Source organism: Dendropsophus ebraccatus, chromosome 15 (assembly GCF_027789765.1).
Source record: "Dendropsophus ebraccatus isolate aDenEbr1 chromosome 15, aDenEbr1.pat, whole genome shotgun sequence".
Lineage (NCBI taxonomy): Eukaryota > Metazoa > Chordata > Amphibia > Anura > Hylidae > Dendropsophus > Dendropsophus ebraccatus.
The window spans coordinates 46,165,321-46,309,499 of record NC_091468.1 but is presented as its reverse complement, the minus strand read 5'-3'; the positions used below and the strand labels follow the sequence as shown (position 1 = coordinate 46,309,499).

Genomic DNA, 144,179 nt, shown 5'->3' with positions numbered 1-144,179 from the left:
GGCAGTGCTCCTGACGGTGCTCCGGAGCGGAGTTTACCCCAACTAACAGAACAGGACTGGCACCAAGGAGGAAGGTAACACACATATCTTCCTCCTCAGCGTCCCCAGCGCTATAGGGGGCTATTAGCAGGTTAGATTTGTCTAACCTGCTGATAGATTCCTATTAAAGGGGAACTATCAGTAGGTAAGGGTCTATTTACACAGAAAGATTATCTGCCAAAGATTTGAAGCCAAAGCCAGGAACAGACTATAAACAGAGAACAGGTCATAAAGGAAAGACTGAGATTTTTCCTCTTTTCGAATCCATTCCTGGCTTTGGCTTCAAATCTTTGGCAGATAATCTTTCTGTGTAAATGGACCCTTAGGGGGAGATTAATCAAACATGGTGTAAAGTGAAACTTGCTCAGTTGCCCATAGCAACCAATCAGATTCCACCTTTCATTCCTCACAGACTCTTTGGAAAATAAAAAGGTGGAATCTGATTGGTTGCTAGGGGCAACTGAGCCAGTTTCACTTTACACTGTATTTGATAAATCTCCCCCTTAGGGTATACAAGGTGTATACACAGGTGTATATAATTTTGCCCCCATCAATGCAGTCTGCCTTTACAAACATTTTTTATAGAATGGGTCGTTCTAAAGAGTTTAGTGAATTAGGCTATGTTCACAAAGCGTCCTAAGGCTATGTTCCCACTGCGTATATGTCCGGCCGTAGTTCGTACGCGGCCGGACATGTGCGGCTGAAACTACGGCCGTGGGAATAATAGACATGCAGCCGGATTGCGAACCGCGAACATACGCCCGTAGTACAGTTATGCTTCCCTAGCTTGTTTCGAAGCGATCTGAAACAGGTCATTTACTTGGAAATCTTCGCCCAGCCAAATAACCCACACAGAGCATTTTTAATCTAAAAATCAAGTTCAATTTGGCTGAAATAAGTACTCTGTACGGGACCGCATTGAAATCCACAGCCGTGAGTTGGAACATTTCTGGCCGCAAACAATGGTCTTGTTCATTTTTCACGGCGCCGTATACGATCCTGCTGTAGGCTCAAACGTAGTGTGCATTGTGCGGCCGGAAATTGTATACTTCCAAGCGTACGCATCAACCTCAAAACTACGGGGGTATATTTGCGGTTCGCACCGGAAATATACATAGTGTGAACATAGCCTAAAAAGGAAAAAGGTGTCCTCTTTTTGCGTTTAAAAAGACGTCCGTTATTGCATCATTATAATATGCTTGATTAAAATGCATTGACTTCTGTGGAATAACATACGTTGTTTTCACACATTGTATTGAATGCGTCAACCGCAAAAGACGTCCATTATTCAATACAATGTGTGAAAAAGACATCCGTTATTCCATAGACTTCAATGCATTTTAGTTGAGCGTATTAAAATGATGCAATAACGGACGTCTTTTTAAACACAAAAAGCGGACGCCTTTTTCCTTTTTAGGACGTTGTGTGAACATAGCCTTACAGTGCAGTACTGAAATAGGATACCGCCACTGGATACCAATTCAGATAGTGACATTAACTCCCTCCTAGATATTAGGCCATCAACAGTGAGTGATATTAATGGAAAGTGGAAGAGTTGCAAGTCAGCCAATAAGTGGAGACCACTTGAGGTGTACTGTGCATAGAAGACACCAAAGCAATTCTGACTTAAAGGGGTACAGCGGTGAAAAAAATGAGGTTTCAACTGATTCCAGAAAGTTATACAGATTTGTAAATGACTATTTTACCAGTGCTTATCAGCTGCTGAATGTCCTGCAGGAAGTATTTCTTTTCTTTCCAGTCTGACACAGTGCTCTCTGCTGCCAACTCTATCCAGCAGGATGGCAATTTGGCAATTTGCTACTGCTCTAAACAGTTCCTGTCATGGACAGAGGTGGCAGCAGGGAGCACTGTATTGGACTGGAAAGAATACACCACGTCCTACAGAACATACAGCAAATGATAAGTACAGAAAGACTTAGAAGTAATTTAAAAATCTGTATAACTTTCTGACACCAGTGATTTGAAAAAATGTTTTATTCCTCCAGAGTACCTCTTTAAAGGGGTAGTGCGGCGGTAAAGAGTAATTCACAGACTAAAACACATTACAAAGTTATACAATCTTGTAATGTATGTTATGTCTGTGAATGGCCCCCTTCCCGTGTCCCACCACCACCACTCGTGTACCCGGAAGTGTGGTTCGCTATACTCACCTGTCACGTGCCGACACCAGTCTCCGATCTTCAGCGAGTGACGTCTTCTTAGGCCGTGCGGCGAACAGCTCCGACTGTCCCGAATGCCGGCCGCCCTCTGCAGCGTCATCCGATGCTCAGCCGCGATTGGCTGAGCATAACTGTGCTCAGCCAATTGCGGCTAAGCACAATTGTGACGCGGTGGAGGGGGGACGGGCGGCAGCGACTCGGCCGTCCATCCGAAGATGACGTTTGGCACGAGATGGCGGACGGCCCTCGACACGGATCAGGTAATGTATAATGCACCAACACTTCCGGGTACACGGGTGGGGGTGGTGGGACACGGGGAAGGGGGCCATTCACAGACATAACATACATTACAAAGTTGTATAACTTTGTAATGTGTGTTATTCTGTGAATAATTTCTGAGCGCTGAACTACCCCTTTAAGTATTTGAGAACTTCAAACCTCATCTGGCATTAAAGTCAGCACATGCCAAGAGCTTCATGTCATAGGCTTACATGGACAAGCAGCTGCACACAAGCCTTATAGCCTTGACTGTTTCCATTCAAAATGGGTAGAACTGTTATTGCAGCTGTTTGCTGCTAAATCACAAAAAAATTATATTAGAGTAGCATAGATTTGTATGATACGTAAACAGTAAAACACAAATGAATGGTCAAAAAAGCTTGATGTTCAGGAAAATATCTACTATATCATGGAGTGATATAGTAGTGATGTATCTGACAGAACTTGCAATCATCTGCATCCTATGGGGCAGAGGTAGGGAACCTAGGCTCTCCATTTGTTGCAAAACTACAACTCCCATCATGCCTGGACAGCAAAAGTAATCCTAGTAATATTTTTCCCCCGGTAAGTGAAGAATACATACATGTCATCTATAAGATGAAGAAGAAAACATAATTCATCAAACCAAGGCAGCCTTCTTCCCTTGCTTCATGGTCCAGTTCTAATGCTCCAGTCCTCATTGTGGACAGTGGTCAGAATACATAGCCTGTGGCCACAGAGTTCCAAATACATCAAGTTATGATGCCCCGTATGAAACCTCCCTATCACAGCCAGCACTAGCTTTATGAACAAACTATGGTATGACAGCACTTGTATGGGATTGGACCAGGCCAGCCTTTGCTCCCTATGAGCATCACAAAGCCTGGTGTTGTCCTTGGTTGGACCACTTTTGGTAGATACTAACAAGTTCTGTCATTTCGGAGACCCAGTCACCTAGCCACGATATAATAGTCCTTGTCAAAGTTGCTTAGATCCATAAGCTTGAACATTTTTGTTGTCTTCCATTGACTGTTCACATGATGCTTAAAAGGAATCTGTCAGCACTCGGACCCGACCCGAGTCGCTGACAGTGTTATATAGGTTACAGCCTCCTGTTTAACATGGTACCTGTAGCTTATCCGTTCATGTAGCAGAAAATGTGTAATGTCAAAGAGGAGTTGCAGCTCTCCAGCCCTGCCGCCCTCTGTCTTGCCTCCTCCTTGGCTCCTCTTCTCTCCTCCTTTGGAATAATAATTTCATATCGGCTTCCAGTTCCTGCACCGCTAATGATACACAGCGTCCTGCGTTCTAAACTTATTCAAGCGCCATATCCAGGAAGACCGTTGCATGCGCGCTGAACAGTGAAGCTTACTTCCTGGCTGGGCAGCATGCACCTTTCTTCCTGGCTACAGGCCTGGGCCTACAGAAACGATCAGCTGATGATCGTTTCATTGGTTCATTGGTTGTCTCTATTATGGTGCGTTTACACAAAACGATAATTGGGCCGATCGTACGATTAACAATGTCGGAGTAACGATTTATTTTTCATAGCGATCAGCGTTTAGACGGTACGATATATCGTACGGAAAAATCGTTTTGCAATCGTTTTGCTCAGCGCGGCCCTCCGCTCGCAACCTGGCCCGCTCGCAGCCCGGCCCCCCGCTCGCAGCCCGGCCACGATCGTCACCCCCGCCGCCGCTCTGATCACCCCCCCCGCCGCCGCTCCGATCGCCGCCCCCCCCCCCCCCCCCCCCCCGCTGCCCTAAGGACCCTAATAGGGCCCTAAGATTACACATTTTCTGCTACATGGATGGATAAGCTACAGGTACCATGTTGAATTGGGTGCTGTGACCTATATAACACTGTCAGCAACTTGAGTGCTGACAGATTCCCTCCAAAAGATCCCATTCTGGGACAGCAGATATTGTAATGAGATTATGTTATTCACATTACCTGTCAGTGGTTTTAATGTTATGGCTATTAGTGAACATAATGCCAATGCTTAGTTGTATAGCATTTTAAGCTGCTTAAGTTTTATTAAGGCTCCTTGAAGAGTTGCAATATGACTTAACAACCTGTAGACCACGAGGGGTTGTGCACCTCTGCCATACAGAGAGCAGGTGGCATGTATTCCCAGTAATCTCTCAGCTTTGTCATATTCACAGCGCCTGCTATTGATAAATAGATAATTGACTTTTTAAGGTGCAGATGAAGCATAATAGGCCTTTTGCTCATTTTTCATGTCAATTCACAGAAATATAAAGCAAGCGTCAACCACACGGTTCTCCTGCTGTGAGGACAAGTCCATGTCTATAAGCCCTTCTGTCTTGGGATAGGGATGATTTAGTTCTTCCTCTTATGAAGCATGATGTTTGCATTATGTTATGTATTCCCTAATCCCCTAACAGATATTAACCTAATGGCACTGAGATTATGGATGCAAATGACTGAATACAAACAATAGTGATTTATTATCATAGGACAGTGTTCAGCGTCCCAACCTGCATGTCACCAGCTGTTGCCAAACTACAACTGTCAGCAAGCCTGGAGTGCTGTCAGCATGCCTGGAGTTGTAGAGTGCAACAGCCGGAGAGCAGCAGGTTGGAGACATCTTTGTGCAGGTTAAAACCAGTTTTGTGCAATGAAAGTGAAAGGTCTAGTTGGTTCTGTCTTCTGTAAAAACCCCATCCAGGTTGTAAGGGACACCGATGTCTCATGGCTGTTACTGCATGGTAGTCTCAAGGCTCTACTACTTAGTCCCTCATTTACATGGAGTGGTGGTCAGGCATGCATCCTGCTGCATTCAACTCTTTGGCCACGTTCACACTGCTGCGGAGTTCTCCACCACAGAATCCAGCCATGCTCAGTGTCCTGCTTTGCGTGAAGGAGAGGGGGTGCGCGCGTGTCCGCTGCCGCAACTCTCCGCTCGAAGAAGTGTCACCTTTTTGAGCGGAGAGCGGCAGCAGCGGAGGAGTGCGTGCCCTCTCCTTTACTCAAAGCAGGACACTGAGCACAGCGGGATTCCACCGCGCAATTCCGCCATTCTTAGTGTGAATGAGGCCTTTGGGTGTAATGGCATGGGGGTGTGTCCATTGCCCCCTACCTGCTCTGGGTCGCACTGTGCTGTGATCATCGCCCTTTATTTCAGCCTGCTTGTCCTCTGGCAGTCCTACTGCCTCCAGTGAATATCGTCCCCTACTCCTACTGCCCCCCCCCCCCTCAATGAATATCAGCAGAGCTGGGGCAGATTGGTGCACTGAGGGTGGAAGTCTTGCCTCCAGAAACGACTTTTTAACATGAGGATTAAACTCCTTATATCATGGAAATGGTGTCCACAATGAAGTTAAGAAACTTACCTTCATCCTCAGCGCCCCATGCGCTATAGGGACATATCAGCAGGTTAGATAGCTTCCCTTTAAAGAATATGATTTTACAAGAAGAATATCATCTATGCAAGAGATATGTCTACAAGAATGGTAGATAAAGAAGAAATAAATATAAAGAAGCCGCAAACTCTCCCAATACATTTCCATTCTTAAGGCTTCTTCATATCTACAGCCTGGCAATCTGAATATAATAGTGCTGCTATTATCATGTACAATGCTAAAAGTTTACATAGCTTTCATTTCACTACATTCTCTATTAATATAAAGGCAATTCTATAATGACGAAAAGTCAAAGTCATATGGGAGCCGTGCTTGTGACTTGATCAGCCAATGACTCTCAGCTATTATGGGTCATTTGATGTATGATTTCGGTATTCATTTCAATCCATAGAATCCAATGGACTAAGGCGGTGTAGGATCAATACTGAATGCAGTGGATAATAATAGTAAATGAGTATAGTTAGAGAGGAATTACAGTAGCAGCTGTTATTCAGAGCTCAATGATGGGCCGTAGCGTAGCATTTCGCTGTAATCACTGATGTTATACTTGGCCGTTTTATTGTCTATTCCTATTTCTCTGTGTATGAAACAAGTAATCTTCTCTCCTGGGCCTTTGGTTGATAGCTAAGATGATTATTCTCTACAACCATATATATAGCCCATAATTATCCATTCTCAATTCAACAAAGAAGCACACAATAGATAAAAGAACAAATGTAAAAAAAAATTATGAAACATTGTTTAGGAAAAAGCTATAACGATTCTAACTAATTTCGGGGTATTCTAGTGGATGACATTTACTACCAATACACTGGCTGAGCAATACATGTTTTAAGAATAGGTTTTGAACAATTCGCTAGAATAAGGGCCTTTTCCACTAATCCCCCACCCACAGACCTCACCTTTACATTTATTGAGGCACATTTATCAACGCTGCGCCCCCTGGGGTGAGCAACGGGAAAAGTGCAGATTTTTAGATTTTCCATTGCGTACACCAAGCGTAAGCCCTGTTCGGCTGATGGGTGCGGCAAGGTGGGGAGGAGGTGTGGCCTCCTCCCGCACCTAATTTATCATGGTTTAAGCCTGGAAACAGGTGTAAACTATGGAAGAAAATCAGGTGTAGATTTCTGTGCAAGCCCTGTAACAGGTGCAGATCCTGCCAGATTTACTAAAAAGCATGCACGTGTTAACTAGGGGCAGGGCTTTATTTTTAAGAGTATCTAACCTGCTGATAGATCTCTATAGGACACAGAGTGCTGAGGATGAAGGTAAGTTTCTTGCCAGTTTCAGCGCAGTTTCTGCAATTAGTTTAATCCATGTTCAAATATGTCATCTTGGGGCCCCCCTGGGGTGGGACTACCACCCCCAGTGCACCAATCCACAGTGGTCTTGGCCTTGTCTTAAATTTTTTATGCAGAATATGATGATGTTTTCCTCCCAGCTATGTAGCCTGAAGGAAGCAGGAAAACTCAAATGACTGGCATCCCATTCCTCCACCTGTCTACTGTATTCGCTGTGCTAGATTATGTGAACATCTAATAATAGGTCCCAACTTAGAGCCCTATTACAGGAGGTGATTATTAGCCAAACAGGCCAATATTGCCCTGTGTAATAGGGCCAGCGTTCAGTGGACATTGCGTAAAAACACTGATCTATTGACAGATTTTGTTGGTTTTTGACCAGTCAAAATCTGATTGTCTGTCAGATAAAGAAAATGCATAGCTTCCAGCCATCATATGTAAAGGCCCTATTCCATAGAACGATTATCGGCCGATAATTGTCCTGTGGAATAGATGGACATGTCGGCTGATCGTTGCATCATTTGTCTTTCAAATATGTTGAAAGACAAACAACAAACGGCTCATACAGCAACGATCTGCTGCCGTCGCTCCGCGGAACAGGAGCGTCAGCAGCAGATCGCTGCTGTTTGCTCTGGGATGCCTGGACGATCTAGCGATCACCTGGGCAGACCCTCCCCCCCCCCCCGCACCTCCCCGAAGCTGCCCCCGCTCAAGGCTGCCGCGTGGAATAGCGGCGTCAGCGAGCGGGGAATGAGGAGCAAACGAGCGCTAATAGCGCTTGTTTGCTCCTCTCAGTCGGCCCTTGGAATAGGGTCTTAAACCTTTGCATCTTACTGAGAAAACTCCACCTTGGAATATTTTTTTTTTTTCAAAGGCTCTGGCTTTTTGCATTTCCTATTGATTGACTATAGAAGAGTATGCCCAAAGCACATAAATGGATACATAACAGGATCCATGAATAATAGGCTCTTGCTCAGTTCACCCGTCTGAATACACTTTAAACTGCAAATAATTAACTTTTTTTTTTACTTTTTACATTCTCTCTAAATCAAGGATTTATGATACTGAACAGTATAATTGTGGCTTTTATGACTGCAGTCACTGTGTACTCCTCACTTTGTGTTACATAGAAGGTTATAGCGAATGAAGGTCACTTCCTTAACGCATCTTGTGGGCAGTAAATTGTTCTGCTCGGTTGAACAATAAATGGATCCTATCTATGTAGGTTTTCTTTTTATTGTCAAAAAAGAAAAACATTTTAGGGCCCGGCTCTACACAAGGACGATGCCGCTGACAACGAAAGTATATGACCTACTGTACACTTCACCGTTATGTATGGTCCGTCTAAAATGAGTTCATATGAGTGGAGGCTGCTCTTCATTATTAGTCCTTTCTTTCTGCTATGGCTTGAGAGATGACATTATATGAACTCTGACATCTGTTGCTCTCTCTATTTGTCATATACGACATCTCTGGTTTCCTGATGTTTTCATTAACTTTCCAAAAATGTTTTCAAGATAATGAAAAATGAAAGTTCTTTCTTTTTTTCTGACTTTTAGAAGCAATTTTGCAGCAAAATAAACTTTTTTCTTCATTGTTGGAAGCTAGTAACAGTTGTTTATTTTCTGTAAAGTAGCCCAGACAATTCTAGAAACATATAAATGTGGAGATTGGTGTGGTCATCCAAGGTCTCGTGTTATGTAAAGCAAAATGATTAGAGATGAGTGAACTTTGAGCATGTTCAGGTTCTTCCAAACCCAAACTCTCAGTATTTCATTACTGGTGGCTGAAGAAATTGGATGCAGCCCTAGGGAGTCCTGAAAAACATGGATACAGAATATGGCTATGTTCCCACACAGTATTTTTGCTTGGTATTTTGGTCAATATTTTTCAACCAAAACCAGGAGTGCATTGAAAACACAGAAAGGCTATGTTAACACACTGTCGATTCAGTGAAAAGAGAAACAGGGAAAGAAGAACCATCGTCAGAAAAGCATCCCTTGAAAAGTAGAGCAGCATATACAGAGAAAGGGCAAGGTACTATTTGATCTGGCTAAAGTGACCAGAGGTCAATTCAGCTAATTAGCGAGGTGTGGCCCACTTCTATAGGTCACCCAAGCCATCCAGAGTTTCTCAACCTTGCTTCCCCAGTCATGTTCCTCTGCTGTCAAAGTTGGCCGTCCAATTTCAACAGCATGTGAACATAGCCTTATTGGGGTTTTTCAATCCCCTCCTGGTTTTGATTGCAAAATACTGAGCAAAAATACTTTGTGTGAACATAGCCTATCGCTGTATCCATGTATCCAGGGAGCCTTAGGGCTGCATTCAACTTCTTCAGCCACTGGCAATAAAATGCTGAGAGTTCATGGTCGAGCGAACCTGACCTTGCTCGAAGTTCACTCATCCCATTTCATACAGTAGTAGCTCTGGGATGCTTTAACCTATCCAAGCGTTTCAGACATTTTCTTTTTTGTGACACATTGTACTTTAGACATATGGTAAGTTTTGGCCAATATCCTCATGGTTGTCATGTGAAAAATTCCCACTTTTCATGCTAGCATAGCGGATAAGACTTTGCATTAAGGTGGTGCCAGATCAACTTCCATAGCCAGGTCATTGGAGGCCTTAGTGAGGCCTCTGGTTGCCATGGCTACCATTGGGATATTGTGCAATATATGATTTATTTTTAAATGTTTTTAATCTATAGCCTGTTTTTCTTAATAAAGCCATCTTAAATTGAGGTGTGCTACATAGGGGTGCTTTGCTAATTCTTCTTACCATCAGGATTCTGTGATCGCTTTGCAGCGACCCAATGGTGAACAGAGGGAGATTTCGCACTGACCACAGCATCTATAGGGCTACCTGTCAGGATTGGAGTGTGGCTCCTGTCCTGACAGTTGCAGCAAGTGCCAAGCTATCATTGACAGCCGGGACCTGCCACGGATGCCCCACCACTGCTTCTGTGCCATCCTGTGCACATTATATAACATTGATGAAGCATAAGGCATAGGCTGCAGCAACTTTAATTATAGCAGCAGAAGGAGGTTAATGAACAATAAGGATTCATTAAAATGCAGTAGACACTGTGCTTCTCATTCTTATTTCCAAATATTTCTTAGTCATTCATCATGGCTGTATAATCTTTACATGTATTTGTCATCATTACCCACAGGAGCGACTATAGGGGTGCAGAGAGTGCAGTTGCATATGAACTTAGGAGCCTGAGGGGGGCCATAAAATCTCTCCCCATATGAGGAGGCAGGTACTATAAATCAAGCATTATAGCTGAGGGGTCCTGTGACAGATTTTGCACTGGGGCCCATCAGCTTCAAGGTACATCTCTGCCATAACCAATTTGCAAACAGTAGATATGATGATGCTCAGATACTTAGCATTCTGACCAGGAACAAACTTGTGGTTTAACTTTTCCCCGAATTGACACAGCTGCGGGGGGGGGGGGGGGGGGGGGCTGAATCTGATCTGAATAATACATGATAGAGGCCTAATGCATATAAAGCAAGCCTAATGGTGTAATCATTATAACTGCCTGTAGGTAATTATCAGAAATCAATTCACGAGAACCACCCTACAGCATAATATAAACTTTCCAAGCATACAAATATCTAGTTATTTTATGAAAATGAACAAACCCTAAAGCACTAAGTGTGGTAAGCTGTAACATTAGTAACTACAGACTATATGGACACCACCACTTTAATGTGTACTTCATCTAGGATTTTTCTAGGGTTGCAGCTACAGCTACAGCTGTAATTTATGACAGCATATTATGCTTGAATGTACTGGCCCAAACACAGGTAAAGCATCAGATTTGTTGCAGAAATGTATGCAAATTTATTAATTTCTAGGGGCTGTTAAATTAAGTATTTTTGCATGTGTGGTGTCCCACCACGGGTGTTTCTTGTATGACAACTGTCGCAAAAGCCCTCCACTGAGAGGTCAGGTGGTGATAAAGGTATTTATTAGTTTCACCACCAGATGTCAGTGTTTTGTGTGTAGACTTGTATATGTTGCACAGCTGTAGTGAACACAGGGATACTGCTCCTTCTGTTTTGTTTGATCTTGTGGTCCAATCGTTCTCTCTCTGCACACTTTCTTCTCCACCACTCACAGGGGCTCTTACACACCCTTGTAGGAAGTAGTCACTAGGTGGTATGAAGTGTTGTTTAATTTCCCTCTGATTCTCGTACGAGGAGGACACTAGAGATGAGCGAACTGGGTTCGGGTTCGAGTCGATCCGAACCCCTACGTTCGGTATTTGATTAGCTGGGGCTGCTGAACTTGGATAAAGCTCTAAGGTTGTCTGGAAAACATGGATACAGCCAATGACTATATCCATGATTTCCACATAGCCTTAGGGCTTTATCCAAGTTCAGCAGCCACCGCTAATCAAATGCAGAAAGTTCGGGTTCGGATCAACTCGAGCATGCTCGAGGTTCGCTCATCTCTAGAGGACACATACAGAAGAGGTATCCCTGTTGAAGTTAGCCAGGGCCTGGCTCTGCCAAGACCCCTGTCCGGGACAGTCCAGCTTTGTTAGTGAGTCAAGACACATGGTATGGAGCAACTAGAGACACTCCACTTCACATCTTCAGTATATTTACTCTTATCTATACTATGCAGTTCTAGATCCTATGAGAAGAACAAGTAAGGGATCATCCCAGCACATGCCGAGAACCCCTCTAAACAGTGCAGGGTGGTATCCTAAGCCAGAGGAACTGACCAGGATAGAGCAAAGCAACCGTAACAAAGGTCTACGTACTCTATCTCACATTGCAGATGATACCAGATAATTTCGGACACTTAGCTACACCCAGGAAACTATGACTGGGGCTTGTGTCACCCTGGTAGGATGGGTATCCTGACACTGCAGGGCAGAAGGTGGTCAGACTATAGTCAAAAAAGGGCACAAGTATCTCTCAAGTATTTTTCGAGTCAAGTATTCTCTTTAAAAGTTCTGGCAGAGCACAGTATTACCCTCTCCACTGCTCAGCGCTAAGCTACACCAGTACCGCTACATCTACCTCTATTCTTCATCAGCACTTAAAGTATCTCCCAGCACAGATCTAGTGAAACACCAGTCAGTACCAAAATAAGTTATTCACTGCCAAAGTATTCTGTATTACAAGAGACTTTTTAGTAAAGCCACTATATTTATTTTACCGGGACTCACTTATCATTGCACCTGCACCAGCACCTCTACATATCTGCCATATACCTTGGGTCACTCTCACCTTTCTGTGGGTGGCAGTACCGACAGTCCAGGTGAGTCATCTTTCCACTCCGGACCATCGTGACAGGAGCCCAAGGGACCCATCGCAGCCTGGCAGGTCACCGACCATTGAGGAGAAGTACAGCCAGCCGTAACATAAAAGCAGATATACCACCTCACCTGTGTGCTGGACTAGCACTGGCATCACAACATTCTTATCACTGGCTAAGCTGTATCACTACACCGACCAACCACCACAGAAGTGGCGTCACTAGCAACATCTCAGCAGCGTCACCGGTTCAGTAGTAGTGTACCACACATGTACATTCATTAAGCGAACCTGCCTCCTTCTTCTGATAAGTTGCTCTGCCCCTGCTATTTTTTACTACTGTCAGATAATCACTGAATGAGATGGGACATTGTCACGGCCAGTGATTGGCTGAATGGGCTATCACTGCTGAGACAAGTCCATCTCGGAAGTGACGGAGGTCAGCAAGGGACCCAAAGACACTGCAGGAGGACACCAGGGTAACCTGGTCAGGTAAGAATATTATGGTTATTTTGTTGTAAATAAAGGCAGCATTATATAAAAAGTTTTAAAGTGCCGAAGTACCCCTTTAAAAAAAAAAAAAAGAAAAGATTTCACTAAATTCTTAAACCCTTAACTGTTTTGTTTTGTTTTTTATGTCAAAGGAGGTATGTGAGAATCTTTTTTTTTTAAGTGACCAAAACCAGGAATTCACAGGTCACAGGTTACGTTTACTGCAAAGAAAACGGAATAAGAACAAAACTGTCAAAGACAATTTTAAAATTTCTTAGTAGAATCTATTGTATATAATATATCAGATCAGCTCTGTGCCCCCCACCTTGTTTGCTCCAGCTGGCCATGCCCCTGCTCCATTTTCCTTCAGTTCCAGCCCTAGCTTCTTGGATGGTGTGTCGACTTCTACTTTGATGTAAAGGGACAACATGCATTCTGTACCCTTCCTATCCCAGTTGTGCAGCACCTACAGTACTTAAAAGGGTATTCTCGTCTTTAAAACAGTCTATATTTTATAGATAATACAAAACTAAGCAATTTTGCCCATGCTTTTCACTAGCAAAATTGTTTTCTTTAGCATTTTTGCCCTCTTTCCCTCCTGTAGAGTTAACAGTTCATTCCCTAGGTTCCTGAAAACCGCTCTCCGCTCCGTAAGTGGTGGTCGGGACCTGGTAAGTATATTTTAACTTCTTCTACGTCTCCCTCTGCCACCTTACATATCTCCAGGGCTTGCATTGTCCCTGAAAAGTGTGTTATGTCAGAGGGAGACACAGCAATGAAGGACATTCAGAATAGCACCGCTTTGTCCTATACTCGCCCCCTTTCCCTTCCCACGACCCCCCTCTCCGAATCAGGAAGTGAGAGAAAAGCCAATCTGAAAGGGGGGAGATGAGAATACCACTTTAATCCACTTTCTGCTTAGTGCCTGAGCATTGTAGTGGTTTACATTGTCTATTAGCAAAGCTCTTTGCTTTATCAAACCTTTGCGCCACTTTTAAAAAGTGGATCATAATGGGCATAATTGAATTTGGGCCTCGGGCCCCCCTCGAGCCCTGAGCAATAGGCCAGACTGTTTTCATTATAATCCATCCCTTCCAACAAAAAATACAACAGGTCTCGCAATAAACAAGCCCTCATACAGGTATGCCAGCAGAAAGATTGACTGGCTCATAGAAGGTGATGATAAAAGAATTAATATTGTCTGTGTCTCCTAGCTTTTATTCTACATATCATACTACATGAATACTCAATATTATTCTAGAACCCAATGGACCAGAACATCTGAAAATCCACTGAGAAATCATTACTGCACTGGGTCCTATCATTATTCATTTCCACTCTGTCAGGTTTCTTATTTTCTAACAGATTGTATACAGTATAGTAAAATTCTAGGCAGCAGTGTGTGCTTGGTTCACAATGTTATCATTTCTTGTATTGTGCTGCAGTTTAGTGATATCAGAAGGTCAAAGTTATACAAAAAGGTCCATGTTCATTAATTGTATTTCTTCCATTGCTAAAAAGAATTAGAAAGAATAATATTTTGCACTCTTCTCCAGATCTGGGCCCCACACATTGTCTCTGAGCCTTAAAGGAGGTTTTATCATCCTCATGGCTTGGCTTTGTCTTATGCATTGTCAGTTCTGAGAATATATATATATATAGCCATGAGCAAACCTCGAGCACGTTCGGGTTTGTCCCAAACTCTTTAATTACCGGTGGCATCAATGATAGATGATAGCTAGCTAGATAGATAGATGGATAGATGGATAGATAGGAGATAGATAGATAATAGATAGATAGATAGATAGATAGATAGATAGATAGATAGATAGGAGATAGATAGATAATAGATAGATACAGGGCCGATTCTAGCCATTCTGCCGCCTGAGGCGAAAATTAAAATGGCGCCCCCCCACCCCCAATAATTAGTGATCAACTGCACACATACATAAATATACTAGCAGCAATTATACCACACATATAGGTATATATTAGCTATAAATATACCACACACATAAAAATATACCAGCAGTCACTGTATGACACATAAACATATATGCCGGCAGTGTATGTACTGCATAGTAGGTGCCAGCTGTGCGTATACTGCATGCAAACACATGTACCAGCTGTGTGACCAGTTACCATCATTCCCCCTGTCTCTGTGCCTTAGGCCATGTGCACACCATGTATAACACCGGCCGTTCTGTGTCCCAGCCGGATCACAGAGCGGCTGGTATCACTGAAGATCATCAAGTCACTGCAGTATCGGCTGGATGATGTTCATTCTTTCTGAATTTGGGTGCAGGCCCACCCATGTGCGCCCACATCTGAATTCACCGCTGCACACAATGGAGCGTATGGCCAGAGCCACACACTCCATTGTGTGAACTAACAGGTTCTCTGCGGTCGATATTCAATGAATGAGATGGAGAATTGATGATGAACTATAAAGCATGGGATCCACATAATCGCTGTACCCTCACCATGCTTTATAAGTCACCTCCCTTGATCAAATGCAGTCATCCTCCAGAGTGCCCAGTAGAGGATTACTGCATTTGATCAGGGGAGGTGACCTATAACGCATGGTGCCCCCTGTAATGGTGGACATCACCTAATACCCCCAAACACCATCTTTGTTGGTGATACTGACCTCCTAATAGAAAATACCCATATCCCTCCCTCAGCAAAGACTCACTTTACCAGTCAGTCACCCCTACCACCCCAAACACACAGCACCTAGAAACACTGCATACCCACCCCAACATATATCTACTGTATAATACATACATGCACATTCACACACACACATGTTTACACATGCACACACACACACACACATTTACACACACACACACACACACTTACGCAATTCACACCATACCTTCTGTTTCTGATCTGTCTCCTGGCTACACAGGTCCTGGAAGGCTGTGGAGAGTCAGGACCTCAGAAGACAGAGCTCATGGTGCAGAGGAGGGGGCCCAGCACACACAGAGGAGGGGGGACAGGCAGCACACACAGAGGGGAGGGGGGCACAGGACAGGCAGCACACACAGAGGGGAGGGGGGCACAGGACAGGCAGCACACACAGAGGGGAGAGGGGCACAGGACAGGCAGCACACACAGAGGGGAGGGGGGCACAGGACAGGCAGTACACACAGAGGGGAGGGGGGCACAGGACAGGCAGCACACAGCTCTGCAGGGTCAGTTTCCTGTTCTTCACACTGTGTTGACCTCTGCAGGCTGCCGTGCTGAGTCCCCTCCTCCTCCTGCTTCCAGTCCCGACGCTCAGGCAGCACACAGTGGAGGAAGCACAGGGATCACATGCTCCACTGTTTGCTTTGGAGATAAGGCAGCCGGGACCCAGATAAGGCAGCAGGAGGGGGTCCTGTAACACTGCTGGGCGGCTGTTAAGTCAGAAATGACTTAACTACAATGACAGGGCAGGATTGTGCCGCCCCCCTCAGGGACCTCGGAAGCTGCCGCCTGAGGCAGGATCCTCACTCTGCCTCATGGTAGGAGCGGGCCTGGACAGATAGATAGATAGATAGATAGATAGATAGATAGATAGATAGATAGATAGATAGATAGATAGATGATAGATAGATAGATAGATAGATAGATAGATAGATAGATAGGAGATAGATAGATAGATAGATAGATAGATAGATAGATAGATAGATAGATAGATTATAATTATGTTTAAAGTAAAATGAATGATTGTAAGGAACATATCTTCTCTGGAGGGTTGATAGGAGACTGTTGCAATTAAAAGCACTAGATATACTTTATCTCAGGGGTAGGAAACTTTTGCTCTCCAACTGTTGCAAAACTACAAATCCCATTATGCCTGGACAGTCAAACTTTAGTATGATGGGAGTTGTAGTTTTGCAACAGCTGGAGAGCCAAGGTTCCCCACCCCTGCTTTATATAATATATGTTCACTTTTTCTCAAGAAACATCTGGGCAGATAATCACAAGACGTCTCACTCGGGTGCATGCTCGGTGTGAAATCTTTCTGACGTGATTTAGCAGAACTGAGATGTCAACATTAAAACAATTTCCTGAAACATGTCCCAGCTGGGACTGTGTTTCTATTACGGTCTATATAACGCTGGTGAATCACACAGGTCTACATTCTGCATCATGAAATATGTAATGTATTCCAAGCATAACATCAACATAAACAATGCAAATATGAACTACATTGCACATGGTCATAGCCAAAAGTCCAAAATATAATACCCAGAGAAATCTTTATGTGCCTTCCATAATACCAAAATATCATGGCAGGCCCTAAACGACATAGGACAAAGATATTCTTTTGTTAAAGCATTGATTGTCAGGGTAATAGACCAGTATTAAAGAACTGTAGGGCTATCTGCACTGTGTTGTATAGGTGCTACAGAATAGCTAGGTGCACAAGACTTTGAATACATAAGGAATGATGTACAAACATGGTGTAAAGTGAAACTGGCTCAGTTGCCCCTAGCAACCAATCAGATTCCACTTATTATTTATTCCTCACAGACTCTATGGAAAATGAAAGGTGGAATCTGATTGGTTGCTAGGGGCATCTGAGCCAGTTTCACTTTACACCATGTTTTTACATTATTCCTTATGTATTCAAAGTCTCAGGGCAACACTATGTTTTTGCAATTAGTTTATTTCATCCATGTCTACAAAAAAAACAACAGTGAAATTTTTGTGTACAACGAATGTGAGTTGTTCCTTTTTTTATATAATGGAAGTCAATGGAAAATGGATCAAAATGTGTGCACACAAATGCATCCGTTTTTCCATCTGTTTTATGCAAAAACGGATTGCAAAAACATAATAGTGGGAACCCAGCCTAAGGGCCCGTTCACACTACGGATTCGACATAGAGATTCCACAGGAACCTCCATCTGCGGACTCCACGACAGATCCCTTCTGCTATTTCTTTGAATGGGAGGGCTCACACTCCTTCACTCTCCGCACCTCTCTGCTCAAAGAATTGACATGTCAATTCTTTGAGCAGAGAGCGGAGGCACGCGAGCCCTCCCATTCAAAGACATAGCAGGAGGGATTCGGCATGGAGTCCACAGATGGAGGTTCCCGGCAGAATATCAGCGCAGAATCCATAGTGTGAACGGGCCCTAACACTAATAAAGTTTTGGCTCAGAAGAAAGGGAAGACATATCTGTAGTTACATGGCAGGGTGGTGCTAGTGTTTTCTCTTGTGCACCTGTCAAAAAGCTTTTCTCTCAGGTTAACTGATGGATGAAGTATCAAGTTTCCCCACTAGGTGTCAGTGTTTATTATAATTGTATGTTCTCCTATGCACAGCTGAAGAAAGTTATGGGTTAATGTCTGTTGTACCATGTGTTATGTTTTGACCACTAGGAGGTGCTCTTTCCCTTCTATCCTCTTTTGCCTTTATTCTGCGCACACTCATCCCCACCACTCACAGACAGGCACACAAAGTCCCCTGTAGGAGGAGTTACTGGTGGAGGAAGTACACGTCAGTTCTAGTCTGATTCTCAGAGAGAGGACACCCAAAAAGCTAAGTTACTGCAGAAGCCAGATCAGGGCCTGGCTTACCCAGGAAGTTCATTTAAGTCTAGCCAATGTGAGCAGATGCAGCTTAAGCCAAATGTTTTCTCTACGCAAATTTGCAGTGCTAAAATTAACAAGGGAGAATAGTCACCAAGGAACATCCTGACCCATGCCAGGAACACACCCCAAAAGTAAAGGGCAGTATCCTGAAGTAATAGGAACTTACCTCAGTAGGACAAAGCAACCAGTATATAAAGGTCTACGTATCTTACTGCGCAGTGCAAGTAACTGGGAAGACTCGGACACCTAGCTACACCCAGATAACCACGGCTGGGGCTCGTACTACCCTACTGGGATAGGTTCTATGCTACCAGAGGGCAGATGGCTGTCAGACAGTGTCTAAACGTGAGTACGAGTAACACTTCACAAAGATATCTACCAAGGTTCCGTCAGAGTACAAAGCTTTATTGGGTTGGGGCTCCTCTGGCAAACTCCTCTCCTCTGCTCTCTACTCTTCACTCTACAAGCACCGCTACAACTTCCTAGTCTACTCTTCTCAAGCACCCACCTGAAGCACTAAGTTCAGCGCTAAAGTCTGTGTAAAGATCATTCCCTGTGAAAACGTGTACTGTGAAACTGCAAAACTTCCAGTAAAGTTGTTATATTTTATACTAACACACGGAACTCTGCTCTTCTCTATCTCCACCTGCACCTGTACACACACTACCATACACCTTGGGTTATTTTTTCCCCTTCTGTCGGTGGCGGTACTGACAGTCCAGGTGGGTCAGTTGCCACTCAGGGTTGCCCTGACAAGAGCCCAAGGGACCCACAACAAACCCGGAAGGTTACCGACCATTTGGGAACATACTACCGGCCACATACAAACAGATACCAACATCACACCTGTGTGCTGGACTAGCACTGGCATCACGACAGCTAACATCTCAACTACTAGCTGAGTACCGCAGAAGACCATGTCCACATTTTATTGTTGCCTTTCATTCAGTATGTGCAATAGGAAAGCAATCAGCACTTATGCTAAATGTAGCCATAGGGCCGTATCCTTCTGATTAGTATACATTAGTATACGTTGTAGGAACTGTATAGAAACCCTCAAACAGCTACACTTTTCTGTAGAAATAAATCCTACAAAAATAATACCATGTGGCTAATGTTTAACATGGGAGCCTAGGGTTGACGAATGGCACTGTATGCCTATATAGTCATCTATGAGTCAGATCCTTCCTTTACAGGTATGTGTCAGGAAATTCTCCTGAATGTTTATCTCCTATAGAATATGAGCAGAGCATTAGACAGACATTACAACAGATATTTTTCTATTTTGTCAATTCCTCAAGGTGACTCGTCTTCTGACTTGATTATATGCATTCACAATAACACGGCGAGGAAATATCTGCCAATTACTCCACATTGCTAAAAAGAGGAAACAGACATCATTCTGAGAAGTCCTGATTTATGCAGCTAAAATTAGTCAGCCTCGAAAAAGCCAAGGTTACCAAGTTCCATTCCAAGCCTTTTATGAAATATTGTGTGCGGGCATCATGAAATTGACAAGATATGTCCATGTCATCAGGCACGCACATAACCAAAGCCTTATTCAATAGTTTAATTAAAAAGTATAATACAGAACTAATTTCACAATTCTGCTAAGATGAATCTAATAAGTTTATTAGAGATGCTATTCAAGTAACACGACAAGAAGCTGTCTCATGACATATAAAAAGTCTACAGCTCCCTCAAGTGCAAGACTATGCAAACATGCCGTAGAAATGTGTACAGAGGCTACCTAGCTTACATTTGGGAAAACCATTAGGAATAGCCCTGCCGAACATATAGGTGGACATTGCTATACAGCTGTCTACAAGTGTCATTTATAAAACATCTATTACCTAATTATTATTTTTACTATAACAGGTAAAAAGTCCAGAACCCACAAATATTGGTTGGAATATTCCTTCTTTATTTATTCCATAACAAAGTTAAAGCGAATGTACCATAAGGTACAGTTATTTATATGAATAGACCAGCAGGGATGCCAGTGCCACAGTCCTTTTTTTGAACTACGACGCCAATCTATTCCAGGGCATTAGCCAGGCAAGAAGCACTGGAGGTGGGCCTGCCGCCCTCAGTGTGTCGAAAAACTTCCCCTCTGTGATGGATCAATGGAGCCGCTCACAGAGGGGAGATCATCACACTGGGGGCCAACTGGCCCACCTCCAGTGCTTCATGCCATGCCGGAAATTGGCGGTGGTTTAAAAAAAGGACAGCGTCATCGGCATCCCCGCACTGGTGCCAGTCGATTCATGTAAAAAAAGGTAAAGCCATGTACCTGATGGTACATTTGCTTTAACCCCTTCCTCTCAGTAACATGTATATATATATATATATATATATATATATATATATATATATATATATACGTTCCTCCATACCCCATGCAGTAGGAATGTATATATACGTTCCTGCACTGATGGGGCTTCTGATGTGTGTCCGGGGCCGGAGGTAATGAGAGGTAGCTGCGATCCTGCAGCTGCCTCTCGTTAACCCCTTAAAAGCCGCAATCTATAGTGATCGCAGCGTTTAAGGTACTTAGTGACAGAACAGGCATCTGTCACTGAGTGAACGGGACCCCAGGAGCCATGCTGCGGGGGTCCCAATCGCATGTGCAGACAGGCGGGGGTAAGCTCCTTACCTACGTCCTGTCGGATCCACGATCTATGTGTCGAATCTGCTCTCAGGCAGGCTCTATACATAGATCGCCGATAACACTGATGTATGCTATGCTATGGCATAGCATAGATCAGTACATGCAATCTATTATTGCATGTTTCACACTGATAAAAAGTATAAAATAAAGCGTAATAAAAAAAAGTTTTTAAAAGTATTAAAAAACCCTTATAAACCCCCTCCCAATAAAAGTTTAAAATACCCCCTTGCCCATTTTAAAAAAATATAAAAAAATAAATAAACATATAACATATCGTAGTGTGCAGAATTGTCCGATCTATTAAAATATAAGATTAGAAGGCGGGGAGCAACATTACATTAATCTGACCCGGACTTTTGCGCATCAAAGGGCTCTGTCTTGAATGGGTTAAATGTTCCTGCTGGCATGTCCATGTTAATGCAGGTGAGCAGGTACTCTTAAAGTGGTATTTCAGCCTTGTGTAAAAATAACTATGCTGCTGGGGTAAAGAATATATTATATATATATATATATATATATATATATATATATATATATAAACTTTCCTAGCTTCAGTCCCCTGCTCTTCCCCCACAGACTCCATTCTCCCTTGTTCCATCACCAATCTTCCCTCTTTTTTCTGCTTCCAAGACAAGCACCTGCCAGCTCACCCAACTACTGGCCAAGCTACATATACATAATCACAAGCCTAGGCTAACACCAGTGCACCACTGACGCCAGTGCAAGTACACCCAGCTTTACAGCACATGCTCATGTACAGGAAACACATGGAGGATTTGGAGCCGGCTTGTGTAGGCATATTTAATCAAGTTAGTATATTCAGTGATTTCACCTCCATGATTCCACTTAGGTAAATTATAGTGGTGATCATAACATAACATAATGGGGGGCGTGGCTTGAGCATGGCCGGGTGAAGACGCACCTGACTGCAGCTCCGGGCCCTATACTCTGAATCAGGGATTTTAACCTCCATTATCGCTACACAGTTATGCCCACTGGGGGTAGGAGGACACCCGCTACCCACTCGGCCACCCCACGGACACTCTTGCCACGCTCAACTCGGGTGACACCGAACGCCCCGCGGCTCTCCCCGTCCTCCCCGCAGCAAGCAAAGATGGCCGCCGCACCAGCTACGAGGCGCGCCACACAGAAATCCACCCCAGCGTTCCCGGAGCTGAGCCAGTCCACCAATGGGTGAAAGGCAGTCACCCGCACCCCCCACGGGAACGGACCCCACGTGCGGTCTGACACCGGGGTCAGATGACCTGACCGCGCAGCTGGCACGCATGGATGAAAGACATGCCGGAGACATGGCGGAGCTGAAATCCTCCGTCGCAGCAATCAGCACAACGGTCTCAGGACTGGAGGCACGGCAAGACGCTGCGGATCAGGCCCTTTCCGCCTTGACGCCCCGCCTGGACTCCCACGACATTATACTGCGGGATCTAATCGCCCACGTGGACGACCTCGAGAACCGAGGTCGTCGCAACAATGTCAAGATCAGGGGTCTACCGAAGGACATTGGCCCGGACCGCCTCACCCGAGCTGTCAGGTACATCTTCAACAGGTACCTGGGGGACCCTACTGATACCCACATAGAGCTGGACCGCATGCATAGGGTAGCGGGCCCACGACTGTCGGACCGGAATCGTCCGCGAGACGTGCTCTGCCGGGTCCATTACTACCAGCAGAAGGAAGCGATCCTCCAGCGTGCATGGGAAAAAGGACCCCTGGAATTTGAAGGAGCCGAGATTGTCCTCCTCCCAGACCTGTCCAGGCGCACTCTGGCCATGTGCCGAATGCTTCGCCCTCTCCTGGACGCTATCCGAGAATCAGGGGCCTCCTACAGATGGGGGTATCCCTTCCACCTAATCATCCGACACGCCGGGACGACCTACCTTCTCCGCACTCCGGCGGATCTTCCTGGGGCTCTGTAGCTGCTTGGCCTCACTTCAATGGATCTCCCAGACTGGACGGAGCCGGTGCTTCCACCCCCGCCTGCTGGCCTGGTATCGAATGGGCGCTCCCAAAGACAGGAACAACGCAGATCCCGTTCCCCGCGCCGGGGCAGTCCCCGCTCTCCGCGCCACCGAGATCGCCGCTCTCCGCCCCATCGCTCGACTGAGAACCGTTGAGGGCGGACGGTGCGGCTCCGGAGACCAACTCTTGACGGCGGCAGCGGTATTTCCTCCGCCAACATGTAGTTCCGGTTACCGGGGGTGCGGACATTCTACACTGCACAGGAGGACCGTGCAGCGACCAGTTCAAGTAAGACTGTTCCAGATCGTAGGCCCTGAATCCTCGGCTACACTACGCCTCCCAGCATCCCCTCCGGACATTACCTTCCCCCCAGGATTGGGCCTTACCCCATCCCTGTGCCCTCCCGCGGTGCACTTATGGCCGACCCGCCTCCCGAACCCCTAATTCCCTCCTAACACCGGCCTACTCCACCTAGTGCCCGGGTTTGTGCACTGGACTAACCGTGGCCCATGGTGATGAGGCCAGGGTCATATAGACGCTAAGGCCGGGTCTGGTCGCAATTGTTATGTATGTACAAGGTTCCCTTACTGCCCCTGTTACTCATCTAACGGCACCCCGCCCGGCCTCCCCCGGTTTGCCCCCCCCCCCGTCTCCCCCTCCCCCCCTCCAGTCCCCCTCCCTACCCCCCACCCCTGTTCCCCCCCCTTACCCACCCCTGCCCCCCCCCACACCCTCCCTTCACCCACACCTGCCCCCCCCCGCACCCTCCCCTTCCCCCCTCTTGCCTCCCCCCCAATGCCGTTAAGTGGCTTAGCCGGTACCTGGGAACGTTAGGTTCAGTTTAATCTGGTTCAATGGTTTTCTTGTCAGATGTTTTTTTTTTTTTTTTCCCTCATCACTGTTATTTACTGTTTTCTGCCTAGTTGGGCTGGGGAAAAATGATGCGGGCTTGGATATTGCGTAGTCCGTCTACTGGTGTATCTAAAGGTTCTGACGGGTGGGAGAGCCCAGCCTCCTCTCCCGTGGCTCCCTTTTATCTCCTCTCTACCTGAGTGCTCCAAAGAAGGGGCCTGCAGCCCATAGACTCCCGTCCTAGATTTGGTAGCCCCCACTCTCCCCCCAAAGGTGTCCTCCTTCCTTAACCCCTGTCCACATTACCCTCTCTCAGGTCCTCTCTCTGCCCACAACTTAGAGTCCCCTCTCGGTTCCACAACGGTCCATTGGGCCCGGGCTGGGTCCCCCGGTCCGCTCTTCTACGATTCCCTACCACCCCCTGTACAGGTTCTTGGACGGAGTTCTATTGGACCCGCCCTCCCTAGTGCTCGGGAGGTTGTTGCCTCCCATTTCCCTCTCAGCTTTCTCTTCCCCCCTACTCCTACGCTCTTCATCCTTTTACCTTCTTTTCTCCCTCCTGACCCTCCCTTCCCTCTCTTCGTCCCGCCTCACTACCCCTATAGCCTAGGTCTGCTCCTCACTGAGCCATGTCGACAGTGCTCTGTCTCTCGATCAACGCACAGGGATTAAATATCCCAGAGAAACGCTCCTCACTGATGCGTCTCCAATGGGCAAAACGGGCCTCAGTAGTCCTCATTCAGGAGACTCACTTCCGTAGGGACCAAGTGCAGAGATTAACGGACCACCACTTCCTGGACGCATATCATAGCTGCTCCCCTGACTCCAAAACGAAAGGGGTATCGATACTGGTCGCAGGCTCGACCCCCTGGGAGTTTGTTGACCAGAGGTCGGACTCGGAGGGACGGTTCTTGTTTGTTAAGGGTAAATTGGCGGGGGTTTTATGCACCTTTGGTACGGCGTACTTCCCCAATGTCGGCCAAGTTGCTTTCCTGGAAAGATGCCTCTCGGAAGTGGAGGATTTCATGGGGGGCATGTCTATCTTCGGAGGTGACCTCAACATGGCTCTCGACCCCCTCCTCGACTCGTCTTCTGGCCACTCTTCTCTCTCCTTTTCCTCTCTGCGACGGGCGAAACAACTTCTACATTCCCACCAACTAATGGACGCCTGGCGGTTATCTCACCCTCGGGACAAAGACTACATATTTTTCTCACATCCTCACAATGTGTACTCGCGCATAGACTACATTTTTGTTTCCCATGCCCACTTAGATCGGGTTTCTGCGGCTGTGATCGACCCCATCACTTTCTCGGACCACGCCGCGGTCTCTCTTTCTTTACTTTTCTCTCCCACCCAACCGAGGTCGTGGCACTGGCGTCTGAACGATACCCTGCTAAGGGACCCCGGGGTTCAAGCGGAGGTACGAGCAGATCTGTCCACCTACTTCTCCTTCAACACCTCACCTGACTCCCCTCCGTTGATAGTATGGGAAGCACACAAGTGTTTTATCAGAGGTACCTTCATCAAGTTAGCCTTTCGCCTTAAGAAGGATAGGACAGCCAAAATTAGGTCACTGGTCACACAGATTGCGGATCTCGATAAACAACATAAGAGATCCCTCGCCCTGGACACGGGAGCAGAGCTTGCGATCCTGCGCGGCAAATTGCGAGATCTAACCTTTGCCAACGCCAAGGCTTCCCTGGCGCGATGTCGCCACCATTACTTCGAATTCGGAAATAAACCGGGCAAGACGCTAGCCCGAGCCCTGCGTCAACAAAGGGCACGCTCCTTCATTCCCTCCATCTCCCCCCCTTCTGGCCCGAAACAAACCCTCTCCTCGCAGATAGCGGATTCTTTCCGGGACTATTATGTGTCCCTCTACGGTCTGCCCTCGACTCCAGTGGCCCCTGACTCCCCGCCCTTTCAATCTGTCATATCCTCATACCTAGCTGACTCGGGCCTCCCGGCTCTGTCCGATGGTGACGCGGCGTCCCTCGAAACACCCATCATGGCTGAGGAATGGGATTGGGCGCTCAAGACGTCCCCCTCGGGCAAAGCTCCGGGCCCTGACGGACTTACACTACCCTACTATAAAACCTTCGGCCCCCTACTGCGAGACCACTTCTTATCGGCCTTTAACTCTGTGTCCACCGGCTCGTCCCTTCCCATGGACACCCTCCGCGCTCACATTTCCGTTATTCCTAAGGAAGGTAAAGACCCCTCTCACTGTCAAAACTATCGACCCATATCCCTCCTGAACCTGGACCTTAAATTTTTCTCTAAAATCCTAGCCGCCCGTCTCACGCCTCTATTACAAAATATCATCCACCCCGACCAGGTGGTGTTCATGCCCATGCGGGAAGCCCGCGACAACACCACTAGAGCCATAAACATAATTCACAAGATCCGCTCCACAGGCCACCCTGCCATGCTCCTTTCAACGGACGCAGAGAAGGCCTTTGACAGGGTGGGCTGGCCCTTCCTCTTCGCCACCCTCAGACATATCGGCCTCGGCCCTAATATGTTGGAGTGGATTGGCTCCTTATACTCCCACCCCTCGGCCCAAGTGTCGGTCAATGGCCTTCTTTCCGCCCCATTCCCCATTTCTAACGGAACACGGCAGGGCTGCCCTCTCTCTCCCCTCATCTTTATCCTGACCCTGGAGCCCTTCCTCAGACAAGTGAGACGCAACCCGGCTATAGTTGGGGTCCGAGTGGGGCTGGTGGAACACAGAGTTGCGGCATACGCGGACGATCTTCTTTTTTTCCTCTCTCAACCCTCTATCTCGCTTCCTAACCTTCTGTAGGAACTCTCCCAGTACCAGACACTCTCTAACTATAAAATCAATTTGCAAAAGTCTGAGGCGCTCAATGTCTCTCTTCCAGGAACAGTGGCTTCCTCCTTGGAGGCGTCCTTCCCTTTCCGCTGGTCCCGCACTTCCCTCCAGTACCTCGGGGTTCAGCTCACGCCCGTCGTCCCTAATTTGTATAAAGCGAACTTCCCGCCTATGTTGCAGACGATCGAGAGGGATCTCCTCCGGTGGCATAAGGGCACCTTCTCGTGGTTTGGCCGTTGCGCCATCTTTAAAATGAACGTTCTGCCATGCCTCCTGTACCTCTTCCAGGCCCTACCAATAGCGGTGCCGATGTCCTTTTTCCGGCGCTTGTCGTCCCTTCTCACCAAATTTATCTGGGCACACAAACCGCCCCGACTGGCGAAAGCTGTCCTGTACCGCCCCAAATATAGAGGAGGCCTCGGTCTCCCTAACCTTCATCAGTACTACGTGGCGGCCCACCTGTCCAGAGTTCTGGACTGGCACCGCCACGCCACCACGAAGCTGTGGGTGGGCCTGGAAGAGGCATTGGCATCGGTACCCCTGTTGGCCGCACCCTGGCTACCAGACTCGGCCCGCCATATTAGCTCTCACCCCACCATTGCCCCGACGCTGCGGATCTGTCACAAGCACCTCTCCGCTGGCTTCCTGGCCCCGCATCCCTCTCCTTTGTTCCCGATCCTGGGCAACCCGTCCTTTTCCCCGGGGATGGAGGACCCTGGCTTCCGTGCCTGGTTCCGGGCTGGGCACTTTCGTGCCCGTTCTTTTCTCAGAGACGCGAACTGGCCTGCGCTGTCGGATCTCAACCTGCTGACGGCCCCCAGCCCCTCTGGGGTTCTGGAGATCCCTCCAGCTCCACCACTTCCTCCGCACCCTACCCATGCCATCGTGTTTCGCCCGTTCGCCTACTCAATTCGAATCGCTCTGTTTAGGCTCCGGCCCTTTCCGCCACTCCCTCTCCACAATCTACGCCATGTTGGGCTCCCCTCCGGATCAGCCACCTCCACCTTTTCTGGCAGCTTGGGAAGAAGATCTACATACCTCTTTCTCTGCGGCCCAAACAGACAGAGTGTTCACATGCACACACTCCTCCTTGATCTCCACCCGCATCCAGGAGGCGGGCTATAAGCTTCTCTCTAGATGGTATAGGGTTCCTACCCGTCTTCACCGGATCTTCCCTGAGGTGTCCCCACTGTGCTGGAGGAATTGCGGGGAAGAAGGTTCTCTGCTGCATAAGTTCTGGAGCTGCCCTAAGCTGGTGCCCTTCTGGCGAGAGGTGTGGCGCATCGCTTCCACCTTCACTGACTTTCCGCTCCCCTTCTCTCCTGCTCTCTTCCTCCTGCACGTGTCCGACACCCCTCTCAGAAGCTATCGTTCCTCGGTCCTCCGGCATCTGGTCAACGCGGCCCGGGCTTGTATTCCGGCCCTGTGGCGACAGCCAGACCCCCCAAGCCTTGCTATGTGGAAAGTGGAAGAGATCAAACGAATGGAGGACCTTACTGCCCAGCTCCAGGACCGTAACTCCCGGTTCTACCGGACTTGGTTCTATTGGAACCAATATATTGACTCCCCTGAATATAAGGCTCTGTTGGCTCAGTGAGGAGCTACCGATCCCCCAGTCCTCTCCCGTTTATCCGTCCCCTCTGGCTTGCCCCCGCCCACCCTCCCGCCCTTCCTCTCCCTTCTTCATTTTCCCCCCCATTCTCTCTCTCCCTCCTTTTTCCCTACCTTTCCTCTGTTGGCTTCTGGTACAGCCCTGGCTGAGCGCTGGCCCATCCCCCCTCTCATGATGCATGTGTAGAACCATTCTACTCTGTGGGGGTTGGGGATCACCTGCGCGGGTTTAATGTTTTGTGCGGCTGCAGTTGCAGTCTAGTGTAAGTGTAACGGCCCCAGCGCCCTGCGAGACGCCAAGGACCCTTGCTCACTGGTTTGTTTGTATGTTTGGCTCTGTTTTGTGTTGTCTTGTTATGTCTAAAAATGAGAAAATTTGAATAAAACTTAGAATTTAAAAAAACATAACATAATGATGCAACTAATAACACATATAGGGACATTTTTAGAAAGCTAAAGACCTATAACATAAAGAACTGGTGGCATAATCCTGGCTGCCTGATGGGCTTTGCATTTGCAGAACGCTCCTTGGACAAGGATAATAGTATTTTCTTTCCCCATTTCAGTGTCTTATAGTCATAGATCATGTCAGTCAGAGGCAGCAGCTGGATTCTCTACCAGTGAACAGGAGAATGCAGAAGGTATGAGTTATTACACAAACCATATGTAAGAGTATATATATTGCTTTTACATAAATTACCGAGGCAGCATGCCCAATAGAAAAATAAATAAAATATGTAATTTCCCCTTTAGATATTACATTGTAGCACTTAGCAACCACTGGCTAGATAGCTGTCTTGTTCATGTAAGCTGCTTGCTATAATAACAGTTTCATAGGGCTAATACAATTATAATACATTGTGTACTGATCTTTCTTTAGGTGTCAGCCAAATAAATGTTCTTCATGGCAACATTTTATCATTGCAGCAAGGCCAAGGAAGCAACCAATTTGGAGCATATGAGCTAAAGAACTATTGTTTAGGGGCATGTTCCACGGAGCGATAATCGGCTGAAATGGCCCGATTCAGGCGATTATCTCTCCGTGGAATAGAGACAAAGATCAGCCAATGATCGTGTCATTGGCTGATCGTTTATTTAGGCTCAAACCTAAAATCACCGGGCACCGACTGCTCATCGCTGCGTGGAATAGCGATGCGCGGCGGGTGACTGACGATTTCACAAACACCATACATTACTAAAGCATGTTTCAGGTTTTCTTCCTCTCGGTCCCGCGCGCAGCAGCAGCTTCGGTGCGGCCTGTCTAAGCTGACAGACCGCTCAGCCAATCACTGGCCAGGACAGCCGCGGATAGTGATTAGTTGATCGGTCTGTCAGCTCAGACAGGCCGCACCAAAGCTGCTGCTGTGCGGGGGACAGGGAGGAGGAAGGAGCGCAGGAGAAGACCTGCAACATGCTTAGGTAAAGTATGTTGTTTAAAACAAGGGCTGCAAGGACATCGGTAACAATGTCCCTGCAGCCCTCGCTAAACGATTATCGGGCCGTGATTATAGGCCCAGTAAACGAGCGCCGATCTAGCAGATCGGCACTCGTTTACATTGTTGATCGGGCATCCATCGGCCCGTGGAATAGGACCCCTAGTCCCCCAGTCTTTTCTATCTACCTTCTACTTTCTCTATGGAACCTCTTATTAGGCCCTACATTACTAAAACAATTGCTACAAAGAATGACACCAGCATTTCCTTGGCCCAAACACCATCAAGCTCCATTACAATGTTGGGGACTGTGATTTCACAGTAACTGGAAAGCCATTCGTTGATGATACCTGCTACTAAGTATAGGAGAGTGTCATAAGTTATTGTCATCAGTCACATACAAACACATGACTATAATGGAGCCTGTGATGGAAGGAAGGTCAGCTTTAAACTGCTACCTTTACTTGCCAATAACCGATACTTACCCCTATAGACATACAGATACTCTATACATATAAGTAGACCTCTGATTAGGTTCGGTTCGAGCTGTATAAATCCATATGCAGTTACCTCACCATTAATGTGGCTGCCCCACTCCCAGCTCCAGAGAATGTAATATGTCATACAATCAGACTAGTTTCCTGCATCCACAGTCCATCTGTCCTCTTTTATTTTACTATTTTACCACCACCTCTTCTACATTATTTTCTCTATAGGTCTTTATAACACATTTTTACAGTTCTTTGTGGCGCCGTATGGGATCCCGGCCAGACGGTATACTATGTGTATACGCTCCAGCCAGGATCCCATAGCACTAAAGGTAGTGTTCTACACCGTACAAAGTACGGACGTTGTTGCCGGTGGCAACAATGCCCGTACTTTTACGTAGTGTGAACATAGCCAAATTCTGCATGTGTAATCTTAAAGAGGTACTCCCAAGGGAATTTTGTTTATTTATTTTTTGCTAATACAGTCTAACAAACCCTTGGCAGCGCTAGAATAAAGCAGGGGATCGGGAACTGCAAGGCTTAAAGCCCTGCAGCTCCCAACACAGCTCCCTTACTGTTTTGAAAAAAAAAAAACATACATTTTTTCAAATAAAGTTATATTACAAAATAATATATCTCTGTTAAAGCCATGTATTAACATCCAATGTATTTTTCATTCTTTTTTACTATAATATATTTCAAGAACGATATCCAGGTCCTTCTCCATCCCCAAAGGCTTTTTTAGCACTTTGAAACATCACCAGTTGGAGCATCAAGCTAGACATATTAGGATACTGTTGCAATATACGCACTTTAAATTGCGTGGTGGTATTCTTAACTATATATGCATTTTGGACGTGACAGATTCTGTTTAAGTCACAGAAAGAGAGCTCCCCCCGTATAGATATAAAGTGAAAGACAAAATGTAAAACGTGAAGACAGTGGGGGACATTGATCAGGGCCTTGCGCCAATGTTTAGGTAAATTATTTGATTTTTCCCCCATGTTCGATTTATGAACCAGACAGGCGAATATTTTTTTTAGATGCAACTTTTTTTTTTAATCTGCCTGTTTTGAGTATTCACCCAAAAATTCACATAATCTGGGATTTGCGCCCAATTTATCATTGACAACTTTTTAAAAAGTCGCTCAAAGTGGTCAATGCCTATGTCTGGTCAGTACCAGGTGAATTTGTTTGCCCATTTTTTTTGTGAATATTCTAAGAATATTCTATTGCCAAATATATGACAATTTTGTTAAATTAGTCCTATTTGGCTGGGTAAAAAACAGACCAATACTCTGTAGAAAAATTGCATGTTTTAGACTCAATGGTTAATGTACCCCAGTATGTTGAAGATTAACAATGGGGCTGCGGCTGTGTGTTGCAATGATTTCATTTCAGTTGTCATGCTGGGTTGACAACCTCTGCGTTTTTCTGGAAAGCAAATATTTTGAGTGACAAAGTGGACACCAAAAGTGAGTCAAAAAGGCATATTGTATACAAAGATGATGATAGTAAAAAGTACCGTAAAATTGCCTGTTATCTTGACTCAAAAAGATATTCGTAATAAAAGAATAAAGACTGCTCATCAACTTGTAAAGAAGCCACTTGTTAAATATACAATATGCTATCTGTGTGATTTATTCTTTCCTTTTACACCTCTGTCCTGACACCTTTGTCCTTCTTGTCTACATTTCTTTGCTGATCTTCTAGAGTTTTTCATTTGACCCTTTAACAAAAATATCTGTGGCTGACGCACTGTAGGGAACACCCTGTTAGCTATGTTGTATAATGATAGTGAGTATAAAGATGAAGAGCACAACCTGCTGGTTATTTGTGGTACTACAGTTACTGGTAAAAGGAATAAAATAGAATGTTATATACAAAACAGATTTGGAAATACACAAAGGCATTAAAAGGGTTTTTCCAAAAGTATAATAAATGAAAGTATGTACATGAAAATGGAAAACCTAAAAGGCCTAATATGCAGAGCAATTGTATGTTGAATCAGGCCGATTCGGGCAGATATCAATCTGTGTAATGAAGACAACGATCAGCCGAGGAGCGAGCAATCATTGGCTCATTGGCTGATTGTTGTCTTTCAACAGCGTAGAGAGGTGAGCATAACTGCATCTTTATTATTTTCTATATAATGCAAAGTAAAATCATAGCTGCATAAACAGCGCCATTCTTGTCCTCAGTTTGGGTATGGTATGGCAGATCAGTTCCATTGAGGTTAATAGAGCTAAATTGTAAGACCACACATAACCTGAGATGTTGCGCTGTTTTTGGAAGAAGGCAGCTATTTTTTTCTAATTCTGGATAATATTGTGTTTGATAAGCAACAAACGGCCGTTCAAATACTCACACCCAGACACACGGGCACTGTGTTTGAAGGGACAGTAGTGTTGTGTGAGGGTGCAGTGTAGTGTAGATACTTGACACTTGAAAGAAGATATCCTTGTATTCATGTGTATATATATATATATATATATATATATATATATATATATATATATATATATATAACTTCTCTATATATGACCGCCTTTTGCCTGACCAGCTCGGAGAATGCAAGGTTAGGTAGCACAAGTCCCAGGTCTCTGTGTCTGAGTGTAGCTAACTCCTCAAGATCCCCTAAGGTAGTCAAGTGTAGTCCGTAGGATACTTCGACTCTTAGCAACTTTGTCCTACTGGGGATCAGTCCCTATTTCTATCCTTTAGGGGGTGACTGTCCTGACATTAAGAAGGATCCCAGGCATAGACAAGGGTTTACCCAGATTACAGTTACCCCACTTCTATAGGTCTAGTAGTGCCTACTGATAGTCTCAGTCCCCGTTGGGCCAGCCAGGCCCGTTAGTCACTGCAGCAGGAACTCTTGGCTGTAGTATGTCTCCCATACACCAACTAAAAGACCCAGACCAGGAAACTACCTCAAATGATATAGGGCTATGTCACAGGAAAAGAGTAGAGTAGAGAGTGTAGTGTAGAGTGTCTGCACCTGTCATTGGTCAACACAACAGTTAAAGTGTCACCGTCGTTACAACTTTCAAAACCTAAAAACAGTAAATGTGATATAAAGCAAGTTTGTAATTTACATTAATAATTTTTTTTTAGTTATCATGGAGAACCCCGCACTTCCTGTTTCTGACTCTTTTTTTTTCCAGAAAACAGGAAACAGTTGGAAAACAGGAAGTCTTGTGTATCCCAGGCCATCTGAGCGCTCACAGAGAGAAGACAGTCATGTGATTGATGGACACATTGAGCCGTGACTCTCTGTACTGGCAGGAATTCCTGTGTTTAGTCTGTTTTTTTCAACCAGCACAAGTCAGAAAATCTGCCTTCAGGAGACTGGACCTGGATTTCTGGTAAGTTCAGCTTTGTTTTACAGCATGATAACAACAAAAATAATGAATGTATATTGCAAACTTGCTTTATATCACATCTACTGTTGATTTAGATTTTAAAAGTTAAGCTGTGACCTTTATGCTGCTGCTGTGAACCACCCGTACTGGGCCACTACACAGATAGTACTTTACTATACAATTTATACAACATTCTATAACATTCTGTAATCATTCTCTTGATGGACGTCTATTGCTTCTTTGTTCCTTTTTTCATGCCACCAAAGCTCTCCAAAGAAATTCTCCAAAGCTGTAGGCAAAATACTTTCCATTTTTTCACATAGTTTTAGAAAGATAGAACAAACATCATTCTATTCTCTGTGTCTCCCAAGGGAGCATAACCCTGTCCTTGGCTTTGTGTGGGTCATTACAGATCACAATATGTTCCATAGTGACATGTGACATAACTTATGCAGCAACCCCGCTGAAAAATAAGTAACTCTATACCAGGAGTGGAAGACATATGCTAATACTATGCTGCTTTAATATGTATTGTTATGCAGAGATTAATATAGTCAACATTTCCCCTGCGCGGCAGTGATGCTTAACTGTGCTGCTAGATATATAGGAATCTCAGCAGTCAACAGTCTTAAACCTCCTATAAGTTAGGATTAAAGAAATCTATATTAAAATTGCTTGAAATAGAAGCGTTAACATTTTATCCGCAATGTAGAGGAAAGTCAGAAGAATTTGGCAGAATCAAAAATAGTTTATAAGCTTCTCCCCATCCCATTCCCCCTTGTGGGGAGATTATTTTTGGATTTACAGAAAATTCACACATGGAAACATCTGCTACTTCATAATAATAGTTTATAATTGATCCCGCTAACAAGAATCAAGACTATTTACCTGGAGGGACAGAAGAACAAAATGTATCCTTAATTTTACTTAAAGGGGTAGGCTATATTCACACAATGTCAAAAAAGGAGAAAAGACAGCTGCCTTTTCTATTTAAAAAGTGTCCATAATTGCTGAGACGTAATTGACTTCAATGGAATGCATTGAAGTCAATGGAATGGCGGACATCCAATCCATACAGTGTACAAAATGATGGCTGTTACCTGCACGCACGGCAAAATAATGATCATGTCAATTATTTTCATGCAGCTCTTGCAAACAGGGGACGTTATATTTTAGTTGTTTACACACAAAAAGGGGTCTGTGAAGCCTCAGTTACAAGTCTCAAAAGATAGGAATAGCCAGATATCCCTCCAGGGAAGAAAAACTTGTTACCAAGGGGTGCCTCCCAGTGGGGAGATCACCAAACCACCTTGATACGTAGCCCCTTAAGTTCCACTCAGTTGCAAGTATTGGAACATAAATAGGGGGTTTACCAAAGCCAGGCATCCATTCACAGACAGCTGTTTCAGGGTATTTGCCCCTCGTCAGTGTGGAGCAGGATTCTGGCTAACAGGGGCAATGATGTGGTTCACACACAATTTTTCTTTTTTCACCGTTACTATTAAATTCAATGGCTTTTCAATTAAAAACACACCCAAAGAACATTCAGTCCACCTAAACTAGAATAATGTACCGACAGCCGTTGTTGCACTGATGGGCAGCCAAATCACGAAATAACGGACGTAATTTTTTTCTTTTCAAAAACAGAGAGGAAAAAAAGTTGTGTGAACATAGCCTCAGGTTTTTTTTGTTTGTTTTTTAATCGTTACTTTTGCGTTTTTGTTTTTTTCTCCTCTCTTTCTAAGACCCATAAAACTTTTATTTTTCTACCTACAGGGCCTTGTGAAGCCTTGTTTTTTTTTAGGAACAGTTGTACCTTGTAATAGCGTCTTTCAATCTGCGATAAAATGAATGAAGGAACCCCCCAAAATATCATTTATGGGGTAAATTTGGGTCAAAAAATGTGTTTCCGCAGATTTTGGGGGGCTTTCATGTTTACGTAATCCACTTTACGGTAAAACTGACATTTTTTATTTATTCTATAGGTCGGTCTGAACACAGCGATATGCACGTTTACAAGGTTTTCTAACTTTTTACCATTTTTATTAGCAGTAAAACTTTTTTTTGAAAATAGGTGTATTTAAAATGGCCCTATTGTGACTCTTATAGCGCTTTTATTTTTTCACCTACGGGGTCGTATGGGGCATCATTTTTTGCGCCATGAAGTCTAGTTTTTATTAGATTAGTAACGTGTTTTCTAGATCAGACGTATTGATCGCTTTTTATTAATTTCTTTATACATAAAATGTAATTTAAAAAAAAAAAACTATCTGCATTTTTTTTACTGTTTTTTGTTCACGCCATTCCCCGTGCGGGAACAATATTGTTTTATTTTAATAGATCGGACGATTACGCATGCTACAGTATATTATATGTTAATAAGCTTTATTATTTTTATGTGTTTTATGTATAAAATGGGAAGGGGGTGATTTTAACTTTTATTGGGGGAGGGGCTTTGGGACATTTTTTAAAACTTTGTTGTTTTTTTTTTACACTTTTGTAGTCCCCTTAGGGGACTTTTACATACATACATTGGATTACATACACTGATCACTGCTATGCCATAGCATAGCAGGGATCAGTGTTATCTGCGATCTTCTGATAGAGCCTGCCAGTGGCAGACTCTATCAGAAGATTGAAGACCTGACTGCACAGAGGAAGGTAAGAGACTCCCAGCAGTCAGGCCATGTGATCGGGACCCCCGCACACACGCTGCGGGGGTCCTAATCGGTAAGTGACCGGAGATGCTCCGGTCACTTACACTTAAACGCCGCGATCACAGCGTTTTAGGGGTTAATGGCGGGTGGCCTTGCAATCGTGGCAGCCCACCATTGAGGGAAAGGGCCTGGCTGCAGATAGCAGCCGGTCCTCACCAGCTATGTAGCGAGCTAAGCTCCTGAGCCCGCTCCATAGCCCGGTACCCCGGCGGGGCGTACATTTACGCCTGTTTGCGCCAAGGCCCAGGCTTCGGGGGTGTAAATGTGCGCCCCATGTCGTTAAGGGGTTTAATAACTTTGTATGGCAGGGTTCACACTACATTTTTCCAAAAAAGGAAAGTAAAAACGGTTGCATTTGTGTGGATGCGTTTTGATCAAAATGCAACCTTTTTTAACATATGCAAAAACGTAGTCAGACCAGTTTTCGTGAATGTTAAAAAAATGCATTTTGATCCTTTTTTTAGAATGGAAGTCAATGGAAAAGTGGATCAAAACGGATGCACACAAATGCATAGGTTTTTTGCAAAAAGATGAGAAAAACTATTTGCAAAAATGTAGCCTAATACAACTTCATTATATTAATATTAAGCAGCATATTACACCAAGTGGTGCATATAGTGGTCTGTGGCTATCGTACCAAATCAATGTAGCATATCGTTCACGCCTATATTTAAAGGGGACCAGTATAAAAACCAAATAGTTGCCTCAAAATCGTTAAACGATCAATTGAGCGAATTTCACTACAGCTGTGAAAGCAAGTCTGTGTAATGGACACCTGAATGTATTTAAAGGCAATGAATAAGCCCCAATTTGCAAATGACATGAGCGCTGCTTAAAGGGCTAGTTCACTAAAAAAAGAAAAATCTTTCTAATCAACTGGTGCCAGAAAGTTCCAGAGATTTGTAATTAACATTGATTAAAAAATCTTGCCTTCCAGTACTTATTAGCTGCTGTATGTCCTGCAGGAAGTGGTATTCTTTCCAGTCAAGAGAGCAGGAGATGTTTTCTATGCGGATTTGCTAATGCTCTGGACAGTTCCTGACATGGACAGAGATGGCAGCAGAGAGCACTATGTCAGACTGAAAAGAAAACACCACTTCCTGCAGGACATACAGCAGCTGATAAGTATGGGGAAATTTGAGATTTTTAAATAAAAGTAAATTATCTATATAATCTATGTAACTATCTGAAACCACATATATTCAAGAAAGCATATGGCAGTACCAAACCACTATATATAGTCTAATACTTCTAGGGCCACTGCATGCAAAAACAAGAGAAGACACAAAATAAATTCATTTTATATTATTAAAAGCTTCTCAAAAAGTAAAAAAAAAAGCAACCTGTCAAGCTTCTAGGCAGCTAAAGACGGTAAGTAATATCACAAAAATACAAGAATTATCGACATGAAACACACTTTCAAACAGTTTTTGGCACAAAGTCCTAATTGCTATTTGCATTTCATACACCTGCCTTCATTCTGGTATAGTAAGAGCTGAAATATTAGCATATTGTTTGGGGACATACAGGTGCGTGACTCTCATCTTCCTGAGTCGGCTCATAATTAATTCTTTGTGCTTAGACCGACTTTGGTGACTTTTCTAACCTCAACTGGATGCATAATAACTGATGTAACCAAGTCCTGACACCATGGACTTAATCACATAATAACACAATGTATCTACCTCTGACTTCAGCCGGCTGTTCTCTGTCATCTCCACAGTGCATAGGATTTTAGAGTTATAAACGTAATTATCCCTCCATGGCTGACATTCTGATATCAGATTGACCTTTTGAACATTGATCCTAGAGAGATAATTCAGCTCTGGGCTCTATAAGCGGAGTCTGCCTCTAGCTGAGGACTAGACTCCCGTACAACATTTACCTAAGGGTTTCTTGCTGGGGGTGTACTACATATGAATTACCCCGATTCCCTATGCAGATGACCTAAGGAACATAAATAAACTAGTTTAGGTTCATCTCAGAAGTACTCTATGGCTGGCTTCACACTACGTATATTTCAGTCTAGGGGCTGGCTGGCAGATTCTATCCTGGGGGGCGAGCCCACAGCACTGGCCCTTGACTGGCAGGCTAGCGGCCCATCCTTCAAGGACCACTCTGGCCCTTACCTGGTATTACCCTCCCCAAATAAGTGCGGGAAAGGAATTATAGTATTGTGGCCAGTGTTCTCAGCCACTAAAAAAGCCCTTGAGATATATATCTATTGGATTAAAGGGAACCTAGCTCCAGGTGTACAGCATAGTACCTTAGGATGCCTTTAAACAGAGAGTTTTATCTGACCGATGTTTGAAGCCAAAGCCAGGAACAGACTATAAGCAGAGAACAGGTAATAAAGGAAAAACTGAGATTTCTCCTCTTTTCAGCTCCATTCCTGGCTTTGGCTTCAAAAATCTGTCAGCTAAATCTGTCTGTGTGAATGCACCCTTAAGGTACCATGCTGTGTACCCGGTGACCCTGTTATCAGTGCTGTAATGCCCTTCTGGTTCTCTTATCATGTTACAACCATCAGCCCTGAATCTCTACAGTACCATCTGTTATCAGATGATGTACTACAACTCCCAGCATATCCTGCAAACTGTAAGTAAATGCTGGGAGTTGTAGTGTTTGCAGCTGTTGTACTTGGAGGATTCCTGGTGTATTGTTTACTGGAGGCTTTGTGGGAGATCAGTATACAGAGTTCTGTGGGGGATCAGTGTGTGGATGTGACCCCAGAACAGAACTAATAGGGGATAGAAGAAGTATACCGTTACTGACCAAATCCAATACACCAGTATATAAGAAACATATATTATCACTGTGACCACAACCATTACCACCACACCATAACTGAGATCCAGTATAACAAGACCAATAATACCAGTATAAAAGAAACAAATATCACAACCCCTTCACCACCGCCGCCATTACTAACTAACATCCACTGTAGAAATACCAGGATCATCCACATAGAAGGTTCTCATTATTAAAATGTTTCAGCTGGTTGTGATCTCATGTGTAATCAAAGATACATAATGAACTGCTAGATAGCCATTTCCTACTGGATATCTATCTATCCATTATCTATCTATCTATTAGCTATCTATCTCCTATCTATCTATCTATCTATCTATCTATCTATCTATCTATCTATCTCCTATCTATCTCCTATCTATCTCAGGTATAAGAACACTGACAATAGAACACAGTTGTCAAACTCCGTCCCTCCAGTTGTTACACTACAAATCCCATCATGACTGGACAGATAAACCATGACGGGAATTGTTGTTTTGCAACACCTGGAGGGACGGAGTTTGACACCCCTGATAAGTTATAAGACCTTATAAGTTATTATAGTGCAGTTACATTCAGTGACTCACAGTAGGCGTCTTCTCTGCATGAAGAGACGTCCACTTTTCCTTTTCTTCTTTATCTGGCTCTGGCCATCATGAAGGCTTCTCTGGCCATGACTCCTCTCCACAGGATCTGCCAGACAGACATTTTAGGCTTCTTGCTCCGGCAACATCCTCATCTATACATCCCTCCATATAGAATAGCCCCCCGCTGCACTTCTCTCCATATAGAATAGCCCCCCCCCCTGCTGCACATCTCTCCATATAGAAAAGCCCACCTGTGCATCCCCCATATAGAATAGCCCCCCCCCCCCGTGCATCTCCCCATATAGAATAGCCCCCCTGTGCATCCTCCCATATAGAATAGGCCCCCTGTGCATCCTCCCATATAGAATAGCCCCCATGCACCCCCTTTATAGAATAGCCCCCCCTGTGCATCCCCCAATATAGAATAGCTCGCCTGTGCATCCTCATCCTCATAAAATAGCCCCCCTGTGCATCCCCCCTTATAGAATAGCCCCCCCTGTGCATTATCCCTTATAGAATAGCCCCCTGTGCATCCCCCATATAGAATAGCCCCACTGTGCATTCTCCCTTATAGAATAGCCCCCCTGTGCATTCTCCCTTATAGAATAGCCCCCCCCCCCCCCCCCGTGCATCCCCCCCTTATAGAATAGCCCCCCTGTGCATCCCCCCTCATAGAATAGCCCCCCTGTGCATCGCCCCTCATAGAAGAGCCCCCCCTGGGCATCTCCCCAATATAGAATAGCCCCCCTGTGCATCCCCCCTCATAGAAGAGCCCTCTGTGCATCCCCCCTCATAGAATAGCCCCCACCTGGGCATATCCCCAATATAGAATAGCCCCCCTGTGCATCCCCCCTCATAGAATAGCCCCCATGTGCATACCCCCATATAGAATAGCCCGCCTCGCACCCCCCCCCCCGCCCTTATAGAACAGCCCCCCTGTGCATTCTCCTTTATAGAATAGCCCCCCTGTGCATCCCCCCTCATAGAATAGCCCCCCATGCATCCCCCTCATAGAATAGCCCCCCTTTGCATCCCCCTCATAGAATAGCCCCCCTGTGCATCCCCCCCCCCTCATAGAATAGCCCCCCTGTGCATCCCCCCTCATAGAATAGCCCCCAAGTGTATTCTCCTTTATAGAATACCACCCCCCCCCCCCCTGTGTGGCCACATGTGAAGGGGTTTAAAAAAAAAAAGAAAAACAACTTGACCAGGGTATTGACAAGGCTCTCCATACAAAGACCTTTACTCTAAGAACCCCCACCCCTTCCCTCCCTTACCCCTGGTAACTGCCCGAAGAACCACAGACAACTTCTGGATTTTAATGGCCACAGCAGCCGTTTATTAAAACATCCTCATAATATTAACCAATATATATAACCAATATATATAACAATTCTGTAACAAATAAATGTACATTGCTATTCGACGGGGCGGTCCTCGGAGCCCCAAAACCCCACAGGCGGCTTTTTGCCAAACTTTCCTTCCCCCCCGCACCCAGGATTTGCCTCTGGCCGACGAGCACTTGACCCAGAGACACCAACTAACACCCGGAGTGCAGGGCCACTGTAACTTCCTCTTATGGAGGTCGTATCCCCTTAAGCCATTGGCTAACTATTGCCGCCCTGCCATAACCTTCTCCATAGGCCCAGGGAGTCCGGAACCACTCCACGGTCCCCTCCCATCACACCAAATATTTTTCCACCGACACCAACCCCGAGGACCCCCACCGCCGCGCCCAGCTGCCATGACAAACGGTTACATCTCCCCCATTACCCCCCAGCTGCTGGACCATACTTACCCCGACCAATTCCCAGCTAACCAAGCTTCCGACCCTACTAACAAACCAGGGAGGGTGGGCGGGAGATCTTCACCACTGCTTAACCTAAAATGGCTGCCAACCCCCTGTGGAGCTGACCTATATAACCTGTCCCCCTATGTTACTCCTCCCCCCCCTCTCTCTGCCCAATCACCCCCACTGTTTATACCCCCAGGGACTACCCCCCACCATCACTCCACCCTTCCCCTGCTTGTCCCAGTCGCCTCTACCCTTTCTCTCACCCCTTACTTCCATTCCTGTCAAATCCCTGTCATGAGGGACTCCCCTCAGGCTTTGCCCCCAGTCCGTCCCCACTTGACCAGGGTATTGACAAGGCTCTCCATACAAAGACCTTTACTCTAAGAACCCCCACCCCTTCCCTCCCTTACCCCTGGTAACTGCCCGAAGAACCACAGACAACTTCTGGATTTTAATGGCCACAGCAGCCGTTTATTAAAACATCCTCATAATATTAACCAATATATATAACCAATATATATAACAATTCTGTAACAAATAAATGTACATTGCTATTCGACGGGGCGGTCCTCGGAGCCCCAAAACCCCACAGGCGGCTTTTTGCCAAACTTTCCTTCCCCCCCGCACCCAGGATTTGCCTCTGGCCGACGAGCACTTGACCCAGAGACACCAACTAACACCCGGAGTGCAGGGCCACTGTAACTTCCTCTTATGGAGGTCGTATCCCCTTAAGCCATTGGCTAACTATTGCCGCCCTGCCATAACCTTCTCCATAGGCCCAGGGAGTCCGGAACCACTCCACGGTCCCCTCCCATCACACCAAATATTTTTCCACCGACACCAACCCCGAGGACCCCCACCGCCACAGACGCCAACGCCTGACCTCCTTAGGTGTTGGCGTCCCGCCACACCCGCAATGCCACATCTATACCATCTCTCAGAGACAAGGTCCACATATCCGTTCCAATGGCGTTCAAGTGAACCCCGTCCCTGCGCCAATAGGCACCCTCACCCTTCTCCAAGTCAGTATGCCGAATGGCCACCGCCCCGTTCCTTGCCATGAAGCGCGCCATAGCCCTGTTAACCTTTATGCGCGCCTTGTCAATACTAGCTACTGACCGAGCCCCCTCCCACCGCTTGCGAGGCACAATGTCAGACCATATAGTCACCAGCTTTGGACACATAGACCATAATCTCAACATATCGAACTTCATGTCCGCAACCAACTCACGAATGGGGCGAGACCCCAAATCATTCCCTCCTACATGTAGAAGCAGAATATCAGGCACTCTGTCCAGGCGCACGTACTTATGGAAATCCGGCAGGACCCCTTTCCATCGCATGCCCCCCCGCCCCAGCCACCGAATTACCGCCTCCGCGCGGGGGACCCCCAGCTGTCTGCCATCCGGCCGCACCCCCGCTCGCAGGGCTCCCCAGCGGACATAGGAGTGGCCCATGATCCATATCAAACACGGTGTGGGACCTGAGGAAACAAAAACCAACAACTAAAACACGGAACAACGTAAGCCACTCCCTACCCACTTGTTCCCTACACCCACTCGGGGCGAATGTAGGAACGAAAGCGACGAGATTCCCACCTGCCAATTCTACGCACCACATCCTCACTCAGGCCCCACCGTGCCGCCTCTGTAGCAGCCCCAATCCTAAAAGAATGTCCACTATAATCCCTGGGACTCAAACCCACCGCCCCCAAACCCTTCCGAAACACCGCAACAAATTGAAACCGCGACAAAAAGGATCCATCCCCATGACGCAAAAGCGGCCCAAGAACACCCCTCGCAAGACCATACTCCCTCAAACACACTACCGGACACATCCGAGACCCCGGCACCCCGAACAACACTACTCTCTTACCCCTCCCCAACTGGTCCGTCTTTGACCTCCTAATCCGGAACTCAACCCTGTCGTCATAACAATCCACATCCTCCCAAAATAAACCCCCCGGGACCGAAGTCGACGGACTGACCAACTCCCCAATACGAAGGGCCCCGAAAAAAGCCAGTGAAAAAGCCACTCTAAATAGCCTGGCCTCCTCCTGCGACCTACAAACATCCCCCAAACAATCCCCAACCATCCCTAGCACCTGAAAGGACACCGGGCGCCGACGATCGCACGCCCTGTAACCCTTCCTGAAACCCCTAACCGCCTGTCGAACCAAAAACGACTTGGTAATATCCCGAAGGCCCCGCAGTTTGCACCCAAAAGCCACCCCCGCCAGCAACTTGTTTAACCGAGGTACCGACCAGCCCTCCTCCCGGCAATGCCCCACCAACAACAAAAACCCTATTTCCTCCTCCCCGGCTCCTCCCCAACTCCTCTGCCACTCTGACCATTGCAACCATGCCGCCTCATACCCAACCCAAGTGCCTGGCGTTACCGACTCACTGATCAGCCGTCCAGCCGACCGAAGGGCAGACTCCACAACTCCACTGGAAAAGGATCCCCTTCCTCGTTCGCACCCGGGGCCAGAGCGCGGAAGCGTTCCCACTGTGAACGAGAGAGAGCATCGGCAATTGAGTTACATTCACCCGGAACATGAACAGCCGTCACCCACGCATTCAAAGACAAGCAGCGCAGCACCAGATGCTGCAAAAGCCGCACCACCGGGGGCGATGAGGCTGTCAACCCATTAATTGCCGATACCACACTCATGTTGTCACAGTGGAACCGCACCCTTCTATTCCTGAACCTGTTCCCCCAAATGGAAACCGCTACCACAATGGGGAACAGTTCGAGTAAGGTCAGATTGCGCACATGCCCCGCTTCGACCCACGACTCCGGCCACAATCCCACACACCAACTTCCCTGTAAAAAGGCCCCAAAGCCCCCAACGCCCGCTGCATCCGTAAAAAGTTCGAAATCCGGCGCATCGACTACTGCCTCCATTAGCAGGGACCGCCCATTGTAAGTGCCCAGGAACGAGTCCCACACTCCCAAGTCATCCCGCAGCTCCTGCCGCAACCGCACATAATGATGAGGGGACCTAATGCCCGACGTCGCCTGAGCCAGACGGCGGCAAAAAACCCGCCCCATGGGCATGATCCGACACGCAAAATTCAGCTTGCCGAGCAGGGATTGCAACTCCTTCAGGGTCAGTTTACGCAACCTACGAGCCCTCCTGACCCCCTCCCTCAGGTCCACCAACTTCCCGTCCGGCAAGCTGAATTCCATGCGAACCGTGTCGATCCGAATCCCCAGGAAATTCAACGCAGTAACCGGCCCCTCGGTCTTCTCTGTCGCCAACGGAACCCCAAACGCCACAAAAAGCTTTTCCAACGTGTGCAGCAACACCGAACAACCCCCAGATCCCGCCGGGCCTATGCACAGAAAATCATCCAGATAGTGGATGAGTGACCGGATCCCCGACTCCTCTCGTACCGCCCACTCCAAGAACGTGCTGAACGTCTCAAAGTACGCGCAAGAGAGCGAGCAGCCCATAGGCAAACAACGGTCAACATAAAACCCTCCCTCCCAAAAACAACCCAACAAAGGCATGGATTCCGGATGCACGGGGAGCAGCCGAAAAGCCGCCTCCACGTCCACCTTTGCCAACAGGGCCCCTTGCCCATAAAAACGCACCCACCGCAGCGCCTCATCAAACGACGTATAAACCACCGAGCAAAGCTCAGGATCTATCCCGTCGTTCACAGACGCGCCCCTGGGGTGCGACAGGTGGTGAATCAGCCGAAACTTATTCGGCTCCTTCTTCGGCACCACCCCCAAGGGAGAAACCCGCAGCTGCCCGCACGGAGGGTCCCGGAAAGGCCCTGCCATCCGCCCCAAACCTACTTCCTTACCCAATTTCTCCGTCACCACCTCTGGATGATCAGCCGCCGATCTCAAATTGCGTCCAGCCTTGCCCCCCACACCCCCAACTGACGGAATCCGGAAGCCCTGAGAGAAACCCTCCCTAAGCAGCTGTGCAGCCGCCCTGTCCGGGTATCTACTTAGATAACCCTGCATTGCTGCCAGACGCACCGGCGTCACCCCCTTTTCCAACGGCATCCCTACCGCCCGGCTGCTTGTTTTTCTTGAAACAGCGGGACGCTCCGTGAGACCCCCCACAAAAGGAACATTCGTGCTTGAATTTGCACTTGGCCCCGAATTTACATGCTCCCTCGTTAAAGAGGAAGCACAGCCCCCGCTGCACCGCCGCCGAATGCCCGGGCTGGCTGGAACTTCCGGCGGACCCTGGAAAGGACTGTCCCCCCCCCCCTGCCCTCACTGGCGCCGTAACTCGCAACCAAAGGCCTATGTCCTTATGATCCCAACGAATGTTGGGCCGTAAGGCCTTCCTCTGCCTAAACTGTTCATCATACCGGAGCCACGCCTGGCCCCCGTATACCCTGTAAGCCTCCCCTATCGCATCTAAGTAACAGAACAGCCCACAACAGTTATCCGGCGCTTTCTCCCCCACCACGCTCGCCAGTATGGAAAAAGCTTGCAGCCAATTAGTGAAAGTCCGAGGTATCAACCGATACCTCTTCTTTTCCTCCTTGTCCTTCTTCTCCTCTGAAGGCATAACCTTGTCAAGGTTAAATTTTTCTAATGGCAACAAAGAAAAGATCTCCACATACTCTCCTCTCCATATCTTTTCCCTGACTTCCGGCTTCAAATGCGCCCCCAAAGGCCCTTCAAAGCATACATAGACCTCCCCTTTTGCAGCGTCCCCCAACCGCACAAATTCACCCTCCCCATCCACTGGTCTATCCCCCACCGGAGGGACCTCCGCCCCACCAGACCCGGCCACCGCCGTCCCCCAAGCCCCAGGCTCCCCCGAACCCCGGATGCCCCCAGACATACCTGCCCCAGCTTCCCCCTGCGCTCCCAACCCCCCCGCGGGCAACGGCGCTAGAGAGGACGGCCCAGGTACCCCCCCCTGCGCCCCAGCTGACTGGACCAAGCCCCCCCCATTGCCCGACATACCCCCCCCCAGACCAGGCCTGAACCGGAGACCCGCTCCCCACCCCCCTTGCAGACCACCCCACCAACACATCCCGCAACCCACTCAGCAGACCCGCCAGACCGGCATTCAGTTGACCCTCCGTTCCCGCCCCCATCCCCCCCCCCTAACGGCATCGCAGGCATTATGTTTGTGCTGTACTCACCCTGCTGTCTGGGGCCTGACGTCCCAACAGCGGCCGAACCGGATCCCGGACGCGGACCATCTGCGTCAGTCCCCCCTTCCGGCGACGACTGGTGACGTGCCTCTTCAGGTCGGGCCTGGCGGCCCCGCCCCCTCATCTGCGTCATCGGAGAGCGCCGCTCATCCCTGGCCGAATCATGGCCGCTGGAGGCGGAGCCAGGCGAAGCCTGCTCGTTGTCGTCCCGCCGCCGGGAAGCCACCGACCGTGGCTCCCGCACCCGACCTCTGCTGCCTCGCTCCGCACCGGCCCCACGCCGAGCTGGCCTCCGGACTCCACCACGCCTACCCGGGCCAGCCGCTCCACTCACCGCCGCTCCAACGCCGTCTTCTGACGGAGGGGGGCCGACTGCCCCCCTCGGATGCGAGTCCCGCCTGATGGTGGGATTCCTCCCAGACCCTGCACGCCGGGAGGAAGGAGTCCGACCCGCGGCAGAGCCCGGAGGGTCCCGTGAGGGGCTCCCGATTCGGCGCCGAACTCGAGGGGTCACCTCAGGACTAAGCCTCTCAGGAGGCCGGGACCTCCTAGGGCGCTTTGCGGGGGACGCCACAGGCGGCGCGGCGACCCCGGACCCCAGCAGACCACGAACCTGCGTCTGCAGCCACTCTTGGCCCCGCACCTCAGCCTCTCTCCTCAACTGCTGCAGCATCCCGTCGATGGACTCCATTAGGTAAGCAGGTGCACTACTACCACCAACAGATCTTCACCACTGCTTAACCTAAAATGGCTGCCAACCCCCTGTGGAGCTGACCTATATAACCTGTCCCCCTATGTTACTCCTCCCCCCCCTCTCTCTGCCCAATCACCCCCACTGTTTATACCCCCAGGGACTACCCCCCACCATCACTCCACCCTTCCCCTGCTTGTCCCAGTCGCCTCTACCCTTTCTCTCACCCCTTACTTCCATTCCTGTCAAATCCCTGTTATGAGGGACTCCCCTCAGGCTTTGCCCCCAGTCCGTCCCCACTGACCTCTCCTCGGGCCGGATCTTCAGTCTGCAGCAGCTTCTCCCTGCTGCTGCAGCGCGGCGGCTCCTCTCCTCTCACTTTCCTCTCAGGTCCTCAGCGGCGCGTCAGGGAAGTGACGTCACCGCTGGGGACCTGATGTAGGTTCCTGCGGCTCCTGGGGGGATCAGGCAGCCCGGAAGAGGCTGGCCACGCTATTCTTTCAGTCTCAACTACAGCAGAGGGTCGGCCACGGGTCGCGGTCCACTCATTGGTGGGGAAGACCGGCCCGGGGGGCACATGCCCCCTTGCCCCCTGGCCCAGCCCGCCCCTGTTTCAGTCAGTATTGTGGACCTCATATTGCAACCAAAACCAGGAGTGGATTGAAAACACAGAAAGGCTCTGTTCACACACTGTTGAAATTGAGTGGATGGCCGCCATATAATGGCAAATATTTGCTGTTATTTTAAAACAACGGTAGTTATATTGAAATAATGGCAGTTATTTACTGTTATATGGCGGCCATCCCCTCAGTTTCATCATTGTGTGAACAGAGCCTTTCTGTGTTTTTAATCCACTCCTGGTTTTGGTTGCAATATGAGGACCACAATACTGACTGAAATATACGTAGTGTGAACCCAGCCTATAGAAGTATATGCAAAGTAGCTCTCACACCACCTTGAAATGGTGGCTCTCCGTTCAAGTCAGTGTTTCATTCCAACTAGGAGTCTTAGAACGTGCCTAGGGATATATGCCAAGCCAAAAGGAAAAAATACCCATCTGCAGGCAGCTGTTTATGGGGGTTATTGCCCCTTGTCAGTACAGAGCACAGTGTTGACTGGCTATTAAAAGAACTACTGTTGTGGGACCAATGGGAGACTATTTCTCCTATCCCTTTTGTCCCCAAACAGTAGGGTTCTCAATTGTCAGCAAGCACCCTGCTCTGTACTGACAAGGGGCAATAACCCCCAAAACAGCTGCCGGCAGATGGGTATTTTTTTCTTTTGAAGAGATATTTGGCATGATGTTTAATCATGGTCTATGACAAGTGTTCCTATTAGAGATGAGCGAATACGATTCTTTCGAGTAGGTATTCGATCGAATATTGCGGTATTCGAAAGATTCAAATTCAATTAAGTAGTGAGGTGAATATGCGGGAAACATTCAAAAGCCCTCCCATCACACTTGGAGCTTTTTTTAATCCAATGACCATGCAGGGAGGCGAAAATGGCGTCTACCCTCATTGGATGGCTGAACCACATGACTTCAAATCTTAAATACTTGGCTCCCGCCTCTCGACCGCAGATGAGCTTTCAACCTAGCCAGGGAGAGATCTTGGAGCAGGGAGAGATAGGTTTTAGTAGCGTTTTGGTTAGGCAGGCTTACTACAGAACCCAAAAGTCCTTTTCAGGGCTAATATCCAGCGAAGAAGTCATCTCTGAATCAAAAGCTCTTCTCAGAGCTAAGAAATAGATGATATAACAGCAGCATCAGCATCAGCAGGTGTATTCATTTCAGTACCCTGTGTGTACAAGTGACTTATAGTGTCCCTGTTTGACACCACTAAGGGCACGTTATACATATTGTTCCAGTAGACCACTAAGGGCACCTGATATATACTGTTTCAGTAGCCCAGTAAAAGGCACGTGATACATATTGTTCCAGTAGCCCAGAAAAAGGCACATCATACATACTGTTCCAGTAACGTTCGTACAGCATGACGCGTGATACGCGCGAATAACATGACGCTCTGCGGACGCAAATTGGAATCATGTATGTAACACTACGCAAGAAATACGAACGAAATGTGTGAACATTGCCATAAATGTTCGCAAAGCGTTCGCAAATATTTTTCCTTCGCAACTGCAGAGAGTGGCATTATACTGCGATTTTGGGGTGTTGGGTGCACCCACGCATGCTCCCCCTAATGTCCCAGTGTCATTGCGGAGGTGTTTGCATCGTTTAGGGAGGTTTCATGGGGGACTTGGTGACCTCCAAGTGGTCGAATTTTGATTTCCAAGTGCTGCAAATTTTTTCCCATAGACTATAATGGGATCAAATACTCGTTCGAATAGTCGAATATCGGTGCCTATTCGATTCGAATTCTCGAAAGTCGAATATTTCACTACTCGCTCATCTCTAGTTCCTATGAATGATCATTCAGACGATAATTGGCCTGTGTAAAAGGACGTTTAGGGTACTATTACATGGGCTGACTATGGCCTGATCATTTTAGTAAACGAGTGGCAATCTGCTAGATTGGCGCTTGTTTACTGGACCTATTAGGCGGCCGATAATTGGGCAGTAAGGGCTGCATGGACATCGTTAGCAATGTCCATGCAGCCCTTGCCCAAATACCTTACAGCTTACCTCTCCCTGCTCCTGGTCTCCTCTCCTGTGCTCTGCAGCTTCCCGGTCCCAGCGGCAGCAGCGTCTGAGTAGCCTGTCAGCTGACCTGGAAAGCTGTGGAGCACAGAAGAGAAGACCGGGAGCGGGGAGAGGTGAGGTATCAGGTGTTAGAACAATCGTCAGCCATTGGCTGTGCATCGCTATTACACGTAGCAATGTCAGCGCCTGATGATTTTAGATCCAAACCTAAACCAACAATCAGCAGATGATCAATGTCATCGGCTGATTGTTGTCCCTATCACACGGAAAAATAAATGGCCAGATTCGTCCGAATATTGCTCTGTGTAAAAGGGCCCTTAGACCAGACCAGCGTTTCCCAAGCGGGGCGCCGGGAGAACCCGCCAGGGGTGGGAAATGTGCACTGTCTCTTTAAGCATCCTGAGAAGCTGCGGCCGCGCAGCTTCTCGGGATGCACAGATCGCTTTGATGTTCCATGAGCACAGTGAGCAGGCGGAATATTAAAGTGAGCATAATGTAGATGCAGGACCTGTCAGCGTCCTGCTCCTACATTCACTCCCATAGGCTGCCGGCACTTCATACCTGCAGCCTATGGGACTCCGGGACGTGACCTATCTGGCAGGCGTGATGATGTGACGTCATCACGCCTGCCGGAGGTCCCGTCCCTGCAGCTCGCAAGATGGAGCCAGAAGAGGAGAGCTGCTCCCTGGAGCCACACAGTGTGGATTAGGTAATTAGGATGTTTGGTTTTTTTAGGGGCACCTCTGGGGGCATTATTAGTTCATAAGGGCACCTCTGGGGCATTTATTAGTCCATGGGGGGGGGCACTTCTGGGGGCATTATTAGTTAATGGGGGAACTTCTGGGGGGCACTCTGGGGGCATTATTAGTTCATGGGGGGCACCTCTGGGGGCATTATTAGTTCATGGGGGGCACCTCTGAGGGCATTATTAGTTCATGGGGGCACCTCTGGGGGTATTATTAGTTCATGGGGGCACCTCTGGGGGCATTATTAGTTCATGGGGGCACAGCAGGGGATCCTACATACAGGGGGCATCACACATTCCTACTCACTTTACTGCACATAGAAACATAGAAACATAGAAGATTGTCGGCAGAAAAAGACCACTGGGTCCATCTAGTCCGCCCTTTTAGTATTTTCTTCCTTATTATCTTAGGATAGATATATGTCTATCCCAGGCGTGTTTAAATTCTGTTATTGTAGATTTACCAACCACCTCTGCTGGAAGTTTGTTCCAGGTATCTACCACTCTTTCAGTAAAACAGCTCAGTTACTTTGGGAGCCTACAGGAGGGAGAAAGGAAAGGAAGTTGCTAGAAATGTGTGGAGCCTAAATTGTTTGTCTGGCAGGTTCTGAAGAGATGAAAAGTACCTATCCGGCAGGCGTGATGATGTGACGTCATCACGCCTGCCGGAGGTCCCGTCCCTGCAGCTCGCAAGATGGAGCCAGAAGAGGAGAGCTGCTCCCTGGAGCCACACAGTGTGGATTAGGTAATTAGGATGTTTGGTTTTTTTAGGGGCACCTCTGGGGGCATTATTAGTTCATGGGGGCACCTCTGGGGCATTTATTAGTCCATGGGGGGGCACTTCTGGGGGCATTATTAGTTAATGGGGGAACTTCTGGGGGCATTATTAGTTCATGGGGGTACTTTTGGGGGCATTATTAGTTCATGGGGGGCACCTCTGGGGCATTAGTAGTTCATGGGGGGCACCTCTGGGGGCATTTTTAGTTCATGTGGTCACCTCTGGGCATTATTAGTTCATAGGGGGCACCTCTGGGGGCATTATTAGTTCATGGGGGCACTTCTGGGGGCATTATTAGTTCATGGGGGGCACCTCTGGGGGCATTATTAGTTCATAGGGGAACCTCTGAGGCATTATTAGTTTATGGGGGAACCTCTGGGGGCATTATTAGTTCATGGTGGCACCTCTGGGGGCATTTTCAATTCATGGGGGCACCTCTGGGGGCATTATTAGTTCATAGGGGCACCTCTGGGGGCATTATTAGTTCATAGGGGAACCTCTGGGGGCATTATTAGTTCATAGGGGAACCTCTGGGGGCATTATTAGTTCATGGGGGGCACTCTGGGGGCATTATTAGTTCATGGGGGGCACCTCTGGGGGCATTATTAGTTCATGGGGGGCACTCTGGGGGCATTATTAGTTCATGGGGGGCACCTCTGGGGGCATTATTAGTTCATGGGGGGCACCTCTGAGGGCATTATTAGTTCATGGGGGCACCTCTGGGGGTATTATTAGTTCATGGGGGCACCTCTGGGCACATTATTAGTTCATGGGGGCACCTCTGGGGGCATTATTAGTTCATGGGGGCACCTCTGGGGGCATTATTAGTTCATGGGGGCACCTCTGGGGGCATTATTAGCTCATGGGGGCACAGCAGGGGATCCTACATACAGGGGGCATCACACATTCCTACTCACTTTACTGCACATAACACCAAACAGCTCAGTTACTTTGGGAGCCGACAGGAGGGAGAAAGGAAAGGAAGTTGCTAGAAATGTGTGGAGCCTAAATTGTTTGTCTGGCAGGTTCTGAAGAGATGAAAAGTAGCTGGAAGAAATCATCATGGAGGACTGGACTGGATGGAGAGGAAAAGGGAAAGTGACGCCTCCTGTGACGTCACCTGTGAGTCACTGTATGACAGTTTTCTTATTTTGTAGAACATAATTTAGTAGGGGTGCCCCGAGGTGGAAAAGGTTGGGAAGCACTGGCCTAGACTATTAAACTATAAACCAGATTCTTAAGTAGTGACAAAGGGACCAAGGGTGGAATTTATCACTGGCTTTTGTGTAGGGTTTGATCAATGTCATCGGCTGATTGTTGTCCCTATCACACGGAAAAATAAATGGCCAGATTCGTCCAAATATTGCTCTGTGTAAAAGGGCCCTTAGACTAGACCAGCGTTTCCCAAGAGGGGCGCCGGGAGAACCCGCCAGGGGTGCCGCGGCATCCTGGTGGGAAATGTGCACTGTCTCTTTAAGCATCCTGAGAAGCTGCGGCCGCGCAGCGTCTCGGGATGCACAGATCGCTTTGATGTTCCGTGAGCACAGTGAGCAGGCGGAATATTAAAGTGAGCATAATGTAGATGCAGGACCTGTCAGCGTCCTGCTCCTACATTCACTCCCATAGGCTGCCGGCACTTCATACCTGCAGCCTATGGGACTCCGGGACGTGACCTATCCGGCAGGCGTGATGATGTGACGTCATCACGCCTGCCGGAGGTCCCGTCCGTGCAGCGCGCAAGATGGAGCCAGAAGAGGAGAGCTGCTCCCTGGAGCCACACAGCGTGGATTAGGTAATTAGGATGTTTGGTTTTTTTAGGGGCACCTCTGGGGGCATTATTAGTTCATGGGGGCACCTCTGGGGCATTTATTAGTCCATGGGGGGGCACTTCTGGGGGCATTATTAGTTAATGGGGGAACTTCTGGGGGCATTATTAGTTCATGGGGGCACTTTTGGGGGCATTATTAGTTCATGGGGGGCACCTCTGGGGCATTAGTAGTTCATGGGGGGCACCTCTGGGGGCATTTTTAGTTCATGTGGTCACCTCTGGGGCATTATTAGTTCATGGGGGCACCTCTGGGGGCATTATTAGTTCATGGGGGCACTTCTGGGGGCATTATTAGTTCATGGGGGGCACCTCTGGGGGCATTATTAGTTCATAGGGGAACCTCTGAGGCATTATTAGTTTATGGGGGAACCTCTGGGGGCATTATTAGTTAATGGGGGAACTTCTGGGGGCATTATTAGTTCATGGGGGCACTTTTGAGGGCATTATTAGTTCATGGGGGGCACCTCTGGGGCATTAGTAGTTCATGGGGGGCACCTCTGGGGGCATTTTTAGTTCATGTGGTCACCTCTGGGGCATTATTAGTTCATGGGGGGCACCTCTGGGGGCATTATTAGTTCATGGGGGCACTTCTGGGGGCATTATTAGTTCATGGGGGGCACCTCTGGGGGCATTATTAGTTCATAGGGGAACCTCTGAGGCATTATTAGTTTATGGGGGAACCTCTGGAGGCATTATTAGTTCATGGGGGCACCTCTGGGGGCATTTTCAATTCATGGGGGCACCTCTGGGGGCATTATTAATTCATAGGGGCACCTCTGGGGGCATTATTAGTTCATAGGGGAACCTCTGGGGGCATTATTAGTTCATAGGGGAACCTCTGGGGGCAATATTAGTTCATGGGGGCACTCTGGGGGCATTATTAGTTCATGGAGGGGCACCTCTGGGGGCATTATTAGTTCATGGGGGCACCTCTGGGGTATTATTAGTTCATGGGGGCACAGCAGGGGATCCTACATACAGGGGGCATCACACATTCCTACTCACTTTACTGCACATAACACCAAACAGCTCAGTTACTTTGGGAGCCTACAGGAGGGAGAAAGGAAAGGAAGTTGCTAGAAATGTGTGGAGCCTAAATTGTTTGTCTGGCAGGTTCTGAAGAGATGAAAAGTAGCTGGAAGAAATCATCATGGAGGACTGGACTGGATGGAGAGGAAAAGGGAAAGTGACGCCTCCTGTGAGTCACTGTATGACGGTTTTCTTATTGTGTAGAACATAATTTAGTAGAGGTGCCCCGAGGTGGAAAAGGTTGGGAAGCACTGGCCTAGACTATTAAACTTTAAACCAGATTCTTATGTAGTGACAAAGGGACCAAGGGTGGAATTTATCACTGGCTTTTGTGTAGGGTTTGGGGTTTTTAATGTCCTTGCACTGTGACCATTTCCCTTTGGTGTTACTTTACAATGTTTATTATGTATGTATTGTGACATCACTATGACAATCTTTCTGTTCTGTGACTTCACTCTGGCGATTACTTTCTAGGCTGTATTTATCAGCGGCACAATTTTTTTCTTTGACTCTGCAATCTATGGTTTACCAATATAACTAGTTCATCATTTGGTTATGAACCAGTTTTAAATTAATATAAGAACTTATTTTATAAAAATATTTTCAGCTGATTTATTTCAGGGGGAATCCATTTCAAATTGAGAACAGTCTTTTGGCTATGATTTATGAATCATCAATGAAGTGTACAGTAACTACTGATAATGGACAAAAACTAAATACACATCAACATTTTTACATCTTGCTGCTGACTTTGTGTCAGTTTCAGTCATTTATTGTTTCCAGCACTTTAATGCCTCTTATTCCTCTCATTTTCTCTATTTTCTTTTCTTGTAGCTGTCTTGAGCCTTTCTTTGCTTCTTTTATAAGAGCTTTATGCTTTCAAAATGGTCTCAACAGCCTCTGAGATGCTTTCAGTATCATTATAATCAAAGATCCATCTCAATCATTTTTAAAGGATGCATCGATTGTATGTTGTTAGGGTTTTCGTCGACTTACGGAAACCCCTTGGATAGCTTCCATATGGCCATATGCCATATGACTGAGCGATGATATCTTCATATTTGCAGTGGTTTTTATGGTATCAAGCCCCACGCATGGTCGATTTCTCTTCTCATGATATGTCCAATACAGAAGTAAAAGTTTGGTCATCTGAGACTCCTAGGACATCTTTGATCTTTTCTATCACCGTCAGGTTTGTTCTTTTAGCAGTCCAGTTTTTTGATGCACCATAGTTCAGAAACATCTATTTTTATTCTGTCCTATTTCTCCACTGATCAATTATCACTCCCATATGTGGCCACGGGGAGCAACATGGCCTGAACAATCTCATCTTGATATTAAAGGAGAAGTTCAGCCCAAACTATTTTTTAATATGTTATTACTAATGGAAAGACACATTTCTAATGTACATTAATTATGGGAAATGCACATATAGGGCTATTTCCCTTAATTTAGTAGATCATGGAGACTTCAATTTCTCAGAAGTTCAGTGACGTCACGAATCAGGGTGTAAATACAATGGAGTGTCCAGCAGGGGGCGCACTATATATATGAGTACCATTGACTTCTATATATAGTGCGCCCCTGCTGGACACTCTATTGGAATTACAATGGATGTGTATGTAAATGTAATATACAGTATGTTTTTGATGAATGCATTTATGGAGTACTTTGGGGAGCAAGTGTCCTTGCTCCCCAAAGTATTCCATAAATGTATTCAATCATTACATTTGGAGGGCACCGAGCAGGGAGGGAGAGAGAGAGGTGCCTATGCATCTACCTCCCCCCTCCCTCCATGCTCGGTGCTGCTGCTGCCACATATACACAGTACTACTCCTCCCATACTCAGCTCATAGTATGAGCAGAGGATGGGGGAGTAGTACCTGTGCTATCCCACGCGGTAGCAGCGAGCGGGTGAGTCCGGGGAGGGGGGAGCTGCGGGGGGCTGCCCGGGTGATCGCCCATAGCATACAGCAGCTCTGCTGCCGATGCTCCTATTCCACGGAGCGACGGCAGCAGATCGTTGCTGTATCAGTGGTTTGTTTTTCAACATGTTGAAAAACAAACGACTGCAACGATCAGCCGACATCGTTCATGTCGTTGCCTTCTATTCCACGGGACGATTATCGGCCGTAATGGCCGATATCAGGCGAATACGGACGATAATCGTTCTGTGGAATAGGGCCTTTAAATTTCAGTACATCGAGATTGCACGCAAGGATGATGAGGTGTTCTGGAATGCCGAGACTTCTTAATGTCACAAATTTTTTAATTGCTTATGCAGTCAAAGATTTTGTTGTAGTAGATGAAGCATTTGTTTTGGAATTTCTTTGTATCCTTTTGACCCATGTCAATAGGCCTCTCACTAGCCAGCCAACATCCTGATCTGCACTGAAGAGGGGCAACAACCCTGAAACAACTCTCCATCAGTCTTTCCTTTTGGAGAGATTTTTAGCTTGGCGTATATCCCTAGTCAGTGTTCTAAGACTCCTAAATCAAGTTTGAGTTCCCATATACATGTAGCGCCTGTAATGGTGGTATTATGATGCAAAAAAAGACACCACTCCATTAGTTATATGTGTCCTAATGCAGGGAACAAATTAATGTAAACTTTAGAGACTTGCTAGACCTCTCTTGAAGCCAGACTGATCATTTTGGTAGCCCTAAAGTAGGAACCCCCAAAGACAACAACAAATACAATAAATAAAATTGTAAAAACATTAAAGGGAATCTGTCACTAGATTTATTCCACCTTAAATAAGGGCAGCATAAACTAGTGACAGAAACGCTGAACAAATCAGTGTATTACTTATATAATTCTGTTCAGCTGTTCTCCTGATATGCAGGAGAATAGGATTCTTGCCACACCCCTCCCCCCACCCTCCGGCTGCTGATTGACAGTTGACTTCCTATACACATCATGCCTAGATAACTGCCAATCAGCAGCTGGTGGGCAGAGTTTTCTGCTTCATTTAAATATTGAGGACAACTGGGCTCATGCACATAATGGAGAGGACCATGTTATTCAGAAGGATATTTTCGCATCAGTTGCATAGAACAATGTAAGTGATACATCATTCTGTTTAGCTTCTCTGTCACTACTTTATGCTACCCTGAGATTGGACAGCATAAACCTACTGAGAGAGTCTCTTAAAATACCATCAGCAAAGATCTAAGCACATTGAGAACCCACCTTGAGGAATTTGTTAAATCCTGCTTAAAGGGACAGTGTCGCTTTTTTTTTTCTTTACAAAAAAAATTTAATCACAAAAGATAAGTGGTTTAGTATTTTTTTATTTTTTTTTGGCATGTGTCATCAGTGTTTTAAAACACTGTGATGTTTGCACAGGGGGCTGCCATCTTGGGGAGCATCTGTGTATGACGTCATTTCACGACATCTACACAGATGCTGTACGGCATACACACAGCATTGAAGTGAACGGGACGGAGTCCGTCCCGTTCACTTACACTGTGTTTCCTAAGCTGTGTACTGCACATGTCCAAAGACATGCGCAGTACACAGCTGTGGGAGGGAGGGGGCGCCATCTTACTGAAGTCCACCACTTACAGAAAGTCCTGTGAGAGGTCCTGTGTGCGGCCAGAGGTGCAGTGAGGAGACACCAGTGCCGGGGCTCTGTATGTGCGGCCAGACAGCGGGGGCAGCAGGCAGATGAGGAGGTAGCTGGACGGCCGCACAATGTGAGGAGCCGGCCTCTTATCTGTGCCGCTCTGCTGCTGGGGGGGGGGGGGGGGGGTAGCAGAGGAGCTCCGGGATCTGTCAGGAGGATGGAGAGGACGTATGTGCAGGGGGATGGGGAGACTGATGGACGGGCTGTGTGTAAGGAGTTCTGTACTGCAGCCGGCCTCTTCTCTGTCCCCTGCCTTGCTCTGCTGTATCAGGGGGGAGGGGTGGCTGTTAGCAGAGGAGCTCGGGAGCTGACAAGAGAGTTGCTATAGTCACTGTGGAGGATAGTGCATGTACTTTCAGCTTATCTGGCTGGGACCCCACAATAACTACCAGTACATACATCAGATACATGCATTATCCTCCACAGTGATTATAGCTATAGAGAAATACACCAATGTATTAGCACCCAGGACAGGAGCAACTCATACAGCTGTAGGGGCTCCTAATGTAACCAGTCACTGACCCAGCATAGGAGCCCCAGTCACTTATCACCATCAGCTGCTGCTGTCTCACTGAGGTGGCTGTACATAGCAGAGCACAGGCCTTTCTCCAAATCTCGAAATTGGTACAGTTAGCCCCTATACACACTCACCATAGCCTGTACTCTCCTGTATTATATACCTTCTCTCCATGTGTGACGCACCCCCTTGCAACTCACCCAGCCCTCTCAGCTCTGCTCCATTGCCCTCTCAGCTCTGCTCCATTGCCCTCTCAGCTCTGCTCCATTGCCCTCTCAGCTCTGCTACATTGCCCTCTCAGCTCTGCTACATTGCCCTCTCAGCTCTGCTACATTGCCATCTTAGCTCTGCTACATTGCCATCTTAGCTCTGCTACATTGCCCTCTCAGCTCTGCTACATTGCCATCTTAGCTCTGCTACATTGCCATCTTAGCTCTGCTACATTGCCATCGCTCTCTCAGCTCTGCTACATTGCCCTCTCAGCTCTGCTCCATTGCCCTCTCAGCTCTGCTCCATTGCCCTCTCAGCTCTGCTCCATTGCCCTCTCAGCTCTGCTCCATTGCCCTCTCAGCTCTGCTACATTGCCCTCTCAGCTCTGCTACATTGCCATCTTAGCTCTGCTACATTGCCATCTTAGCTCTGCTACATTGCCATCGCTCTCTCAGCTCTGCTACATTGCCCTCTCAGCTCTGCTACATTGCCATTGCCCTCTCAGCTCTGCTACATTGCCCTCTCAGCTCTGCTACATTGCCCTCTCAGCTCTGCTACATTGCCCTCTCAGCTCTGCTACATTGCCCTCTCAGCTCTGCTACATTGCCCTCTCAGCTCTGCTACATTGCCATCGCTCTCTCAGCTCTGCTACATTGCCATCTCAGCTCTGCTACATTGCCATTGCCCTCTCAGCTCTGCTACATTGCCCTCTCAGCTCTGCTACATTGCCATCGCTCTCTCAGCTCTGCTACATTGCCATCGCTCTCTCAGCTCTGCTACATTGCCATCGCTCTCTCAGCTCTGCTACATTGCCATCTCAGCTCTGCTACATTGCCATCGCTCTCTCAGCTCTGCTACATTGCCCTCTCAGCTCTGCTACATTGCCCTCTCAGCTCTGCTACATTGCCATTGCCCTCTCAGCTCTGCTACATTGCCATTGCCCTCTCAGCTCTGCTACATTGCCCTCTCAGCTCTGCTACATTGCCCTCTCAGCTCTGCTACATTGCCCTCTCAGCTCTGCTACATTGCCATCGCTCTCTCAGCTCTGCTACATTGCCATCTCAGCTCTGCTACATTGCCATTGCCCTCTCAGCTCTGCTACATTGCCCTCTCAGCTCTGCTACATTGCCATCGCTCTCTCAGCTCTGCTACATTGCCATCGCTCTCTCAGCTCTGCTACATTGCCATCTCAGCTCTGCTACATCGACATCTCAGCTCTGCTACATTGCCATCGCTCTCTCAGCTCTGCTACATTGCCATCTTAGCTCTGCTACATTGCCATCGCTCTCTCAGCTCTGCTACATTGCCCTCTCAGCTCTGCTACATTGCCCTCTCAGCTCTGCTACATTGCCATCGCTCTCTCAGCTCTGCTACATTGCCCTCTCAGCTCTGCTACATTGCCCTCTCAGCTCTGCTACATTGCCATCGCTCTCTCAGCTCTGCTACATTGCCATCGCTCTCTCAGCTCTGCTACATTGCCCTCTCAGCTCTGCTACATTGCCATCGCTCTCTCAGCTCTGCTACATTGCCATCGCTCTCTCAGCTCTGCTACATCGACATCTCAGCTCTGCTACATTGCCATCGCTCTCTCAGCTCTGCTACATTGCCCTCTCAGCTCTGCTACATTGCCATCTCAGCTCTGCTACATTGCCATTGCCCTCTCAGCTCTGCTACATTGCCCTCTCAGCTCTGCTACATTGCCCTCTCAGCTCTGCTACATTGCCCTCTCAGCTCTGCTACATTGCCATTGCCCTCTCAGCTCTGCTACATTGCCCTCTCAGCTCTGCTCCATTGCCATCTCAGCTCTGCTCCATTGCCCTCTCAGCTCTCTCCATAGCTGTAACCCCTCCCTCCCCGGACAGAGTGCGCTGCATGTATGTGGCCACATCTGCCCTGCTCCTTCCTTCCTGCTCCCTGCAGTCTCTGTCCGCCCTTGTGTTTCCCATCCTCTCCATTACTGTACAGTAACTTATAATATCACAGATTCTGCTGTTTCTGAATGTTTGTTTCATCTGTTTTACATGTTATTCACAATAATAAATCATTATTTGGGGGGTTTGGAACCAATTGTCGGCATTTCTATGATTTCTTATGGGAAAATTTGCTTTGGTCTAAGAGTGGATTTGGATTACAAACACAGTCCCGGAATGATTTATACTCTTAATCCAAGGCACCACTGTATATCCTACCTCTGTAACATGTGACACTACTGATACCAGAGAACAATAGCCTGTACCCTCCTGTATTATATAGCTCCTCTGTGTACTGTGACACTGCAGTGTATTATGAAAGGCTAGGGACACTTGTTGTAAGTATACTTCTGTGCAGACAACAACAAAATGGTGCTGCCCAGCAGTACACATAATATCACCTTTCCCCTCTTTGTTCCTTTGTGAAAAGAGGGGGGAGGTGATGATGTCACAGCAGTTGAGCAGAGACTGCCTCTTTTTTCAGCACAGCCGTATATCAGGTTACTTTTACCAGCAGTTTTCCTGCTGGAGCTCCCCCTAGGGGCCATCACTGGGAAATATGGAAAATTAGATAGTTAATTTTTCATATTTCTTTACAAGTTAAAAAAAAAAAAAACACATATAAAGTAACAAAAAAAATAACAAATTAAATTTTATCATTTATTTTTATTTTTTTAACTTTGTGACACATTCCCTTTAATAGACCATACAAGAAGGATTAGGTTACTCACCTAACCAGTCCCCAACCACTGTATTCAGATGGTACCAAGGTCCCTACTCTGCTCTCAACAAACAGGGAATATCTGATCAGCCATTTGCTGGCTGTTACAGTGACTTGCCGTTGAAGGCTGAATGAGCCTTCCGTTCTGTTGAGATGGGACCAGGAAGTGAAGATCTGCAGACACCCAGACAGAACATAGGGGGTCAGAGTACTGTCTTTTTTATAACCTAGCCTGACCCCTTTTTTATTATATCCTGCCAGGCAAACTTCTACTATACCTTTAAAAACACAACAAACACAAGATACTTTCAAATAATAGTGCTAACAGGCCAAAAACTGCTGAACACAAAGTACTCAAATAGCAGGCATTGAGCAGAAATATTCCATGTTTCTGAGAAACCATCTGGATATATTTATCAGGATTTTTGTAAGAAATATTTATTAATCTATTTCTGTGAATTAAAGGCCCCCATACAACCTGTTTTATATTATTCTGTGAAACAGATGCTGAAACAAAGAATATTTTGAAAGGCTGTGGAAAAATCGGCTCTATTTGAGTATAAAAAGCTGCACTGGAGGTTTGGATTTTTGTATGGACGACACTATGGGGACCATGTAAAATATTTGATGGGTCAAGTCATGAAGTTATAGCTGCAAACCATATAGCACTGGGTTCACAACATTTTCACCACTCAGGGCCGCTTCTGCCATGAGGCGGAATGAGTATTCCGCCTCAGGCGGTACATTCTGGGGTCCCTTTAGGGGCGGCAACTTCTGCCCTGTCATCTGACTCCCGCCGCCCGCTCAGGTGTCCCCCTTTCCGCATCCCTAGAAGCTGCAGCTCTGCAGCTTCTAGGGATGCACTGCCGTCAGACTCGTGGCCCTCGGTGACAGGAGAGGACGCCCCCACTCACACTATAATCCTCTCCCCTGTACGGCATCCGCTGGGTGACAGGCCCCTCCCCCAGGCCAGGTCACAATGCTGTACAACAGAGAGCGTGTATGGCGCTGTGACCTGGCCTGGGGGAGGGGCCTGTGTGGCGTCTTCTCCTGTCACCGAGGGAAAGGAGAAGCGGTGGATCCCGGTCCGGATGGTGAGGAGGGGAGCAGGTGGGGGCCCTCAGGTTTTGCCGGGACTGTCCTGATTCTGACGAGACAGCCCCGGCAAAACCATGTCCCGGGAAGCTCCGCCCCCTGCCGGGGGAAGCCCCGCCCCCTGCCGGGGGAAGCCCCGCCCCCTGCCGAGCGCGAGTGATGTCACCCATGCAGAGCGGGAGAGAAGTCCCTGGAAGACTAGAGGGTCCATACTGGTGAGGTGAGTATGGCTTTTTTTGTTTTAAATACAGATGAAGGGGCTAGTGGTATGATGATCAAGGCACAGGAGGAGGATGAAGGGAGAAGTAGTATGATGATGAAAGGGCAGAAGGATGAGAGGGGTAGTAGTATGATGATGGAAGGGCAGGAGGATGAGAGGGGTTATACTATGATGATGAAAGGGCAGGAGGATGAGAGGGGTTATACTATGATGATGAAAGGGCAGAAGGATGAGAGGGGTAGTAGTATGATGATGGAGGGACAGGAGGATGAGAGGGGTTGTACTATGATGATGGAGGAGGAAGGAGGATGAGAGGGGTTATACTATGATGATGGAAGGGCAGGAGGATGAGGGGGGTTATACTATGATGATGGAAGGGCAGGAGGATGAGAGGGGTAGTAGTATGATGATGGAGGGTCTGGAGGATAAAGGTGGGGGTAGTAGTATGATGATAGGGCAGGAGGATGAAGGGGGGAGGAGGATGAAGGGGAGAGTAGTATGATGGTGGAGGGGGAAGGAGGATGAAGGGGGGAGTAGTATGATGATATGGGTAAGGTGGTCTCTGAGGCTAACAGTATTATTGAGTGTCTGAAGCTGGCAGTATTAGGCCGTCTGAGGCCTATACTATTTGGGGGTCTCTAACACTTGGCTCCCCATATGTCACCACCATTAAGACTGGCACTTATACATGCTCCTCTGCAGCCGCCGCTGCAGTATCATGTTACTTCTTCGAGCGGAGAGCGGCGGCTGCGGAGGAGCGCACGCTCTCCCATAGATGGGCTATGGGACAGTGAGACAGGCGGGATCCTGCGGCGGAGAGTTCCACCGCGGAATTCCACCTGTTTTACTCAGTGTGAACATACCCTTAGTGTATGCACTTCTGTTATATAGTTCTGTATGCACTGTTGGTATGTAGTTATATATGCAATGTTCACTGCTGGTATATAGTTGTGTTTGCGGGGGAAGGGGCGCAGTTTCAATTTTCGCCTCAGGCAGCATAGAACCTAGAATCGGCCCTGTCACCACTGTGATACTGCTATCACCGCTGACTCATTTTAGCATTTAGAGCCAGTTCACACTGAGAAATTCGGCGGAATTCCACAGCGGAGCTCTCCACTGTGGAATCCCACCTGCCTCAGTGTCAGAAAGCGTGTCTATAGGAGCGAAGAGCAGAGGTGTGCGAGCCCTCCCATAGACACTGTGTCTGACACTGAGGCAGGCGGGATTCTGTGGTGAAGAGCAGGTCCTTAGGGTACAAACACACTGGGTGTATCAGCAGCGGATTTCCGCTGAAATCCGCTGCAGATAAGCCCAGTGTGTTTGTACCCTTAGGCTGGGTTCACACTACGTATATTTCAGTCAGTATTGTGGTCCTCATATTGCAACCAAAACCAGGAGTGGATTAAAAACACAGAAAGGATCTGTTCACACAATGGTGAAATTGAGTGGATGGCCGCCATATAACAGTAAATAACGGCCATTATTTCAATATAACAGCCGTTGTTTTAAAATAACAGCAAATATTTGCCATTAAATGGCGGCCATCCACTCAATTTCAACATTGTGTGAACAGAGCCTTTCTGTGTTTTCAATCCACTCCTGGTTTTGATTGCAATATGAGGACCACAATACTGACTGAAATATACGTAGTGTGAACCCAGCCTAAAAGTGTAGCTCTTGCTTCTCCCCAGTGGGGGCCATGGCTGCCGGCCTGCTCCAGCCTCCTCCAGCCCTGGCGTCCGCCACTCCCCCGGCCTGGCCCCTAAAGACTCCCTTAGCCCGACCCTGCTTGGCGGCAAATTGAAAAGGCTGCACCTCCTAGCTGTTTCCCGCCGTGATGGACAGGCCAGGGAAAGCTCTTCCAGCCTGCTGCCTGTCGCCGGGTCACTATGGAGTCCCTCCTCCCCTCCCACCCCCTAGCAAGCTATCCAGCACAAGTGGTGTTCTCGGAGCAGTGGTGTCAGGGAGTTAACCCTCTATAAGCTGTAGCCTTTTACAGCTCATTTAGGGTTAACTCCCTGGCACAACTGCTTCCAGGACAATCTGATACATTTTGCCCACAGCACTACACAGCTGCTCAGCTCCTATTTACTTGAATGGGAGCTGGGCTGCAGTTAAATATCACAACCACTACACATTGAACAAAGACAAACTTCCTTCACAGTGTAGTTTGACACCTAACAGTTTTTTTCATGTTTCTCTTCTAAAACCTTAGCGCGTCTTATCATCAGGTGCATCTTATACCATAAGTAGAAAACTATACTTGTAAGCACATGCACAACTTTATACAATCTTTTTTTTATTTTTCTTGGCTTAATTTTTTGGAAAAAAATAGAACAAGTACAGTACAATCAGTTTGTGTTATCTTGAGCTTATTCAAGCCACCACATCCACTCGCTTTGGCGTGCTGGGATTTTTAGATAGATTAACATGGTAACACTGTATGAAGAACACTTAGGACTCTTCAAAATGGAACTTTCTAATCAAAAATTTCACAGAATAAGAACTCCAGGAAATGATTACGTCATTATAAGTAACTATTTTGCTCACCACATGAGAACAGCAGATTTTTGGTAGAAGTTGGAAAAGCCTCCTCTCAATGTAATCAATGGAAAAGCTCATTGGCACATTGAGGGGAGTCCCAGGAAGGGCTGTTCTATGCCATAGCAGTAAGACAATCCCTCTGAGGGTCTGGTAGACCTTCACATTTAGAAACAATTTCAATACCACACCTGTCGCAAAAGCCCCTCACTCAAAGTTAGCTGGTGATGAAGGTATTCTCTAGTTTCACCACAGGGTGTCAGTGTTTTATATATATTTTTTTATGTACTGCACAGCTGAAGCCAACAAAGGGTTACTGTTTCCTATATATTATGCACTTTTATTGTCCAATGGAGATGCTTTTTTTTTCTAGCCTATCACTTCTTTTTTTTTTCTTCCTTGCACACATTCCTTTCTGCCACTCACAGGGTCTCTTACACATCCCTGTAGGAAGTAGTTACTTGGTGGGAGGAGGTGTAGTTTCAGTCTTATCTAGATTCTCACAGAGAGAGGACACACAGAGCAGACGTCCCTGCTGTAGCTAAGCCAGGGCCTGGCTCTGCCAGTACCCTTGTCCGGGACAAGCTCAGTCTAGTCAGTCCAGTCTAGTTAGTGAGTTGGTTAAGACACGTGTATGCAGAAGTACACTCAGTTTCTCCAGTATTCCTACCATACCTATTATGCAGTACTAGACACTACAAAGGAAGAAGAGTCAGGGATCATCCTAGCCCACGCTGTGAAGCATTCTAAAAGGTGGAGGGCAGTATCCTACTACACAAGAGGAACTAGCCTGGATAGAGTAAAGCTACCAGAAGGTCTACCTACTCTATCTCGCAGTGCAGGTAACCAGGAAACCTCGGACACTTAGCTTCAACCAGGTAACCAAGGCTGGAGCTTGTATCACCCTTTTAGGATGAGTACCTCGACACTGTAGGGCAGAAGGTGGTCATACTATAGTCTATACACGGGTACAAGTAAATTTCTCACTCTCAGGTATCTCTTCACATTTCGGCAGAGCACAGTACTACATTGGGTTAGGATTCCCTTGACAAACTTCTCCCCTCTACTCTGTTTGTAACTCTTCAAGCACCGCTACAACTACCTCTACTATAATATACTCCTTCAAGCATCTCCGCAGCACAACCAAGTTTAAGAAATAAAATCTGTACAAAGATTTATCTACTTGCTGCCAAAGTGTTTTGCATTATTAGGAGAATGTACAGTAAAGCTGTCCTATTTTTTGATCACTGGGACTCAAGGTACTAAGTGCTCCTATCAATTGTACTGTTTATCCCAATAAACATATCTATTCACTCCAATCACTTATACATCATCATGATATCATCACATTTATAAAGCTTTATTCCGTTCCAACATCTCCTTCTTGATGCATTTTTTTTTTTTTGCCAGTGAGTTTATATAAAGATTATAAATCATTTTCAAACATCTTTTAGCAGTACAGCACTGGGTGGGAACAGATGTACATTGCAGAAAGATTATTTTTTCTACAGGGCAATAATGTTCTAGATGTAGCATCTCATTTATAGCATTATGACATTGTATAACAGTTCAGGCTTTATACATGAGGTCCATACTATTCAGTGATGTATATAAAGTGTATGCCCTCTGCTCATACATTCTCATTCTAGTCCAGTGCAAAAGATCTTTAACACTTCATACAGTGCAGTGGTGCCCTCTGGTGGTGAATGCATGAAAGGTTTTGGCATAAGTGGTTTCTACGTCAAATAATTTGTAGGAGGTAAATATGACCTAGTTAAATAAATACAGTGGTGCCTTAGATTACGAGCATAGATCGTTCTGGGACCGTGCTTGTAATCCAAACCACTCTTAAACCAAAGCAAATTTTACCATAAGAAATAATTGAAATCCACTTAAAATTTCCTTGTCTTTATTTCATCTTTATAAAAAATGTAAATCGATGCAGGACATGGTGCAGGCAATATGGGTGCAGATGCTGCAAGGGTGTTGCTGACAGGCTGTTTCATGCCCTCTACGGCGCTTCTACAGACTAGTGGTCCATAGAAGTGCTGTAGAGGGCGTGAAACAGCCTGCGAATTTGCAGCGAAATCCACTGCAGAGCCCTTGCCTATTCGTTTCTATGAGAATACATACTTGCAGCGGGATTGACATCCTGCTGCGAGTATGTAAGTGACAGCCCCTTAACCCCTCGCCGGCTGGTACATACATTATATACCTGCTCCACGCTCTGGCTTGCATCGGGGGGCTCCCGGTGTCTGGAAGTTGCTGGACACATCGCTGATGGCAACTATTCCAGCAGGTTTTGCCCACTGCTTCTAGACTTGGCACTGTATATAATACTCCTATAGAGGTACTGTATATAATACTCTTATAGAGGCACTGAATATAATATTGTTATGGCAGCACTGTGTATAATGCTGTTATGGGGCATTGTGATGCTGTTATCAGAGAACTGCATATAATACTCTTATGTGGGCACAATGTATAATACTGTTTTCAGGGCACTGTGTATAATACTGTTATGAGGGCACTGTGTATAATACTGTTATGAGGGCACTGTGTGTAATACTATTATGAGGGCACTGTGTATAATACTGTTATGAGGGCACTGTGTATAATACTGTTATGAGGGCACTGTGTGTAATACTGTTATGGTGGCACTGTGTATAATACTGCTATGATGGCACTGTGTATAATACTGTTATGAGGGCACTGTGTATAATACTGTTATGAGGGCACTGTGTATAATACTGTTATGAGGGCACTGTGTGTAATACTATTATGAGGGCACTGTGTATAATACTGTTATGAGGGCACTGTGTATAATACTGTTATGATGGCACTGTGTATAATACTGTTATGGTGGCACTGTGTATAATACTGTTATGGTGGCACTGTGTATAATACTGTTATGAGGGCACTGTGTATAATGCTGTTATTAGGGCACTGTGTATAATACTGTTATGAGGGCACTGTATATAATACTGTTATGAGGGCACTGTGTATAATACTGTTATGAGGGCACTGTATATAATACTGTTATGAGGGCACTGTATATAATACTGTTATGAGGGCACTGTGTATAATACTGTTATGAGGGCACTGTGTATAATACTGTTATGTGGGCACTGTATATAATACTGTTATGGGGGAACTTTGTATAATACTTTTATGAGGTAATTGTGTATAATACTATTATGAATTACTGTTTAGAATACTGTTATAAGGGCACTGTATACAATATTCCTATGAAGGCACTTATATAATACTCTTATGTGGACATTGTGATACTGTTCTCAGAGCACTGCATATAATACTGCTATGGGGGCCCTGTGTATAATACAATTATGAGGGCACTGTGTATAATACAATTATGAGGGCACTGTGTATCATACTGTTATGAGGGCACTGTGTATCATACTGTTATGAGGGCACTGTGTATAATACAATTATGAGGGCACTGTGTATCATACTGTTATGAGGGCACTGTGTATCATACTGTTATGAGGGCACTGAGTATAATGCAATTATGAGGGCACTGTGTGTAATACTGTTATGAGGGCACTGTGTATCATACTGTTATGAGGGCACTGTGTATCATACTGTTATGAGGGCACTGTGTATCATACTGTTATAAGGGCACTGTGTATAATGCTGTTATGAGGGCACTGTGTGTAATACTGTTATGAGGGCACTGTGTATAATACTGTTATGATGGCACTGTGTATAATACTGTTATGAGGGCACTGTGTATAATACTGTTATCAGGGCACTGTATATAATACTGTTATGAGGGCACTGTGTATAACACTGTTATGAGGACACTGTGTGTAATACTGTTATGAGGGCACTGTATATAATACTGTTATGTGGGCACTGTGTATAATACTGTTATGAGGGCACTGTGTATAATACTGTTATTGGGGCCCTGTGTATAATACTGTTATGGGGGCACTGTGTGTAATACTGTTATGAGGGCACTGTGTATAATACTGCTATGAGGGCACTGTGTATAATACTGCTATGATGGCACTGTGTATAATACTGTTATGAGGGCACTGTATATAATACTGTTATGAGGGCACTGTATATAACACTGTTATGAGGGCACTGTATATAATACTGTTATGAGGGCACTGTGTATAATACTGTTATGAGGGCACTGTATATAACACTGTTATGAGGGCACTGTATATAATACTGTTATGAGGGCACTGTGTGTAATACTGTTATGAGGGCACTGTGTGTAATACTGTTATGTGGGCACTGTGTATAATACTGCTATGATGGCACTGTGTATAATACTGTTATGAGGGCACTGTGTATAATACTGTTATGTGGGCACTGTGTTTAATACTGTTATGAGGGCACTGTATATAATACTGTTATGAGGGCACTGTATATAATACTGTTATGAGGGCACTGTGTATAATACTGTTCGGAGGGCACTGTGTGTAATACTGTTATGAGGGCCCTGTGTATAATACTGTTATGAGGGCACTGTGTATAATACTGTTATGAGGGCACTGTGTGTAATACTGTTATGAGGGCACTGTATATAATACTGTTATGAGGGCCCTGTGTATAATACTGTTATGAGGGCACTGTGTATAATACTGTTATGAGGGCACTGTGTGTAATACTGTTACGAGGGCACTGTATATAATACTGTTATGAGGGTACTGTGTATAATACTGTTATGAGGGCACTGTGTGTAATACTGTTATGAGGGCACTGTATATAATACTGTTATGAGGGTACTGTGTATAATACTGTTATGAGGGCACTGTATATAATACTGTTATGAGGGCACTGTGTATAATACTGTTATGAGGGTACTGTATATAATACTGTTATGAGGGTACTGTGTATAATACTGTTATGAGGGTACTGTATATAATACTGTTATGAGGGCACTGTTTATAATACTGTTATGAGGGCACTGTGTGTAATACTGTTATGAGGGCACTGTATATAATACTGTTATGAGGGCACTGTGTATAATACTGTTATGGTGGCACTGTGTATAATACTGTTATGAGGGCACTGTGTGTAATACTGTTACGAGGGCACTGTATATAATACTGTTATGAGGGTACTGTGTATAATACTGTTATGAGGGTACTGTGTATAATACTGTTATGAGGGCACTGTGTATAATACTGTTATGGTGGCACTGTGTATAATACTGTTATGAGGGCACTGTGTATAATACTGTTATGAGGGCACTGTGTATAATACTGTTATGAGGGCACTGTGTATAATACTGTTATGAGGGCACTGTGTGTAATACTGTTACGAGGGCACTGTATATAATACTGTTATGAGGGTACTGTGTATAATACTGTTATGAGGGCACTATATATAATACTGTTATGAGGGCACTGTGTATAATACTGCTATGAGGGCACTGTATATAATACCATTAAGGAGGCACTGTATATAAGGGCACTGGTCGGTGTCTACCATTCTACAGCCAATACTGTTACTTACCCAAAACAAAGATGGAAGACGCACACCAATTCCATAGGATTGTAAAGCCCTGCGGTGCCATCTTGCCGAGGCCCAAAAGTATCTGTAACAAAAGCAAAACTGCAAGGAGTGCCTCCACGGTATCGCTAGTACATAATCCATACTGTTCTGTTCTGGAGTAACTAGACATTGCGCTATTTCTTATCTATTTACCTGAGTATCCTTGCCTTTGCTGTTGCCCTTTTAGGAGACACCAATACAGAGAACACTGCAACCTCTAGTGTCCGCACTTCCCAGCGTGACGTATAGGAGGCTGCGCGTCACGTGATCAGCGGCAGAGGTCGGCGTGCACTCTATAAGCCGCACTGAGGTAACGCTTGTCATGCCGGGTGTTCAGGGTATGTTGTGGTACTGCGGCTTATGGGGGTGGGTTCACCTATATGTTCTATTAGTGTCCGCCATAAGTGCCGGTGCGCAGTGACAGTGTTATGTGTAGGTGATTGCTGGTCTTTGTAGTTCACCCACTTTATGTAATAGCTTGGGTTGAGGTCAGGTTCTAAGAGCGTGTGCACCGAGCCTGCCCGTCCAGCGGGGGGTCCAACTCCTAGGCTTTCAGCTAATACAAAACTACAACTCCCATCATGCCTGGACGGCCACAGCCAAAGCTTTACCTACCCAGGCATGATGGGAGTTGTAGTCCTGTAACATCTGTGTGACTAACATGAGCTTATTTATTGTAGGTGAAGTTTTTTCTCATTCTCGGGACTGGTGAGGTTCCCATTACTTGTTCCCCCACCAACCAGTTTGTAACCCCCTATCCTGTGAATTGTGATACCCCTTTAAATCCAACGACACACTGCAAAAACACGTTTTCTACAGCAGAAGCTCATCTATATAAGGAGTGGCCCCTCTTTGATTAAAGGGTTTTTTTCCCATAGGTCAACTGCTTGGACCACCACTGACCATGGCAACAGGGATCCCTGCAGTTAAAGTGGACCTGTCGTGTCACAAAACTTTTGAGATGTCATAGAGACGTGTTGGAAGTTTTTGATCAGTTTGCGTCTGAGTGGTCAGATCTGTACCGATTGGGAAAAGACCGCTCTAAGCACGGTCCTCCCCCGTCTCTGTGTCACGGGATCAGTCAGACTTATAATTTAGATCTATGGAGCCCAACATGAAGGAGAAGTCCATTGAAAATGTTTATTAAAGTATTGTATTGCCCCCAAAAGTTATACAAATCACCAATATACACGTATTACGGGAAATGCTTATTTAGCTTTTTCCCTGCACTTACTACTGCATCAAGGCTTCACTTCCTGGATAACATGGTGATGTCACTTCCTGGATAACAGGGTGATGTCACTTCCTGGATAACAGGGTGATGTCACTTCCTGGATAACAGGGTGATGTCACTTCCTGGATAACAGGGTGATGTCACTTCCTGGATAACAGGGTGATGTCACTTCCTGGATAACAGGGTGATGTCACTTCCTGGATAACATGGTGATGTCATGACCCGACTCCCAAAGCTGTGCGGGCTGTGGCTGCTGGAGAGGATGATGGCAGAGGGATGCTCAGTGTCCCCCGGCCATCATCCTCATCATCATCTATTTCCCGTAATAAGTATATATTGGCGATTTGTATAACTTTTGGAGGGCAATACAATACTTCCATAAAAATTTTCACAGGACTTTTTTAACACTTACACCCGGACCGTTCAAAACTTTTGACATGTCTCTAAGCTTTGTTAAAATACATCAGATGAGTACATGTCTGTTCTCTATGGGTTTGCTGGAGACAGCCAAATGCTATATTCTGCCATCTTTGTTAGTCCACCAGGTGATCTCCACAGTTCAGAGTGCATGGACCTCTCCTGTCAGGGGATAGCTTACCAAATCAATGACCCATGCAAGTCCTGTCCAGAATAATAATAATTGTGCATGGAACTAGCCAGGCATGTGTTATTATGTCCGCAACCCAATCCCCCGGTGTGAGCCACATCTCTCCATGCCAAACTGAGGAAGGCAAGTGACAGCCCATAGTAACAAGTACCCACACTACAGTGATTGGTCGGGGTATCATCAGTCAGAACCCACTGATCGGACACTTACGGCCTATTCTGTAGATAAGGGATACATTTTTATTATAGGAAAAAAATCTTTTTAAGTATACCTGTCGTTTCAAAATGCGTCATAGAGACATATCAAAAGTTATTTTTTTATTAAATGACAGGTACACTTTAAGAAATGTTCAATATTCCACCATACGACTAAATGATGATTATTCAGTACATTTTTTGTTTCATTTTTGTTACTTAATTTCTCCTGTGTAGGAAAATGAACAGGAATATCTTACAGCGGATAGAGCAAGTAATCCAGGTCCACAACGTGTGCCGCCAGCTGAATATCCCTTGCCTCAGAAATCTGTCCACCAGACAGTGGAGACCTGTACAGATCCGCTCTCCTTCATTGTTTGCTCTTCAACGCTGTCCTCATACAAGCTCCTTATTAAAGACGACCACACAACCATGCAGGTTCTTGTCTGCAAAAAAGGTACTGATAGCAATGTCACATTATTCTATTATACCGCACACTGCATAGAGCACTGATCACACCATAGAAAGATAGATATTAGAGATGAGCGAACCGGGTTCGGGTTCGAGTCGATCCGAACCCGAACGTTCGGTATTTGATTAGCTGGGGCTGCTGAACTTGGATAAAGCTCTAAGGTTGTCTGGAAAACATGGATACAGCCAATGACTATATCTATGTTTTCCACATAGCCTTAGGGCTTTATGCAACTTCAGCAGCCACCGCTAATCAAATGTCGAAAGTTCGGGTTAGGATCGACTTGAGCATGCTCCAGGTTCGCTCATCTCTAATAGATATACCTCAAATAGAAACCCACATCCCAAAAAGTTAGGAGCAGTGGTTTTGGTATTCACACTCTGGTGCCAGCATAGTATATGCACAGTATTTAATGACACACAGCTACTGCCTGAGTTGTGTAATATAATCCACATGTAATGGTACAAATAGAAGTTATCCCTGTCAAATCCTGTACTCTAGAATTGATACATATTTTGATTACATATTCCCCCCCCCCCAAAAAAAACAAAAATCAAATTTCTGGTACAGTTGCAGCTTTCTCCCCTTTCCTAACGATGTCTGTGCAGCCCTTGCCGCATGATCACTGAGCCGTCTAATAGGCTCTGTAAGCAAGCACCGTTCTAGCAGATCAGCACTAGAGATGAGCGAACCTGGAGCATGCTCGAGTCCATCCGAACCCGAACGTTCGGTATTTGATTAGCTGGGGCTGCTGAATTTGGATAAAGCCCTTAGGTTGTCTGGAAAACATGGATACAGCCAATGACTATATCCATGTTTTCCATATAGCCTTAGGGCTTTATCCAAGTTCAGCAGCCACCGCTAATCAAATGCTGAAAGTTCGGTTTCGGATTAACTTGAGCATGCTCCAGGTTCGCTCATCTCTAATCAGCACTTGTTTACCCAGTACATTGGGGCATCTTATACAGCCCTAGGGCCTAAACAGAGGTATCAGCCCGATGTAAACTGACACAGGCCACATGAGGATTCCTTAAAGGGGCTATCCAGCGTTTCTTCTAGAGACAACACAACTCTTGTCTCTAGTTCAGGTGTGATTTGCAGTTAAGCTCCACTCACTTAAATACAACAGAGTTGCAAAACCTGCACCCAAACTGGAGACGAGTTGTGCTGTCTCTGGAAGAAAGTGGCAATGTTTTTGAACCATGGGGGTGAATGCTTTTCAGTTGCAATACATTTCTCCCTTTAGTGACTTTGGTTTTATTGTTTCATAGGAGAAGGTACAGAAGAAAGAAAAGCTAAAGCCGATCAAAGTGAAAGAGCAGAAAAAGCTGGTAGAAGGATGGCACGGCATGACCATTCGTGAGTTAGCCAGAGCCATGGAGAGAGACATTGGTGAGTTCCTTCTTGTAGCTGCATTATATACTGTATATATGTGCTAAAATACCTTATGCACTAATATAGACACACATTATTTCTTTGACACAAATGCCCAAAAAATATATTTTTTTATTTTTGCAATATGCAAGGGACACAATTCATAATTTCGGGTTATTTTTCAGATGATGTTTATGAAAGTCTCATGTACTCAGACTTTGATGTGGACAACTTAAAACCATCCTCAGCCCTGACTGAGGAGATGATCAAGGCAACCATAAAGAAGTCTGGTATGAAGTACATGTATACGGAGAAGAAGGTAGAAAAAGTGGTGGAAAATAAAGACGCCGTGAAAAGGTATACTAAGAATTAGATGGAATCTATTGTCCATGTCTTTCCAATCACCGGCATAGGGAGGCTTTCTTTGGGATTATTTTTTTTCTGGACTTTACTAAAATTCTCTGAAAAATTAATATATAGAGAGGATGCATGGTTCGCAAAAATGAAGGAAACTAAGAGCACAGGTACAACCATGTTATTAGGAATAATAATGTTGTTTAATCATTTATTGAATTTCCAGAGGTCCTGCAGACCCTTCTCTGCTGGTGCCCAGACACCCTGTAGTTACTATAATGGGACATGTTGATCATGGGAAAACAACATTGCTCGACCAACTGAGAAAATCCCAGATTGTCGCAATGGAGGCCGGTGGTATCACTCAACACATTGGAGCATTCAGTGGTGAGGCTTGCTTGGTTGTGCTACTGTCAGACATATAACTCTTCCTTTGTTCATTATCACTCAGTAAAACAGTTTAAAGTTTCACTCGTATTTTTTGTATTTTTAGTACAGGCGATTTTAAGAAACTTTGGAATTGGGTTTATTAGGCAAATATGCCATTATCTGCTTTCAAAAAGACTTTCCCAAGGTCTCCCTCCCCCCCCCCTCCTCCCTCTCATTCACTGCTCATAATCACGAAATCTTGACTGTTTTACATCAGTCAGGCCCTGTCTGTTCTATGGAGAGGGGAGGAGGGAGAATAAGTGGCAGCAGAGAGCAGAGAACAAAGGATTACAAAGCAGGACCTGTGTGAAAGCCTCTATTTATATGTCATAGAGGTCAGTGCTTACTTCAGAAGAGATAGCCCAGTGATGTAGCTGTTAATTAACTCTTTGTTGTCCTGTTTCGGTGCCTCATCTCCCTCCACCCCTCCCCTCTCCACAGAGAACAATGAAGACAGGGGGGGAGAGCTTTAAACTGCTTTCTCATGATAAAAATGCATTTTTCGGCTAATAAACCCAATTACAAGGTTTCTTAAAATCGCCTGTACTATTGATTTTTGAAAAAAAAAAAATAAATAATAAAAATAATTAAAGGTACACTTTAAGACCTAATGCTAAAACTGATAACCTTACTGCATGTATTGTTCTCCACACCATCCACAAGCTTAGATGCTGCACATTCGATATATAGCTGTATAAAACTTGTCTGTGTCTTTCTTTCTGCTCTAAAATGACTCTTCATTTCATTGGTGGACAATGTCCCCTGGGCGGGGCTTCACAGCAGTGGGGCACTCTCCCCAGCCAGGAGATGGGGCCCAACTGCCGTGAAGCTCTGCTGAGTGGAACCCCAGACCACAGAATCCCACCTGCTATCTGTTTCAATGGGATGCCTTGTGTGCCTCCTTTCTCTGCTCTTCTCCACTCAAAGAATTGATATGTCATAGGCTTTTAAAATGACAGTAACACTTCGAAGAGCATTTCCTCTTGGCATATACTACTAGATATATACATATATATACTAGTATGTCTGATATATTATCAGAAATCGTTGTTCTAAAATAAGGAATAAAATAAAAAGCTTGTACATAGCTTAATGTTTCTTAGCTTGCCATTCATGTCCCCTTTCTGTTTGCCAGTGTGTTTAGCTTCAGGGGACAAGATCACTTTTCTTGACACTCCTGGACACGCAGCCTTTTCAGCAATGCGGGAGAGAGGCGCTAATGTGACAGATATTGTTATTCTGGTAGTAGCAGCAGATGATGGCGTAATGAAACAAACCATTGAGTCCATCCAACACGCCAAGAATGCTAGAGGTAAATTCTCAATTTTATTTTAATTTTATTAATAGCACAAAGTGCAACAAAAATATTTTTTTTAATTGTGTCTCTTTTCTATTGTTATGAAGGGCACTTTAGTACTACAGTACATTTTTTTGTATTGTTGATTTCCCCTATAACTAGGACTTACATATTATCCCAGTTACAGGAGGGATACAGCCCCTTACTTCTCAGTGCAGAGCTCCTCCAGCAGCGGCCTGATCTCCGGGCAGTCTCTGAAATAATGTTCTGAAGTGTCTGCATGTGGGTCAAAATGTAAATAATTTAGGTGGACAGTATAAACACCCCTTCAAGTCTGCGCAGATATAAAATGCCAGTATGAGGTATTTTTTTTACATGTTTTCTTTAATAATATAAGGGTTTTTCTTTACTTTACTACAGTCCCTGTCATTCTGGCTATAAACAAGTGTGACAAACCTGAGGCCAATCCAGAAAGAGTCAAGATGGAGCTCCTATCTCATAATATAGTATGCGAGGAGTTTGGGGGAGATGTCCAAGCAATTAACATTTCTGCATTGAAGGTAATGTCAGTGCAAAACTACGATGTTTAAAAAATTGTGATTGCATTGTTACATGCACATATCATGCAGTTTGGAGTACAGTATGGAGCTGGAAGCTATGTTCTGTAAAAAAAAAAAAAAATGAAAGGAAAAAAAAATTCTATTAAGATTTTATTAAAGGAGAAGTCTGGCCAGACCCATTTTTTTTAGCAAGTGCTGAGGAAGGGGAGGATAAAAGAAATAAAGTGCTCTTACTTCCACTCCGCTCCAGCGGACCTCACATGTCTTGACCCAGGTCCCCACTCGTACCTGGAAGCGTCCGGGAAGCTGAGCCGCAGGATGCGGCCACCAGCGTTGGAGCCGGGGAGGGTAGAGCATTTTATTTAGTTTATTCTCCCCCTCCCCATCATTGGCCTGGTCTGGCCGGACTTCTCCTTGAATTTTAAGTAAATTGTGTTCAGGCTGAGAGTGATGTAAATTTTTAAAAAGATGTCAGTGATTTTTCTTGCCTCTGATATAGACACTGATGATTGCAGTATATTATTGCTGTATATACCACAGTCTATACAATACACAGAATTGGTAGTCCATGAAACTTAGATTAATTGGAAAGAAAACAAACTGTGGCATTATGCACAAGTACCATACTTCTTTTACCAAAACCAGTACAATAGGCAAAAATGCAGACAAAAAAGCCAGAATATACATGGATAAATCCTCTACATTGTGTTTTGCAGGGAGAGAACTTGCAAGCTTTAGCGGAAGCTGTCATCACCCTATCAGAGATGTTGGAGTTAAAGGCAGATTCTACAGGCTTGGTAGAAGGAACAGTCATTGAATGTCGCACTGACAAAGGGAAAGGGTATGTAACTTGCCTCACAGCTTTTACTGTAATTATACATTAAAAAAGAAGTCCGGCGAAATCTTTTATTAAAGTATTGTATTGCCTCCCAAAAGTTATACAAATCACCAATATACACTTATTATGGGAAATGCTTATAAAGTGCTTTTTCCCTGCACTTGTTAGTGCAGGGAAAAAAGCACTTTATATGCATTTCCCATAATAAGTGTATTTTGGTGATTTGTATAACATTTTGGGGGCAATACAATACTTTAATAAAAAATTTCGCCAGACTTTTTCTTTAATGTTTCAGTCTTGTTGTAGATATGTTCACACACTGGTTTCCACAACTCACAAAGTAGCTGAACCATTGTGGGATATTTGATAAATTCTGATGTGTATGTCTTGCCAGCAACTTTAATGGATGCCTGCCTCAGTGCCTCAATCTTGAGTATCAGCCTATTCAGCCAATAATCACACTGTGTAATAGGTCCCTCACCCAGTGGTCACAATGCAGTCTGCTGCATCTTCATTTGTGCTAGTTAGAGACTTCAGTCCTCACATTATAATGCTTACATCTAACCTTACTTATCGTTTTTTGGACTCCAGCCCAGTGACCACAGCCATTGTGCAGAGGGGGACACTGAAAAAAGGAGCGGTGCTGGTGGCCGGAAAAGCCAGGGCTAAAGTGCGGTTAATGTTGGATGAAAACAACAGCATGTTGACTGAAGTGTTGCCGAGCATGCCAGTGGAAATAGTGGGCTGGAAAGAGCTACCGTCTGCTGGAGATGAAATCCTGGAAGTGGAGTCTGAGGTGAAATATTTGACCTTTTTATTATATTGAAAACAATTAGCAGTTTTCTAAGATATATGTGCAGTTTTGAAATTTAGTTTTTAGCACTATAGTAATCCTTTATATTAGGAGACTATAAATGACTACGGTCATGATATGTAAATAGTGTGAAGCATTTGCCATGAAGAAGAACTTTCTTTTGTTTAATGTACAATGTATGGAAATAGATTTTCGACACAGACATAAAATAAATATCAGTGCATTATAAGCATGGCAAGCTATCTAGAACTAATATTTACATTTGCATTCGATATAAGCTAAGGACAGTTTAAGACTAGCATAATACATGTGCATTTTTTGCATTCGTATTAAAGTTGCAGTCCAACTTAGTCCAACCCAGTTGAGTCCCAGCCCAACCATGTTTCTTATGACCCAGACAGCTCAGATGTGTTGGGCTCATCCTACAGGGACTTGTGGCCTAAGCTCTGTAATATAGTTGGTCATAATATTTTATGTTGCAAACTTGTCATTTGTATATTTCAAGCAACGGGCCAAAGAAGTTGTTGAGTGGAGAACATACGTAGAGGAGCAGGAGAAAACCAAGAAGGATATGGAAGTGATTGAAGCCAAACAGAAGGAACACAGAGACGCCCATAGGAAGCACCTAGACACCTTTATTGGCATGACCTGGAAACAGAAAAGTGCTGTCTTGTACAGGGCTAAGAAAAATCTTATGAACAAGAGACCAGCTGAAAAGACAACACGGGATACACCAATAGTGTCTGTTATAATAAAAGGTTAGTGTTAAATAGTTTCATCCACTAAGTAACAGTAACTACCTCCTACACCTCAGCCATCACAGGTAAATCCATAATCTTGTAGAAGGGCATCTGTTATCAGGCAGCAATGTGTTGGGGTCCTATTCCACGGGCCGAGGAGGGCCTGATCAACGATGTAAACGAGCGGCGATCTGCTAGATCGCCGCTCGTTTACTGGGCCTATTCCACGGCCCGATGATCGTTGAGCGAGCCCTTGCAGCATCATACATTACCTGGCTGCAGAGCTTGTCCTCCGCTCCGTCTCCTCCCCGGGTCCCCCGCGCTCTATCTTCTAAATGGCCGGTCAGCTGAGAGGCCACACTCAGCCAATCACAGGCCGCGGCGGTCCCGGCCTGTGATTGGCTGAGCGCTCTGCAGCTCACCGGCCATTCAGAAGATAGAGCGCGCGGGACCCGGGGAGGAGACGGAGCGGAGAAGAAGCCCTGCAGCCAGGTAATGTATGATGATGCTGCTGCTGTTTCTTCTCAAATCGTCGGTCGCCCGCCGCGCACCGCTATTCAACCGTAGCGATGCGCGGTGGGGGAACGATGATTTTAGGTCTGGCCCTAAATGAACGATCAGCCGATGACACGATCATCGGCTGATCGTTCTCTCTATTTCACCGAACGATAATCGGCCGCATCGGGCCAAATGGGGCTGATCCGGCCGATTATCGTTACTGTGGAATAGGGCCCTTAGAAGTAGAAGACATCAGCAAGTGTAAGGTTTAGAGCAACTATATCAGCTAGGCGATTCATAGTACTGTATATCAGTTATGGACGGTCTTGCAGGGCTACCAGATCTCATTCCTGCACTTTGCATACATATTGTTCAGAGGTGTGAGATAAAGTTGCTAGGATCAGCTTCTAGCTAACACTGGATCAAGCAGAGTCTGGGATGGAAGGGAAGGACTTTTATGGCCCTTAAAACTTTAGGAGCTTATGAAAAGCCAATTTAATACATTGCATCAAAGAATAAAATTATTTGACTGTGTTATGGAAACGCATCTGGATATATGAGAAGTACCTTCTGTACTAACCGTGTCATCTGTTTCGAATGTTATTTGAAAGGATCTACTGGTATGTGATGTCTTGGTGCCTAATACCCCAGAACTACTTCAGAGGTCTTGTGGGGTCCATGCCTTGATAGGCCAGAGCTGGAGGGGGCGTCATAATATTGATTAGGTGGTTTTAATGTTATGGTTGATTTGGGTATAGGTCTGTATACCTTTTAAATACAAGCATTGTATGTAATAGGATTTAAACCTTTTAAGGTTTGCAGATGCCAGTGTACCTTCCTGTATATTGTATTGTCGATGGGATTATTTACCAGCTGGAAAGTTGTTGTTTTTTTATCATGTTCTTGTGTTGTTCAGGTGACGTTGATGGATCGATTGAAGCCATTCTCGGTGTATTGGATACATATGATGCAGATCATGAATGTGAACTGGATTTGGTGCATTTTGGAGTTGGAGACATCAGTGAGAGTGATGTTGCTCTTGCAGAAACTTTTAATGGTAAGAAAACTTCAGAGTGATTCTGACTCTCTCTCTGCTTTCCCCACTCTTCTTGCCATGTGAGTATTAAAGGGATTGTCTGGGCAAAACAAAAACTTGCTCTAAGGCTGGGTGTTATATAAAAATAACATAATGTGCTCGCATCCCCCGATCACCCGTAGCTACCTTGCTTCCATTGATCAGCTGAGCAGGCAGGTCTTCTAGGGTCGGGAGAGCTAACAGCCTGACCTGCAGATCTGGGATCATGTGTACTTCTTCTAATGTAATTATTTCCACTTTTTCACTTAGCCTCCATATACGGATTCAATGTAAATGTTAACAAATCCATTCAGCAAATTGCTACCAAGAGCGATGTCCCTATTAAACTTCACAAGGTTATCTACCACCTGTTTGATGATTTGAAGGAAGAACTCAGCAGTAGATTACCGGACCTAACAGAAGAGTCTGTGAAAGGTGCGTAGAACAATGGTTTAGAGAGTTCACGCATCAAGTTTTAGGGGATCTATCAGCAGGTTAGACAAAATCTAACCTGAAGGTATATGTCTTACGTTAAGTTAGAAGTGATTGATGGAGATTACAAGAATGGGGTACCTTTGTACTCTAAGGGTATGTGCACACTGAGTAAAACAGGCAGAATTCCGCGGCAGAACTCCGCCTGTCACATAGTCCGTCTATGGGAGAGCGCGCGCTCCTCCGCAGCCTCTGCTCAGAGAAGTGACAGAGTGGAGAGCGGCGGCAGCGGAGGAGTGCACACCCTATCATTCACTCCCAGCAGCACACTGAGCACGGTGGGATTCTGCCGCGGAAAGATTCGCTGTAGTATTCCGCCGTATTTGCTCAGTGTGAACATACCCTAACTGAACAATTGACACTTAGCACGGCCACTTCAGTCTGTGAGACTGATGGAAATAGTTCTCATAGATGCTGAATGGAGCAGCAGCACAAATGATGTATTTTTTTTTTTTTTTTAATCAGGTAATTTTTATTGAACATTTTTCAATTTTAAAGTAAAACAATCCTTTCCTCCCTCAACCACCGCCCCTCACCCCCCATGGAACATCATGTCCTTAAGTGGCACGTCAAGGCAAATATTGTATACAAATAAGTACGCACAAGTAGGACATAAAAATGGTTTACCAACCAAAAAAAAAACTTTACCTTGACAGGCAGGAGGTCCGACCCACATTTAGCATTCAGATTTTGTAGACTTTGTAGACTAGGGCAAAGACACCTCTCCAGTACGTCTCTAATTCTGGAAACTCCACATAACATGGATGAGATGGGCTCCTTGCGTATGACAACAGGGGCATTTAGAATCAACTTTCAAACCTATGTCATACAAGAATTTAGAAGTACGATACACTCTATGAAGAAGAAATCGTTAAAATTTCCTATGTGTTTCAGACAATGCTAGTTTAGGCTCGTTTACTGGGCCTATTCCACGGCCCGATGATTGTTGAGCGAGGGCTGCAAGGACATCTTTACCGATGTCCTTGCAGCCCTTGCAGCATACATTACCTGTCCAGGCTTCTTCTTCACGCTGTCTTCGATCCCGGGTCCCGCGCGCTCTATCTTCAGAATGGCCGGTCAGCTGACAGGCCACACTCAGCCAATCACAGGCCGCGGCGGTCCCGGCCTGTGATTGGCTGAGCGCTCCGTCAGCTGACCAGACATTCTGAAGATAGAGCGGGCGGGACCTGACAGGTAATGTATGATGCTGCTGCTGCTTGTCAAATCGTCGGTCGCCCGCCGCGCACCGCTATTCAACCATAGCGATGCGCGGTGAGGGAACGATGATTTTAGGTCTGGCCCTAAATGAACGATCAGTCGATGACATGATCATCGGCTGATCGTTCTCTCTATTTCACCGAACGATAATCGGCCGAATCGGGCCAATCCGGCCGATTATTGTTACTGTGGAATAGGCCCTTAAACTGTGCTTCAGCTGCATGACGTAACTGTAGATATCTATAAAACATAGCTTGCGGCAACTGGAATTCCTCTTGTAGCATGGTGAAAGATTTCAAAATTCCTTCTTTATAGAGCTGGGATACCCGGCATACACCCCTACTTTCCCATTCACTACTCCCCTCCGATATAGTAAAATGGTATAAAGCAGGACTATTCCACAGAGGTGTATGTTCAGTGTATCCAGTACAACCAAGATAACGTTTTAACCGTCTCCCACACTTTCCTCAGCAAAGGAGTAATAATTAGAACATCTGGCAGTCTGGTTTGTGCCGCAATTTCCGGGAGATAAATGGGTAACACACCACCCGACTTGCTTTGAAGTAACCTACCATTCGGCCCCAGTCTGTCCAGCTCATCCCATCCTCTCATTTGCTGAAACAGTGCAGCTAAATAATATAAATATGGATTTGGAACTGCCAGCCCTCCATCGTCTTTCCCGCTTTGAAGCCTATCTAACCTAATCCTAGCAGAACGACCATCCCATATTAGTTCCCTAAAAAGAGATTGGATTCTTTTAAAAGATATTTTGGGCACCCACACTGGTGCATTATGAAGAACATACAGAAACTGGCATAAGGATCATTTTCAGCAAGGTTTGCCCTGCCAACCATAGAGAGAGGAAGCTTTCTCCATACTTTTGCCTGTGTCCTCGACAGTAGAGGAGTCAGATTCAGCGCCAGATATTTAGATAGATTTGGGTGTATATGGATACCTAAATATTTGAATTGCTGTACCACCGGCATATGTACTAAAAGCAGATCAGGAAGGGGGTCCAATGGCAAGAGTACTGATTTGTCCCACAAATGATGGTGGATGTGAGATCTGAACTGTTATCAGATTATGGTTCTGAATATGGTGGCACTTGGCACCACCAGTTGGTAACCAGAAGTATTTCTTATCCTTCCAGGCGAGGCCTCTGTTCTGGCTTTATTTGATGTAACGGTAGGAAAGAAGACTGTACAGGTGGCAGGCTGCAGAGTGCAGAAGGGATTTCTGGATAAGAAGTTGAAGTTTAAGTTAATCCGTAACAATGATCTTCTATGGGAAGGTAACATTGACAGATTCTGATTTTCATCACTTCAGACTGTATGCGATGGCCAGTCCTGAAATACCACATTGTCCCCCACAGGATCATTAACTTCTCTTAAGCACCACAAGAACGACGTCCCAACCGTAAAAACCGGGGTGGAGTGCGGCCTGAGCCTGGATCAAGATGTGGAGATTAAAGTTGGAGATGAAATAATTTGCTTTGAAGAAAAGACAGTACCACAGAATATATGTTGGGATCCTGGATTCTAGGTGTGTATCACCTTTCAGATCCCTTTTTTACCAGTTTATTAAACTAATTATTCTATAAGATGCTTTCCCCTGCCTCCTGACAGGGAACAACATAAAGCAGGATGGAGGGAAGAGCAATAGGGCAGGCACTACCTCTTTAGCAGCATTCTATACATGTCAGGATATAAAGATCTGACACTTGATGTGATCCCGATGTTCAAAAGCAGTCCTCTATATGGGGGCTAACTTCTGGTTTAAACAGAAAAGTAAGTCCTGGTCTGGTGGTCAGACAGGGATTACATGACACAGCTGCCTATAAGGAAAGGGTTCAAAATTGTATGGATGCAACGGAGCAGATATATAACAAACCCTGTGGGAATATTCTTGGTGAATTAGCTTTACTTATCCAAAAAAAAAAAATATTTGCTTAAAAAATCAGCTGCTGTATGTCCTGCAGGAAGCAGAATATTATTTCCAGTCTGACACAGTGCTCTCTGCTGCCACTTCTGTCTATGTCAAAAACTGTCCAGAACAGGAGAGGTTTTTTATGGGGGTTTGCTGCTGCTCTGGACAGTTCCTGTCACGGACAGAGGTGGCAGCAGAGAGCACTGTGTCATACTGGAAAGAATACACCACTTACTGCAGGACATACAGCAGCTGATAAGTACTGGACAACTTATTTTATTTTTAAGTAGAAGTAATTTACCAATCGGTAAAACTTGCTGGCAGCAGTTGATTTTGAAGACAACTTTTTTTTTTCTTCGCATAACCTTTTTAAGGCAACCATAAATAGACATGTTAGTAATTATTAAGGGGCAACACTTAAATTCGCCTTATCCACTGTGTTTTTAAATAATTAAAATTCTTGGAGATGCCAAAATACCCCGTTTAATATACTACTGTAATGTCCTTTCCTTGTTTATATTCTGTGCGAGAACTGACCTACAGTAACATAATGGCGTATGTGACATAGTCCGGGACCATTCGTATCTGTCTTGATTTACGTGTCTTCTCTTCCTGTTCACAGTTCGTGATTCCTTTATTTCTCTACTGTTGCAATCGGTCAGACAAATGGATACATACACATTTTATATCAAGAAATGATCCTCGGTGGCAAAACAAAAACCTTCATGATCAAGACAGTAATTTTGGCTTCATATCTCAGTATATGAAATGCACATACTTGCTTCCCTTATGCAGCTTAAGACTATTCTTCGAAGAAAGTTCATCATGGTCATGTAAAACGATGTTGTAAAATCTGTCAGATTTTTATATTTATTTTTGTAAAAAAAAATGAAAAAAGCAGAAACACTTGTAAATTAAGATCTAGGTGTATTAAAATATTACATCTCTGGTGTTTTATATTGCTTGTCGCCTTATAAGTGTAATGTAGTAAGACTTCCCAAGCCACTTACCCTTACTTTGGGCCAGGTCATGTCAACAGCTGGTTTCTTGGTACAAGACCCTGTTGGTCTGTTCTGAGGAATTGATGGTTCAGTCGTCTTTGCAGAAGTGTAGCTTACTGCTGTTTGTGTTTCTTTGTTGTTAGCTGCTTGATCATTTTAGTGCAGCTTTTTGGGGGCACAGTCATTATATAATAAGCATCATGCCTGGGTAGCCAAAGCTTTGCTTTGGTTCTCCAGGCATGATGGGATTGTAATTTTTCAACAGCTGGAGGGCCGAAGATTTCCCGTCCCTGACCTGAAGGGATTCAAAGAGTTTAAAAAGAACCAATCGGCCCAATTGTCTGTCTCCCTGCCCGTGTCTAGTCAATGCTCTCTCCCTGTCAGCATGCTAGATAGGAATGAGTGACAGGTAGAGAGGCCTGTTACTGGCCCCTCTCCCTGTCAGTCATCTCTGCTTAGTGTGCTGGCAGAGCCCAGCGCCAGCGGATTTAATTTTCTCCAGTATAAAGCTTCTGCTGCTTTATACTGTGCTCCAGGGAACAAAGTCAGCCCAATTGGGCTGTTTGGTTCCCTTTAAGGCCTCCTTTACACGTCTGTGTGCTGACCACATTTCACAGACTGAAGGCGTATCTGTAAATGGGATTTGCTGCCAGAGTATTACACAACCACAGCTATGTCACTCCTGTACTGTAATGCTCTGGCTGTTCAGGAGCTCACTGCATTATAGGCAAATGTGCGTTCAGTCCATAAAATACAGCCAGCACATAGACCAGGATTCACAGAGTGAACCCAGATGTGTGAAGGCAGTCAGGTCAGCGATTGCTTGCTCCTCGTTCCCCAGGAGCTGCCCAGACAATATTTAGATTGTTTGGGTGGCCCATAGTCCATTGTCACCGCTCCTATTACACGGTACAACGGCCAGCAGACTATCCTTTTTTTTTTTTTTATAACATGTTTAGCACGGCCTATTACACCAAACGATTATGGAATGGCCGATAATTGTTTCGGGTAATAGTACCCTAAATCAGTCATTTAATAGCTCTCAAAAAGTTTAGCCCTTACCTACTTCGTCTCCCTCCCTCACTTCCTAGTCCCTCTCAGACAGGTAGAGGCAGGTAAAGGGAGGACCTTGCAGAACCTCGAGGACTAAATTAAGGTCCCAGGGCTCTAAAGGCTGTCGAAAAGGAGGGGCCAAATGGACCACCCCCTGAAGAAAAGTCTTCACCTGAGGGCGAAAAGCAAGAGCCCGCTGAAAAAGAACAGACAGGGCGGAAACCTGAGAACGCAAGGTTGAATGACTGAGGCCCTTATCCAGACCGGATTGCAAAAAAGAAAGAATCTTGGTCGTGGAACACACCAAGGGGTGAAAATTATTCTGTTCGCACCAAGAAAAGAAGGCCTTCCACACGCGATGGTAGATCCGAGCCGACTGAGGCTTACGAGCCTTAAAGCGTAACTTTAATTTCAGTAGCCAAAAAATGAAATTCCTCAAATAAAAAGCCCATGTGTTACCCTTTAAAAAGAGCCCTAAACTGTGTTAATAGCGTGTACGCTCGCTGAGATATCCCCAGTTGTTTGGCTCAGAAGAATAAATGAATTTTTCTTCTGGCTGCATGAAAGTGGGTGTGGCCTATCCCTCATCTCCCTGGCTGCGTCCCTCCATTCACTGAGCAGCACCTTAGCAGATGTATCACACACAGAGGGATCAGATAGAGCCCAAGCATACAGTATCACAATGTAAGATTAGATACAGAGCCCCAGCAGATGGTATCACACACAGTGGGATTAGATACAGTCATCTGCTCTCATTACACTGTAGGATAATGTGAGCCATGGAGGTGGGGGCACCTGCTACAGACCTCTGATAGTGAATGTTATATGTACTATGGAAGGACTACAGCTGTGTTGTGCTAGGACTTGTAGTCCTCCCCTCAGTGACTCACCCACTCTCCCTCATGCAGCACATTGGAGTCATGGCTGGGATGTCCCTTCTTGTTGAAGCACTGAGTACTTGTCCCTCCATCCATCTCCACCCCTGTGCTGCTCCTCACACACAACACCCTCAGCTCTGCTTAGTGACCTCTGTGAGGGGAGGGGGGGAGAACCTGCTGCTAGGAGGTGGGGGAGGAGGATTTGTTTCTGTTTCTCTCTGTGTCAGGGCTGTTATCTCATCCTCCTGTCAGAGTCTGTATATCTGCAGGGAGGGGGCGTATCCAGCAGGAATGCAGAAATAAGTCAGAGCCAGACAGAGCTGGAAGGGCATAATCAGCCTTATGTATTTAAAAAACTTCATTTTAGGTTATTAATGTATATTGCAAAAATTGTTATCATGCCCTAAGCTAACTAAAACTGAAAGGTCAAAATATTTTATAGGTACGCTTTAAGTATGGTTCGGATGACTGGTTCCAAAAACCCACGAAACCTCAATACCGCAGGGCTTCACAGCCATGCTGTTAAACTCAGCGGAGGTAAATTGGGGTGGAATATTGGCCTTTGTGAAAGGAGGTCGGCCCGCAGGGGAAGACGCCAGGGGGCGTCAGCCAGGAGGTGCACTACGTCGGCACTAGGACCGGCGCGGCCAGTCTGGAGCGACAAGAATGGCAGGAACGTCGTGTGCCTTGATGCGCTTCAGGACTCGTGGGAGAATGGGCAGAGGAGGGAAGGCGTAAATCAGGGAGAACTGCTCCCATGGGGGTCACCAAGGCGTCCACCGCGAACGCGCGAGGATCCCGGGCTCGAGTCACATAGGTGGGAAGTTTGTGGTTCAGCCTGGAGGCAAAGAGAGCCACGTCTGGGAATCCCCAACTCCGGCAGATTTGAAGAAACACCCCGGGATGTAGAGACCATTCGCCTTGATCCAGTCGTTCGCGACTGAGAGTCTGCCGCCCAATTGTCCACCCCGGGAACGGGGACTGCCGAGAGAGCCGGAACGAACAGCTGCGCCTAATGGAGAATGCGAGTGGCCTCGGTCATGACAGAGCGGCTCCTGGTGCCGCCTTGACGGTTCAGATAAGCAACAGCAGTGAGGTTGTCGGTCTGTATATAAGAAATAATGTGTGGTATGATAGGTAGTATAATCTACCCAGCGATATTACCTCGTTCTTGTAGCGTTTCCTCAAGATGAGCTGTCCTTCTATGATTAGAGAGACACATACTCACAGTAGATGCTTTCCATTGTTTTATTTTTCTTTTTCTTATGCAAGGTATATCGCAAACATAGCTCACAGGCTGAGTAATTTCATGAACACATGCCAAACACTATGGCCTCCCGCCGGACGTTTCGGAGGACGGGACTCCTCCTTCCTCATGCGTGGAGAACGTAAGGGAAAGGAACGTCTTATAGGTTAAAGCACGTCATAAGATTAACCCTCAATGAGACTAAACTTAATACATATACCCTAAATTTATATAAATGTTATAATAATACTAAGACGCATGATCTAACAGGGAAGGAACCACTATTAGTCAATATATAATGATCGCATCACAAAAATGCTCGAAAGCTGCACACTTCATTAAGCCCTTGCGGGCTGAGTGTGCCCAGTTTAGTTATCCAAAAGGTCTCTTTGCGTAACAGGCGTTTACGGTTCTCATCACTGTCTGTGCACACCTCTATCTGCTCAAGCACCTGCCACCTGAGATCACATACATTGTGTCTCATTTCGGCAAAATGCCGCGCCACTGATGTCTCTCCAAATTCCGTACTGTCTTTCTGTTCTTTACTATTACTAAATTTCCTAATTGCAGCTTTATGTTCGTTCAATCTAATTTTAACATTTCTGCTTGTCTGTCCGACGTATCCTAGCCCACAGGGGCACTTCAGGAGATACACTACGTTCTTATCATTACAAGTGTAGAACCCTTTAATCTTGAATCTGGTACCCTGACTGGGATGATGTATAGAATCCCCCTTAATTATACTATTGCAATGCTGACATTTCATGCATGCAAAAGTCCCTTTTCTACTACTGGCTAAAAATGTTTGTCTACTTTTTTTCTTCTTTTGGATGTCACTTCTAACCAACATATTGCCAATAGATGTATTCTTTTTGTACGCAAAAACTGGTTTATCTTTAAACAGTTGTCCATATCTGGGATCACTAGCCAGTAATCCCCAATATTTAAGGACACTCTTCCTGATTAAATTGGAGTGTTTGTCATATGTCATACTGAACAAAGGTCTCTTATTACCCTTACTCTCTTTCTTTTTCTTACATCTTACTGTTCTCCTCTCCATGCCCTTTACCTCATTTTCTATCTGTCTTATCTCTCGTCTATTGTAACCACGAGCTACAAATTTTTCTGTCATCTTACTAGCATTCTTTTGGTACTCATCATCGGTACTCGAAATCCTTTTGGCCCTGATAAATTGGGATTTAGGAAGGCTTTTAAATACATGCGGAGCATGTTGGCTCTTCCGGTGTAGCATATTATTCCTGTCCATGGGCTTCGAGTACAGAGTGGTACCAAAAGTGTCATTTTCCTTTTTAACCTGTCCATCCAAAAAATTTATTTTTTCAACATCATAATCCAAAGTGAATTTGATAGAAGGATGACATGAATTTAAACGTGAAACAAAATCAAGTAAATCACTCTCGCTGCCAGTCCATAGCAGGCACACGTCGTCCACATAGCGAAGCCACGTGGACGACGTGGGCATGCCACAAGCAGCAATGAACCTCTCCTCAAAGTTATGCATAAATATATTGGCTAGGCTAGGGGCTACTGATGAGCCCATAGAAACGCCATACAGCTGTAAAAAGAAATCAGAATCAAACCTAAAATAATTCTTGGTCAGAACCAGATTCAGAAGACCCATGAGAAAATTAATCATTTCATTGGTTAACTTACAGTTCTTACTTAGCTGTTCTCTGACACAGAACATTCCCTCATCTTGAGGAATGTTAGTATAAAGACTCTGGACATCCAGAGTACAAAGAAATGTAATATCATGACAACTTACAGTCTCAAGGACATCAAGAAAATGTCCCGTGTCAGTCAAACAGCGATCAAGTTTTTTTACTATGTCCTGCAAAAATGAGTCTACATAGACCGACAAGGACTGCAGCAGCGAACCCGAGCCAGACACAATGGGTCGGCCCAGGTGGGCTGCTGCAGTCCTTGTGTATCTTGGGAAGCAAATAGAGGACAGGAACCCGAGGATGATCCACATACAACATTTTAGCCGTTTTTTCTGAAATGATACCACCCATGACAGCATCATTCACATACATATCCACATCTTTTTTAAACAATTTAGTGGGATCACCACTCAATTTGCGATAGACCTTATCATCTGCCAACTGTTTCATGGCCTGTCAGAGTCTGTATATCTGCAGGGAGGGGGCGTATCCAGCAGGAATGCAGAAATAAGTCAGAGCCAGACAGAGCTGTAAGGGCATAATCAGCCTTATGTATTTAAAAAACTTCATTTAAGGTTATTAATGTATATTGCAAAAATTGTTATCATGCCCTAAGCTAACTAAAACTGAAAGGTCAAAATATTTTATAGGTACCCTTTAAGTATGGTTCGGATGACTGGTTCCAAAAACCCACGAAACCTCAATACCGCAGGGCTTCACAGCCATGCTGTTAAACTCAGCGGAGGTAAATTGGGGTGGAATATTGGCCTTTGTGAAAGGAGGTCGACCCGCAGGGGAAGACGCCAGGGGGTGTCAGCCAGGAGGTGCACTACGTCGGCACTAGGACCGGCGCGGCCAGTCTGGAGCGAAAAGAATGTCAGGAACGTCGTGTGCCTTGATGCGCTTCAGGACTCGTGGGAGAATGGGCAGAGGAGGGAAGGCGTAAATCAGGGAGAACTGCTCCCATGGGGGTCACCAAGGCGTCCACCGCGAACGCGCGAGGATCCCGGGCTCGAGTCACATAGGTGGGAAGTTTGTGGTTCAGCCTGGAGGCAAAGAGAGCCACGTCTGGGAATCCCCAACTCCGGCAGATTTGAAGAAACACCCCGGGATGTAGAGACCATTCGCCTTGATCCAGTCGTTCGCGACTGAGAGTCTGCCGCCCAATTGTCCACCCCGGGAACGGGGACTGCCGAGAGAGCCGGAACGAACAGCTGCGCCTAATGGAGAATGCGAGTGGCCTCGGTCATGACAGAGCGGCTCCTGGTGCCGCCTTGACGGTTCAGATAAGCAACAGCAGTGAGGTTGTCGGTCTGAACACGGACCGGGTAACCCCTCAGGAGATCGGTGCACTGAGACAGGGCGAGGAAGATGGCCCAGAGCTCCAGGATATTGATGTGAAGCCGAGCCTCCATCGACAACCAAGAGCCCTGAGCTGTGTGGCTCCCGAAGACAGCGCCCCCACCCGGACAGGCTGGCATCCGTAGAGATGACCAGCCAATTGAGGGGGAGAAATGAGCGGACGGGAAGGACCACCGGAGACCTCAACCACCAAAAGAAGCTCCCTGCGAACAGCAGGGGACAGGAGGATATTCATGTGGAGAGACAGATGGGACCTGTCCCACTGAGACAGAATCGCTCGCTGCAGATGGCGCGAGTGAAACTGAGCGAAGGGGATCGCCTCGAAAGGGGAGACCATCTTGTCCAGGACTCGCATGCAAAGGCGAATCGAACAGGGGGAGCCTGAGCAGAGCAGAGCGACTGCCGAGCGCAGGGAGGCAACCTTGTTGGGAGGAAGGAGAACGCGGGCTGTCTCGGTGGAGAATAGCATCCCGAGAAACTCCATAGAGCGCGAGGGAAGTAGGGAAGATTTTTGGTAATTGATCACCCAAACGAAATTAGTCAGGAGATCGATTGTGATCTGGAGACTGGACAGAGTGTCCTGTTCAGAGCGGCCCTTAACCAAGAGGTCGTTCAGGTATGGCAAGATAGCCACCCCCTTTGACCGAAGCAGAGCCATCAAAGGTGCAAGGATCTTGGTAAAGACCCGAGGCACAGTGGCGACAGGGCAACGAACTGAAAATGTCCAGAACCAACGGTGAAACGTAGAAAACGTTGATGACTGGCTGCGATGGGAACATGCAGATAGGCGTCGCGGATGTCTACAGACGCAAGAAATTCGTCCTGCTCTAAAGACGCGACCACCGATCGCAAGGATTCCATGCGGGACCGCCGAAGGTGAACAAACCTGTTCTGCCACTTCAAATCCAGGATAGGACGGACCGAGCCGTTCTTTTTGGGGATTGTGAACAGATTGGAATAGAATCCCTGGAAGCGCTCGGGATGGAGGGACTGGGACCACAACTCCTTGAGCTAGGAGATTCTGAACCGCCTGAAAAAGCTCGGAAAGCCGCGCCGAAAAGCGTGGGAGATTTGATGGGAAAAAAAACAAGGAGGCGGAATGGACACGAACTCGATATTGTACACCACCTCCCTAGCCCACACATCGGACACATGGGCAAGCCAAATCTCCTTGAAGGAGAGCAGGCGACCCCCTACTTGAGGGAGAGACCTGAGTGGAGAAGGACCCTCAGGAAGAAGACTTGGGGGCAGGACCCTTAGAACGGGTTGAGAACGGGGCTGCCAGGAGGGACGGGGTTTGAAGGAGAGCTTCCTAGAAGGAGCTGGAGGCGTATCCTTAGCCGGGCGACGATGTGCTGGAGGCTCAAAGGAGCGGAAACGGCTGGAACGCCTGGGAGGCTGAGGGCGTCGGGACCGGTTATGAGGTAGCAAGAAACTCTTCCCCCCTGTAGCGTCCGAGATTATTTTATCCAGCCGCTCCCCAAAAAGTCTGTTTCCTGCAAAGGGTAAAGAAGTCAGAGTCTTCTTGGAGGCAGCATCAGCTGACCAGGATTTGAGCCAGACAGAGCGTCGGATGGCTGCAGAGTTTGCCAGGGCCCGAGCAGACAAACGAGCGGCTTCCTGAGAAGCGTCGCACAAGTATTTGGACGCATGCAGAATCTGCGAGGCCAGAGACAGAAGATCCTCACGCGGAGTGTCCAGGGAAAGGTCATGGGCTGCTTGGCCTCAGAGGAACAAAACTTGCTGACCCGGGATGCAGCAAAGGTAGGACGCAGGGCCGAACCAGCTGCAATAAAGACAGACTTCGAATAACGTCAACTTTCTTGTCCACTGGGTCAGTGATTGAAGCACCATCTGCCAGAGGCAAAGTAGTAGCCTTAAAATGAGGGGTCGCTGGGAAGCGGAACCGCCTGCAGTGAATCTGTCTTAAGGGTCAGAGGAACACCAAGAAGGTGACCATGAGGCAGAGAGTCTAGGTCTCTTATGAGACCGTCCTCTGGAAGGGGAATCAGGGGATACCCTGGAGGGTCCCCCTGCTGTGGGTGCCTGGGAGGGCAACTGCTCAATGGCATGGATCATGACCTGAGACAGCTTCAAGAGGTCACCAATTGCCTGGGACAAGGACCTAGCCCACTCAGGAAAGACTACATCTGAACCTGGAGGGGGGGCCTCCTGGGAGTTGGCACCAGGGTTAAGGCACAGCAGGCAGAGGGAACCAGGCTGACCGCAGGGGAACTTATTACAGCGAGCACACACAAAGTGTGTCGCCACAGCCGCGGGAGCGAGCTGCCTAGGGGGGTCGTCCCAGGGACCAGACATGGTAACTAGGGCGGTTGGCCTGAGGAATTGAGGAGGGGGGATATCACCCACTGGGTAAGCCTACCCGATCCTAGAGCTGCTGCTGCACTGGATGCTGAAGCTGCTGCGGTGGGTTGCACAGGGAGCTTTGCATCTGACCTGCCTTGGTCCTGATTGTCCTAGGACGACCACAGGGAGAGAGACAGACCCCAAAAAGGGGGAAGAGGGGAGGGAAGTGGACGGGGGAGATACTCACCTGTCCGGCATCTTCAGATGCGCGTAGGGTCACCCCTTCAGTCACCTCGCACCTGGGTGGAGTAGCGGCATCCTGCCGCAGGAAGCAGGCGTTGGGGGGCGGGTGACCGGCGCAGGGAAAGGAAACTTTCCGTGCACCCACAGGGGGAACTGCGTCTGATGTGGCAGCCCACGCCGACGGTCCCCCTAATAATCTAAGAGGCGGAGTCACCACTTCTGTCTAGTGTCGCCTCCTAGTGGCAGTAGCCTATACCCACAGGTGCTGTGTCCCCCAATGACAGGCACAAGAAATGGGGCACTTAACCCCGTTCCTTGCTTGGATGGGTACAGTGCGAGCTCAACCTGGCTCCCAAGGGTTCAACCCCTTAAGGGCAAAGCCAATTTTCGTTTCTGCACTTTTGCTTTTTCCACTTTGTTTAAAAGTCCATAGCGCTTGCATTTTTTCACCTAGAGACGTATAGGAGCGCTTATTTTTTGCGAAACCAGTTGTACTTTGCAATGACAGGCATTATTTTTCCATAACATATGCTGTGAAACGGGAAAAAAATCATTTGCGCTGTCAAATTGAAAAAAAAAAAAGAATTTGTTTTGATTCCGTGGAGTTTTGCATTTACGCCCTTCGCCCTATGGTAAAACTGACTTGTTATGCATGTTCCTCAAATCGTTACGATTACAACGATATAACATATAACATGTATAACTTTTATATTATCTGATGGCTTGTAAAAAATTCAAACCATTGTTAAAGGGGTTGTCCGGCGATAAAAAATTATTCACAGAATAACACACATTACAAAGTTATACAACTTTGTAATGTATGTTATGTCTGTGAATGGCCCCCTTCCCCGTGTCCCACCACCCCCACCCGTGTACCCGGAAGTGTGGTGCGCTATACATTACCTGTCACGTGCCGACCACGGTCTCCGATCCTCAGCAGTGACGTCTTCTTCGGGAGGCCGGCGGATCTTCCTGAGTGCCAGCCGCCCTCTGCAGCGTCATCCGAAGCTCAGCCGCGATTGGCTGAGCATAACTGTGCTCAGCCAATCGCGGCTGAGCGGCTGATGACGCGGCCACGTCATCAGCTGCGATTGGCTGAGCAGTTATGCTCAGCCAATCACGGCTGAGCTTCGGATGACGCTGCAGAGGGTGGCCGGCGCTCGGGAAGATCCGCCGGCCTCCCGAAGAAGACGGCACTGCTGAGGATTGGAGACCGTGGACGACACGAGATGCGGTGAGTATAATGCACCACACTTCCGGGTCTAGCGTGGGTGGGGGGAAACACGGGGAAGGGGGCCATTCACAGACATAACATACATTACAAAGTTGTATAACTTTGTAATGTGTGTTATTCTGTGAATAATTTTTTTATCGCCGGACAACCCCTTTAACAGATATGTTCCTTAAAATCGCTCTATTCCCAGGCTTACAGCGCTTTTATCCTTTGGTCTATGGGGCTGTGTGAGGTGTTATTTTTAGCGCCATGATGTGTTCTTTCTATCGGTACCTTGATTGCGCATATACAAATTTTTTTGCACTTACGCCGTTTACCGTGCGAGATCAGTAATGTGATTAATAGTATGGGCGATTATGCGCGCGGCGATAGCAAAAAAGTTTGTTTATATTTATAAAATGGAAAAAGGGGGTGATTTGGACTTAATAGGGGAGGGGATTTTTTATTAATAAAAAAATATTTTTTCTTTTATTTTTACTTTAACTAGAAGTCCCCCTGGGGGACTTGTATATACACAGCAAAGATCGATCAGATCGGTGATAGATTGCTATGGCCTGCTGCAGGCCATAGCAATCTATTGCCGAGCCAGGATCAGCGTCATTCCGACGCTGAGGCCTGGCACGGGCAGAACGGATCTCCTCCCCGCGATCGCATGGCTAATAGAGGCCCTGCCCGGCTGCACATGTCAGCCGGGATCAGCGCCGTTCAGAGGTGTTGGGGGTGTTATGTTTCGAATAAAACACTTTCCTCAGTCGTGTGTTTATTTATTACAGGCTTCGTATTGGAAGCTGTCTGTTAGATGGCACACTTACTAAGTCGGGGCTTAGTGTTTGCTGTTTTAGACTGGCTAACTCTTCCCCCGCACCAGGCGTACTAGGAAGTTCCACAGCGTCAAAATTGGGGCTTCTGGACTGGGCGATAGCAATCTTGTATTATTAGGCTGGGGAGGAACAAAATAAATGCGTCTTGCCACCCTAATACTACTAGGCTGCTGCTGTTTGGTTATTGAACCTGGCTGGTCATGAAAACGGGTGGAACCTTGTGCATTTTTTGTTTAAAGCGCATGCACCATCAGTATGTCGCACATAGAACAGCACCAGGAAGCCAGTGCCGCAGTATTTTTTTTTTCCCCCCCAGAGGGAAGAATATATACAGCCTGAATATACTGAGAACATAACTTTGAAGGGGGGTTATCTGGCATTTGCAAGCTTGGCTGCGGTCATGTTAAAACAAATGAAGTATGTTAACCTGTGTATGATTACCTCTTAGCAGGCGGACAGAGGTAAGCATAGGCACATTTTTTATATGACCGCAGCCATATAACGAAGGTTTAGGGCTAGTGCAAAGATAAAAATCAGACCCTAGTGCCTAAAATTCAGTTCTTCCACCTATAACCAAAAGGACTTCCTTCCAGACACTGCTAAAAATGTCTACTGCAAAAATCCTAACAAATGGATTGTGATTTAACCATTTAAAATGGCAAACAAGAGACAATTGAAGTGTTGGGTGGACTTTTTATTAACACATGTAAATTTATTTGTCCTCAGGCTTGTTGAAGCAGTATGTCAGACAGCACTTTCCACAGTAATGCCTGTCAAAGTGGCTGGCCATGAAGACTCCAGCGCCGCACTCATCGGATGGGCATTCACGTCTCAGGCGGTGGATTTTTCCATTTTCATCAACCTGTAAGATTTTACATACAAAATGTATTAGGTTAATAACAGCATCAATGGCAGATAAGGGGTATTGATAGGTTTGGAAGCTTACCACTTTACAATCACATTTAAAAAGGGTTTGTTGGTCAACTCACATTGATAACCTATCCACTGCATACACCACAGGTAGGGAACCTTGGCTCTCCAGCTGTTGCAAAACTACAACTGCCATGCCTGGACAGCCAAAGCTTTGGCTGTCTAGGCATGATGGGAGTTGTAGTTTTGCAACATCTGGAGAGCCAAGGTTCCCTAGCATACACCATCAATATATGAGTAGGGTGCAAACCCTTTCCAATCAGCCGTTTGGCTAAGCTGTGACTCCAAAATATACACAACCACCAGATAGCCTTGGCTTGTTTCCTTTAGTGATGGTGCAGAGCCACAGCTGTCTAACAGCTCATCAGTGGGGGCTGTCAGCACTCCACCAATCAGACAACATTAAATACTCAGAAACCCCCTTTAATGCTCATTACAATTATAGTTTTGTGTCCTACAATTATGAACCCACTAACCAGTCTAAAATTAGTGCAGACTAGGCATCTACTACATTCCTCTAAGGGGTTATACCCTCCAATAACTCACCTTGTAGTACTTGAGCACAGCAAGCTTGACCTTCTTTCTCTTATGCTTGTTCTTCTTGGGTGTGGTGTAAGACTTCTTCTTTCTCTTCTTAGCACCACCACGGAGCCTCAGCACCAAGTGCAGGGTGGACTCCTGTAAAGGAACAGAAGGAGCAGACAATCAGAATATGCCAATGATTTTATTGTCAGCAAGCTGGCCAACAATGGTTCCACTAAAATGCACATCATTTCAAGTTCAGAATAGCGTCATTTTACACAGCAAATCTAAATCCATCCAATTATTAGACAAACGTTCAGGCTTACACCTTGGCGGGTGACTTTTACCCTGCATACATTTCAGCTGCTTTCAAAGTACCCTGGAAAAGTCCAGGAAGATAGCAAGGCTCTTTGAAAGCAGCACTATTTTATGCAGATTAAACAATCTACAGCAGAGTTTTGCTCATCTGCTTCCACCCAGTTGTTAGTGAACTGTTATCTCAAATGCCAGAAGACCATGTGTCCCATTACACTTTGGAAATCCTGTATAGATGATCTTTATAGACCATTGGAAGCCGATTAGCAACTATTAGACATTCTGTATTGTGTTGATAATGTGCACCCAGACATCACTGTACACTGTGGACTGGCAGGAGACAATTGGATGTCTATGCCTCTAGAAGAGGGAAGGGGAACCTTCAGCCCTCCAGCTGTTGAAAATGTAGTTTTGCAACAGCTGGAGGGCTGAAGGTTCCCTCATTCCTGTTCTAGAATATTCCCAAACCTGCAATCCTAGTGTTCTCTCTGGAAGAAAGTGGCCATGTTTTTGTAGCGCTGGATAATCCCTTTAAAAAAATAAATTAAAAAAAATCACAAATGTTTTTCTCCCCCTAAAAAAGCAGTAAACCAACCTTCTGGATGTTGTAATCAGAGAGAGTGCGGCCATCTTCCAGCTGCTTGCCGGCAAAGATCAACCTCTGCTGATCAGGAGGAATACCTGGGAAAACATAGGAAGACATCAACAAATGCCCAAAATATGAAAAGATAGCAGACTGCCTTCAAAACTAATCAGCCTGCGCTCAAAGGAGTTTATTCATCTTACAAAGTTCCCCTCTATGCACATGGTAGGGAATAGCTATCAGATAGGGGCTGGGAAAAGCATTAACATCTAACATCTAATGTGCAACTACTAGTTATAGGCAGGGACATCTAACCGTGCACAACCACCGCTCATGTAAATACACCAGTGTCTGGAACGTATTTTGGTGCAAAGCCTGTCATGTCATAGGAAGGACGGCCTTGTTGGTTGCACAAAAAAAATGATTATGAATAGGAGGTTTCCTTGTTGGCGTTTTAGTACAATATAAAAGCCGAGTGACTTCCCACTGACCCGCTCCTACTAGTGCAGTGCTGACAGCGGAGGGAAGGGAAGCAGCTTCTCAGCTGTAATCACCCACAATGAAACATTCACTTTATCTTTGGCCCTCCAGCTGTTGCAAACTACAATTCCCATCATGCTTTGGCTGTCCATGCATGATGGGAATTGTAGTTTTGCAACAGCTGGAGGGTCGAAGCTTCCAGGAAATCTTTGGCTTCTATCGTTTATCACAAAGCAAGAAAAAGAAAAAAAAAAAAACAAAAAAAAAAACTCACCTTCCTTATCCTGAATCTTAGCCTTGACATTTTCAATAGTATCAGAGGGCTCAACCTAGAGAAGAAAGACGTCATAACTGGATTAAAGAACATGTCGTCTGCAGGCAGGAGTATACACATACTACAGGAGAAGACAAAGCACTCACAACAATCCGAGCAAGGACACTTTCACACAAGTGTAATATGGATGCAAGTGTTGTGGGAATTTCTGTGATCAGTTTTTAGAGAAGACACCAACCCCTTATAACACCTTCTCCTTTAAGGTTTCCACCATAGTGAGTAGCAGAATACATCTGTGACTGTCCCTTCATGCAAACCCTCATTACCAGATATACAGGGTTTCGGGCACCAACATGCCGCTTTGCAGACAGGAATCTGCCTTTTCCACATCTAAACCAGCATCTCTTGCCCATGCCAACATACTACCCATAGGTGTTACAGGCTGGTTAGGGTTCAGTACCACTCTGCAGCCTCTTATAGGAAATGCATTTTGTAAGTCATCTTCCACTGAAATGGGCGATTTACAGTGTTGGGGTGCCTTCACACGTATCGCTGCGAGTTTCTGGCACATAAATCAGCAGCGATACGGATTGCTATCAAATCAATGTATGTGTTGTGTCGCTGCGTGTTTGGTGCGATTATTTTACATGCGAGTATTTTGATTTTCGCATGAGAGTTGAACACCACAAAAAACGCAGCTACTTTCATGCGAGTTTTGTGCGATAAAGGTACGTGTGAAGGCTATCTCAGGGTAAATTCACACGGGTGGACCCGCCGCGGATTTTACCCTGTGAATTCGCAGCAAAATCCTCTGCGGATCCTGTGCCAATGACTTTCAATGAGGATACATATTTGCAGCGGGATGTGACTGCGCCATTAACCCCCACCGGCCAGAGCATACTTTACCTCTTGCCCACTTCGGCTTCCTTCAGAGGCTCCCAGCGTCTTCACGTCCCGTTCAGCCAATCAGTCCACTGCCGCCACTAATTGGCTGAACAGGACGTGAAGACGCCGGGAGCAAGCCGGAGCGGGGAAGAGGTAAAGTATGCTCCGACAGGCAGGGGTTAATGGCGCAGTCACATACATACTAGAAGCGGGATGTAAAACCGGGAAGTGTTGTTCTTGCTTCTGCCCGCAGCCAATGCTGGAACTTCAGAGACGGTCTCAAGTGACAGGCCGCTCAGCCAATCACTGGCCAAGACAGGACAGACGCTGCAATGATTGGCTGAGCGGACGGTCACTTGAGAGACCAGCTCTGAAGTTCCAGCGGCAGAAACAAGATGAAGGTATGTATAAGCTTTATTTATTAAGTCCTTGCTGCCGTGTAATAGGCTCAGTCAGTGAGCGCAGAGATCCAGCAGATCAGCGATCACTTACACTGCTCATCAGGCTGGGGAATGCAGCCCACAAGGAGCCTAAAGCCACTAGCAAAGCCCAAACCAAGCAGCTAAAAACTGTGCAAATGGACCTTAAGGGTAGCTTCACACGTACCGTATCGCTGCGTTTTTAACGATGCCTTTTTTACATGCCCGTTTTGATTTTCACATGATTTTCATGTGAAAATCAAAACTCGCATGTGAAAATCGCACCAAAAATGCAGCGTTAAAGACGCACCGTTAACGCAGCGATACAGTACATGTGAAGCTACCCTAAAGGGGCTTTTATCATAACATCTTATATAGGAGGGTCCCTGCAATCTTGAGACTGAAGCCCCCCAACCACCACTCATTGGCTTTACAGGGCTAACCCACTAATAAATATATATATATATGGCATCCCTCAGGTGAATGAAGCAGCAATGCACATACTCCATCCATCACCTCCAGGAACACTAAGCTCTGATAGATACACTAGTCCTATAGAGAAGAGCCATGATGTGCACTGCAGCTCCACTCACTGGTGGTCAGCAGGGACCTATCACCTTCTATAGAACACACACACCATGTGGACAGCAGCACCCTGCCCTGTCACTATGCAGCCTTCAGCTGTGAGGACATGCTGGGAGTAGTAGTACTAGAGATCCATAATGTGCATTGCAGCTTCTCTTACTGGTGGTCAGCAGGGTCCTATCACCTTCTATAGAACACATGCTTCTCTATGACATGTGGAAAGCAGCCTTCAGCTGTGAGGACATGCTGGGAGTAGTAGTACTATAGAGAATAGATCCATGATGTGCACTGCAGCTTCTCTTACTGGTGGTCAGCAGGGTCCTATCACCTTCTATAGAACACATGCTTCTCTATGACATGTGGGCAGCCTTCAGCTGTGAGGACATGCTGGGAGTAGTAGTCCTCCTCCTGCTGCAGCTGGATACAGTATAAGGCTCCATGTCCTCGGTGTCACCGTGCGGCCTGCACCCACGTGGCCCCGCACTCACACCCGCCTCTCGTCTCCAGTCACACGGTGCGGTCAGCTCCCGGTACCGCCATCCTCCTCCCCCCACCCCAGCACATGCGCGGCCGCCCCGGCACACACCTCGAGGGTGATGGTCTTCCCCGTGAGGGTTTTCACGAAGATCTGCATCCTGGCGCCGGATCCACCTGCAGAACATTAAACGCAGTTATAAAAGACGTAGATAACGCAGCCCGGAGCCGCATTTATACCGAAGAAAACCCGCAACACCCCGGAGCTCCTCCGCCACACTCACCTCCTGCTAATGGCGGATCCTGGAGAGAGGGCCTCCTTCCGGCGGCTACGGGGTTTTCCTAGCTGCCGAGCAGGGCCGGGGGCGGGGAGAGCTGTCCGGTGAGATGCCTGATGGATTTATAGACGTTATGTAGAGTGAGAAACCGACAGACCGGGGCCGGGGTCTCCAAGTACGGGGCTCGGCGTGTGATATAAGGCGACATTACACTGAATTGTGCCCTTACACTTGTTATAAAAGCTATAGGGGGCCTGACGCGCGCAAGGGATCGTGGGACTTGAAGTCATTGTACCGTACAGCGCTGATGTTAAACAAGCGGCCTCCAGCTCTTGCAAAACTACAATTCCCATCATGATTGGGCAGCCAAAGCTTTAGCTTTGGCTGTCCAGCATGATGGGAATTGTAGTTTTGCAACAGCAGGATGGCCCATGGTTCCCCATCCTTGGAATAAAAACTATAAACTACAATTCCCATGATACACCTGCGTCCAGATTCTGATTTTTTTCCATTGATCACGCCCCTAGCGACGGCCCTTAGTAACGAGAGTCTGTATACAAATCCCTATGGCAGACTCCTCAGATGAGTGACAGGCATGGCCAGGTAACAGGGCAGAGGGGTGAGGGGGGTCAGTATCTGTGTCTGCTGCTACAGAGGCCAGATCTGAGCTATGTATCATGTATATATGCTGCACAGCTGTGTACCAGCTACTGCTCTCTGTTATCAGCCACCGCAGAGCAGTTGTGCTGTACTTAGAGGGGATTTATGGTAGGCAGTTTAGAAAGGATCTCTGTTCTGTCTCCAGAAGCATCTATTAGCAGCTGCCATATGGTGATATAATCAGGCGGTGTTCACATTGTGTGTTTTTGTAGCATTTCAGCTGCACTGGTCCACATATTCTTTGTATAATATGCAGCCAATATCTATTGCATGGGCTTCTCTTATTATTTTACTGAAATTGACGGAATTGTGGCAATATAGCACAAGTTGCAAAAAAAAGCACCATAAATGCAATGTGTGTACATAGCCATACACACAGTATGCTGTTTGCAATCCCGAAGACCCCATCTGTCAATCAATAGTTAACATTTCTTGGCGGCGACAGAAAGTTGTGGTGTAAGCCTCAATGTTTTTTTGTTTTTTTTGCTTCTCCTGGCTCTAACTGCTAGAACTGGGAGAAGCACACGTCTAAGCGCTTCACTCCCCAGCACACAGTCTTTTCTGCCTTACTATAGGAGGCTGTCTTCACTGTAGGTTTTATGTACGGCTGTCCAGGCATGATGGGAATTGTAGTTTTGCAACAGCTGGAGGGCCAATGGTTCCTGCCCCTTCCCTGATTTAGGACATGTCAAAACTTTTTCTTTTTTTTTTAAAGAGGATCGTGATTTAAAAAAAAAAAAAAATTAACAGGTTGTGATTGCAAGCAGTTTTGCAATACCATATACTTTTTTTTGTTTTCTATGTTTAAAGCAATGTTATATATATATATATATATATATATAGTCACTAGGCGTTTCTATTCACTGCGCATGTGCACAGCTGCTGTGCGTCCACATTCAGTATGTGAGGGTGCTTGCATTGTATGGTCAGCTCTCCGGTCACGTAGCACCAAAACCTCTGTAACTATACAGTGGCATAGCTGTTAAAGGGGTAGTGCGGCGGTAAAAAAATTATTCACAGAATAACACACATTACAAAGTTATACAACTTTGTAATGTATGTTATGTCTGTGAATGGCCCCCTTCCCGTGTCCCACCACCCCCACCCGTGTACCCGGAAGTGGCTGAGCAGCTGATGACGCGGCCGGCACTCGGGAAGATCGGAGGTGTTCGGGTAGGCCGGCCGAAGATTACGTTTGGCACAGAAGCGTGTCGGCACGGATCAGGTATGTATAATGCACTCATGAACAAAGAAAAAACTCAACTCACCATAGGTGGTTTGTTGTGTGATGGTGGACGTTTAGTCAGGAGCAAGTGGAGTAGTAGCGGGCCGCACCCGGTAATAATAGTAAGAAGGAGGAGGTGGTATAGTGCACCACACTTCCGGGTACACGGGTGGGGGTGGTGGGACACGGGAAGGGGGCCATTCACAGACATAACATACATTACAAAGTTGTATAACTTTGTAATGTGTGTTATTCTGTGAATAATTTTTTACCGCCGCACTACCCCTTTAAGAGAGGACTACCCCTTTAATAAAATTTGTTAAAAAAGTTATTGGCCCTCAGTTGATATACAACCTGCCTGATGGACAGGTGTCTTTCCTTGCATGGACTAGGACTTGGTCTCTTTTTTTCTAACAAAGAAAAGACCAAATATCAGCATGGACCCCAGTTTGGCCATCTGTATAATGTTAATTTAAACATAGAAAACGTAAAAAAAATATTTTGAGTATATTGCAAAACTGCAATCACAACCCCTGTTGCTTTCTTTTATGATAAATACACTTTAAGGGGAATGTGTCATTAGAAAGTGACTTATTGTTAAATTATCTTTTTTTGTTAAACATATTTTTAAAGAATTTTTGGTGACATTTTTTATAATTTTCCATTTTTCTACGTAGAGTATAAAATAATCCTGAGATCTTGTAGTTTTCATTCTCACCACTGGGGCTAAAACTAATCTGAGACTTCCTGTTGTGTCTCTAGTGATAAGAGGAGGCTGCTGTTAAGTGATCTGTACAGCATTGCAGCAACATGTGACACCAGTAGATAGAGGAGACAATAGCAGCTCCCTGTGGAATGACCTTTTCAAAGGTCACAGAGCACGCTCAGTAATATTTTACATATGAAGGGAATAGTCTGTCTATTGTGGTCTATGTCCATGAGTCTTGCTGTAAAGCATGTCACTAAATGCTGTTAAGAACACCCCAGGCTATATGTACACCCCCATAACAATGTACAAAATGTGGAAAAATAATAACAAAGTCAGAAAATAACAAGTTTTAGTATCCAACTCTGATCAGAAAAAGAAAATGTAGGCGAAACATTGGAATTTTTTTCCATTGGCAGTGTGCACTCTGCTGACATCCAGTGGGCATTGAGTGAACTGCAATATTTAGAAAAAAGTTTGAGCAAGAAAAAATAAAAACTATCATATAATGTCTAATGCATAAAGCATTAGTATAAAAAAGACAACTTTTTAATTTTATTGTCTCTTTAAAGGCGATTTCACTTTAGGTTCCGGTCAGACTTGGATCATGGCTTGTGTTCATAATGTATCAATGACAGCTATATTGGTTCTAAAAGAAATCTGAAGGAGTCAAGAATATTACTGCAGACTATGCCATTCCTGCATTCAAAAACACAAGAACCCTTATGTGAATAGGTCCCTAGTCAAACAGTGTCTTGAGGCTGTAATTGCAGTTAAACCTGTAAAAAAAAAAGACCAAAGGAGGGCATAAAGCTTTAGCCAATAAAGGGGTATTTCCCCCAAGAGCTAAAAAATAAAATGCTCCCAAGCTGATCTTACTCACCAAGCCCCCCCCCCTTCCCCCCTGAGTATTTTGAGCCATCTCCCGTCTTTCTAGCTGCTACCATTCCTGAGTTAGAAGTTTTTCTAAAATCCGATGTTTATGCAAGATGGCGCTGGCCAGAAAACTACATCTCCCATCATGCAATGCTTATTCCCATCATGCAATGCTTATGTCCATAATGTGGCAGAACTGATATCCACAAGATAAAGCAGAGTTGAGGTAGTGACATAGCAGAGTTGAGGTAGTGACATAGAGTTGAGGCAGTGACATAGCAGAGTTGAGGCAGTAACATAGCAGAGTTGAGGCAGAGGATTATGCGGGGGACGGCTGCAGGTGATTGGCAAGGGGGGGGGGGGCGATGGGGCTTGAGGGCTGCCGCCTGGGCTGTTGGCCTGTCCGGTAAGGATGGGAAGACAGGAGGGCTGGTGGCGGCTTAGTAGTATTATGCACCAGTAGTACGTGCTCGGTGACGGCCCGGGGGAGGGGGGGGGCATGAGTGAGCACGGGTGGCGGGGGTGGCCATGGATGAGCATGGGGGGAGTTGGTTACGGCCGCGGGGGGGGGCTCGGGAGCGGGGGTTCACAGGGTGGGCACTGTTGGAGAGGGAGATAGTAATCAGCAGCAGCTGTCACTGTCTTAGTGTCCTCCCTCACTTCAGTGGGCTAAGGAGATTTATCAAACATGGTGTAAAGTGAAAGTGGTGCAGTTGCCCCTAGCAACCAGTCACATTCCACCTTTCATTCCTCACAGACTCTTTGGAAAATGAAAGGTGGAATCTGATTGGTTGCTAGGGGGAAACGGAGCCAGTTTCACTTTACAGCATGTTTGATAAATCTCCCCCTTTGTATCTATTGTTATGTCTCTTAACCAGGCGTGACCAGGCACCACATGCATCTACAGGACTCAGGACGTCTTCCCATGGAATACCGAGACCATCCGTTCTCCCCCCCATCACCAGCGCCAGGGATAAGCAGTTTCTTTCCAGCATTGAGCAGAATATAAAGTCGGAGGTGGAGAAACTCTCTGCTGCAGGTCAGCTTGATGCTGAACAACTGTATATCATCCATAGACAGGCATTTGATGAGGTGAGTTACATGACGCTATAAAATACATGTACACTGTGCTTTATCTGCCGTCCCTATGTAACTTACCATTGCTCTTGGTGCCTGACATTTGTTTCCAGGTCATTGACTATTGCACCGACTATAAACGCCTCCTTACTGCCATCAAACAGGAGTACGATGAGTTCATCGATGCCACCAAGCAAGGAGAAATCAATGCAATTCATGTCCATACAAAGCTGAAGAGACTGGCATCTGAGCCCACCACACTGATGTACTACAGGAAGCGGGCAGCAGAGCTGGAGGACAGGTGATACTGGTAATGTATAGGGGCAGTAAAGGTCAATGGCAGGGAGTAGTGGGGCATATGGGTATCATGAGGGTCCTTAGGGACCTTTCTCTGCCATCTGGGAAAGGTTTGGCCATGTGAATAACACAGTAATATGAACACAAAAGCACCGTGACATCAAGGGAAGGCCCAAAAAACAGGGGTGCAATGGTGAGATCTGTCAGGTAAGATGCTAAAGCCATACACTACTGTGACTCTTGTCCTGTAACATGTATGACAGAAATGAAGAAGACACAAAGGGCAGTGGCTAAAGATGTCTCAGTGGGTGCATAGAATCTATCATTGGCCCCAGGGGCATACCTAGAAAGGTCCAGGCCCCAGAGCAAACTTTTGTTTGCCTTCCCCATCCCACTGTAGGTAATCCCCATTTGTTGGCCCTGTGCCCAGTAGATAGCACATATTAAGCATCTCCCCTGGTATCCCCCCAGTAGATAGTGTCCTGCATCGTAGACATCTCCCCTAGTGCCCCCCATGGCAGGTATCTCCCTTCGCCTCCCCCCCCCAGCAGATAGTGTCCCCAAAATAGGCATCTTCCCTAGTATCCTACCCCACACAGTACATAATGTCCCCCATAGCAGGCATCTCCCTCGGTAGTATGATGACATTTCAGGGGGCCCGGTGTTTTGCAGGGATGGGCCCCCTGATGTTGTGGGCCCTATAGCAGCCGCTATGGCTGCTGTGGTGGTAGTTACGCCACTGATTGGGGATGAGGGGAAATAGCTCTAGTATGCCATGTCCCAAATGTCTATGGTGTAGTCCATGTTATCTCAATAAATTTGAAGCAATCAATATGAATGTATGATCCTAAGCATGCTCGAGTCCATGCAACAGCATTTCTCAAGTTTCGCTCAACACTTCCTGTGCATTCACACATAAACTGTTCCATAAATCTTATCTAGTATATCTTTATTTTGTTCTAGGATTGAGATAATCAATAAAGACTCTATCAGAATAGAAAAGGAAATACAGAAATTGAAGGATCAAAAGAGGGTAAAGACCCCTCCAGTAAAAGAAGCAGGACCACCGGAGAATGACATAGGCCCCTCAGCTCCCATTCCAGGTATCCTCTGCCCTCCATTGGTCTATAAGGTTATAGTTGTAAAACTGTATGAATAGTTTATGACCTATAGTACTATGAACGGATGACCAAGGATGTCAGCTGTATAAGATGTATGTATAAGAGAATCTTACTATAATACAGCTTGATAAATCTCCCTGTTAGTGTCTAGTATATTTATAGTGTATTAAACATCTTCATCTTCTAGGTCTGACAATCGAGGATTCCCTGAACATAGACGCCCTTATAGAATACCAGCAGCTCTTAGAAGACAAGAAGCGTGCACTAAGAGCTGACATGAAGACTAAGTACGTTCCCATCCAGAGGAAGCTGGAACTGGACATCAAGCTCTGCACTGCCATACAGGAAAGAGAAGAGGCCGAGTTAGTCAACCAGAAATTACTGGACAGGTATTTCTAATAAAATATGGATGTAGTGGGATTTGCTAGTCCCATAGTCATCCAGATGGATTGTACTATGTATCCTATTCATCACAGTCTGTGGGTTTCTTTTATACTACAGAATGTAACTCTGATGAACTAAAGGGATACGCACCAGGACTGTACTGTTCCACAAAAATGTTGTCCTTATGGACTTAAAGAGGACCTGTCACCCCCAGATAGATCCCCTTATAGTTACCTCATGTCGCCGAGTCCCGCTGCCGGAGCCGGTCCCGGGACGGAGATATCCCGGTGAGAAGCCGGCGCGCGCGCTGTGAAGATGGGTCCAGCGTCCATAGAGAATGAATGGAGCCGGACTCATCTCTGCTGCGCGCGCACGGCTCCATTCATTCTCTATGGACGCCAGACCCATCTCCACAGCACGCGCGCCGGCTTCTCGCCGGGATATCTCCGTCCCGGGACCGGCTCCGGCAGCAGGACTCAGCGACATAGGGTAAGTATAAGGGGATCTATCTGGGGGTCGGGAGCCTGTCACCACGGCACGGGGGGTGACAGGTCTCCTTTAAAGTGTCACTGTCATTTAGATTTTCTTTTGCAGAAATTAATAGTATAGGCGATTTTAAGAAACTTTGTATCCCCTTACTGGTAAAACTTTTCAATGATTTCGCAGCGGGTGTGCGGCCCCCAGAGGAGATGTTAGAAGAAACTTTGTAATTGGGTTTATTAGCTGTAAAATGCATTTTTATAATGAAAAAGCAGTTTGAAGCTCTCCCCCCTGTCTTCATGATTGTCTATGGAGAGGGGAGGGGTGGAGGAAGATGAGGCACCAAAACAGGACAACAAAGAGTTAATTTACAGCTACATCACTGGGCTATCTCCTCTGACATCAGCTCTGACCTCTCTGACCTCCCTGCTATGTAATCCTTTGTTTTCGGCTATCTGCTCCCCCCTCCTCCCCCTCCCGTCTCCATAGAACAGACAGGGCTTGACTGATGTAAAAGAGTCGAGATTTCCTGATAATGAGCAGTGGATGAGAGAGAGAAGGGGGGGGGGGCTTTGAATGCAGATAATGGCATATTTGCCTAATAAACCCAATTACAAAGTTTCTTAAAATCGCCTGGACTATTGATTTCTGCAAAAAAAATAAAATGACAGTGACACTTTAAGTAAATGTGGTGTTTATGTGAATTTTTTAACATGTATCTATCCATTGTGCAATGTTTTATCAGATTAACCCTTCACAGTGATAGTAAGGTGGTTTGCACTGTACACAGTATAGTACTAATAGCACCATAGATTGCATGTGAGGAGAGATGGGGTTACTGATGCACTGAGTTTGCAAGGTGCCCTTTAAACAGCACTGAATGGGCTTCACTGTGCTCGGCCACAGCTACAGCTGCGCTAATGATATTTGCAGGTGAATCGGGACTTGCAACTCTAATTCCAGGTGCAGCATGTAATCGGTGAAGCGTCAGCACTAGTGGTCCGAGCTGACGCTGGCACCGATAATTACTGGCTGCATCTGAACTCAGCCCTGCAGCACAGCCTTGAAGAGGTTTCCCAGGTTGAAATGATTCATGGGCTATCATAGGGACAGGATGTCAATTGCTGGAGGGCGGAGTACTGAATGGCACCTCCGCCATTCAGTTGATCAGGAGAGCAAGACACCTACACTACACAGTGATCGGGGCCAGAAGCCATTTAGCATTCATTGTGTAGTAGTGATGTCTGGTTACTGTAGCTCTGCTCCCATTAAAGCAAATGACATCTGAGCTGCAGTAACCTGGTGTGACCACTACACAATGAATGGCTTATGGTTTCTGGCTCTGATCCTTGTAGCTCTCCTAAATAGCTGATCAGTCAGATGTCGCCACCCAACCAGAAATTGATGGCCTATCCCATTCAGAAACTCCTTCCCATCCTTAAAGCGACTCTGTACCCACAATCTGTACCAACCCTCCCCCACCAAACCACTTGTACCTTCATATAGCTACTTTTAATCCAATATCAGTCCTGGGGTCCGTTCGGCAGGTGATGCAGTTATTGTCCTTAAACACGACTTTGAAACTTGCAGCCCTGTGTCAAATGGGTGTGGCCTAGAGTGTCTATGCCCTAAACCTGCACCACCTCTCCATCCCTCCTCTCCACTTTCTTTATCATTAGGAATGCCCCAGACAGGATTTCTCCTAATCACCACTTGTCTGAACACTGCACAGGTGCCTTAACGATCCAACACATGTGTTCAGACAAGTGTTCAGACAGTGTGCAGTGTTCAGACAAGTGATGAATAGCAGAAATCCTTCCAGGGGCATTCCTAATGGAGAGGCGGTGCAGGCCTAGGGCACAGACACTCTAGGCCACGCCAATTTGACACAGGGCTGCAAGTTTAAAAGTTGTTTTTATGACAATTAATGCATCACCTGCCGAACGGACCCCAGGATAGATCTTGGATTAAAAGCAGCTATCCGAAGGTACAAGCGGTTGGGGGGGTCAGATTGTGGGTACAGAGTCGCTTTAATGTGGCCACACACAACCTCCTGTCCCAATAACTGAGCCAGGATCAGACCAGCAGATTTTATGACTTTTGATCCAATAAGCATTTATTAGTTTTCTTTATTTTTCCCTCACAGTTACAGAAAGAAAAGAATTATCGCAGACACCATTGCCTCCTGGGCAAAATCGGATAAAAGCTTTTCACTTCATGAGACATTAGCACAAGTAGTGGTAAAGAAGGAAATAAAAGGTATTGACCATCATGGTATTACATTATATAATCTGTTATATTACTGGTAGCCTAGATGTGTGGTTGGGCAGTGTCATTCATCTATGATACATGAAGTACACTCATGCTATTTTGACGGTACATTTTGTTAACTGCGCTGCATGTTTTGTCCATTTCATGGAAATTAGTATCACGTGTAAAAGATTTACATGCATCTTTTTTAGGTCAAGCTGCAGAAAGAATATGAAGCATGTGAACATGTCTTTATCAATTATGCAGTACTCCTTGCTGAGTACAGTAAGACCTGCTGTCCCTAATTTACTATAAATCGCTTTTTTCTCTACAAGTTGCATTCTCCAGTGGTGTCTGTGCCATATTCTCGTTAGTTAAAGGGGTACTCCAGCAAAAAATGTTTTCTTTCAAATCAACTGGTGTCAGAAAGTTATACAGATTTGTAAATTACTTTTATTTAAAAATATCAAGTCTTCCAGTACTTATCAGCTGCTGTATATCCTGCAGAGAGTGGTGTATTCATTCCTGTCTGACACAGTGCTCTCAGCTGCCACCTCTGTCTATGTCAGGAACTGTACAGAGCAGCAGCAGATCCTTATTAAAAACCTTTCCTGCTCTGGACAGTTCCTGACATGGACAGAGATGGCAGCAGAGAGCAGTGTGTCAGACTGGAAAGAAAAGTCAACATCCTGCAGGACATGCAGCAGCTTATAAGTATGGGAAGACTTAAGATTTTTAAATAGAAGTAATTTGCAAATCAACACCAGTTGATTTAAGAGAAAACCGCCTTTAATCTCATTTCACCATGCACTTGTGAAGGAACACTCTAGGTTACGTTAAATCACCTTGTACAGATGTTAGTCTTATTTCCTGACATGAGCAGTGTTTGGAAGGAGACTCATATTTCTATAGATCCAGCTTTACAGTCCCTCACTTTGTTTGTCCTGTAGATGACGCTGATTCCACAAATGTATTTGAGGATCTGGATCCACGGAAGGGCCAGGAGGCGGAGGCTTTGCTGGAATATGTTGAAAGGTAACGTTGTGTTCATTATATAACTAGTGAATGAGGTCTGCTCGGCCCCCACTCCACATGCTGAATTCACCCTAAAACAGTTATATGACAATAAAGCAATACAGACTATTACTATTTAATCCTGTGAATTAATTTACTGAGCATCTGAGACCTGCATTGTTGTCCCAAAAGAAGTCTATTATTTAGATATTTTATTTAACAGATCAGCAGCGAAACGGCTACATCTGTTTGTGTGCAATACATGATTTACTTTACCCCTGAGGATGCCAGCCTGACAAAACATATAGGGTTTGCTGTGTTTGTTTTAAAGATGAATAGTGTTTGTCAGGACCATTGATATAAAGAACAGTACTGTAAGCTGCTCTATATAGGGAGAAACAACCTACAGATGATAGGGATGTAGTCATTAGGAAGGCATAATGATTCTTTCCCTCACAATACATTCATTTTGAGTTATTTAGTGGGTTGTTAGAATAGGGGTATTTTAACCCCCATGCATTTACCAATAGCCACACAACACTGCCCATCTATTCTGGCAAATTAGTGAACACAGCCCCTTCATACACATGAACATTTGGCTTGAGCAAGGGTTTATGTGTTCTGAAGAGGAGACACTGCTGCAAACTCCTCTGGCGGCAGCTTATCTATCTGAGAATAGAGGGATTGAGAAATTGAAATCTAAGGGTCCTATTACATGGGCTGATGCCTCCTGTAAGCGAGTGCTGATCTGCTAGATTGGTGCTCGCGTACCGAACCTATTACATGGCTCAATAATCATTTAGCAAGGGCTGCACGGACACTGTTAGTGATGTCTGTGCAGCCCCTGCCCTTAAACTTCCACGATCCCCGGTCTTCTGCTCTCAGCTCGCTTCTTGGAACCGCCACTATAGCTTCTGAACTGACAGGCCGCTCAACCAATCACTGGCCGGGATCGGGACTTCCTTGACAGTATCTATTCGAGGGGTGGAGTCCTGGCAGTAAAACCCCCCACACACACACACCAATCAGACATATGTCAGTATCTAGTTAACCGCTAGACGACCTAGGACGTACCGGTACGTCCTGGAAGTCTGTGCCCAGATGACCCGGGAGGTACCGCTACTTCCTGAGCTATGAAGCGCGCTCCGGAGTAGAGCGTGCTTCATAGCAGGTGGGGGCCGGCTGCAATCAGCAGCCGACACCTCACCGTTAATGACACGCTGCAGCGTGACATTAACACCTTAAACGCCGCTTAAGTTTAAGTGTAAGTGACAGGAGGAGTCCCCTGTAACTTACCGATCGGGACCCCCGCAGTGTGACTCCTTAAAACGGACCGCTGTAGGTCTCTCACCTGCCTCCGTGCGGTCCGATGGGCGCTCTGGTCACTGAGCCTGCACAGGCAGGCTCAATGAGCAGAGCGCCGATAACACTGATCAATGCTATGCCTATGGCATAGCAATGATCAGTGTAGAAAATGAAAGTATTGTATGTACCATTCCCCCAAAGGGACTTAAAATGTATTAAAAAAAAACAGTTAAAATCACTAACACACTACCCCAAAACCCCTCCCCCAATAAAAGTTTAAATCACCCCCCTTTCCCATTATATAAATAAAACATATAAAAATAAATAAATAAACATATAATATACCGCAGCGTGCATAATTGTCCGATCTATTAAAATATAACAAGCGTCAGTGTGAACGGTGAACGGCGTAGACGAAAAGAGGGAAAAGTGCGCGGATTACTGATTTTATGTTACATTATTTGTAAAAAAAAAAATAATAAAAAGTGATCAAAACGTCCGATCTTCACAAATATGGTATTAATAAAAACTAGAGATCATGGTGGAAAAAATTACACCTTATACAGCCCCGTAGGTGAAAAACTAAAACCGTTATAAGCGTCACAATAGGCCCATTTTATTAATAACTAATTGCCAAAAAAAAGGATTTCATTAAAAATATATATAACATTAGAGAATCTGTGTAACCTGCATATGGTTGTGTTCGGACTGACCTATAGAATAATAGTATTATGTCGCTGTTACCATATAGTGCATTACGTAAACACAGAAACCCCCCAAACGTTACCATATTGCATTCTTTTTTACGATTTTACCTATTTATATCTTCATAAATAATATATTTGGGATTCCGTCATACATGTTATGGTAAAATGAAAGACGCCATTACAAAGTACAACTATTTCTGTAACAAATAAGCCCTTACACGGCCTTGTAGATAGAAAACTGAAAGTGCTAGAGCTCTTAGAAGGGGAGGAGGGAAAAACGAAAGCGCAAAGATCAAAATTTGCTTGGTCCACTGTGTCATTTTGGGTCTGGACCTCAAAGGGTTAAAGGGGTTATTCAGGATTAGAAAATGAAAATGGAAATATAATACCACAGACATCCTGAGAAAAAGTATGGCGATGTTTTTGGAAGAAAGCAGCCATGGTTTTATTAAGTTCTAATCCTGAATAGTCCCTTTGAAATGTAACGTCTATGGCATAGATAGGGTCTTGCAGTAGCCCCCTTCCTTGCATACTGCTGATAGGTCTGAGAAAGGATGCCCTATGTAAATTATTATAGAAAACATCACTATTATTTCAGACATTTCTTTTCTCCTGGGATGAAGACAAACTATTTCAGACAAAGAAAACCCGCTGTAGAGCCAATTAACCTTATTAACTGCGATGCCCATGTGGCTGGTGATAAGTGACTTCATCTGAACAGCGTGTTATTCTCCCGGCCGCTCTGACATTGACTCGTGTCCTCACAGGTTTAATGAGCTGTTTGTTAATGGTCAGTACAAAGCTGCCGCAGTCTGTGCCGCAAACAGCCCCAGGGGAATCCTCAGGAACATGGAGACCATGGAGAGATTCAGAGGTAAGGAAAGAAGCTGACAGAAAGAGCAGATGCAGCAATGTCTATAATGCAAGAGGTGTGAATATGGCCTTAGGTACAGTGTCCATAGAATGCATGTCCTGCTCCCAAGAGTTTCCACTCTTTCTGGTTTGTGAGACCTCCTCTTAAGCATTTACAAGCTAATATTTACAATACATGTCCTGCTCACAGAGCTTACAATCTAATATACAGTACATGTCCTGCTCACAGAGCTTACAATCTAATATACAGTACATGTCCTGCTCACAGAGCTTACAATCTAATATACAGTACATGTCCTGCTCACAGAGCTTACAATCTAATATACAGTACATGTCCTGCTCACAGAGCTTACAATACAGTACATGTCCTGCTCACAGAGCTTACAATCTAATATACAGTACATGTCCTGCTCACAGAGCTTACAATACAGTACATGTCCTGCTCACAGAGCTTACAATCTAATATACAGTACATGTCCTGCTCACAGAGCTTACAATCTAATATACAGTACATGTCCTGCTCACAGAGCTTACAATCTAATATACAGTACATGTTCTGATCACAGAGCTTACAATCTAATATACAGTACATGTTCTGATCACAGAGCTTACAATCTAATATACAGTACATGTCCTGCCCACAGAGCTTACAATACAGTACATGTCCTGCTCACAGAGCTTACAATCTAATATACAGTACATGTCCTGCCCACAGAGCTTACACTCTAATATACAGTACAATCTCTGCTCCTAAGAGCTTGCAGACTAAGGGTGGTATTACACGGAACGATAATCGGACGAATTGGCCCGATTTGGCCGATTATCACTCCGTGTAATAAATGCAACGATCAGCCGATGACAACGATCATCGGCTGATCGTTGATATAGGTTAGAACCTATTTTCGTTGGGCGCCGACCGCGCACCGCTGCGTGTAATAGCGGTGCGTGGTCGGCGACTAACGATATACATTACCCATCCACGTTCCAGGGCTGCTCCTGCCGTCCGCTTCTCCCTGCGTCCCGCGCGCGCTCTAGCGTCACAGAGGCCTGTCAGCTGATAGGCCGCTCAGCCAATCACAGGCCGCGGCGGTCCCGGCCTGTGATTGGCTGAGCGGCCTACCAGCTGACAGGCTGCTGTGACGCTAGAGAGCGCGCGGGACCCCCGGGAGAAGCGGACGCAGGAGCAGCCCTGGAACGTGGATGGGTAATGTATGGTAGTTTAGCAAGGGCTGCAAGGACATCGGTAACGATGTCCTTGCAGCTCTTGTCAAACGATTATCGGGCCGTGTAATAGGTCCAGTAAACGAGCAACGATCTAGCAGATCGCTGCTCGTTTACAGGTATTATCGGGCCCTGCTCGGCCCATGTAATACCACCCTAATACAGGCCCTTCTCCTCATTTTAAGAGATTACAGGCTAATATATAATACATGACCTCCCTGAAGAGCTTACAATCTAGTGTACACCACAACACCCCACTCCTTAGAGCTTGCATTGCAATGTACGATACAGATGTTGCCAGTCTCACCATGAACACGGCAAAACATTTCATGGTAACACAGGCTACACGTGTAGAAGCCCTGCTCCCAAGAGCTTACACTCTAATATACAAACCAGTCTACATTCCGCTACACAGCAGGTGTATAACAGAGAGGGGGCTGTCTAGATGAGAACAGCCATATAAATTGCAGCTCCTCATATAGACTTTTAATAACTGTCACCCGAAATCAGTATCTCTACAGTTAGAGTTCCAAAAATAAAGTAAAATAATTCCTTTGTGTTTAGCTGTTCTCATTTTTTGAAGATATTGTAATTTAATGGACTGCACTGGGCAAATAATACCACTAGATTTCCTGTCCACTTTGTCTTTTTCAGCTGTTGTAGCTGGTAAGGACGATGTTTCCCCTCTGATGATGTTCTTTGAAGCTCTTATGGAATCCAGCAATATAGCCAAGCATCCTGTCAATGCAGCTCTTACACTGGAGGCTATAACATGTGCTCTGTCTTACGATAAGATGGAGCTTGTTGTTCACTGGGTAACTCAGCAAAGGTAACACATATTATCACATCATAATGCAGATATGTTGTATTCAAATTGAAGATTGGGGGGGGAGTGATTGCAGAACTTCTGCTTGGCACCGCTGCTTCCCGCAGGGAGTGAGGATGGGGAGCAGTGATGCTAAGCTGAATCCGCTTTGCATCTCTATGTCTCTGTCTGAGATATCACACTTCCCCTGGGGCTTAGAAACTGGAAACAAATGGCCTCTTTGGTTCCAAAAAAATAAAACACCACTGAATATGGGTTTAGGGGTATTATATATTTTAATCCTGTTATGGTGTGCTCTGTCCTACAGTCAGATGGAGCTTGTTGTTCACTGGGTAACTCAGCAAAGGTAAGACATATTATGACCTCATAAGGCCCATATGTTGTATGCAAACTGAAGAATAGCCAAAAAATTCTGCTTGGCACCGCTGCTTCTCGCAGGAAGTGAGGATGGGGAGCACTGATGCTAAGCTGAATCAGCTCTGCATCTCTAGGTCTCCCTCTGAGATTACACACTTCCTGGAGCATAGAAACTGGCAAAAAAGCAGTTTAAGAGATAAAAATACACCTTTTACTTATACATTTATTTCCGATGGATATATTATAGTGTCAGAGAAGCAGATCATGGGGATGGGGATAAAATCAGCTTTATTTTACACTGGACCATAATGGCTTCTTATCAATTCAATGTGATTTACATAAGTTATCGTGCTTGCGACATCTCTGTTCCAGGATAACATTTTCTGAATCTCTTGGGGATGTAATTACGGATTATGGAGACAGAGAGCCATACCACAAGGTCACATGCCTGGCACTGGCTCAGCTGATCTACCGAAAATGCTCTAGCCTGCGGAAGGCTGCCCTCTGTATGTGCTTACAAGGTCAGATCCAAGGAGCCCTCGACTACACCTATCAAAGCAAGCGCTTTTTATTAGGTAATGCAGTATTTTTCAGATTTTTATTTTTAACTCTTACTTGTATTTTTGAACTACAGAGGGAAAAAGGGAATAGAGCATCATCTGCTTTTGCTCACTTGATAATATATTACTTTGTGAAGAAATAACCAACGTACTAAAGCTGCTACGGGGATAAAATACACATTCATGAACATGACATTCTTGAAATTTCCCTCAAGCTGCTCACCCAGCCATCATGCCCCTTCGGCTCCCTTGGCCGTGTTTGGCTTTTTTCGGGAGAGATATGGTTGGCCGCTTTACTGTAGTGTGGGTTTCAGTGTACAAGGCAGATGATAAGATAGTGGCAGAAAGTTATATAGATTTTTAATTTACTTCTATTTAAAAATCTCAAGTCTGTATGTCGTGCAGGAAATGTTGTTTTCTTTTCAGTCTGACACAGTGCTCTCTCTTTTAGGGCTCATGCACACTGAGCAAAAGACAAGGAATTGAAGAGGAAAGATTTCTACTTGAAATTCCTCTTCTAGGGTGGGTTCACACTACGGAATCCGCGTGGATAAATTCCGTCACTAGTACCCGCTCACGGCCGCACGCCTTTCTGACGGCTCCATAGACACCATTCTGTAGGTGGGCAATTCTGTGGGCATTCTGTAGGTGTAGGAATTGACATGTCTATTCTTTCGGTGGAATGCGGAATCCACTCATGCATAGAATGGTGTCTATGGCACGGGTGGATAGGTACTAGCGACGGAATCCGACGGAATTCATCCACGCGGATTCAGTACTGTAAACCCACTCTGAATTCTTTCGCCGGATAGCGGAATCGGCCCACCCATAGAGTGATGTCTATGGACCCGTCGGAAAAGCACACGGCCATGAGCGGGTACTAGCGTCGGAATCTGCTAACATGTCACTTCTTTGGGTGAAAAGCGGATCCGCAACGGAAATTTACGGAGGGAAATTCTGTGTGAAAAGTGCAGGGCAAAGCCCATTAAAAACAATTGAAAAATGCACTGCTCAATTTAAGCGGATGGAATTTTGAGCGGAATCAGCTCGAAAATCCGCCTTTTTTGCTCAGTATGCATGAGCCCCAAGACAGGAACTGTCCAGAGCATCAGCAAATTGCCATAGAAAACCTCTCCTGCTCTGGACAGTTCCTGTGTCAGACAAAGATGTCAGCAAAGAGCACTGTGTCAGACTGAAAAGAAAACAACATTTCCTGTAGGACATGCAGCAGCTGATAAGTACTGGAAGACTTGAGATTTTTAAATAAATTACAAATCTATATAACTTTCTGATTCATGGAAGAAAAAGAGCGCTGCACCTCACACCTATGCCTGACGCTAGTGCCTCTCGGCTGCATAAAAAACATCGCGTGCAGGTATCTGATACACATGGGTCCTCACTGTGTCGGTGCGGCACTCTTTTTCTTCCCTGAACCATATAACTTTCTGACACCAGTTGATCTGAAAGAAAAAGATTTTCGCTGTAGTATCCCTTTAAATTCGTAGCGTCCTTTAAAATCGTCATTATTCCAGCCCTATACAACCTTGAGCATTTTTTTTCCCCATACAGAGGATTACTTGTTTTTACTTAAGAAGTGCCCCACTGCCGAACTCATCAATGGATTGACCAAAGAGTGGAATGGTAAACCGGCAGCACTGTCTGTAGGGCAGGCGGTGCTATCCCTGCTCTGCACAGATCATAAGGAGTATGGGTTTCAGCTGCTGGAAAGTATATATCAGTGTGGAGAAGGTGAGTGGTAATATACACCCAAACAATGGAGAAAGGATATAATAATTATCTGCATATAAAAGAAATTGGCTTCTTTGCTTCCAAAAAAAGAAAACAGCACTGAATAAGGGTTTAGGAGTATTGTATATTTTTTTCTGTTATGGTGCTGACATGCTCCACAGCGCAGTACAAAGATTGTCACCACTTACATCAATTACATTTCTTGCTTCATATGCATGCTGGGGTCAATCGTATAGAATCCAGTTAACTCTTAGGGTACAAACATACACACAGCGTATACGCAGCAGATTTGATGCTGTGTTCAGTTATTTAGATCTAATCTGCTGCGTATCTGCTGCATATCGCAGCAGTAAATAAGCAGCGTATATGCCGTGTGTGTGTTGTACCCTTAGGTTGAGATTTATGAAGTCTGCGGCCAGGGCGTACGCCAGGGAGAAGGCGCAGATTCGAGTACAAGTAACCAGGTCTTCATAAATGTCCCCCTTGGTATTTATGGTATGGTATGGTATGGTAAAGAGCAAGAATAGATGAAACCTCACACACAGAACATACAGACTCCTGGCAGATGGTGTAACTACCATAGAGGCAGGGTAGGCAGCTGCTATGGGGCCCGTGCAGGAGGGGGGCCCGGGGGAGAAGGTAAGAGAGTGTGTCCTTCTGCTTAACCCCTTATGTACTGCAGTGTGTAAGTGACCCAATGTTTACTTACATGCTGCAACACAAAAAAGGGTTAACAAGCAGAAGACAGAGATCTCTGCTTCACTGCACTGATAACATGTGACCTCTGTTCTCCAGCTGCGCAATCAAGTAGGAAAAGAAAATGTGCAGAGCTCCTTGCAGAGGTCAGGGGTTATCAGTACACCAGCAGTAAAGCAGATATATATACACGCGCAGTGCTTTGTGTTGTGTGTAGGGGAGGGGGGCCCCTTACAAATTTTTGCTATGGGGCCCCGTGAATCCTAGCTACGCCCCTGCAGATGATGTCCACAGTAAGATTCTATCCCAGGACTCCAGTGCGGCACAGCAATAGTGCTATCACTGAGCAACTGTGCTGCCCTAGAAAGTAGATCTGAATGTGCACTTTATATAGTGTTCTTATCAGTGACAGAAGGAGGCCATTGAGATGAAGAAGGTAAGGTTATGGTCACACCTGCAGCAGAGATTCTCTTTGGAGACTGTTGTAAATTCTCTATAAATTGCTGGATGACTGGGTTGTCCTCTGTGGATAGAGAATGGCTGGACAGAGTGCTGCACTCTGTTATCTCCATAGAGAAGGAATGAAATGAAATGACACCCACATCAGTGGCAGCTGTACTCTAGTAGCCTGGTGCCACTACTACAAACAGCTTCTCGTTCCTGTACATGGATTATTTCTGGTGCCAATCGGGGTGCCAGATATGTGTACCCTACTGATCAACTATTCATGGCCTTTCCTGTGTATAACCCCTTTAAAGGGGTTGTCCAGTGAAAATCTTTTTCTTTCAAATTAACTGGTGTAAGAAAGTTATATAGATTTGTAATTTACTTCTATTAAAAAATCTCAAGTCTTCCCATACTTATTAGCTGCCGTATGTCATGCAGGAAATGTTGCTTTATTTTCAGTCAGACACAGTGCTCTCTGCTGACATCTGTGGCCGAGACAGGAACTGTCCAGAGCAGGAGAAGTTTTCTATGGGGATTCTTATAGAAAACCTCTCCTGCTCTGGACAGTTCCTGTCTCGGCCAGAGATGTCAGCAGAGAGCAGAGTGTCAGACTGAAAATAAAACATTTCCTGCATGACATACGGCAGCTAATAAGTATGGGAAGACTTGAGATTTTTTAATAGAGGTAAATTACAAATCTATATATCTTTCTTACACTAGTTAATTTGAAAGAAAAAGATTTTCGTTGGACAACCCCCTTTCCTTTAAGTACTTCCTTGCCAGGAGGTTGGGTTGTAACATGCCAAAGTAGTGGTGAACTGACACATATCTGTGGCCATCTGGTTCCTCAGAAAACATGAGCTTTACCTTATTGATATATATATATATATATATATATATATATATATATATATATTTGTATATGTATATGTAATTTCTACATAAGCTGTTGAATCACTATAGGGACCAGGTAATCAATTGACTTCTTGACTTCCATTATTAAAAAAAACAAAACGTTTTGTATACGTTTTTTTTAACGTATACAAAAACATCGTAATCATTTGAAAACAGATGGACGGCAGTGTGAACCCATCCTTACTAAGTTATATTGCAAACTATATAAATATAATTCATGATATTAAATATTAAGCGTCAGTCTTTTTATAATCTAGTAATAAAATGTGTATATATGTTTTTATGTCAAGCGGCTTTAGAGCAAGTCATCCTCAATGACGTTGTCTGCACCCCTGAAGGCTGGGTAGAAATTGCTGAGGAATGTTCCGACAATGACTACAGGCAGCTGTCTGAGAAGATCAAGTCTATCGTCATATCACAAGATGGAGTTGTGGAGATTTTGTCCAAGGATGAGGATGCAAAAATTATGGAGCATATCTATATGTAATGCCTGATGTCTGACAGCAGAGGGAGCACTAGCACCGACCTGTGCTTTTTCTTTTCTTGCAGCATAGGCAGTGGATATAGCTGTGGACATTTTTTTCACATTTTCAGTTTTATTTATAATTGCATTGTGTGTTTTATACCAAGGTAATAAAATGGCACAGTATGATACTGTATTACATGTATTGGAGCTGAGCTGCAGTAATTCACACTAGCACTACACAGTAGATGGAGCAGGGTTTCTGTCACCATTAGCTGTGTATAGGTGTCGATGCAGCTGAATAACAAATGAAGGGTCTCAGCACCTCATCTATCAGGCACTGATGGCCGATCCTATGGATAACCCAGCCACCACTATTGAATAGATTGACCTTGGCTTCTGTTCCCTACCTCTGGGACCCCCACAGTCTCAACACAAGGAACAACTCTCCCATCACAATGACGAGGCAATGCGCATCCATGACTGCAGATCCATTTATTATCTATGACAGCAGCCAGATATGGCCAAGCACTGTACTTGTCACCTCCAGCAGCTGTTCTGAGGCGAGAATTGAGTCCTCGACCCTTAAAGTGTCACAGTCATTTTTTGGTGTATTTTTGCATTTTTTGCAAAAAATTTTTAACAACAGTGACACTTTAAGTTCCAGAGGTTGGACCCCTGCAATGTGATGATGGGAAACGACAGACCATTTAATCTGCCATTTATAGTCTAGAAGACAATGCAGAAAGAACTAAATAAGAAACTGATTAGAAAAGTTTATAGCAGCAGATTTTGAGCTGATGTTTTACTTTACGTTTCTCACTTTCGGAGGACATAGACAACATAGTAGTTGTTTTTAGCTGACCTGACCACTAGTCTTGACATCTGTTCAGCTGAATTTATTGGACATGGTATTGACATTTCTCCTCCTAGTTGCTTTTTTTCTTCCTTCTCTTTGGCCCCTCTTCTCCTGGTCCAGTCTTCCCTACCTTGTCCTTTCTGCCTCAGTTCATCATCTGTCATTCATGACTTGTAGTGTCCCAGCACTGGTATGCCACTAAGTTCTTTATTGCCCTGGGCAAAGTAACTCACTCAGGTTCCTACTGTGGGATGAAGTCAAGATGTACTGTGTGTTTTCCCCACTAAGTGTCGCTGTTGTACTTTATGTCTGTCTTATATTGAGCACAGCTGAAGGAGATATTGGGTTAACTGTGTTTGTCACGTGTTTTTTTTTCATCCTGTTACAGGTGTAGGCCTGCTTCCTTCCTTTTTCTACCCTATCATCTCTCTTCTCATTAGCACACACACAGCCCCACCAATCACAAGGAGGTGTAGTTGTCCCTATAAAGGGAGGTTAGTTCCTGGCGGGAGGGTCGTTTAGTTTCAGTCACTAGAGAGAGAGCAACACAGAGACAGTTCGTGCTGCAGTAAAGCCAGGGCCTGGCTTAGGTCAGGCCCCTTGAACGGGACCAAAAGGACCCTTTTTCTATTCCTAAGCAAGTTGTCACCGCTAGCATGCAGTGCTAGACCCCTCAGGAGGAAAGAACGTCCTCTGAGGATCACCTTGTCCACTCCAGGGATACTTTCTACAAGATACAGGGCAGTATACCTGAGTATAGTACTGACCCCAGCAGGACAAAGCTGCCACTTGCCTACGTATCCTGCTGTAACTGTAAAGTTTGGGGAAGTCTGCTTCACCCAGCGCAGGGACCTGGGGCCTTGTACTACCCTAATAGGAATGGTATCCTGACATTGTAGGGCATTAGGCGGTCAGATACGTGAGTAAAAGTTTCTTCTTCTTCTCTCAAGTACACTATCCCGGTAGAGTACACTGATACCTTTATTAGGACCCTCAAGATGCTTCTCTTCTCTCACTTCTGCTGTTATAACTTTTCTACCTCTTGCCTATTATTCTGCACCTACACACCAGGTTACATTTGGGTTATCCAAACCTTCTGAAGTCTGACCGGGGGTGGGTACCAACGCCACTCCAGGCTACCGTGACAAGTGACCAAGTGACCCAACACCCACCTAGCAGCCACAACACCACTAGGGCTACCCTGGCTAACGGCATCCCGACTGCCTGACATCCCAGTAGCCCCAAAGCTTTAGTTCTTGTAGAAGGGTTCCATGGTTTATGTTACAACCTTCTGCAGGAGCTGGGGCCAGGGCATTTTCTGGGTAATTTTGGCAACCGGGTGAATTTGGAAAAAGCATCCCCTTGTAAGGTTGGATAGCTGTCGATCATTGTGGTCGCCTGCCTCACACAGTTTTTTTTACAAACGCCCTGGGCACGTGGTTATTGTGGAAACCTGTCTTCGCATGGGCGAATTTACTATTCCTTCATACACACAGGCCCAGATTTAGCATTGTGTCTACACCACTTTTGGTTTCCCTTTTGTCCTTTATTTCTGGTGCACAACTCTGTGGACAGCTGTAATATTTGTGTGTGCCAGAAATGTGACACTTTTATAACAAGTAAGATAGTGGAGATTCCCAAACCCAAGTGTGGTCAAAATCACTTACACGCTTTCTCCCCAATAGCTGCCCAATGTTGCCAGGATTTCCTGCAATATTGGATGGCAAGTGGTTAAGAAAGGTAGGCATGGTTCCCATTGGGTCCAGTGGAAACATCCATTTATGTGGAGACATAAAGACAGGTCACCTGCAGGAGCAGCCTCGTACATCAATCATGCTGGTAGGCGTGGGGGGAGGCATGCATGCTGCAGCTCAGCACATTCTCAATGACTCTTGAGCTTTGGAAGAAAACATGATTTTATAACTTAGCAAATAGCAATCAGCTAAGGTACAGGTATTACTTATATTATCTACCCATCAGCTATCTACCCATGTCTGCAGCTCTGAGCATGATACAGAGATTGCAGATTTCCTTTTAGTTAAGCAGAAGTTAGCTAAAGTAAATAAAGTAAAGTAAGGACAGATACTTCCCAGGGACGGGTCCCTCAGCTATGCCTATGTGTCCACAATGACTGAACATAATTTGGTAGCAAAGTAAACTTTTTATTCTATGGTAATATGTACTGTGTGCTTTACAGCAAGGAGGGTGTCCGGGAAGAACAAATGTTTGCCCTTATACGCTGGCTGCTGTCTCTCTTACAGCCGCTGGATAGACCACTTTATTTACAGTTGGTGTGTACTCTCTAACCTTTCAATCACATATTGCTCCAGGCTGTGGAGTTCAAAGAGAAATTATTTCATGTAGGGTACAAACCCACTTGCCGGATCTGCAGCGAGTCTCCTTGCTGCGTTTTTGCAGCGAGACTCGCTGCAGATCCTGGCCCTATACTTTCAATAGCAGAGAAACTCGCAGCAGGGATGTACATCCCTGCTGCGATTTTGTCTGCAGCCCGCCCCATTAACCCCCCGGCCGCCGGACATTATACATTACCGGGTCCCCGTTCCTGCTTGCTTCGGGGCTCCCGGTGTCTTCACGGCCCGCCCGGCCAATCAGTGCGCTGCGGCAGGGCAGCGCACTGATTGGCCGGGCAGAACGTGCCGGGAGCCGCCGAAGCAAGCAGGAGCGGGGACCTGGTAATGTATATCCTGCCCGCAGCCCCGGCCGCCCCCCCGCAGCCACGGCCACCCGATCGCAGCCCCGCAGCCCCGGCCGCCCGATCGTCCCCCCGCAGCCCCGGCCGCCCGATCGTCCCCCCGCAGCCCCGGCCGCCCGATCGTCCCCCCGCAGCCCCGGCCGCCCGATCGTCCCCCCGCAGCCCCGGCCGCCCGATCGTCCCCCCGCAGCCCCGGCCGCCCGATCGTCCCCCCGCAGCCCCGGCCGCCCGATCGTCCCCCCGCAGCCCCGGCCGCCCGATCGTCCCCCCGCAGCCCCGGCCGCCCGATCGTCCCCCCGCAGCCCCGGCCGCCCGATCGTCCCCCCGCAGCCCCGGCCGCCCGATCGTCCCCCCGCAGCCCCGGCCGCCCGATCGCCGGGGCTGCAGGGGGGCGTGTAAGCGATCAGTGCTGCGGGGGGACGGGCGATCGGGCGGCTGGGGCTGCGGGGCTGCGATCGGGTGGCCGTGGCTGCGGGGGGGCGGCCGGGGCTGCGGGCAGGATATACATTACCAGGTCCCCGCTCCTGCTTGCTTCGGCGGCTCCCGGCACGTTCTGCCCGGCCAATCAGTGCGCTGCCCTGCCGCAGCGCACTGATTGGCCGGGCGGGCCGTGAAGACACCGGGAGCCCCGAAGCAAGCAGGAACGGGGACCCGGTAATGTATAATGTCCGGCGGCCGGGGGGTTAATGGGGCGGGCTGCAGACAAAATCGCAGCAGGGATGTACATCCCTGCTGCGAGTTTCTCTGCTATTGAAAGTATAGGGCCAGGATCTGCAGCGAGTCTCGCTGCAAAAACGCAGCAAGGAGACTCGCTGCAGATCCGGCAAGTGGGTTTGTACCCTTACTGTTCATTGAATGCTCCAGGGCCCATTTGTGTTAGTGTGAAAATTGGGAAAAGTTTAAAGGGCTTCTAACAGACAATTACAATATATTTACAAGCAAATTTTCCCATAAGAAATCACTAAAATGCAGACAATTGGTTCCAAACACCCCAAAAAATGATATTTTTTTATTCTGAATAACAGGTAAAACAAATGAACAAATAACATTTAGAAACAGCTGAATATGTAATATTATAAATTATAAATTATTGTACAGTATAGCAATCAGCATGTGGTGTATAATGTATAGTAATTGCATAAACCTGAAAGAACAGCAGCAGTTTGTAGATACAGGAAGAAGCTGGATCCCCATAATACAGTAGTGTAGTACAACAGGCTAGAATAGAGAAGCAGGGCTGCTGTCAGAGGTCTGTGTGGTCACATGACAGCAGTGGGGAGGGGGGCCTCAGCATGAATCAATTAGGAAGTGAGAATTACAGAGCTGTGCGGGAGGACAGTGACAGAAACCTTTCTATACAGCAGTGTGTATAGCTGAGTGTAAGTGCAGGCACATTAGAGCAGGAATGGAGAGGATAGGAAACACAAGGGCTGACAGAGACAGCAGGAAGGAATGAGCAGGGTGTAGGCAGGGCCAGCCTTAGGAGTGTGCGACCTGTGTACAGACACTGGCATCTCTCCTCTCTATGCCTTCTAGGAGTTTTTTGTAAAATAAAAAGATAATACCCCCATCATACCCCAACAGCTGAAACAGTGCATAACTACTATCCCCATCATCCCTCATAGCTGAAACAGTGCATAACTACTGCCCCAGCATACCCCAACAGCTAAAACAGTGCATAACTACTGCCCCAGCATACCCCAACAGCTAAAACAGTGCATAACTACTACCCCAAGTATCCCTCATAGCTGAAACAGTGCATAACTACTACCCCATCATACCCAGACAGCTGAAACAGTGCATAACTACTTCCCCCATCATCCCTCATAGCTGAAACAGTGCATAACTACTACCCCCAGCATACCCCAACAGCTAAACAGTGCATAACTACTGCCCCAGCATACCCCAACAGCTAAACAGTGCATAACCACTATCCCCAGCATACCCCAACAGATAAAACAGTGCTTAACTACTATCCCCAGCATACCCTCATAGCTTAAACCATGCATAACTACTACCCCATGCATACCCAAACAGCTGAAACATAGCATAACTACTACTCCCAACATACCCAAACAGCCAAAACAGTGCATAACTATTACCCCCAGCATACTCTGATATCCTGAAGTCCAAATGTACTGATTTTAGTGAAATCACATCCCAGAAAAAAATTCAAAAAGTGATGAAAAAGTCACATATATAGTCGGGGGGGGGGGGGGCAGTGGGGGTTGTCTGGAGGGGTGGGAGGCTGTAATATTTAGTTTATGTCATTATTAGGGAGGGGGGGGGGGCAAAGTAAGTTTCACACAGGGTGCCATCTACCCTAAGGCCGGCCCTGGGTTTAGGGTGAGCACAGTGTAGCAGCGCTCGGGCCGAAAGGGGTTATATCTATGGAGAGATTACCTCCACAGTCCTGTCCCCTGATGCAAGCCCCAGCCTGAAGTGGATCTGCTATGATTTGGAAGGTGAGGGAGACTTCCTGTGTCAGAGTACAGTGCTGTAGACCACGCTATGCAGACCGTGCTCCTCCCCCGCTCCCCCTCCCTCCCAGAACAGGGAGCTCTTACACCAAAGCAATGCTCTTAAGCCAAGTTACAGGTAAAAACAAAAAAAAAAAACAACGTGAGCTCTTCTTGCAAAATGTTCTCCATCCAAGTTACTCTTAAACCAAGGTAACTCTGTATATCTTTATAAAAAAAAAAATTAAATACTTAGAATTCCCTCTGCTGCTTCTTCCAGAACCAGACCTGTTGCTCAGCACTTGCTGTGTTTGGCAATGGTGCATTCACTGCCCGCTCAGTTGTTTTTAATGGTTTCCAGCAATACCAGCACATGTGTTTAATACCCTTTTAAACTACACATTTTGAGTGCGCCCTGATTTATGGCCACCTCCAAATAATTTACAGACTGTCATAGACAATTGCTTCAATATGGCCAAAACCACATCCCTATTTCTTCACTAATGTTTCTGGGATTATCAGCAAGATTGCACGGCTATTGGTCACCATGGGGCATGGTTTCGGACACTGGAACTGTAATTTGGGTAGCTGTTAGGTGAAGTAGACACACATATACATTGATATCAGTGGCCACTAGTAGAAGAAAGAAACATTCTATGACATTCTAGTCCCCATTATACACCTCAGCGCCTTTGTTGCTTTTCCGTAGCATCAATACCGTTATCTTTCCACCAGTTCTTGGTGTGTTAAGAAAATATTATTTTAGCCGCTGAATTCTTTATGGTCTGAGTACAGTTGGACGACTTCCAGGATGTTAATCTGTGATAAAACTGACAGCTGGTAATCCTTGAAGTTAGAATGTCTGCAGCTACATCTACTCTATATGATGTGCATGTAAGATTTTAACATGATTTAGAAAGCAACATGTAATTATAAAAATATATTTATATTTAAAATAACTAAAATTCACTTGCTAAAGCACTGGATTGGGACTCCTAAATTATATACTGTATATGCAACCTTTGAAGCGTACCTGTAAAATTTTATGAAAAATGATTATAGTGCAGCACTGTGCACAATAATCATTATTCTAAATTAAAATAACGATATAAGGTGACTGTTGTCCACGCTTCTGTCTGATCATAACTATGCATTAGTAGATGGTCCCTCCATATAATTGTAGCCAATGCAAGATCCAGCACCATTGACTTGGGTGACATTAGATCTTGTGCTGTCTATGGGTGCTATGCAGATAACCATGAGGCTCTGTCTTGTAATGCAGTTAGTGAGGAGTGCAGATGGTCTTAACAATATTTAGTTGCAGATTTGAATATTAAACACATTTAGACAGGCCATATCTAAGACAAGTTGCACCAAAATGTGCCAAACAAAATAAACTGCTGTCTATGACAAAATGTTTAGGATTGTACTTTGCAAGTATGACCACTCCATGTGTTCATACTGTGTAACCCTATTTAAAGCGAATATACCACTAGGTACATCACCTTGTGTTTTTTACCTGAATAGATCAGCACCGGTGCGGGGATGTCGTTGGTGTGCTCCTTTTTTTTAACTGCCGTCCTGTTTCCGGGCACTGTGCTGGTTTATTTCCAGGCACTGGCCCACCTCAAATCACTGGGGGATGGCCCGCTGGCCCCCAGTGTGAAGAAACCCCCTCCCCTCTGTGACATGACTCCATTAGAATCAATGGAGTCATGTCACAGAGGGGAGATCATCACATTGGGAGCCAGTGGGCTTCATGTCGGGTCGGTGCCCGGGAACTGGGTGGTGATTCAAAGAAAGGACCTTGGCACCAGCATCCCCCCACCAGCGCTGGTCTGTTCAAGTAAAAAACACAAAGTGATGTACCAGGGGTGTAGCTAGGATTCATGGGGCCCCACGGGCCCTATAGTAGCTGCATGGTCTGCGTCCATGGAAGCTACGCCACTGCAATGTACCTAGTGGTACATTCGCTTTGATATAAGGGTGAAGCCTTAATATTACAGTACCGGCTCTGCAGAAAACAGAACAATGTATATAGCAGCTGCTGCAGAATGTCCTGAAAGAGGAAATAGAAATTAAAGTCAGTGGCCATAGTAGGGGGAGGAACACATGACTTAGCACAGCTACATTTATCCCACTTACATTTTATGTCACATATACTAAATAAACACTAGCAAGCATTGCTTTATATCTTTTTAGCTATTTGGTGGCAATACATAAAGACCCAATAACCTATAGTCTTATCTTTCAAACGCTCCTTTAGCTATGGAAAAAACCCGTAAACTATGGCTAATGGTAGCCCAGAGTGCGGCACAGGCAGCTCTATAGTAAATGGAGGAGCAGTAGGAGAGAACACTTACCACACATACATAATGCAATAGGATGTGTCAGGTTCCTCTCTGTGGCTTCAGTTTCCTGCCTCTTGACCTTGCTTGGATTTGTAGAGAGATCTGGAAAGTTCACGGCTGAGAGTAGTAATGTGCAGTGATCATGAATATTCTATGACTCTAAATGGCCGTTATTATCGTTTTTATACAATAAGTAATAACTTTAAACCCTAAAAATAACCGTGCAGTCTCTTTATCAGCCAACCTCGTCCAGCACTGTATTACCCAGCTGTCACTTTACACACACTCGGCCATACAGCTGCCTCTATGGTTAGGCTATGCAATATGGGGAAGGATGTGACACAGTTTGTCACCCTCCCAGATAAGTTCTTTGCCCTTTGTCACAGACTGTTTCACAATTGACATAACTATAATGTGTTATTATACATATAAATAATACATCCACATAGTGACCAAACACAGCAATATCACCAATGCGTGACAGAATAAAATCCTCCATGTTGTTAAAAAATAATATGACCATACAGTGACCAAGTACAGTAATGCTACCCAATAGTGACTGAATATTACCTCCATGTAGTAAATAAATAATACCACCATATTGAGACATAATACTACCAAATAGTCACTGTATGATACCTCCATGTAGTATATAAATAATATCACCATATTGAGACATAATACTACCGAATAGCCACTGAATAATACCTCTGTGTAGTAAATAAATAATACCATTATATAGAGACCTAATACTACTGAATAGTCACTGAATAATACCTCTGTGTAGTAAATAAATAATACCACCATACTGTGACCAAATACAGTGATGCACAGTGACAGAACTTAATCCCCATATATACCACCATATAGTGACCAAAGAGAAAGCATGAGTCATTTTACACACACACACACACACACACACACACACACACACACACACACACTTGTCCATTCAGCTGCCTCTATGGCTAAAGAGATATTTCATATACTAAAAACCTTCTCTCAAAATGTCTAGCTTAAGGGCCAGTTCACACTGAGCAAATTCAGCAGAATTCCGCAGCGGAACTCCCCGCTGCAGAATCCCACCTCAGGGTCAAACAGGATGTCTATCGGAGGGCTTGCGCGCCTCCGCTCAAATAATTGACATGTCAATTGTTTGAGCGGAGTGCTGCGGAGGACAGAGACCCCCACCCCCCACTCTGCTGAGAGCCCCTTACAATGAGGCCATATAATTTACTCCACAAAGGGGCCCGCTGAGACTCTGTAGCCCAAGGGCCACAAAACGGGTAGCCAGCCCTGGGCCCAGTTATACTAAACAGTAAGTCAGCACTTTTTGTAGGGTTTTTTAGTATTATGGTGGCTATAGATAAGCCATAGAGAAAGCAACGCTATAGATGGAATTTTCCTAACTTTTACATACATGACACCTTATAAAGTTTTGCCTCTAATAGGTTTGAAATGTGACAGTGACCAGATCTGAACACTAGATGGCGCCTTTACAAGTAAAAGCTGCCAGCAGCAGGAATCCAAGGCCTAGCAGTGTATAGTACATGTGCTCTCATCTACACTTGGCCTTATATCTTACAGATTAGGATATAATTTTATACATTGCACATTTTGTTTTTGTTTTTTAAATCCTGTCTCATTCCATATTTCACAACATGCTTTAGTAGATGACCTGTTATGAGGCCTACAGGGATTGATATGGGAAGAAGGCGGCTTTCTTAGATAAATAACAGAATAAATATCACCCAATGTATTTCCAGTGTCCTCATGTCTTTGGCAGGCGGCTTTGATCAAATGGCAGAGCATCGGGCCTAGGAAAGCAAACAGAGATTTTCCATTTTACTAATAGAATTAGGATTGATGAAAGAACCTGTCATAGGGAGGGCCACAGAAAGGGTCGACCCATATCTTATTGTCATCAGCCTCTGAAATTACCTATTGTGGCCTTTATAGAATATTTTCTGCAGCCAAACCGCTAAAGAAGAAAAAAAATCAGGGGACAGGGGTCAGATGATGGTTGAAAGCATTGCAGAGGACATCGGACCTGCTTGTTTTATTTCTTAAAGGGGTACTCTGATGAAAATCTTTTTCTTTCAAATCCGCAGGTGTCAGAAAGTTATATAGATTTGTAATTTACTTCTATGTAAAAAATCTCCAGTCTTCCACTACTTATCAGCTGCTGCATGTTTTGCAGGAAGTGGTGATTTCTTTTTAGTCTGACACAGTACTCTCTGCTGATATCTCTGCGTGAGACAGAAACTGTCCAGAGTAGTAACAAATCCCCATAGAAAACCTCTCCTGCTCTGGACAGTTCCTGTTTTGGACAGGGGTGGCAGTACAGAGCATTGTGTCAGACTTAAAAGAACACACCACTTCCTGCAGGACATACAGCAGCTGATAAGTACGGGAAGATGAGATTTGTAAATAGGAGTAAATTACAAATCTATATTGCTTTCTGAAACGAGTTGATTTAAAAGAAAAAGATTTTCCGACAGATCAGCGCCCCAGCACTTCTTATACTCACTTTTGAAAACATAGGAAATGACTCAGCAGCGGACCACCTCTGCCTGCCAATTCCTATGCGTTGAGCTGTCTACAGATGGGTAAATAAGGGTTAATTCTGTATTTGGTTTTGTACTTTAACTTCTGATTTTTATTTAGTTTTGATTTTATTTAGTTTATTTCATATTAGTTTCACCAAGTTTTCCAGTTATGGTACCTGGTATATATGCACACTAACACACGAACACCCGCACTGCTTGCACACTTGTGAACTGAGTCTAACAACGGGAAGTTCTACTGGAGCAGCAAATTATATTCTGAAAGATTTGAAAAGCCCTAAGGCCTCATTCACACGATCCATGCTGCGACTCTCTCCGCAATCCACGCCACGAAAAAATAGGTCATGCCCAGAGGAGGATGACGGTACGGATCCCTCAATAAAAGTGCAGCCCATCCTCGCCACCCAGAAGCAGGAACGCATAATTTGACAACTACTCGACTACTACTTCCACCGTGCCGGCCTGCCGTGTAATTTACTTACATTGGCTACAAACACACACACCGTATACACAGCGTATTTTCTGCTGCGATACGCAGCAGATTAGATCTAAATAACTGAACACAGCATCAAATCTGCACCATCAAATCTGCTGCAGATCTGCTGCGTATCTGCTGCGTATACAGTGTGTGTGTGTTTGTACCCTTAAAAATCTCAAGTCTTCCCATGCTTATCAGCTGCTGTATGTCTTGCAGAAAGTGGCGTTTTCTTTTCAGTCTGACACAATGCTATCTGCTGCCTCCTTCATGCAGATGGGCTGCATGAATAATCCTTGTATCACTCATGCAGCCCTGGAAACTGACAGTAAAGATATGTATATAGGATATGTATATACCTGTGCTGTCAATCTCATAGGGGGAGATTTATCAAACATGGTGTAAAGTAAAACTGTCTCAGTTGCCCCTAGCAACCAATCAGATTCCACCTTTCATTTTCCAGTGAGTCTGTGAGGAATCAAAAGTGGAATCTGATTAGTTGCTAGGGGCAACTGAGCCAGTTTCACTTTACACCATGTTTGATAAATCTCCCCCATAGAGTTCTATTGAGCAGTCTGCCTCCGTACTAGGTCATGTCCTATTTTTTCACAGAGCGGATGACGGCACGGATCGTGTAAATAGTATCATTGGATTCAATGGCCCCTTAAAATTGTTCATGGTCGTGGATCCACAATCACGGCAACTTTACGGGACGCGTGAATAAGGCCTAAGTGTTTTTTAATGTTTAAAATATTTCTATTTACTTCTTTAGCTCTTATTGTGTATCTTATAGCTCTCTTTTTGCTTTGTAACTATATCTATTCATTCAGCTATTAGTTGTGGACCATAATCTTACAGTAACTCTTTCTTCTGAAGGAGATTCCGGTTCAACTAATATTCCTCTTTCATCCTTACAGGGGCCCAGCACTGACTTGCATGGATGTGACCTCCAATAGCTAGCGCCAGAACAGGAGAGTAGATGAGGGGAATTACCGTCAAGTCGGTTGCCAAAAAGCCACTTTGACTTGGCCAGGGTATTAAGATACAGACTAAGGGCAATAAATTGATAGAAAGCCAAGCCATGGCTCAGCACCAGAATACAAGTGCCCTTCCTTCTGCTGTATATTATTGACCACAGCACATCGCTCCGCAGTTAGTTCCTTTCTATGGCTTCTGCTTTACTAAGAGCAAATATGTGACAGGAAATAATTACGATTATTACCACTTGCCGTCTAGAATAACACATCTACCTCTTAGTATAGTTCTGCAGCTGGTGAGCTAACACTGAGGAGTCCCTGGCATATTGATTGCTAGATAAACACGTAGTTGTTGTGCATGCTGAGCATTTCTTACCGGATATTCATTCCCAGCTTATATGATTACATTAGAATAACAGGACATGACACAGAGCAGATAAATGTATGTCTTAGGCTCCGCAATCTGAATGCATGAACGTGCCTCCCGGTTGGCTTCGGTCCCTACAGTCATGTAGAAGGAGTCCTGTCCTTTATAACCTCTGGGGACAGTATCCATCCAGGAAGACGCTCCAGTGACTCAGATTCAGGGAGAAGGCGCAGCAATAAACTGCTAGACTACTGTAATTTATATACAATGACCAGCAGCTGACTGCCAAGCATAGGCATAGTGCTCGACATTATTTTTTATTTAGTCCCCTATATTTTTAATACATTATGTTTGCATGTCTCTTTACCTGGTATTGCAGCTCATTTCATTTGCGACAATAAATAACTGAAAGCACCACACACAATAGCCAAGCTTACTTTAAACAAAAAAAAACAACATATATTAAAAAAGAAAAAAAAACTTCTTAAAAGGTACCTGCCTTAGCTTGCAAGCCGGCAAGGAAATGCCTCAATAGTTCCTTGATCATCAATATGGGACCAGACTAAGAGAAGAGCATGGCTATTTCAGGGTTTGAGAGTCGCTAACCATCTCTCAACTACAGAACATACGGTCCCAAAAGGGTCAAAGATGTGGACATTCTCACCATACATGCAGCATTGTTCCCCTCCCAGTACCACATCGCTAGCAATTCTCTGGAAAACACATCTCTAATTGTAGATATGTAAAAATGAAACAAAAAGGACTTTCTTCCCTTTAACAAAAATACCACATTCAATAAAAGCATTAAAGTATTCAGTAACATGCCTTTTTAAAGTGACTCTGTACTCACAATCTGCCCCCCCCCCCCCCCCCCTAAACCGCTTGTACCTTCGGATAGCTGCCTTTAATCCAAGATCTGCCCCGGTGTCCGTTCCTCAGGTGATGCAGTTATTGTCCTAAAGAAACAACTTTTAAACTTGCAGCCCCGTGTCCCATTGGCCTAGAGTACCTGTGCCCTAGGCCTGCACCGCCCTTCCTCTCTCCTCCTCGCCTTCTTCGTCATTAGGAATGCCCCAGGTAGGATTTCTCCTTATCATCACTTGTCTGAACAGTTCACGTAATGCTGCATTTACACAAAACGATAATTGGCCCGATCGTACGATTAACGATGTTGGAGTAACAATTTTTTTTTTCATAACGATGAGCGTTTAGACGGAACGATATATCATACGGAAAATTCGTTTTGCGATCGCTTAAGCCTATCTCACACATTGGTTAAATCGGCGAACGACTGTTCACATGGAACGATCTGCAATTTTTTTGCGAACAATCAACGACGATTTGAGAACATGTTCAAAGATCAAAATGAACGATTTCTCACTCGTCGTTTGATCGTTCGCTGCGTTTACACGTATGATTATCGTTCAAATTCAATCGTTATCGCGCAAATTCGCATGATAATCGTTACATGTAAACGCAGCATAAGCCTTAAAACTTTCCAGCACCTGTGCAGTGTTCAGAAAAGTGATGAATAGGAGAAATCCTGTCTAGGGGCATTCCTAATGGTGAAGAGGGCGGGGAGAAGGGATGGAGAAGCGTCTCAGGCCTAGGGTACAAGTACTCTAGGCCAGATCCATTTGACACAGGTATACACCAAAATTAAGCTAAGCAGGTTTCCCTCAATCAATGACAATAATTGTCTCGTACTATAGATGGGGGAGTAGGTATTTACATATTAAAGCACATATATTGGGTTCTAGTCATAAACTAACAAACCGATAAAAAAGCAACTGAACCTCAAAATTATCTCAGTATGAAAAATCTTTATTGATTAAAAACACATGTGAGCGGACAGAAACAGGAAGGAAGCGATGAATCACAACTGAAAAAATGTGAAAAACACAACGACAACGAACATACAAGCAGGGGGTAATGCATGTGGACCATATAGGGTGTGATAAAGATCAAGATAAAAATGGTACTCTATCTATTAAGGATATAAGAACACACACCTATATGTTGTACAAGGACAATGAATATAAAGTGCCAACATAGTAACAAGGGTATATTACCAAAGTAGAGAAGTAATGGAGTGTCCACCGGCACCATTACTTCTCTACTTTGGTAATATACCCTTGTTACTATGTTGGCACTCTATATTTATTGTCCTTGTACAACATATAGGTGTGTGTTCTTATATCCTTAATAGATAGAGTACCATTTTTATCTTGATCTGTATCACACCCTATATGGTCCACATGCATTACCCCCTGCTTGTATGTTCGTTGTCGTTGTGTTTTTCACATTTTTTCAGTTGTGATTCATCGCTTCCTTCCTGTTTCTGTCCGTTCACATGTGTTTTTAATCAATAAAGATTTTTCATATTGAGATAATTTTGAGGTTCAGTTGCTTTTTTATCGGTTTGCCATTTGGCACAGGGCTGCAAGTTTAAAAGTTGTTTTTTAGGACAATAACTGCATCACCTGCCAAATGGACCCCAGGACAGATCTTGGATTTAAAGAAGCTATCCGAAGGTACAAGCAGTTGGGGGGGGGAGGTTGTGGGTACAGAGTCACTACATTATTTTACAACACAACTATCACAATTGCAAACAAAAGGAAAAAATACACCTATTACCAGTACTTTTCCAGCCAACTGACTCTCTGCATGACAGTGGTGTAAATAATCACATGCTTGGAATAGTGTACAGAAGCTAAACCAAATCCATTTCCGTCACGCCTTACATAAACCCTTGCACTCCTTTTATAACCTTTCTGCGAATCAAAGCAGAGAATAAATCAGTGTAAATCCAGCCCCAATGTACAAAACAATCTACCAAACCACATCAGAGATAAAACCACCTCATGGAAAAAAGAAGTGACCTTTATCATTTGCTTTGGTTGTTCTTCATTATACAAAGCTATGAAACCAGAAACAAACCTTTAAGGGGGAGTCCAGAGAAATATTTCTACAACTACACAGGGTCGGGGGATTAGGAAACAAACTTGTATTCACCTGTTCTGGCAATACCAGGGGTTCTGTTCTCCATCCTGACAACTAGTAATTTTCTGCTCATCCAATCACTGTCTGAGGCGGTTCACCGCTCTGCACTGACAGGGGATCGGGGGGCAGGTGAGTACAGCTTTTTTATTTTTATTTTTTTACCCCTAACCTAAACATTTTTAAATGTACAGTATTAATATTCCACCATGGCAGATCAATAGGGCTACAACTGCTGATCAATTGTGCATTCAGTTATTACTGCATTTTGAACAATCTTGTAAGCAGAGTAGTTTGTTCTACTCACCTCACCCTGACCCAGTGACACTTTCCTGGTCACTACCCTCACTTCCCTTCTTGGAGCCACCACATGGGTCAGGTTACTGTAACAACAATGCACTCTGAAATGGTTGGGCCTGGTGGCCTATTTAGCCATGAAAGGAGCCTTGTCTGATTAATATCTAACGTGGTGAAGTTGATAATACTGGTGAGGTGATCATTGCAGGTAAGGTTACCAGTCAATCATATTTACTTTAAAGGGGTTATCCGGCGAAAATATTTTTCTTTTAAATAAATTGGTTTCAGAAAGTTATATAGATTTGTAATGTACTTCTATTTAAAAATCTCAAGTCTTCCTGTACTTATCAGCTGCTGTATGTCCTGCAGGAAGTGGTGTTTTCTTTTCAGTCTGACACAGTGCTCTCTGCTGACACCTCTGTCTGTGTCAGGAACTGTCCAGAGCAGGAGAGGTTTTCTATGGGAATTTGCTACTGCTTTGGACAGTTCCTTTCTCGGACAGAAGTGACAGCAGAGAGCACTGTGTCAGACTGAAAAGAAAACATTTCCTGCAGGACATACAGCAGCTGATAAGTATGGGAAGACTTGAGATTTTTAATTAGAAGTAAATTACAAATCTATATAACTTTCTGAAACCGGTTGATTTGAAAGAAAAAGATTTTCGCTTTAAATGTCAAAATTCAAAGCTGATTTTCTGATACACAGCTTCAAATTCCCTGCCGTACGATGAAATTATTTACTTCCTTGGGCATGATTCAGCCAATAGGAAATTTCCTGGATGCGCTCGTAAATTTGTTTTAATTTAAAAAAATGTATTTGTATGGTTTAAAAAAAGACTTATGTTCACCAAGTTTAACCTTCCCCTACCAACTCCTATACCATCACAGGTCAGCATGCTCTTTCTGAAACAGGACCCCTTATATTATTACGGACTGGACCCTTTTATACTAAAATATCTAATAAAGTCATTTATAACAATCTCGGGCAATGAGATCACTGTGAGTCACCGAGCCTGTGAATAGAAAGACAAAAGCTCCTCGGATCCTACATGCATTAGCCTCATCACTTACAACAAATGAGCACATCTGACATCAAGTAGGAACTTACATGGTTTTAAAAGCCGAGCACTTAATTTATAAAGCCAATTATGACTGCAATAAAAGCCTCATCTGCTAGAATGACTGGATATGCTGCCAGATCTATCGAGACTGATTTCTTGGTAACTAAAGACAAATTGTAGGATTTAACCCCATAAAAATATAATGGGGGAGAATTACTGAAGATCAGGGTTTACATAGTCTAAACATCAGTGCACTGACTAGAGCACAGGTGTCAGACTCCAGCCCTCCAGCTAATACAGAACTACAACTCCCATCATGCCTGGGAAGCTAAAGCTTTGGCTGTCCAGGTATGATGTGATTGTAGTTTTTCAGAAGATGGAAGGCCACTAGTTTACTAGTGTACCAGATCTATTAAACCAGGGATGGGGAACCTTCAGCCCTCCAGCTGTTGCAAAACTACAATCCAATTGTACAATCCAATTGTAGTTTTATAAAAGCTGGAGGGCCGAAGGCTCCCCATTCCTGTATTAGACCATATTAGATTTTGTGCACTATTGGTTGTCTTTGCTCCTAAAACTAAAATATACGTCAGCCATGATGTGAGTATACAACGTCATGAGGTAGAAACATAGACACACCATCCAGTCCTCTTTTATACATTCTCACCTTGGTGTTTTTATCTTAGGATAACTACCGTATTTTCTGCCATATAAGAAGACTTCTGAACCCCGAAAAATCTGCTAAGATTCCGGGTGTTGCCCCTCATCATTGTGAAGCAGGATTCTGGCTAGGTGGAAGCAATGTTTTGAGACTCTTCAATGAGGCTCCACGGGCTCTTCTTTTGCATATTCATGTTTCCCAGGGGGCAATGCACCTAGGATTTCACTGCATTGAAATCTAGCAGTCGGCAGTGTTATCGTTTGGCTGGTCTCCCTGAGTTCAGCAATCTGTTTCTCTTATGGCTTTACTAGACATTGCTCCCACCTAGCCAGAATCCTGCTCCACACTGATGAGGGGCAACACCCTGAAACAGCTGTCTGTGGATGGTTATCTGGCCTTGTTTTTTCCCTTGTCATTACATTGACTGATAGGACCACTTAATATGGTGGTTTTGGTGATTTCCTTACAGGAGCCACCCCTTGGCTGGGTCCTTCCCGGAGGGATATCTGGCTAGTCCTGTGTTTTGAGACTCTTCAATGAGGCTCCACGGGCTCTTCTTTTGCAAGTCCATGAAGATAGAAGATATGTTGGAAGAAGAGTGAGGCAAGGCGGGGAGCAGAAAGCAATCCCCGCAGCAATACTGAGTACTGGTTACACAATTGTTTTTCCAGGCGGAACTAGATAGAGGTCCCCAGTAGCCACAGTCACCAAGTGTTCAGGTGGTATAATGTTGTGTTTTGCATCCTATTGATTATCAATTACAGTCAGTACATGTCCTGCTGGACTTGTGTATGTGGTCTGAGTTAGTGGTTTGGCTGCAGTCCTGCTTTTTCTGTCTTTGCTTTATGCTATATAAATTCTCATTCAACTGACAGCTTTTCCTTCCAACCACACTCCATAAAAGAGAGAGGGATAAGCCATTGTAAGACACCTATCCCTAAAAAGAGGGTGAAGACATCTACCCCTCCTATTTTTTTCTCCCCAATCAGCCATCGGGACATGGACATCACATACATATAAGATGGTCAGCTAGTCCTTCCATTTGCATATTCAACCTCCATTCATTTACTGTGTCTGGCCATCTTTAGTTTCGTAGTATGGAGCCATAAGACGTGAAACAAGAATTTCTGTTATCTGCTTATGACAGCAGCCTGTTGACTTTAGTTACTGGTTGGGGTGATTCCACCTTTTGCAGTGCCAGCTCTATCTCTGTCTGTGCAGCAAAGCAAACAGAGAAAGTCAACAAAAGTTCAAGGATGGCGGCGGCTGATGTAATGCCCATGATCTGGATGTGCTGGATGTCAGATGGGTGACCTTTCCATATGTCATACTATTTGCTAGATTCTGTTAGAGGAAGTCAATATGGAACTGGCTCCAGTATCACTGGTATTTTTAGGTGATCGCATTGTAAATGACAGAACTAAGTCTAAGTTCTCAGTACTGAAGGATCTATTCACACCACAGTCACAGTGACGGCAGTGATGTGTCCATCATACAAAGGATAATGACGCCATCTGATGACCCCCACTGACTTATATTGGTTTCCATCATTTTGACAGGAAGAATAGTGCATGTGCTGTGTTATTCTTCCTGTCAGATCTAATGGGACTTCTTAAGAAGCCTCTAACATAATAATGTAATTCAGAGGTACTATGGGTTAGGGCGCAGTAATTTCTCCCAATGCTCCAGTGGCTAAAGTGATTATTGCGTTACTCTTTGGTAGGTTCATTGTGTATGGGGGTGGGACAATGGCTGCTGCGCTTGATATGGTGATCTCGCCTTATCCAGTCTGTAAGGTGATGATGCCCTACTGTATAGTGGTATATCTAGTCAGTTCATTCATAGTATACTGGTATCTGAATGCAGCCTTAGGCCGGGTTCACACTACAGGAACTGCATTACCAACCGGGATAAACTTCAATTCTATTCAATTGGGATGTGAGCGCACACGGATGCGCCCGCATCCCAATTCACCATTGAACACAATGGAGAGTGTGGCTGGAGCTGTGGCCTTGTGTGACCTGTCAGGCTTGTGCGGCTGCTATTCAATGAATAGGGATCCCAGATGGAGTGTATACATTGGGGGACATTTATCAATGTCAAAATGCGTATTTTTCGGCGAGAAAGGGGCCAGATGCGAATAAATTAATTCGAAAATAGTCGTTTTGTGAATAAAATATTCACATCGGGCCCCAATCCGCCCGGTACACCAGAGGGGCGGGGAGGGGGTGTGAAGGAGGCAGAACGGGGGCGCGGACTCAGAGTCCACGCTATTCATCGTTATCTTTGCCAAAAAATAGTCAGGAAACCTACTCCAGCTCTGAGCTGGTGTAGGTTTTCTGGCGCATGCACTGGTGTGCACAGGATTTATGTAGAGGCAGTCCGGCAAATCCCTGTACTGCCGGAGCTGGGGGGACATTTTTAAGTCCCGCGCAGAAAACACCGGACTTAATAAATGTCCCCCTATGTGTATACACTCTAGCTGGGATCCCACTCATTTTCCATTGAAGTATTTTTTAAATTAATCACGGCCGTTGTTGCAAATTGCAACAATGGCCATGATTAATTAAAAAATAAATAAATAAAATGTTGTGTGAACATAGCCTGTAGTGTAGTGTGTATAGGGAGGAGGTGGTAGGGGTCAGGTGTCATGGATTTTCATTGCATGACGCCTTTGTTCTGCAGCTTACCCCTTAGTGCCAAACATAGGGAAGGTAGGGGTTTACTGAAGGTGTAAAGGCACCTTTAATCATCAGCCAGATCTTAAAACCATCAAGTTTGCGTATAGTAGTTTATAATCTTAAATAGAGTAACCAAATCATGTCTATATAAAAAAGAAGGAAGATGCGATTAGCAACCTTTATTTATTTGACCCCAAACCATGGTGACACAGTAACATGGACGCATAGGGGGAGATTTATCAAACATGGTGGAAAGTGAAACTGGCTCAGTTGCCCCTAGCAACCAATCAGATTCCACCTTTCATTTTACAAAGAGTTTGTGAGGAATGAAAGGTGGAATCTGATTGGTTACTAGGGGCAACTGAGCCAGTTTTCACTTTACACCATGTTTGATAAATGTCCCCTATAATCTGTCTATCCTGTCAGAAAACACAAGGAGCATTGGGGAAGCCATTCGGCCTAGTTCATTCAGCTGCACACAGAACTGTTCATGCATAAAAAAGTGTCATTTTTGTGATCTCTCCAAAAACAAAGCAGCAATGAATGGAAGGATTGTGCGCTGTATGATTTTACCTTGGTTTGGTATGAGGACTAGGCTGTCATCCCGGAGCTTGTGTCATCCTCATTAGAGAACAACAAGATGTTTGTCAGTGACTTGCAGATAGCCAATGCTGTGAATGATGGCCCCGAGCATTGCTGCCAAGGTGCGTCTACTCATAGTGATATTGGTCGGATTACAATGATGATAACAGTAAGGAGGATCAGCAGCCGCACAATAAGGAAGGAAGGAAATATTTCTTGTTTATTGATACACAACAATAGAAGACTCCTATGGATG

General features: G+C 45.6%; 3 protein-coding genes across 5 annotated transcripts; 2 read left to right on the top strand and 1 right to left on the bottom strand.

Moving 5' to 3' along the window:
• The first annotated feature begins 71,211 nt into the window (after positions 1 to 71,211).
• MTIF2 (mitochondrial translational initiation factor 2) lies at positions 71,212 to 86,014 on the top strand. Of its 2 annotated transcripts, none has more exons than XM_069954463.1 (15): positions 71,212 to 71,278; positions 73,241 to 73,460; positions 74,747 to 74,867; positions 75,035 to 75,206; positions 75,430 to 75,590; positions 76,768 to 76,944; positions 77,350 to 77,489; positions 78,206 to 78,330; positions 78,919 to 79,123; positions 79,647 to 79,899; positions 81,296 to 81,436; positions 81,725 to 81,889; positions 84,315 to 84,455; positions 84,537 to 84,706; positions 85,713 to 86,014. In XM_069954463.1, the coding sequence occupies exons 2-14, from the start codon at positions 73,245 to 73,247 to the stop codon at positions 84,704 to 84,706; spliced, it is 2,187 nt and encodes a 728-aa protein (XP_069810564.1). In that variant the 5' UTR covers positions 71,212 to 71,278; positions 73,241 to 73,244; the 3' UTR covers positions 85,713 to 86,014. The 2 variants fall into 2 exon arrangements, with proteins under 2 accessions (XP_069810564.1, XP_069810563.1); XM_069954462.1 differs by having other exon boundaries at positions 71,225 to 71,306.
• An 11,579-nt stretch (positions 86,015 to 97,593) lies between these two features.
• RPS27A (ribosomal protein S27a) lies at positions 97,594 to 102,714 on the bottom strand. The gene is made up of 6 exons (XM_069954192.1): positions 102,672 to 102,714; positions 102,500 to 102,564; positions 100,025 to 100,079; positions 99,283 to 99,368; positions 98,397 to 98,528; positions 97,594 to 97,782 (listed from the first exon to the last, which is right to left on the bottom strand). Exons 2-6 carry the CDS (start codon positions 102,545 to 102,547, stop codon positions 97,633 to 97,635), a joined length of 471 nt encoding a protein of 156 aa, XP_069810293.1. The 5' UTR covers positions 102,548 to 102,564; positions 102,672 to 102,714; the 3' UTR covers positions 97,594 to 97,632.
• On the top strand, positions 102,482 to 123,079 carry CLHC1 (clathrin heavy chain linker domain containing 1). 2 transcript variants are annotated; one of them, XM_069954190.1, is made up of 12 exons: positions 102,482 to 102,769; positions 107,011 to 107,224; positions 107,323 to 107,510; positions 108,470 to 108,609; positions 108,815 to 109,016; positions 111,638 to 111,750; positions 112,692 to 112,776; positions 115,535 to 115,641; positions 117,516 to 117,690; positions 118,417 to 118,619; positions 120,174 to 120,353; positions 122,702 to 123,079. In XM_069954190.1, the coding sequence occupies exons 1-12, from the start codon at positions 102,681 to 102,683 to the stop codon at positions 122,896 to 122,898; spliced, it is 1,893 nt and encodes a 630-aa protein (XP_069810291.1). In that variant the 5' UTR covers positions 102,482 to 102,680; the 3' UTR covers positions 122,899 to 123,079. The 2 variants fall into 2 exon arrangements, with proteins under 2 accessions (XP_069810291.1, XP_069810292.1); XM_069954191.1 differs by lacking the exon at positions 102,482 to 102,769 and adding an exon at positions 103,031 to 103,268.
• The last annotated feature ends 21,100 nt before the right edge of the window (positions 123,080 to 144,179 follow it).

Bases quoted from the DNA above. Each gene is read 5' to 3' on its own strand.
- MTIF2 (XM_069954463.1), top strand. From the start codon at position 73,245: ATGAACAGGAATATCTTACAGCGGATAGAGCAAGTAATCCAGGTCCAC. The intron at 75,207-75,429 runs GTATACTAAGAA...TTGAATTTCCAG, and splicing joins AATAAAGACGCCGTGAAAAG to AGGTCCTGCAGACCCTTCTC. The intron at 78,331-78,918 runs GTATGTAACTTG...TTTGGACTCCAG, and splicing joins CGCACTGACAAAGGGAAAGG to CCCAGTGACCACAGCCATTG.
- CLHC1 (XM_069954190.1), top strand. From the start codon at position 102,681: ATGGCGGATCCTGGAGAGAGGGCCTCCTTCCGGCGGCTACGGGGTTTT. The intron at 109,017-111,637 runs GTATTTCTAATA...TTTCCCTCACAG, and splicing joins AACCAGAAATTACTGGACAG to TTACAGAAAGAAAAGAATTA. The intron at 111,751-112,691 runs GTATTGACCATC...TTTGTCCTGTAG, and splicing joins GGTAAAGAAGGAAATAAAAG to ATGACGCTGATTCCACAAAT.
- RPS27A (XM_069954192.1), bottom strand. From the start codon at position 102,547: ATGCAGATCTTCGTGAAAACCCTCACGGGGAAGACCATCACCCTCGAG. The intron at 100,080-102,499 runs GTGTGTGCCGGG...TTTCTTCTCTAG, and splicing joins GGAAGACCATCACCCTCGAG to GTTGAGCCCTCTGATACTAT. The intron at 99,369-100,024 runs GTGAGTTTTTTT...ATGTTTTCCCAG, and splicing joins TAAGATTCAGGATAAGGAAG to GTATTCCTCCTGATCAGCAG.